The following is a 144,179-nucleotide window of genomic DNA, read 5'->3' on the forward strand; positions in this document are numbered from 1 at the left end:
TGTGGAGAAACCTGGGATTCCTTGGCTACTTACTGGGGGTTCCTCAGGCCGCTCTGAAAGGCTACACTCAATTTGAATGTAACTCCTAACCAGAGACTGGAGAAAACTGTGACCCTCCCTTTGTTGTTAGGACTCCAACTCCCATTAACCAGCATGTCTAATGTCAGGGATAAAGGGAGTTGTAGTCCAGCAACATCTGGAGGTCCCCCACAGATTGTATCCCTGCTGTTGCATAGCTTAACTATGATTTAACGTTACTTTATCCAGCCCTCAAACTCTCCCCAGACCAGTGCCCCTGCTTCACCCACAAGTGTTTCCCTGCCATTTCGGAACTGTAATCATGCCTTTTACTTGTGTAGATGGAAGACAGAGAGAGGGTGTATATGTAGAAACTAGCCTCCTGCCCAAAGTTGAAAATTACACTTGTTGCTCCAGACATATCTGCTGTCACTGGCATGTGGCCCTTGGAAGGTCAGCTAGAAGGGTATGTGGCCCTTAGTCTTGCAAATGTTATCCACCCCTGTTTAGAGTCATGTCCAAGCCAGTCCCACATCCCTGCCATAATCAGTCGGGATAGGATGAGAACCATCAAACTGAAGCTCAACCCAAACACAATTAATAGGTTGTTCCTCTGTCCAGATGAGTAGTGTTTAACTGGGGTGGGGTGGGGCTAACTCCCCCTAAAGCTGGGTGGGCAATCTTTTTGGACTTCCTTTCTTTTTTACTACAACCTCAAGATTTACCGGGACGTGGATGGCGCTGTGGGTTAAACCACAGAGCCTAGGACTTGCCAATCAGAAGGTTGGTGGTTCGAATCCCCGCGACGGGGTGAGCTCCCATTGCTCGGTCCCTGCTCCTGCCAACCTAGCAGTTCGAAAGCACGTCAAAGTGCAAGTAGATAAATAGGTACCACTCCGGCGGGAAGGTAAACGGCGTTTCCGTGTGCTGCTCTGGTTCGCCAGAAGCGGCTTAGTCATGCTGGCCACATGACCCGGAAGCTGTACGCTGGTTCCCTCGGCCAATAAAGTGAGATGAGCGCCGCAACCCCAGAGTCGGTCACGACTGGACCTAATGGTCAGGGGTCCCTTTATCTTTACCAAGATTTACCAACCAGAGCCAGGGCAAGGAAACACGGGTCACACCAGACCATACACTTAAAGCATGGCTTCCTCCTCTCTCACAAACATGATTTTCAGCACCCTTAACAAACTACAGTTCCAAAGATTATTTAGGGGAATGCCATGCACATTAAATTATGTGACCACAGCTAAAATTAAATAGCAGGGGGGCCCTAAGCACGTTCTGAGCAGAGGAATCTGTTTTCAGAACCAAAACTGAATGGAGCTCATAGTTTCTCACACAAAAAACCCCACTCCTAGGAAAAATCATTTTGTTGCTGCTGTTGTTAAAAAACCCTTAGAAACCCTAACCAGTCCTGCAAACCACTTCCATAGATAGAGATCTACCAGCAGATCCTGAGCTATCTTCTACCCAACCCTGAACTGAAGGATTAAGTTCATAGCTTCAGAGTACTCTTGAATCCAAGACAGACACTCAAGGTGCAAGTGGTCTCAGTGTCACAGAGTGCCTTTGACCTGTGTAGCCCAGCTATGCCCCTTTATAACCAAATAACCTGGTTTCTGTGGCCCATGCTCAGGTAAATATCCTGTTTAGATTACTACAGTGCTGCCTTGGAAAACAGGGCAGAAACTTCAGGTGTGCTAAATGTGGCAACAAGGCTACTAACTGAAAGCATCCATCATGCACATATCACATTGGTCCTTCACTGGCATTCAGTTTGCTTCCAGGCTCAGTTAAAGTACTATACAGCTTGGTACACCCCTGTACCTAATGAAACGCCTCTTTCTATAAGTTCCTAATGGAGCCCCAAGATAATCTACACAGGACCTCCTCAGGGTGCGCCCTCCTTCTGAAGGTAGCAATAAAAGAGAGGGCTTTCTCAGTCATTCCTACCCCCTATTACATAGACTTCATACAGGTTTCTGCCATACAACCAACAAGGCAATTGGGATCTTTCATAGGTGTGATTATTGTTGTGGCCACTCTCTGCTGTATACTTCCATGCAGGAATTCCTACACCAGCCTTTGCCAACCTGGTGTCCTCCATATGTTAGGACCACAACACCCATCAGCTCAGACTGAGCACATGGGAGTCATAGTCCAAAATTTAGAGGGCACCAAGTTGGTGAAGGCTAGCCTACCCATAGATCAACAGCAATTGAGTATTCATACATTTTACTGTGCACACTGTATTCTGGGCAGCTTTCAACAGTTTTTAAAAAGATATAACCCAACAAAAATTAAGAAGCAAAATTATGGCATTTCTCTCAGTTCCCTTGAAAAAATTATGACCTGCACTCAGCTAAGCTCTCATAAAGTCTGCAGAAAATCCTTTGTTTTCTGGTCTTTTGTCATCTCATCTTGGCCTTCTGATCTCTGTCCAGTACCCTGATGCCAAAACCAGTCACCTCTCACCTCCCTGCACCGTGCTGCAGCCTTCAATAACCTCCAGAGGAGCTTACAATCTAGGTTTTGACACAAGAGAAACAGGGGCAAGGACCTATTCTATAGCATTAAGAACAAAAACGCCTGCTGGATCAGGCCAATGGCCCATCTAGGCCAGCATCCTGATCTCAGTGGCCAACTAGATGCCTGTGGGAAACCTGCAAGCACAAGACTACTCTGCCCTCCTGTGGCTTCCAACAACTGGAAGGTAAAGCACCATGTGCACAGATGGTGCTGGATAAAAGAATAATACCTTTTTAAAGAAGAAGAAGAGAAGGCAGCAGATTAAGCCAACCTAAAAACACAGGAGTTCACCACACGTTCCACAGCCGTAATTCCAAATGAAAAGGAGCACATGGACACTGCCGACTTGCTCCCTCCTATAGGTTAGTCATGGCTCCCTGCACTGTTCTCCTCCAACAGGTTAGCCACCAAACAGCTAACTTGGTGAAAGGCACCGGGAATTAAAACAGTGTGGGGTATTGTTAGGGAGTGTTTAACTAGGAGCAGGGAATTCCAAATTCCTACTCAGCCACGAAAGCCCACTGGAGTGACTTGAGCCAGTCACTTCATCTCAGCCTAACCTACCATACAGGGCTGTTTGGGAGGATAAAACAGAGAGTGCAAGAACCATGTCAGGAACATTACATCAACCCTAGACCACAACCAATCTCATACATGAGAGAGAGAGAGAGAGAGAGAGAGAGAGAGAGAGAGAGAGAGAGAGAGAGTTGCCATATTTCAAAAAGTGAACATCAGGACATAAAAGTTGTTGAGCATTTTTGCAAAATTGCAAAAAAATGAAGTTGCCATACATCCCAGACATTTTTGCAATTTCCAACTCCAGTATTCCAGCTATGTCTGGGAAGTTCAGTGCATTCTAAAAAGCACTGTTAAGAAGTATGATCCATACTTAGTGTATAAAATCAAAGGGCAACTCACTGCAACTCGGGTATACTGTGCTGTCTTGATCTTCTTGGAGGAAGGGGTGGGATGTAATATAAATGTAGTAAATAAATAAAGCACTAATGGAGGAGCTGAACAGGACCTTACAGAGTGAAGATAACACATGCAACAAGCCCTCCATCACAGGTACTGTACAAGCCAACTACAAAAAAATGTTTTTGCAAATTAATCCTCATCTTCCACACAAACAAGCATCCATCAAACATCATCAGCAATCCATCTATTGATATCCAGACAGTGTCACACCTAGTCCTGGCCAGGCATCAGATACTGGCTGACCTTTGGGTCTCTTCCAACTCTACAATTCTATGGAGTTCACAGAGGTCAAAATAGACAGCCCACAGACTTTGATGAGTGGGCAAGTTCCCCTGAAATCTCTGTTGGTGTTGAAACCTGCTGAAGAACCCTTGGAGCTGGCAGAGGAGGAGGCAGACTCATTTCCCAGTCCTCAAGAACGCCAGTACCAAAAGGTTCAAGTCCAGGCCAAAAAACAGCAACATAACATACTTCTATGGTCCCAGAGTAGTCACCCCACTGATAAGCAATATCTAGAATTGCTTTGGGGAGCCTTTGGCCTTCCAGATATTGCTGAACTACAACTCCCATCAACCCTAGCCATTGATGATGTTGCTGGGGTAGGTGGTAGTTGTACTAGTTGTAGTGTACTAGTTTACTCATAGTTTGCAGCACAGTCTAATTGTTCTTGACACAAAATGCCTTTTACTTATGGTCACCGATCTAAGCAATAGACGTTACTATACATCATTTCATATCTGTAACAAATTGTAATAACTTTGAGACAACTTAGTTGATATATTCAGGAACATTTATCTGCTTGTTGTTGTTTTATTTTCAGTTTTATGTAGCTGCTGCGTGTCATATGCTTTAATGTAAACAAAGATATATCTAAATGCAACCACGTTAAATAACTTAGAGATGAAAATGAATAAAAATGATGTTACCAAATAAAAAACACAGCACCTTAAACTGGGGCCAGAAACAAACAGGCAGCCAATACAACTGATGCAGACACGTGCAGTATGGTTTGAGCCCCTGGCTCCTACAAGTATTCTGGCTACCTACATTCTGCACCAAGTTTCTGAACTGTCTTTAAAGGCAGCCTCATGTAAAGCACGCTATGTAAAGCAACATAAAAACTGCCCTGTTGGATCAGGCCAATGGCCCATCTAATCCAGCATCCTGTTCTCATAACTGACTGAGCAGAGGTCCTAATGGGAAGTCTGGAAGCAGGATTAGAGCACAAGAGCACTTTCCCTTCTGTAACTTCCATTCAGAAACATTTACTGCCTCCAACTGTGAAGACAGAGCATAGCTATCATGCCTTGCAGTGACTGACAGCCTTATCCTCCTCCGTGAATTTATACGACCCTATTTTAAAGCCCTCCAAGTTGGTGGCCATCACTACAAGGCACAAAAAATAACTCTTTTTCTCTGTCCTGAGTCTTACCACATTCAGTTTCACCAGATGAACCAGGTTCTAACACTGAGGAGGAGAAAAACCTCTCTGTTGTCTCCACGCTATACATAACTTTATGAAGCTGGACCATGCTCTCCCCACCACCTTTTACACATCTTTTCCCCCAAACACGCCCAAATGTTGTAACATTTTCTCATTGGGATATTTACTAAAACCACCAAATGCACGCACGAACAGCTTGTTATCTCTACATCCACTGAATGAGGATCAACTGCAAGTAACCTCACAATGATTAGTCTTTCTGAACGCCTGCAACAGCCTAGAAATTATTGTGATAAAACCTTGTCAAGAAACCCCAAAACAGTGCTTTGTTCTCAAAACCTTGCATTGCACAGCAATAAAGTGTTCCAAAAAACACACAATGGGCAGCATATGCCTTTCATGTGGAAGGTCCCAGGTTCAATCCCTCTAGTGAACTGGGAAGGGGAGTTAACCAAATAAGTTGCTCTAGTCTGAAGGTCATCAACTTGATGCCCATGGGTGCACATGCACTCACAGAGCCTTGTCTGGTGCCCACATGTTCCCCTCCCTGCTCTGAAACTAAGCTGCATTCTATAGGAGTCAATAGGAAATGTGCTGGGCATTTATTTGTTTTATTTCACCAAATTTATATACCTCTTGATTGTAAAAACAACACAAAAGCACCCTCAAAGCAGTTCACAAAAAGAATAAAACAATGATAGTATCAGGAGAGAGAGAAAAATCAGTTAAAAATGGCCTACAACATTCAAATCATTAAAAACCAATATCAACACTTTATGTACCTGGGTTGGCTCGCCTGAACAAAATGTTTAAAGAAAGGGCTTGAAATAAGACAGCGAAGGTGCCTTCCCTTTGGAAGAGAGTTCCAAAGTGTGAGGGCTGCTAAAAGATTGATTTATTACAAATGCAGAGTGATCGCTGTATGGCACCTGTAACAATGCCAGTTCCACAGATGGAAATAGTTGAGTGGGCACATGTGTGGTAGAGCGTTCTTGCAGGTATGTACTTGGTTGCAGTGTGTGTGGTGCCCACAGCATTTTCTCTGGCTTGTAGATGTGCCCATGGGCAACAAAAGTCTGGCAAACTCTAGTCTCTTGATCATTTTGATTGCCCTTTTCCTACACATTTTCCAGCTATACATGGTTTTCTTTGAAGTATGGAGACCGAAACTGTACACAGTACTCCAAAAGCGGCCACAACATAGATTTGTTCAACAGTGTTATGATAGAGGCAGATTTTTTTTTGGTCCCTTTTGTAATGATTCCTAACAGAGAATTTGCCTTCCACAGCTGCCACACTTTCGGTCAACATTTTCATCAAGCTATTCACCATGATCTTGATGAATAGTCATGACAACCAAGATTCCTGGTCAGGCACCTCAAATTCAGACCTCATTAGCAAAATATGTTAAGTTAGGATTCTTTGCCGCAGTGTGCAGCATTTTACACCTGCTTACACTGAATTGCATGTGCTTTTACAATGTCCCATTACAATAATGGACATAACCAACTGAAGTGTCATTGAGTCAAGACTGGAATTCTTGAGATACAGTGGCAATTGACAAACTAGCTAAGGCTGGGGAGGAAATCACACCTATCCACCAATAAAACCTGCCTCTATATAATAACATTAGAAGCAGCCTTATACAGAGTCAGGCCAATGTCAGAGTCAGAGCTCAGTACTGCCTAAACTGCCTGGCAGCCACTCTACAAAATTTCAGATAGAAGGAAATCTCAGCCATACCTGGAGATGCTGGGGACTGAACCTGGATCCTTCTGCATGCAAGGCAGGTTCTCTGCCACTGAGTTACAGCTCTTCAGGAAGGAAGCACATGTCCAGATGCATCCCCAAAGCGCATAGCTAGCCCTTAAGGGACAGTGCAATGCCATCCAGAAACATTTGTACACCTCCATGCATATCAGTGACCCGCAACACTTCCTCCACTTTGTATTGGTTTAATTGCAGCTTGTTTGCCCTCACCTGCTCAGGGTTTCTGCCACCCACTTGGGATCGGAAGATGGAAAGCACAACCAGACACTTCTCACTAAACAGAGGTGCAAAGTACGGCCCAAGAGAAGTTAGTATATGTGGCTTTAATTGTGCAAACTCGTACTCCCAAGAGCTCTTGTTCTTCTCATCTCCCAAATGCTGCAGCTACGGTTCTGCCTCCTATCCCCCCTTTTTTTCCAATGGTTCTCTTCTCTATCCTTTCGTAACTGTGTGCAGTGAAGGAGGACTAAATGGTGTAGCCCTTGCAGTGAAAGTGGGCTAGAAAAAGGACCAGTGAAGAAAATGGTTCGCTCAGTGTTCTGTAGTGCCCAAAGGTGTTCAGGGCTTCCATGCAATGAGATACCTGAAAATGTTTGTTTGTTTTTGGCAAGACTTTCATATATGGCATGGAGAAGATGCACAAAAGATTGAACAAGCTTGTTTCCTGCTTTTCCAGAGGGTAGGACCCAAACAAATGGATTAATGCTACAAGAAAGGACAATTTGATTAAACATTAGTAAGGACTTTGTGACAGTGAGAGCAGTTCAGTAGTGGGATGGAGCCTCCATCACTAGGGTTTTAAAAGAGAGGTTTATCAGGGATTCTTTAGTTGTGATTCCTGCATTGCAGGGGTTTAGATGTCACTTGGGGTCTCTTCCAACTCTACAATCCTAATAAGTCTACAGAGAATGACTTTTCAATATTTTGCATACATAAATGGGATTAGATTTTTTAAAAAAATAATCTTCAAGGTTTAGAGACAGCTCCCACTGCAGCATCTATCCCCAAAACTTCACCTTCAGTAAACAAGAACTGATTATCACCTTTTGAAAATTTGACTATATTGTGAATGCTAAACCCCTTTTGAAATGCCTGGCACCACATACATGGTTACCTTCCAGCTGAAAATAGGTACCACGTTAGATTGAGCTGCTTCCCAGTATTCCTTTAGTCGTATTGTCTAAAGCCATGAATGGGCTGTAAATTGCAATTGCTAATCAGCAATGGCATTCTGATTGCTTCACACACCAATTTTAAGGTCTTTAAACTGCTGCCACCAACTCACCTGAAGTGCAGACCCAAAAAACGATAGGCAATATGAGGGGTGTTAGTTTTGTGGAGCCTCCAAGTCTTCTGCTTCTTCATAGTTACAGAAATTTTCCTTGAGGCATTGATAGATTTTGGATCAGATTATGCCCAACAAGTCTTCAGGAAGGAATACAAAAAGGCTCTTGGGAGTAAGGGAAGCAGATCAAAATTTAACAAATATGGAACAACGGATATTGTATTTCCAAGAAAGTAGGATCAGCTACATTCTGCAAAGATTTGAAAATCTGAGCCTGCAACCCTAACTGAAATTACCTGGGAGTAAGCCCCATTGAATCCAATAGGACTTACTGCTTAATAGCCATGGTCTTCATTACCTTCTCTTAGAAACAAATGAATTTCAAGAAAGGGCAATGGACATTTGCAGCTTGCCCGAATAAGAGGATGAAAAATTTAAATCCTCTGGTTAAAAGAAATCCTTCTACTGAATGCTCTCATTCCAATAAAATTCTACGTATGAAACATGCACCATGGCAATTAAAGCAGAATATAGTTCAAGATCCTATTGGCATGGTCAATATCGTGAATAAAATGTTCTGAGCAGCATCAATAATGAAAAGTCACACAACAGCCTTTTAAACATAATAAACACTTTGTAAGGAGAGTCCCAAACAAATGGAGAAACAGGCAAACCTCTCTGGTACTATCTCATTTTGGCTAGAAAAAGTACAGTTGAACCATCTTTGTTGTAAGCCAGATGTATGAAAAGATAATGCGCAACTGACTTGCTCAATAACCATCCTTTGGCTAACGCTTTGAGGATAATTATTTACTGGAACTGCCCCTGCAAGCCAAGAGCCCCAAATATATGTAGCCTTGCACGGCCCATTGCCATTTTCAATGTCAATAATCAAGACACAGACCAATGGAGAATGACTGTCAACATGAATTCTAAAGCACGTCTGTGTGTGTGTGTGTGTGTGTGTGTGTGTGTGTGTGTAGGATAGGCACTCCTTTCTCCAAAGTTAGGATTTGAGGGTAGAAGATTCTAATACAGGTAAGAGAGATTCAGAGTGTGCAAGTTAAGTTTATTCTCTCCCAGAAATGAAACAAAAGCAGTGGTGCATAGCAGATTTATTCACTGAACAGGTTGATTCAACAGAGACGCAGCACGTCAGACCCTACTCATGTGCTTACATAATTGTTGACTATTTAACCAGTCTGTTCTTTTGTCAAATATTTGTTTTTAAAAAGCAGTGTGCTGATGATTGCCATTTTCTGCATTGGCCCATATATTCAGTCCCACTATATTCCAGTAAGCTCAAAGTCAAAACTGGATCTTCTCTGGATTTTGTTACTGATAAATAACATAAGATGAGCGCTGCTGGATCTGGCATGGGGCCCATCTGATCCAGCATCCTGTTCTTATAGTGGCCAACCAGATGCCTGTGGGAAGTCAACAAGACCCCCCCTTCCCAAACTCCAATACATATATTGTGTGAAGAAAATGCCAATTCCACGCCACACATTTAAAGCATTATGATACCACTTTATAGAGTCATGGCTTCCTACAAAGAATCCTGGGAGCTGTAGTTTGCTAAAGGTTGAGCATAGCGTAGCTCCCATGCAACTACCCCCCCATCAAGTAAATATATAAAAAATACTTAACTAACTGACCAATCACGTCACAGATAGCTCAATTCCCCCCCCACCAACATAAATCCTGGCTACGCCCATGGTGCTGAGAGACGTTAGGAGACCCATTCCCCTCAAAAAGGTACATTTCCCACAATCCCTGTGAAGAGGGGTTGATTGTTAAAGCACTCTGAAAACTGTAGCTCTAGGAACCTAAGAACAAGTTTCTTCTAATAAAGCATTACCTGGACACCACAGTCAGGCCTTTGCCAACCAGGGGCCCTCCAAATGTTTTGGACTCCCATCAGCACCTGCCAGCACAGTGGCTTGTACTGTTTGTAGTCCAAACCACATGGGGAAAACACCAGGTTCAGAAAGGCTACCTTTTAGGCAATGATAACTCGTCGAAATGCAATCCATTGAATGGTTTCAGAACCTTTTGATGGAAAACAAACAGAAGTCACTCCCTTGAGAGGATAGGTATTTTACATGCATCACATACTCCAAGCCCATTGAAAAGAGTAAGCTACAAAACATAAAATACCACCTGCCCCCCACCAAATATGTATAGTTCACTTACTAGCAATCAGGCTGGCACACACAAACACACACACAGTTGGCTAGGTGACTACTACAAGGCTACACTGAAGTTCTGTCAATAGGTGCCTAAATAACATAGGAAGTTGCCTTTTACCAAGTCATCCCCTTGGTCCATCTTGCTCAGTACTGTCCACCCTGACTGGTAGCAGCTATCTGTGGTTTCAGGCAGAAGCCATTCTCAACTGTGCCTAGAGATGCCAGGGCTTGAACATGGCACCTTCTGCAGGCAGAGCGGATGCTCTGCCACCAAAGCAAGGGTTTTTGTAGTTAGGAAGGGAACGTGGCTATGGAGAAAAGCTAGCAGGGCACTGGGGAAAGGGGTAGAAAAAGCTATAAAAAGAAAAGTGAAACATGACCACAAAACGAGTCCCCACCACCACCACCACCACCACCAAAAAAAATCACACACATATCTTCTGGCTCTCCGCACAGTTCTTCAATTAATGTGAACATACAGAATTCGCTGGGAGCAAAAAGAAATATCTTCAGTAGGAACTACATTTATCTAGGTGGCACTTAAGACAATGTCTGTGAACCCTTTACTGCATCATTAAGCTTCTGCAGAGCTGCTCTGACATGCTGTTATCATATCACCTGCAATTAGTACTGTATAGTTAATAAAACAACCACCACCAAAAGCCCATGATCAATATACACACACGTGAAATGCACTTTGCAAGCCAAAGCCCTCTTCTTGTGTGGCACATGTGCAGAAGCAGTCAATAAATTTAGGCATCAAACTAAAGAACGTGAAGGATAAAAGCCCAATTTCGAATTTCTCACTGGACAGATGGTTAATTATATTCATAGCTGTGTTTCTCACTTGGGAAGAGTTTCAGATAGTCAACCAGCATTGTCCAATTACCCTGTTTAATATGGGAAGTGACAATAAACTTTAATGTTTTTAGGGTCTTCTGGCCATTCCTTGGTCACTACACCCCCCCCCATAAAGTAATTCTATCCCTCAATAAAACCTTATCTGCAGTAAACAAGAAGCACAGAGTCATGTGCTGGCCAGTGTGTAAAAAGAATAAGATGGCAAGGAAGGATCACTTAGTGACCTCTTTCCTTTTCATAATGTGGAGCAGTTCTCAGTTGCTACCTAAAGCAAATTGCTGACCAACAGAGGAGCAACCCCTGCAATAGGGAAATCCACTTCCAGCCCCCTCCCTGCACTGAACACACACAGTGCTTTAATTCAAAAATTTAGCAGAACACTAAATTCCTAAGCATGAACCATGAAATAAATAATCACACCCCTGGCGAAGAACCATCTGATAAACATTTTTCTCTGCACACAAATAAAGTGGGCATTATCCTTCTCAAGAAGTGGCTTTAAATGCTGCTGCATTTAACTTTTGAAAGCCTACAGGATGTCAAGAAGGAGGCATCTTGAAATCTTTAATTCAGGGGCCTATAATTTCATCCCCAAATCGGCAGATTCCATGCATCCACGCACAGAGAAACATCCAATTTGGAGCACTCATTCACTTTTTAGCAAGCCAACATTTTCAATGCCATGCATACACACACACACATGCACACACAGTCTCTCTTTTTTTCTACCCTCTCCCCACCCAGGGGACCATACATTAAAATAGCTGCTAATTAATTATGGTAACCTCTGGCTCCTGCATTCCACAGAAAAGCAGCAAGGAGGATTCAGGTTTTAAAGCAGCCCGCATTTAACAAAGGGGGGGGGATATGTGATTTTGATTCTATTCTCTTCCCCCCTTCTTTTTTGACAGATTTTCTAAAAAGAGATGTATGAACTTAAAACACCATGCGCTCCCCCACCATCTTCGCACGCTCCCCCCTCCTTTCCTTTCAACCCTTTACAATCCCCCTCGCGCTCACCGCCCTGGATCGGAGGTATTTTGATTGGCACAATTTATGCTTCAATTCTGGCGGACACCCCCCACCCAGCAACCCAGACCTGCAGGCTCTCTCCTAAGAGAGAGAGAGCGAGAGAGAGAAAGCAAAGCCATTCCTAGCCATCATCTGCCCCCACAAACACGCGCGCGCGCGCATCCCTGCAGCTTATTTGGCCTCCTCTCCGTATTAAAAAAAGAGAGCCGAGGTGGGGGGCCCTCCCTCGAAGGATTGCAGTGCTCGGGCTGCCTGCATCAGCGCTCCCCTCCCCTCCTTCCTGGTCTGATGCAGCTGCAGCGCCAAGCAAGCCTTAGAGAAGAGCCGCCGCTGTCCCCGCCGGATTCGCACAAAAGGGTCTACCCACCCTGAGTAGGCGACGCCTTGATACGAGAATGGGGAAGGGGGGGAAAAAGCTTACCTTGGAGCGAAGGAGGCGGAGAGGCCTGCCCGGGCAGGGGCTGCTCCACAGCAGGCGTGAGAGCGAGTCCGTGGTGGCGGCGGCGGCGGCTGCTGCTGCTGCGGCACTCAGGACTGCCGCCGCTTCTCCATGAGCCCGGCGCTCCAGCGCGTGCAGGTGGACGCGCCTTCCTCTCCTGCTGCCTCTGCTGGTGCCTCTGCTGCTGCCGCCGCCGCCGCCGCCACCTACTCCTCCTCTGGGAGGAGAAAAGGATGGAGATGGAGATGATGGAGCCGCCGGCGCGGCTCGTGCGGCACGAGGGTCCCCGCAGTTGTGCCAGCCGGCGCCCGCAAGCTTCGGCCCCGCGCAGCTCCCGCCGGCCGGGCAGGAAGGGGGGCGCGCCTGCTCCTCCTGCCGCTACTACTACTGCCGCCGCCGCCGCCGCTGCCTCCTCCTCCTCGCCGCCGCCGCCTTCCTCCTCCTCCGCGGCTGCTGGGGCTTCCTCGCCTCCTCCGCCTCCCCCACCCGGGTTGCTTTTGCCCATTCAGAAGGTGCCTAATGCGCCGCCGCCGCCGCCGCCGCCGCTGCCATTGTTGCCTCAGCCGCGCCGCTCTCCGTCTCGCTCTCACGGGCAGATGAGGCTTCCCTTCGCCCGCTAGGCAGGCAGAGCCGGCGCTCGCTTTTCTGCCTCTCCCTCTCTCCCCACACCCCCTTAATACTATGAAGTCTCTCTCCTCTCTTCACTCGCAGTCTTTCCTCCTCCTCCTCCTCCACCCCACTGAAAAGCGGCGCGCGCAACGACGCGCGGCCACCTGGCATATAAAGGGCGCGCAACCCCCGGCGCTCTGGAGGCGCGCTTGGAGGAGGCTGCGGCGCAGGCAGCGGTAGCTGCACAACCGAGCGCGCGCCAGCGGCGACCCTGCGCTACCTGCTCTCCGCCGCCGCTCCCGTTTCCCGCGAGTTGAATCGCCGCCGCCACAGGGTATTGATCACAGAGGAGAGCAGAAAGTTCTGAAATTGGAGGGGCCGCTCCTAGGAATGGCCCTTTTCCTCTAAGCCGCTCGAAGCAACGGCAGCGTAAGGCGACGGCAGCAACTACGGCGGCTCTTTCGTCTCCAAGCGCATCTCCTGCCTTACCTCGTATTTATATTAAAATGGGTTTAGGAAGCTATCTCGCTCGTGCCAAGTTAGGACACTCGTTCATCTAGAATTCTAGATCAGCGTTACCTGCGCTAACTGCAGAGCCTGTGTGGTGCAGTGGTTAGAGTGCTGGACTATGATCTGAGGGGCCGGGGTTCAGTCCCCACACGGACATGAAGGTCACTGGGTGACCTTGGGCCAGTCACTCGCTCCCAGTCTAACCTACCTCGCAGGGTTCTTGTGAGGATAAAATTTGGGGAGAGGAGGACCAAGTACATCTCCACCAGCAAGGTGGTATTTCTATAAATAAGGTAAATAAATAAGTGGAAGAAGCTCCAGGTAGATGGGGCAGGGAAATGAAACTAGGACCTTCTGCTTACAAAGCAAATGATATACTCTTTGCCACATACATTAGAGCCAGTTTTATGTATCTTTTCTGTCTTTAGACTACAAAACAAAAAATTATTCATATATGTACTTCATGCTCAGGTGCCACAAGACTCAACACTAGCATGACTACCCTTTGGAACTTTTGCAGTACCTAACCTATCCTTATGACAAGCCTATAAAGGAGATCAGTGCAGTCTCCACGTTGCTCCTAAAGCTGGAGGTATGAGAGAGGAGCCAAGCATTTTAAAGCTCCGCTTACTGAGATTTGAATAAGGGGCTTTTCTGATTTACAGGCTAAAGGAAGATACTATCCATGAAGTCAGACCAGTGACCCTTCTAGCCCAGCACTGTCTTTACAACCTTCCCCAAGCTGGTGTCCTTCAAATGTTTTGGGCCACAACTCTCATCAGCTCCACCCAGAGCATCACAGGACACCAGGTTGGGAATGATCCACATTCATGTGTGTATGTATTTTATGTATTTTATTGTGGCTATATCCCACCTTTTCCTCCAAGAAGCTCAAGGTGGCATACACGGTCTCCCCTTCCTCATTTAATTCTCATAACAACCCTGTGAAGTAGGTTAAGCAGAGAGGCAGTGACTGTCACAAGGTCACCCAGTGAGTTTTATGGCCAAGTGGAGATTTGAACCCTGGTCTCTCAGGTCTTGACCAGCACACTAACTACTACACCACATTCTTCTCCAGACATACCAGGAGAGGTCAGGGATTGAACCTGGGGGCTCTTCTGCATGCCAGACTGCTGTAAAGTAGAGGTAGCTACCATGCAGATGTTGTGGCCAAAACTCCCATTCCCCAACCATCCATTGGTTGGGGCTGATAGTTTTAGTGCACAACATCTGGAGGGCACCAAGTTGTTATCTTTGTCCCCCTAGACTTGTATACCATTATGATCTGGTAACAGTATTTGAACTTTACCTGTGTGGCAGAAGGCAATTTACCATTTTAAAAACCTACATATCAACAAAATTAATTTTAAAAATCACTGAAATCTGGTAAAGTCATAATAAAAAAAGAACACTTCCATTTGAAAGGAGGAAATAAAGTAGATTGGGTTGATCTGCTCTATAGTACATATGAAGCTGTGTCCACCCAATGTATAATTAAGCAAAAGGCTTGTTCCTTTACGTGATACAGCACTAATATCTTCTTAACGCATATTGCTGTGGCATCATAATAATGGCAGTATGTGCAGAATCCACACCTCTCATTCAAAACAGGGATTGTAGTCCCATACAGTACCTGCTTTCCACTGCCAAATTGCAGATTTTAGAATCTCAAAATAAAGAGAACGCTACAAACATGCACAGAGTGCCCCTTGTATCCGGGCCCTTTCCAAATAATGAGGAAAGGGAGAAACTGCTGGATAGGATGGCAGAATTTAATCTGTGTAACTGATACTTCAGTCAGCTAAACCTCTGAGTAATTAATTAATGGAGGCAAATTTAAATCATGGCAGGGAACTCTACAAACTAAAGGCATGCTTCACAAGTAACAACCCGTGTTATAAAATACATATATGATATACCTATTGCATAATATTGATAAATTCTAGTGGAAGCAGAATTTTAGGTGGTTTGTCTCATTATTCTTCATCTGATTTGTTGGGACTCACTACCAGGCCACTACTGTCTCATCCAAGTTGGATCACAATAACAGCATAAAGCTTAGAATTAGGCAGCACAAAATAACTTCCCCCAAGACAGCCATAGAAACATGATAGGAGCAGAATAAAATAGCACCACCACTTAGAGTCAGCAGCCCATTAAAGCAGCAGGACGCATGTGCACTCAGAGTCCACTTGAACATTTATGGGCAAAGGCTTGCCTAATCTTGCTTCGAAGTATTACTCTGGTGGCGGGACACTAGCATCTTCTCCCTGAAGGCCTCTTCCAAAGATTCTTTTGCCTCCCTCAGCTTCTCAGGTTCAGCTGCCTTGGACTCAAGGGACTGAATTTGTTCCATGGTATCCACCAAACAACAATTGTCCAGCAGTCATAAGGTGTGATAGGCCCCACAACCCTTTGTTTTTGTAACTTCATTGGGTTTAGGATATAACTCAGTAACATGTAATATAAATAAAATAATTAAATAGGTTCCTTCAGATATTAATAGATGGGAGTCAGTACACCTTGCCCTTTGGGGAAGGGTGAAATCTCCCAAAATGAATATTATTCCCAAATTAATCTATATTCTGAGGGGAATTCCAGTTCAAATATCTGGACAATATTTCCAAAAAATAAATTATTTGACTCCAAAAATATCTTTACAAAAAATGCAACTACAAATTAATGAAGGAGGATTCAGTATTATGAATCTGGAGCTTTTAGAATGTGTGTGTGTATATGTGTATGTGTATATGTATATGTCCTCCGGTTGGATGGACAGTATTAGGATCAAATATATTAGAACTTGGGAGCCTCTCAAAACATTTTTTTTTCAGAAAGATATGGAATATAATGCCCAATAAAGAATAATTTCAATCAAATTCTCTATGCTAAATTTACTTCATGAAGAAACCCAACTTCAGAAATTGGAAAAATATGGTAACATGGAAAAATTGGATGGAAACTGGCATACTGACTTTGAATCAACTGATAGATGAGGAAGATTAATTTTACACGTATGCTGTTTTAAGCAATAAATACCATCTATCAGATGTAGCCCAATGGCAATATTTGCAGCTGCGACACTTGTTAACAACTTTGTTTGGACTGACAGCTTTTATAGCTTCTGGAATACCAGAGATATTAGAACAATTGATCAGATCCTTTGAAACAAAAAGGCTATTTATTTTTTTAGCTATTTGTTATCAATAAATCAATCCAATATGAAGATTTTAAGAAATGGGTGGAACAAAAAATTGGAGGTTCATATATTACCTAAACTGTGGAAAGTGTTTTAGCTTCCATAGTAAATGTGACTATGGATCTTAAAGTATGACTTATACAATAGAAAATAATATTTAGAATTTACTGGCTATCATTACATTTATATAGATAAGGACTGTCTAAGACAGCATTCTGTTGGAGATGTTAAAAGGATAATGCTTCTTTGAAGCACATGTTTTTTACAATGTCCAATGCTTACTACGTTTTGGGAGAAAGTATTGGATTGTATAAGCATGACTGCAGAAAACAGTTTAAATTTTCAGAGGAAAATATTCTCTTGAATTATGTGCCTACTATACAGAATTTGACAACTAGACAACATAGATGGATTTTTTGTGCCCTTACTGTGTCCAAAAGACTGATATTGATGCACTGGAAAGATAATTTTAAAGGGGGGTTTGACTTAGCTGACCCCACCCAACCTGGAGACAGCAACTTTTATTGTGTGAGTCAGTAATGAATACTGAGTTAGAAGAGGATCTGGGCAAACTGAATTCCTTTGATAATGCAAAGGTCTAACCCCCTGTGCACCTCCCTTCATATGCACTTTTCAGCGTGCAACATATTTAAAACTCAACTAAAAAAACCAAGTTTTAAAACAGAACTGAGTCTATATCTAAGCTTAAAAATTGCATATTAAGCCTAAAACTTTTGGCTTATAAGTTGGTTTTTCCCACTGGTTAGGTCTACGTTGTTGTCCTTGTCACATTAAAATGGAGTCATAGGATGAAAGTACATCTTCTACCCATTTTCCAAAACTAGGTTCCTGGTTGAAGTAAATTTAGATAAGCCACTCAAACAGCACAAACAGAGCTGAAAACACTCAAGTTTTTTCAAGTAAGGAAAATAAATTAAATGCATAGGGCTTACTTTCTTTTCAAAAGGTGCTGAACTCACCTGTTTGCTGAACTGTTTGCCATGAGAAATACTTCATGAATTTGGACTCCTCTCATGCTGGTAGAACTGTCTGGAAATCTAGGGGTGGGCACACCTGCCAATTTAGGTTTATCTCAGTATCTCATTTTTCCAATCTTAAATTGTAGTTTGCTGCAATTCCACCACTGCCCTGAAGGAGCCCTCATGAAAATTTGTAGCGTATTTGTGTGTAGTTTGTCTATGACACAGATTTTTGCAAGCGATTCCACCCAATATATTTGATTTTTCTGTTATTCTTACTAATTCATGGCACTTTTATGCTCATTTTTTTTCTGGAGAACTGCATCACAAAATTCAGAGAAATGTGACTTTTTAAGGATAACAACTTTTCCGTTTGTGTATTGTTTGCATATGTTAGGGGAAAGTGTTCATTTAAAAAGCATGTATTAGTGAAAATGATATATGCAGAAATGCATTATATTAGTGAATATTACATACAAAAATTAGGAGAAATAAACACCAAGCGCTCATCCAGACTTGTGTTTGCCCCACACTTTGCAGGCACAGGTCCTCACTTTAAAGTGTCGTGTCTGAGTGCTCTTTTTTTCCCTCCCAGTGTTGTACTGCCCTATCAAAACAAACGACAATTCGATTTTTCATTGGATTGTTGTTTTTTTAAAAAAGAAAAATAATAGACTGGTGTGGAAACATGACAGAAATGGAAACTCAGATATAACATTAGAGTAGTGATGGGGTAAACAAGCTGTGGGAGTTAACTCTGATGTAAAAATAGCAATGTATTATGTAAGATGAAATGAAATATGAACAAAACAGTCCTTCTAGAGGTATGGTCTCCATTTGTCTTATGACATCTAGAAAGTTCAGTATGGTTTTGATATGTTGTTAAGTTTTGATAAGTTTTTTCTTTCTTTCTATTAATGTGATCATAGTTGTTTCCTTTAAAAGTAACCCTCTTTTCTGAGACAAAGATGTATATTGTATCCATCTTTATTGTAATTGTTTGTAAATGGCTATAGCTAAAAGTATTGTAGAATTTAAAAGAATACCACAATTCACTATGGCCTGCACCACATTAAGAACACATCCCTTTAAGGCACCTTCAGAAGCCAAAATAGTGTGTGTGTCCACATCATTGAGTGATTTAGTGATGACCTCTTAGAAAGAAATAATGTGGCTCAAATCTTTAGAACAACCTGTTAGGATCATTTCTAATTTAACTCTTAAGAGTGCTTCTATCATCTTACTATTCCTTCCTTTAGAGGCACATGTACACTGCAAACTAGTCTCTATTTTATACCAATTTAACTGTCATGGCTTCCACCAAGGAATCCTGGAAATTGTGTCAAATGGCTGAGGATTCTCCCTTAAAGGTAAAGGGACCCCTAACCATTAGGTCCAGTCATGGACGACTCTGGGGTTGCAGCTCTCATCTCACTTTACTGGCCGAGGGAGCCAGCGTACAGCTTCCGGGTCATATGGCCAGCATGACTAAGCCGCTTCTGGTGAACCAGAGCAGCACATGGAAACACGGTTTACCTTCCCGCTGGAGTGGTACCTATTTAGCTACTTGCACTTTGACGTGCTTTTGAACTGCTAGGTTGGCAGGAGCAGGGACTGAGCAATGGGAGCTCACCCCGTGGTGGGGATTTGAACTGCCGGCCTTCTGATCGGCAAGCCCTAGGCTCTGTGGTTTAGACCACATCGCCACCTGCGTCCCATTAGAAATCCTTAATCCTGTAACATAGAGATGGGGAACCAACAACACCCCAGATGTTGTTGGCCTCCAACTCACATCAGCCTCAGCAGCATGGCCAGTGGCCAGGGATGATGGGAGTTGTAGTCCAATGACCTCTTGAGGTCTACAGATTCCAACACCCTGCCTGGAGATCCCAGGAATTGAAACAGGAGCCTTTTGCCCGCAAAGCATGGGCTCTACCACTGAGCCATGGAGACTTCCCTTAAAGAAGTGGGAACTCCCTGACAGGACACCAAACCCTCAGTGTCCTACATGAGAGATGGAGATACTGTCCACAACACCTGTCTGCCACACAAGCAGGGCATGGATGCAACAGTCTTCCCTAAAGGAGGGATCTAATGCAATTCTAACGATTCAACGGACACTTGTACCATTTTGCTTGGGTTCTCACTTCACTATTTTTAACTGTTCCTGATCTGATCCTTTCTCTTTTCGAAAATAACAGTTATTGATTTCTGAGCTGGCTGAAAACTCAATGAGCCAATAATTGCACATTGATGTATGCATCTTGCTATCAGGATTGCTATCTGTCTGCTTATGTGAGGATGAGGAGGTGATGGACTCATCAATCCTCAGTGCCTGTTCTTTGTCAGCTAACTAGCCTATTAACAGCTTATCTTGTCAAGCAAATGAGTGGCCTATGTCATTGACCCTTGGTTTGCATTTTGTGAAAACAACCACCACCAACTCCTCTTTGAGAAAAACACCTAAAGTATTCTGAGCTGAGCTCATGGTAGTTCTTGCTTGCAGATGGCAGTGCCTCCCAAAAGTTTGCAGGGCTTGGACTTGACACTGAAGTTAAAAGGAGGAGTTTGTGCAGCCAGGTCAGTTCATGGGCTACCTCACTGAAGCCTACACATTTTTTTCATGCCGCTTACCCCATCACCTCCAGAGCAACACAAACTTCCCTTTTATAAAGTGACCTGTAGAAATACTCTGCAAATGGCAGGGGAAATTGTAATAGCCAGAAGCAAAATCCAAAAGTGATAAATATAATGACCTGTGGACATGCTGGTGTCCATCAGGGAAGTTTGCAAATAGCATTACATTTGCAAATGCAATTATCTCTGTGTGGGGTTTTGATTGATTGGCTGTATAAATTACTGCCCTCAGTGCTTTGTAAAGCACAGCAGGTTGGTCACCTGCCTCCCTCCAAGCCTAGGTGGAGAGGAGACATTGCTCTGGCACTACTCATCCTCCTATCAAACCCACCCTGCCCTCCCCACCACAACATGAACTGAAGTGGTGCAGACTGCACTGTATTTCTGCAAAATAACACTGTGCATGGGCCAGAATTAAAGGGTGGTATAAAAAATGTACAGTGGTACCTCGGGTTAAGTACTTAATTCGTTCCAGAGGTCCGTACTTAACCTGAAACTGTTCTTAACCTGAAGCACCACTTTAGCTAATGGGGCCTTCTGCTGCTGCCGCGCCGGCCGGAGCACGATTTCTGTTCTCATCCTGAAGCAAAGTTCTTAACCTGAAGCACTATTTCTGGGTTAGCGGAGTCTGTAACCTGAAGCGTATGTAACCTGAAGCGTATGTAACCCGAGGTACCACTGTAGTTCAATGCTGCCAGTAATTCTCCCTCCCCTAGTCACACATGCTAAGCATGGGGACAGTGGATGCTTTGTGAATTTATCGCAGCCAGTTACTTTGTTGTGCTGAGCAGAAAGAGTGACTGCCACTGAAGGTGGAGGCTCCACTGGGTGCAATTATTTTTAGTGGTACTGTTGAAATTGTAATGAATTGCAGAAGGAGTGGCTTAAGTTAAAAGGGTGGTTTGTAATAATTAATATCCGCTGAATTTATACATAAAAATTATTGTACATGGAGCACAGTCCCCCAGAAATGGAAACTCTATTTTTTTTTTTTTAGGATGAACTGGTGGGAAATGGGTGGTGGTGGTGGTAAAATTAATTTTATTTGGGTTTCGACAGGGCAGGGGTAGAACAGTGATGGGGTTAGGGTGATGCTATGTTTTCCCCAAACCATTAAATGCACCACTTAGTTCTAGAATGGGACAGATGTCAGGGCACTGTGTATTTATGATTCTGCAACACACAACCCCCAGCATCCCAAAGAAACCCAGTTCACATTATTCAAGGCATAGCTTGCAGTGTGTGCTTATGATTTCTCCCCAAACCCAGTCATACACTTTCCCCCAGAAAAAAAATAACAAAAACGATGGAAGATTTATAATGAAAAGTTGTAAACATAAACAGGGTGATTAGAAAGTTAACAGTTATAATGATATCATGTAATGATATTATTAGAAAAAAATAAATGCATCAGGCTTACATTTTAACACTCACAAAATACAAGCAAAGCCCATTTTTATGTTTCATTAATAAATATCAGGTTCACATTAAGGTGTAAGACAATGGCTACACTTTCCATGTGTGTGTTTGGCTAAGTCACAGTGAGCAAAAGAAAAAGAGGGAGGTCAACAACAAAAAATTGAATGCTAATGGTAGTTAATAGCTAGCCTAATCAACTCAACAGTGAATCAATGAGGCAGAAGTTACAGTGAATACACATTTCAGCAGTTCCCAGTTAGCAGACACTTAAGATCAATTGTTGATTATGAGGGTAACTGACTAAATTTTATTGTAACAAATGTCATGTTTGGAAAAATCTGCATCTACTTGCTGCAGAGTGGACAAGCAGACTCCTGGCCAGTTCATTAGTGAATTCCACTACCATCCCTAACTAATCCGAAGATATACAGTCTCTGCCTTCCTTTAGTTATCATGGCTAAATATTTTATTTGCTATTTATATCATAAAATGGATACACTGCTTGATTGTTTAAAAAAAACAAACAAACCACCACTCCCCAAACTCATAAAAAGATAAAACAATAAAACTGTAAATAAGGATTGGTAACAATAATATTCAACCTTTGAAAAGTTTAAAAAAACAAACAAACCCTGGGCCAGCAGGGGGATACTGTATATAGTTTTCAATCAGGTCTGTAGATAGTTTTCCCTCAGGTCCGCGTCAGTTATTTTAGGCGGGAACTCTGGGCTGTTGTTGTTACAATGTTGACAGCCGGCTGCCTATAAAAGCAGGCCGGCTGAGCTGTTTGCAGTCAGTTCTATTCCAGCTTACGAAATAAAGAGCTAGTTGGAGAAATCGCTGTGTCGTCGGCTATGTCAACCCACAACTTAACACTGGCGACGAGGATGGGATTGATGGACATCAGAGCACAGCCAGATGCGGCCAGCCTCTGAACTGAGCTGAATCACTGAGCTGAATCACAGAGCGAAATCACAGAGCGAAATCACTGGACAGAACCAATTCAGAGCTGACTGTTCTGGCTAGAGCACTGTGTTCCATCCATCGCCCTTCACGCCGGCATCGGAATCATGGCTTCACTTGTGCCTCTACCGCCGTTTGCGCCAGCCTCTGAATCATGGGATTCCTACCTCGCTTGGTTCGACTGCTACCTCCAAGCCAACGAGCTGACAGCAGTATCAAAGGATCGGAAGCGGGGCCTATTCCTCAGCCTCTGTGGGCCTGAGGTGTTTGAGACGGCCCGAGCATTGGTTGCGCCCGAAGCAGTCCAGGCAACACCATGGGACACGATCCAAGAGAAGCTCCGCAACCACTACGCACCAAAGCCGTCCAAGATTGCTGCCCGCCATGCGTTCTACCACCGGAACCAGGCAGAGGGGGAGTCAATCAACAACTACACCACCGCCCTGCGACAGGCTGCAATGCACTGTGAGTTCCGAGACTTAGACGATGCCCTGATGGATCGAATCGTCTGCGGGGTCCGGGACATCCATCTGCAACGGCGTCTCCTCGCCAAGCCAGACCTCACGCTGCAGAAAGCCATTGAGGAGGCTGTGGCCTCAGAAGCTGCTGAACGCTCCGCCCAGGAGATCCGCAAGTGCAGCAGCCCGCGTCTTGCTAGGGAGCCAGTTCCGGTGCATCATGAAGAGGCCAGCAGTGATGAGGCATCCTCCAGTGAAGGCGATGACGTGCACCAGACAAAGCGGGAGCACAGGAAGTTCCAACAGAAGTCCAAGGGCCAACCGGAATGTGCCGGCTGCGGAGGCAACCATTCCCGTGCCAAGTGTCGATTCAGAGACACCATCTGTAGGAAGTGTTCCAGAAGGGGCCACATCGCTAAGGTCTGCCGATCGGCTCCGTCTGACACCCCCCCTTCATCGACTCGCAAGTCCAAGCCTTCCCTCCAGTCTGCCAAGGAAAGTTGTTTCGCTCTCACCAACTGCCGCTGCCCGTCTGGAACCACGATTGGCCAAACCGACTCGCCTACGCGACGCAAGCTGAACGTCACGGTGCTCATTGAAGGAGCTCCATGTGACATGGAGATCGACACCGGGTCTGCCCTGTCCATCGTGTCGTGGAGCACCATCAAAAGACTGGTACCCAGAGTGTCCAAAAGGCAACTCGACTCTCACCGCGTACACCTGAGAGACTACCAGGGAAACGACATTCCCGTGGTAGGCGTTGGCCGGTTCCGGATTGCCTTCAAGGATTTTTCGGGCCTGCTCCGGTTGGTGGTGGTCGAAGGTCAGCGGCCAAGCCTCCTAGGGCTAGACTGGTTTGATGCCCTCGGCCTGGAAGTCACCGGCATCAACTGCATCTCTAACGCAGAGACTGAGGGTCTGGTCAAAGACTTTGCCGAGGTTTTTGACGGCACCTTGGGGCAATATACAGGTACGCCCATCTCCTTTAGCCTTGATCCACAAGTCGCCCCCATCAAGCTAAAGCCACGCCGGGTTCCCTTTGCTCTCAAGGCTAAGGTGGACGAACAACTGGACAAACTGATCGCCCAAGGAGTTTTGGAGCCGGTTGACCACGCCAAGTGGGAAACCCCCATCGTCACGCCTGTCAAGCCAGATGGGTCGGTGAGAATCTGCGCTGACTACAAGTGCACGATCAACAAGGCACTTCAGCAGCACGCTTATCCGGTTCCTGTTGTCCAACACCTGCTGCATTCCCTGGGTGAGGGTAAGGTCTTCGCTAAGCTGGACCTTGCCCAAGCCTATCAACAACTGCCAGTCGATGATGCCACTGCTGAAGCCCAGACGATCGTCACCCACCGGGGGGCATTCCGTTGCCGCCGGTTGCAGTTCGGGGTGAGTGTGGCTCCTGGCATCTTCCAAAGCCTTATGGAGCGTCTCCTGCAAGGGCTTCCGGGCGTGGTACCATATTTTGATGACGTCTTGGTGTCTGCAGACTCACACCAGCAGCTGTTCGAGCGCCTCCGTGCCGTGCTGACCAGGTTCCAAGAGGCCGGGCTCAAGGTAAAGAGGGAGAAGTGCCAGATCGCCGTTCCACAGGTAGAGTTCCTGGGCTATCTTATCAATGCCTCCGGCCTTCACCCGACCACATCCAAGATCCGCGCTATCCAGCAGGCCCCCACCCCAAAGAACAAGACGGAGTTGCAGGCATTCCTGGGGCTGCTGAACTTTTATAACATGTTCCTGCCCCACAAAGCCACAGTGGCTGAGCCTCTTCACCGACTCCTTAGTACAAAGACGCCTTGGGCCTGGGGTCATCGGGAGACGGCGGCCTTCAACGCGGTTAAGGCTCTCCTTTCATCAGACAGTGTGCTGGTACAGTACAGTGAATCCAGGCCGCTGGTCCTTGCCTGCGACGCCTCACCTTTTGGCATCGGTGCTGTCCTTAGTCACCGTTTTCCAGATGGAAGAGAAGCACCACTCGCCTACTTTTCCAGGACACTATCTCTGACGGAACGGAATTACAGCCAGCTCGACAAGGAGGCATTGGCACTTGTGGCTGGAGTGAAGAGGTTCCATGAATACCTCTATGGCAGGACTTTTGACCTCATCACTGACCACAAGCCACTCCTGGGCCTCCTCGCCGGTGATCGTCCAACTCCACCGGTCCTCTCGCCACGCATGCTGCGATGGACTGTTTTCCTGGCTGCCTACCACTACCGGCTCATCCATCGCCCGGGGAAATCGATGGGCCATGCCGACGCCCTCAGCCGTTGCCCTCTTCCAGCATTTGTGGAAGACCCGGCTCCAGCTTCATCGCTCCTTCTGATTGAGGATCTTCCGGCAGCGCCTGTATCAGCTGCCACTGTGGCCTCCGCGTCTGCCCAGGATCGCACCATCAGCCGGGTGCTCAACTGGGTGTGGAGGGGGTGGCCACAAGGGCCTTTTGCATCAGAGTTCCAGCCCTTCGCAACCAGACAACATGAACTCTCAGCTCATCGCGGCTGTCTGCTGTGGGGAGACCGCGTCGTGATTCCCCAGGGACTCCGTCAGCGCGTCCTGGAGGCTCTGCACGTTGGCCACCCGGGAATTGTCAAAATGAAGGCGTTGGCTCGGTGTTATGTCTGGTGGCCTAATATGGACGATGCCATCACTGCCTGGGTGTCCGCCTGTCAAGCGTGCCAAGAGTCGAGGCCTGCACCACCGGCAGCTAAGGGACACACCTGGGAGACGCCAAAGACACCCTGGTCGAGGGTGCACATCGATCTGGCTGGCCCCTTTCACGGCCGGACCTTTATGGTAGTGGTGGACGCCTATTCCAAATGGCTGGAGGTCGCCCTGATGCCCTCCACCACTACCGAAGCTGTCATCCGGGTGCTGCGAGGCCTGTTTGCAACGCATGGGTGTCCTGATGTCCTTGTCTCTGACAACGGACCACAGTTCACGTCAGGCACGTTTGAGCGGTATCTTTTGGGACTGGGCATCCGCCATGCCCTAACGGCACCCTTTCATCCATCCAGCAACGGGCAAGCGGAAAGAATGGTGCGCTCGACAAAAGAGGCACTGGCGCGCCTGGACCGGGGAGACTGGCATGAGCGGGTCGCCGAATACTTGTTCGTGCAACACATCACCCCTCATGCGGCCACAGGGAGGAGTCCTGCTGAACTGCTTATGGGCCGCCGCCTCAGGTCACCGCTCGACCGGCTACACCCGGACTTTGCCGTGGCTGAACCCCCAGGCTGTGCCAACGCGCCACGGTCATTTGTCCCAGGAAACCAGGTCTTTGCCCGGAACTATGTGGGGGACATTCCTTGGGTGCCAGCCACAGTAGTGGGAGTCACGGGACCTCGCTCGTACCAGGTGGCACTCGAAGACGGACGCTTGTGGCGACGGCACATAGACCAGCTTAGGCGCAGGGTTGGGGACTTGGACACTACCGAGGTGCCCCCAACTGCGCTTGCGGCTCCAGAAGAGACACGTACAGATGGCGAGGCCCCACCTACACCTCCCTCGCAAACTGCCAGCGTGGAGCCGAACCAAGCCGCTTCAGAGGGTCTGCCAGACTTACCACAGACTCAGACCACTCCACTTGCGGAGGCTCCACCCACAGCAGCGGATCCAGGGGATTTGGTTCCAACGCCACCTAGGGTCGCACCACAGCCTCAGCAAGAACTGTGTGGCCCTCCGGACTTGGCTACCAGTCCCCGGCGGTCTGGCAGAGTTCCCAAGCGCCCAACTTATTTAAAGGACTATGTTGTTGGACATGTATCACTGTTGGTCTAAGTATGGGAAATGTAACCAATATGCTTTTGTGCCTAATTGAACCATTACGCGTAGTGCTGTATATAAGGAAACCATTACGATTGTAACTAACGCCTTATCTCGGTGGGGAGGGGTGTTATGTAGTGAAGTTTCACCCTGGGCCAGCAGGGGGATACTGTATATAGTTTTCAATCAGGTCTGTAGATAGTTTTCCCTCAGGTCCGCGTCAGTTATTTTAGGCGGGAACTCTGGGCTGTTGTTGTTACAATGTTGACAGCCGGCTGCCTATAAAAGCAGGCCGGCTGAGCTGTTTGCAGTCAGTTCTATTCCAGCTTACGAAATAAAGAGCTAGTTGGAGAAATCGCTGTGTCGTCGGCTATGTCAACCCACAACTTAACACTTGGATTGACTTGTCTGTTTTTAGCAGGCACCGAAAAGAGTACAGTGAATGATCCTGCCCAATATTAATAGGCAGGGAGTTCCAGAGTGCAGGTGCTTCCACACTAAAATACCAAGTTCCTACAAATGTGGAATTGGCATTATATGGCACCTGAAACAATGCTAGTCCTGCAGATCTAAGTGGTCAAGAGGGTATATGTGGAGTAAGGCCACTGATACACCACCAAATCCTTCATGAATTTGTCTAATAGTTTTGAAAGCCATCTAAGTTTGTGGCCATTGTCGTTCTGCAGGAAACAGCAAAGAGCTCAGCAGCATCACACGTTTCCAGAATTCAATCTAGATTTATTTATTTATTAATAGTTTAAAAAATGATTTTAGAATGTACTTTAACAATTACAGTAGAGAGAACTCTTGCAGTAAATTCAGCTGTGGGGGTCTCTTGATACATTTAATTTGGACAAATAGGGTTCTGCAAATGAAAAGTCATTAGCCTACCTGCCCAAATCAGGAGGGACACCACATTTGTGAGGATAGATTTGAAACTAAATTAGAGACCTCTTGAAAATCAGGAACAGCAAATTGATGATACAATTATTATGATATTACTTGAAAGGAGTAGGTGGGAGGGAAGAGAAAAATCACTCACTGAAGAAATGAAAGACAGGCTTTACATCAACATAGGTAGCAAGGTCAACGCTTCATTTGTAGAAGTCAGCTAGTCTACTGCGCAAGTGAAATTAAAGGGCATGTTGTCAGATAGTTTACACTGGAAAATGTAAGGTTCACGGATAATTTTAAATGCAATAGTGGAGAGTTGCCTGCCCTAATTTGAAACATGTCCATTTTTCACAAAGAGAGCTAAAGACATTCATGTAAATCTGCAAATCCAAAAATATTATGCTACGTTAGCACTGTGAAGTGACTGAAGCTACATAGAAAAAGCTAAGCTGGCCTTCCTCACTGCACATTTACAGCTTCATGAAAAGGTAAATAAACTTTATAATTCATGGCAGGAAAGGATTTTCAGTTACAAAGAGTTAAGATAAGATTCTAGGGAATATACACACTGCAGAAACACTTTGTGATTTATTTACACATGAGATTTGTTTAGAAATCGTGTGTTATATATGACTAAACCATACTCAGAATAGACTCACTGAAATCAATGGGCTTAGTTTAGACTAACTTGTTACCGTATTTTTTGCTCTATAAGATGCACCAGACCACAAGACGCACCTAGTTTTTGGAGGAGGAAAACAAGAAAAAAAATATTCTGAATCTCAGAAGCCAGAACAACAAGAGTGATCGCTGCGCAGTGAAAGCAGCAATTCCTCTTGCTGTTCTGGCTTCTGGGATAGCTGCACAGCCTGCATTCGCTCCATAAGACGCACACACATTTTCCCTTACTTTTTAGGAGGGGAAAAGTGAGTCTTATAGAGCAAAAAAATACGGTAATGGATTTTAACGGGTCTTCTCTCAGTATGACTTACGGTCAAATACAACTCACATTCTTAAAAATCAGGAAAAGAAAGGCAACAATTTGCAAACAATTCATCTATTTAACAATAGTTATCGTTTATCCATTTTAATACTAACAATTTTATTTTTTTGTTCTTAGCGGAATATACATTTTCTTCCAAAAAAGACATGAAGAATTATAACAGTTTTCCAATTCTGCATAATTCTTTATCTTAGAATCATAGAATTGTAGAGTTAAAAGGGATCCAAAGAGTTATCTAGTCCAACCCCCTGCAATGTAAGAATCTCAACTAAAGCATCCATGACAGATCACCATCCAACTTATGTTTAAAAACCTCCAAGGAAGGAGAGTCCACCACCTCCTGAGACCATTCTGTTGTTGAACAGCTCTTACCATCAGAAAGTACTTCCTGATATTTAGTTGAAATCTCCTTTTTTTCAAAATGATCTTAACAGTTGAGAAACCTGGGCCCAAACTAACAAAATGAAATCCAATAGGAACAAATAGAAGGTTCTGCACTTAGGCAGGAAGAACCAGGCACACAAATATAAGATGGGGGGGGGGCACTAGTCTTACTAGCACTACATGAGAAAAGCATCTAGGAGTCATGGTGGAGCACAAGCTTAACATGAGTCAACAGTGTGATGCAGCAGCAAAAAAAGCCAATGCTATTCTAGGCTGCATCAACAGAAGTATAGTTCCCAGAACAAGGGAAGTAATAGTACCACTCTGTTCTGCCTTGTTCAGACCACACCTGGAATACTGTGTGTGGTTCTGTGTGCTACAGTTTAAGAAGGATCTTGACAAGCTGGAATGTGTACAGAGGGAGGCAACCAAGATGTTCAAGGGTCTGGAAACCACGCGTTATGAGGAACGGTTGAAGGAGCTGGGTATGTTTAGCCTGGAAAGGAGAAGACTGAGAGGAGATATGATAATGAGGATGATGACAACAATAATTTATTGATTATATGCTGCCCATCTGGCTAGGTTGGCCCAGCCACTCTGAGCAGCTCTCAGCAAAAAATAGTAAAAACACAAGGCAGCATCAAAACTAAAAACTTCCCTGAAACTAAAACTTCCCTGAAAAGGGCTGCCTTCAGATGTCTTTTAAAAATAGCATAGCAAATAGTTTGACATCTGCTGGGAGGGCATTCCACAGGGTGAGCACCACTACTGAAAAGGCCTTCTGCCTTCTTCAAACATCTCAAGTTCTGCCACATGCTAGATGGAGAGCCAGCATCCTGTTCTCACAGAGGCCCACCAGATGCCTGTGAGGAACCATCAAGAAGGACCTGAGCTTTAAAGTAAATCTGCTGGTTTTTTCAAATCCCTGGACAGTATTTTCCACATAAGAGGCCCAAATCATGTATTGGTATAAAATGCTGGGAGTTTTCTTAATTAAATTTTTTTATACAGCAGCATTTTATGAGCATGGCTTGGAATTATTTCAAAATAACAGTGTGCTTTTGTTTTGTTGTCGTTTACAAGCTGCCTTGAGTGGAGTATGACAACAGTTGGGAGAGACCACATAAAATAAAAAGATTCTGCATTCTAGAGGGCTGGAACATAGCCAGCCTAACACCAGTCTTTACTACTATGGAACCAAAGTATATGTGGTGCATGGACACACACACATGCAGGTATATATATAAGCAAAGGTGGCTGGTGTAAATGTGGATAGATGTGGAGACACTGGGTTTTTTGGGGAGGGGTTATTGATTTTATTTATACTTTCTAATATGCAAAAAAGCAAGAATAGCAGCAATAAAGAAAAAGATCAAAGCAAGGAAGGAAAAGAATAGAACAGAAGGATATGGAGATAAGGTCCAGTGGCCCATCTCGTCTAGCATCCTGTTCCAGCATGACCAACCAGATGCCTGTGAGAAACCTGCAAGCAGGACTCAGGCACAAGAGCACCCTCCCCTCCTCTGGTTTCTGGAAACTGGTTTTCAGAGGCATTGCTGCCTCCCACTGTGGAAGGCAGAGGAAAACCATCTTGACTCAGAGGATAACCATCTTGACTAGTACCCATTGCTAGTTTCCTCCTCCATATATTTAACTAATCCTCTGTTAAAGCCATCCAAGATGGTGTCCATTACTGCCTCCTAAGTAAGTTCCATGGTTTAACTCTGCACTGTAGGAAGAAGTATTTGCTTTTATCTGTCTTGAATCTCAGCATTCAGCATCACTGCATTCCCACAAGTTCTAGTTGTCATGACAGAGGAAGGGAAAAGTTTTTCTATCCACTTTCTCCATTCAGTGCACAATTTTATAAACTCCTGCCATGTCACCTCTTGCCTTTTCTCTAAACTGAGTGGTAGTATTCCAAAACAGCATTATACTTCCTAACAATCATCCAAACGTCATAGACCAAATGGAGCAAACAGCACGCAGACCTAGTGGTAGGAGGAAAAAATCCTTAAATAAGAGACACGGGAGAATGATTAATGTACTTCAATGTCTGTACACTAATGCGCAAAGCATGGGAAATAAACAAGATGAGCTTGAGCTCTTGGTACAGCAAACTAAATATGACATAATAGGCATCACTGAAACCTGGTGGGATAAGTCCCACGACTGGAATGTAATAATGGAGGGATACAATCTATTTCAGAGAAACAGACCAGACAAGAAAGGAGGAGGAGTGGCGTTATATGTCAGGGACGTGTATACCTGTGAAGAGATCCAAGATTTAGAACCTCAAAGCCAAAGTGAGAGCATTTGGGTCAAAATTAAGGGAGAGAAGAATAACAGTGACTTCATTGTGGGAGTTTACTATAGATCCCCAAGCCAAACGGAGGACATAGATAATGCCTTCCTGGAACAGATGGCCAAGCATGCAAAAGGAAGGGAGATAGTAGTAATGGGGGACTTCAATTACCCGGATATTTGTTGGATGTAAAACTCAGCCAAGAGCATAAGGTCAAGCAGATTCCTCACTGGCCTTGCAGACAACTTCGTTGTCCAGAAAGTGGGAGAAGCAACAAGAGGAACAGCCATTTTAGATCTGGTCCTAACCAATGTTGATGACCTGGTTAGTGGGGTAGAACTGGAAGGATCATTAGGCGCGAGTGATCATGCTCTTCTGAAGTTTACTATACAGCAGAAAGGAGCAGCCAAGCATACTAGGACTCAATTTCTTGACTTTAAGAAAGCCGACTTCATAAAACTTAGGGAAGTGCTGGGTGAGATCCCATGGACAGTAATACTAAAAGGAAGGGGAGTTCATGATGGCTGGGAGATTGTTAAGAGGGAGATAGTAAAAGCACAACTTCAGGCAATACCAATGAGATGGAAACATGGAAGGTGCCTAAAGAAGCCAGGGTGGCTATCTAAAGAACTTTTAACTGAGTTAAGATTAAAAAAGGATGTGTACAAAAAATGGAAAAGGGGGGAAACCATCAAAGAGGAATTCAAACAAATAGCCAGCACGTGTAGACACAAAGTCAGAAAAGCTAAAGCACAGAATGAACTCAGGCTTGCTAGAGAGGTTAAAAGCAACAAAAAAGGCTTTTATGGGTATGTTCGTGGCAAAAGGAAGAACAAAGAAACAGTGGGGTCACTCAGAGGAGAAGATGGTGAAATGCAAACAGGGGACACAGAAAGGACTGAACTCCTCAATGCCTTCTTTGCCTCAGTCTTCTCCGATAAAGAAAACAATGCCCGACCTGAAGAATTTGGAGCAAATGATTCAGCAGAGGAAACACAGCCCAGAATAACTAAGGAGATAGTACAAGAATACTTGGCTAGTTTAGATGTATTCAAGTCTCCAGGGCCAGATGAACTGCATCCAAGAGTATTAAAAGAACTGGCAGATGTGATCTCAGAACCACTGGCAGTCATCTTTGAGAATTCCTGGAGAACAGGCGAAGTCCCGGCAGACTGGAGGAGGGCAAATGTTGTCCCTATTTTCAAAAAGGGGAAAAAAGAGGACCCAAATAATTACCGCCCAGTCAGTCTGACATCAATACCAGGGAAGATTCTGGAGCAGATCATTAAGCAAACAGTCTGTGAGCACCTAGAAAGGAATACTGTGATCACCAATAGTCAGCATGGATTTCTGAAAAATAAGTCATGTCAGACTAACCTGATCTCGTTTTTTGACAGAATTACAAGCCTGGTAGATGAAGGGAACCCAGTGGATGTAGCCTACCTTGATTTCAGCAAGGCATTTGACAAGGTGCCCCATGATATTCTTGTAAAGAAGCTGGTAAAATGCGGTCTTGACTATGCTACCACTCAGTGGATTTGTAACTGGCTGACTGACCGAACTCAGAGGGTGCTCATCAATGGTTCCTCTTCATCCTGGAGAAGAGTGACTAGTGGGGTGCCACAGGGTTCTGTCTTGGGCCCGGTCTTATTCAACATCTTTATCAACGACTTGGATGATGGACTCAAGGGCATCCTGATCAAATTTGCAGATGACACCAAACTGGGAGTGGTGGCTAACACCCCAGAGGACAGGATCACACTTCAAAATGACCTTGACAGATTAGAGAACTGGGCCAAAACAAACAAGATGAATTTTAACAGGGAGAAATGTAAAGTATTGCACTTGGGCAAAAAAAATGAGAGGCACAAATACAAGATGGGTGACACCTGGCTTGAGAGCTGTACATGTGAAAAGGATCTAGGAGTCTTGGTTGACCACAAACTGGACATGAGCCAACAGTGTGACGCGGCAGCTAAAAAAGCCAATGCAATTCTGGGCTGCATCAATAGGAGTATAGTATCTAGATCAAGGGAAGTAATAGTGCCACTGTATTCTGCTCTGGTCAGACCTCACCTGGAGTACTGTGTCCAGTTCTGGACACCACAGTTCAAGAAGGACACTGACAAACTGGAACGTGTCCAGAGGAGGGCAACCAAAATGGTCAAAGGCCTGGAAACGATGCCTTATGAGGAATGGCTAAGGAAGCTGGGCATGTTTAGCCTGGAGAAGAGGAGGTTAAGGGGTGATATGATAGCCATGTTCAAATATATAAAAGGATGTCACATAGAGGAGGGAGAAAGGTTGTTTTCTGCTGCTCCAGAGAAGCGGACACAGAGCAATGGTTCCAAACTACAAGAAAGAAGATTCCACCTAAACATTAGGAAGAACTTCCTGACAGTAAGAGCTGTTCGACAGTGGAATTTGCTGCCAAGGAGTGTGGTGGAGTCTCCTTCTTTGGAGGTCTTTAAGCAGAGGCTTGACAACCATATGTCAGGAGTGCTCTGATGGTGTCTCCTGCTTGGCAGGGGGTTGGACTCGATGGCCCTTGTGGTCTCTTCCAACTCTATGATTCTATGATTCTATGATTCTATGAAACCCAAGGATGTTTTTTCCAAAGGAATTCAGGAGAAGAGGGCAGCTGGCAATCATATTTCTTTACTTTGTTGTTTTCAATAAATGAATGCCAAGCTTTAGAAGAAGAAGAAAATGTCCTTCATTTTTGAATGCCATAGGGTTTTGGTACATTTTGCTAACTTTACATTTAAAACAATGGTACCAGATCTGGAGATACTGATAATATTGCAAGTCTCCTGTAGCTAACTTCCAGTGTTTGACCACTGTGAGCCTGGCCACAGTGAAAGGAATAAAAGTAGCTCTTTATTGGAAACCGCCAAACAAGCATGAAAGGGCCATCCTTGGTTCCATGGGTAAAGATTGAGATCTAATCTGGCCTATTGACTTCTCCTTGTCAGTCCCCTCATCTCTTTTTCTCTCTCTCTATAAAAAAGTAATCAAGAAAGAGAGAAAGGTTAACCATGGATGGTGGCACAGTGAGGTTCCATCACAAGCCAGTGCCAATTAAAATTCTCATGAATTATAGGGAGCTAGGGGTGAGTAATGAGGGAGCCACATCTGGACAGGTGATAAGGCTGGCTTTGAAGATAAGTTGGAAAAATGCAGCTAGTCCAGAGCACAGTAGTCGCATTGCTGATAGGGATCAGGGAGAGGCACCATGTCTTGCCTGTACTGAAAAAACTCCACTGTCTCCCAGTAGGTTTTTGAGATCAGTTCAAAGTATTTGTCTTTGAAGCCCTGCATCTATTTGTTGAGCTGCCTTGTCCCATACCTGTCCACTGAGATATTTTATTCTCAGCTCCCCCCCCCCCACAACCTCACCTTCTGAAGGGCAGCAGGTAGCAACAGGAATGAGCAACACTGGGAGCTGCCTTATATGGAGTCAGGTCCAAAGTCCATTTAGCTCAGTATTACCATCACAGTCTGGTTTCAGACAGGATCTTTCCCATCCCTACCTGGAGATGCTGGGGATTGAACCTGGGACCTTTGACATGGAAAGCAGATGCTCCACCACTGGGCTGCAGTTCTTTCCCCTATATCCCTTTTTGTGTGGGATATTTGTTTCCCTGTCTTTGGGACATCCTCCTGGAAACCTTAAAGAACTGCTGATATATGCTTTTCAAAAATTCTTTCCAGCTTAGTTCAATTTAATTTAATTGTTTGAATGAGCTGCTGCCTTAAGTCACTGTTTTTAATTCTGTATTGCTGTATTTCTGCATTGCTTTGTACGTTTACATCCACTTAGCACCTACTGCTGCAAACTCCTCCCCCCCCCCCCGTCAAAGATGCACCACACCCCTCTTGTGGCAGCTGAAGTTGTGTGTGTTATGATTCTTTAGCTGGGGGTGAGTGGGTGGAAGCAGTTCTATACCCTCTAGGTTAAGAGCCTGCTCTGGTTTAGATCCGGTGAGTAGTGGTGGACTTTGGGGTCTCAAATTTCAGCGGCACCCTGTGCGATGTCAAAATTCAGCATTCCCTGCCTCTTGCGCTCCTTCTAAACAATAATTGTAGTGTCCCCTGCAGTGCCCCTGAGGCTCCAAACCCACTGTGACCCAACTGGTCATGCTCCAGCCTTTGTGGTAAGAGATGGGAGAGAGGAGTATTAGATAGCTCATTGGGAGTGGAGCATGAGTCCATTACTGCTTCAGATATTAGGAGGATAACTGTGCCTCTGTGTGTGCCTGTGCATATGTCACGTGTGTTTTTGTGTTGTATGTGTTTCCATACAGTGCCCAGAGGGTTGGTCAAGGTTAAATGAGGTCCTTGGGCCAAAACAGGTCAGCCACACCTGTCTTCACAGTATCTGTGGCTGAATTCAGCCATCACATCAAACCATGGATTGTACTAACCCAAATCATAACTGAGGTTTTTTGATCCAGGCTTCACACCATGCCATACCATTGATTTCACAGCTTAATTAGCACTAACCCACTTCAAAACATGGTTTCCATTGCTGATTGCTTGGCAACATATCACACTTTGTCAATTCAGATACAGAAAACTGTAGTTAAGCTTGTGTCATCTAACATTAAAAATATCGCTCAGCTTTGGCACACTCATTGGTGCATTGTGGAGATTTAAGAAATCAAACACTTCACTTGGTATCATTTCAAGATTCCTAGTGAGAGCAAATGTTCTTCCTTATTCAGAACCATTATTTTGCTTTTCAATTTTCAAGTGAAAGAAGGCACATAAAACTTCAAAATGCATTAGATAGTGGCGGGGGGGGGGGAGGGAATTGTAGGTGGGTTTTGTTTTTGTTTTTTTTGCTTTTTTTTGGCAGATTGCTATTGGTACCAGAGCCTTTTTGAACATATATTTATAAACAGCTTGAGTCCTAAAGCTTGACCAGATGGAAACGTGCCTACAAAGAATTGGACTTTGTTCAGGACGGGCCGACTGCCAATGGATGAGCAACTTGCACCAACATATGCCAAAAATGGTCAATCGTGTAATCTTTAAGTGTGACTCTTACACAGCAGATGCCAAATCTATGCAAACAATTTTAAGTGTCTTTTCAGAAGACAGGGGAACATTGTACAAATCCATGGAGATGAGTAGCAATGCCTTCCTGAAACAGCCCACTGAGTTTCAGCCCTTCCACAGTTGGCTTAAAAAATAAAGGATGGTCCAATTTAATAAACATTTTTCAGTCCATCTTAGCTTAGTTGTTGTTTTCATCTTGCCAGTAGTACAGTGATAAACCCCAATTTCCTTGGGACCTTGAGTAAGAGAAAAGCTCTTCATGCACAAATAATTTTGTAGTATCTACTTGAAAAAAGAGCCTGTAAAAAAAAGAAGAAATAACAGAGGGATTACAACAAATAGAGATTTAATGGGTTTGCTGCTGCCTTCTCTTCCCCACTGAAAGAGACTGGCAAAAATCCTAAGGACAGAACCTTTGCACTAACAATACAGACAAGAAAAATGATTTGTACACAATAAGAGCATTCAGGTGCCATCTAATGACTCAGGAACAACACCAGATTACCTCCCTGCAGGTACTAAGCTAAATTGGCAGAGATGCACACTTGGCTCAAGCAACCTCAGAGGATCTCCCCCTCCACACTTCATTGGTGATAACTATACTCCCTCTAGTGAACACAGAACTAACAGGATCGCTTTGTCTTTTCTCTGGTGGCATTTAAAGCTTACTACGGCCATCAAATGGATAAAAAAGATCTTATAGTTAGGCTGCTTTGCAGCTCCCTAAGCAACAGGGAGTTCAGAGCAACCTTCACAGGTTGCTTTTTCTCTGGAGGAGAGTACCATGACTTCTAGTACCTTGGCAATTATTTTCCAATAACCCTAGGAATCTTGTTGCCGGCTCTGGCCTTGTTGATGCCTGCCACTGGGGGTAGAATTCCAGGATCAATCTAGCATTTGCTTCCTACAGTGACCTGCTGCATGCCTCTGGAAGCAGCATTAAATACATCTAGGTTCAGGGTTGTCTGATCAGAAGCAACTAGGAGTGGCCCTTGGCGATGTCACAGGAGTGGGCCCTGGAAGCAGAGGGGAGCAGAGGGATGCAGATTCCTTCCCACCAAGTGTCTGTGCTCTAATTGGCAACCAGCTCCTGCTGGGCAGAAGCTTGCAAGCTGCATGCACAGTCTTCTTCTTTTTTAAAAAAATTAATGCACTCTAGCCCACCTGGAGACTCAAGCCCTCCACCTGCCACTTGGAGGTGGGGGGTGGTGAAAATCTGGAGAACTCAGGTCAGACCTGAAGACTGGCATCACAAGCTAGACTCTAGAGGGTCCTCCTGTCTTTGGAAACTGAGGCTCCATTTGGGTGTTATGGCCAACATCCATTGAGACCTTGCTGGACTTCAACTTCCATCAGTCCTAGTCAGTATTGCTAGGGCTGCCACCTTTGTATGGCAAAATACAGGATCATGGGGCAGGGCAGGGTGAAATATGTATATGTATATTACCGTAAGTGAAATTGCATACAAATTACATACAAAAAAATGTGTATAGGAGGAGAAACGAGCACTATTGATAATTTTTCCTGAGAGCATCTTTTTTGAAAATAAACAACAATTGCAGACTGGTGTGAAAATGTGGAGAACTGAACTTAAGACTGGGAAAAATGGGAACCCAACAAGGACATGTCCGCTCCTACCTCCTTGCTTCAGCATAATTGATAAATATTTGAAGGGCTGAAAAAGTTTCCCTATACAAAGCAAGAATACAAAGGTGCCTTATAGCCAATCTGCATATTGGGGGGAGGGGAGGGAGCAAACAAAAGGAAGTTCACCTATAAGACAAAATTCATACGAATGAAGAAAACCTTGACCTTTTAATTAAACCAGAATTGGAAATGATAATAAGTATATTGCTAACACTTTATTTTGGTAAAGTTTGCTTTATATGTTTTATTTTGCTTTGACTTCAACTCTTGATTATCATGAAATGATGATGATGATGATGATGATGATGATGATGCAGTGCAGAGTGCTGTACTCATTGACTGTACCACCTCAGAATGTGGAGGTAGGGGGAGAGCTTTAATACTTAATACCATATAACACACTTGCTCTCTCAGAACACAGAAAACCAAGCATATGGAGAAGGTGAGGCATGCTGTCTTTTCAAGTTTGGTTTTTTTAAGTAGAGAATAATTTAATAATGTGGTCTATCACTGCACAGACCTAACTTGGTTGGACTCTGAATGGATAGATTGGCCTTTGGTCTTGTGTCATATCAATAATCAGAACATTCACATTGTTTGAAGCTTTACATACACTCTAAGTTGGCCCAAATATAAGTTGGCCCAATGGCTAAAAATGCATAGCCACAGATTAACTTTTCCTTACAGTGTGCGCAGAGCACTTTGATGCAGTCCTCCACCAGTTCTTAACAAAAAAAAGTAGCAGCCAGTAGCAGAATTTAAGCATTAGAACTATTGCCAATTTCTGCTAGTGTGCCTTAAGGTTCTCAGATTCCAGAGGGATGACTCTGATAGTATGTTGCAGGAAACTCAGCCTTGTGGAGGGCCGCAGATAAATTCATGGGGTGGGGTGGGGGGAGAAGTACGGTATATCAAAACAGGTCAAACACACACACACACAATTTTAAAAGAACAATTTGCTGTGCCTTTACTTTCATGGACTAAAGTTCACTTCATCATATGTGCAAAGAGCTATCCTCAAAAGGAAGCCACAGATAAAAATTGCAGACAGTGAACCCAAAAGGCAATGAACCACAAGAGATCTAGTTGGTCTGTGACACTTTACATGCAAAGCTCAAAAGCATACAAGATAAGAACAATTCTCATCCTAGCGGCTTTTGTATGCATTTCAGCTTTGCATAAAATTTCACAAACCAACTGGCTCTCCTCCACTTCTTGGTGTCTCATAATTTCCCCTTTCCTCTGTATGTGTGCTTAGATATACAGTACGATCACATCTTACACTCAGGTTCAGTTTCAAGGGTTCCACGTAGACAGGAAAATCACATATACGCAAACCCTTGGAGCTGCCCCATGACTAGGGAATGAGGGGGGAGATAGAATGAATCCCCTGTACTCAGAGAGCCAGCATGCCGGGTGGGCAGAGAGCTTAAAAGCTTTTTTCATGCAAGGTAATCCCAAGCAGACCTGGTGTAAAAAGAGCTTTTTAGCTCTCCATCTTGCTTGAATTTAATTTGCACAATTTTGACAAGCTGGAACGTCGGCAGAGGAGGCTGACCAAGACTCTGGAAACCAAGCATTATGAAGAATGGTTGAGAGAGTTGGGGATGCTTAGCCTGGAGAAGATTGAGGAAGCATGATAAAAAGGTAAAGGGACCCCTGACCATTAGGTCCAGTCGTGGAGTCTGGGGTTGCGGCACTCATCTCGCTTTATTGGCCGAGGGAGCCGGTGTACAGCTTCTGGGTGATGTGGCCAGCATGACTAAGCCACTTCTGGCAAACCAGAGCAGCACACAGAAACGCCTTTTACCTTCTCACCGGAGTGGTACCTATTTATCTACTTGATGTGCTTTCGAACTGCTAGGTTGGCAGGAGCTGGGACCGAGTAATGGGAGCTCACCCCATCGCGGGGATTCGAACTGCCGACCTTCTGATCAGCAAGCCCTAGGCTCTGTGGTTGAACCCACAGCGCCACCTGCGTCCTAGGAGACATGATAACCTTCTTCAAATATCTGAAGGGCTGCCGCATGGAAGATGGACCAAGCATGTTTTCTTCTGCTCCAGAGGAAAGGACCCAATCAATGAATTCAAATGACAAGAAGGGAGATTCTGAATAATCACTGATGAAGAACCTTCTAATTGTAAGAGATGTTGGACAGTGGAATGGACTCTCTCAGAATGTGGTGGACTCTCCTTCACTGGAGGTCTTTAAACAGAGGTTAGATGGCCATCTGTCAGGGATTATTTAGCTGATTCCTACATTGCAGGGTGTTGTAAGAAAAAACTACTCCTTTTCCCTTATGGGGTACTCAAGAGCTGTATAGATTCCTTATGAAGGTTCTCTATTGGTAGGAGAAAATAACAGAGGCCAACCAGAGAATATTGAGAAGCAGGGCAGCTAGTAAGCACCATCTTTTATTAAACTGTTGCAACAGGGTCCCCTACTCACCCCATGCAGCATGGGAGGAGAGGAACCCCGAACAATGGTGTGCAAGCCCTTATATAGACTTTTGAAATTGCCCACCCTGTAGCTCAATATCACCCCCTAAAACATCACACATACATCACTGAAGGGGGTGGTCTACAACAGAAATCCTGTCTGATAGGATACTGATAATGGTCACTGATGACTGGGCAGCCTGGCCATTCCTTTTGAGATGCTAAATACTTAGTTCCTGAATCCAAGTCACAGGCTCACCCTATTCATACACAAATACACCCTTAAGACAGGATTTATGAGCAGAGAGTCAATGGGGATGTTTTCCCATTTCCTTCCTCACTGCAGAGAATTTTTGAGGTGGCTGGAAGAGTCAAAATGGCTTCAGGATGGTTCTCTTGTACTATTTCAGACACGTGGTTTATATACTTATGTATGTGTTTGCCTTGTACATTTATGAACGTTTATTTTATATATATAAGAATTCCTATAACAGGGGGTTGAACTAAATGACCCCTTGGACCATGTCCAACTCTACAGTTCTATGATTTCACTCCAACTTGAATCCTTGGAGAATCACTACTACTCAATATAGAAGGGAACATGTGGCTCTCCAGAGATGGCTGAACTACAGTTCCCATCAGCCCGAGCTGACATGGAAAAGAGAGACCCTCCTTCCCGATTTCTGGCAGATTTTGAGTGCCCACTTGCATTTGGTATAAGTATTCAGTATTCAATCCATTTCCAGCTCCAAAAGCTTAAATCTAAAGGCTTATCCCTGTCAAGCCATTTTACGGTCAACAATGTTTTTCTCCTTCTTTTCCTTTTCAATTTCCTTATGGAGTTGTTATCCAGGCCTTCCTATTGTTCTCCTTTCTTTCAACTTACCATCCATTATGTTTTCAATTAGTCCTGTATTTCTTAGAGCTTGCCCTACCATACTTGATCGCCTCGTCTGTGCTCTGCATTAAGCCCTTGTACCTCTCCAATATCTCTTTATTAGTTTTTCCTCTCTTACTCTACACTTGCTGTTCCAAGACTGCATTTCAAAAGCTTCAAGTTCTCTTTCTTCCATTTTTAATCCAGTAATATACTAGTGCTAGTAGAAGCAGCTGACCTTCACATTACATTCTCTCTCTATATTCATGTTTATTTTCTGTTTCTCAGAATTTCCCTGGGACAAGACCTATAAATCTGAGCTCAAGGCATGTTGCTTGAATGGAGATTCAAAAGGATGCTGTATGCACAAACCAGAGTCCAGAGTTCTTACTGTCGGTGACACCCTTCCAAAAACAAACAAAAACCCTCACACACAAACCTGATGGCGACAAAGCATGGAAGAACAGTAGTGAACGTGCCAGGCTGCTAGGATGGCAAATTCATATGTCATTTCTTGAGATTCAGCCTTACGTATGGCCTCAGGCAGCTTTTAAAAATGTTTCTTCACATCATAAAAAACCAGTACAATTTAGTACAATGGGTTGTGCCTGATGGATGAAAGGCAGAATGCAATGATGGTGGCTGTATATATCGAAGAAAACTTAGGTGGAGTTGGAGATACATGCTAAAAGGATGCAGAGCACCATCTCTTCCTAAACCTACCAGAAACAATGATTCAGGGAAAAGTGTTCACAGATCAGCACTGGCTGATTTGCTCCTGGGCCAAGTTCAAGGTATTCATATATAAAACCCTTAACAACTTGGGACCAGTTTACCTGTGATATTGCCTTACCCCATATACACTCACTTGACCACTTCAATCAGCAGAACTGGCACTGTTACAGGAGTCACATAATACCCGTTCTGCATTTGTAAGAACTTGAGCTTTCAGTGTGGCAGCGCCTACCTTGGAAGTCCCTGCCTATTGATAGCAGGCACCTTCACAAAAACATTTTTGTTTAGACAAGCCCACACAGGTGTTTGGAAAGTCGGTGTGAATTTTAATTTGTGCTTAGTCTATTGTCATTTCAACTTTTTGAAAGTCTTAGCAATATTGTTGTTGACTTTTCTTTTTTGTTAACATTACTGGTGTTGTTACTTTTTTGTAAACTACTTGCAAGCCTTAAAAAAAACAAAGAAGACCCCCAAGCACTTGATTTCCGTTTTTTAAAAAAATGCAAAAACACCCCTATATATATATGTTTTATTCATTGTTGTATGTAGCTTTGTATTACTTTTCTCAAGAAGCAACGAAGACATTTGAGAAATCAAGAATAATAAAAACCCAAGTTAAGCTAGCAAGGCAGCAGAAGGCTACTACATGAGCTTCTGTGGAGTGTTTCACAAATGCTGAAGACCTCCTGATAAAAACTAGTCAAGAGATTGGTCCCTGCCCCCCAATAATTTACTAGGTGAATAAAAAATTACCTACATGCAGATCAACTTGCCCTTGCAAAATTTCCATCAGAAAACGTAATTTATATGCCTCCAGTCTTATTGTTTGGAACTCATGTGTGCTCAACTAGCTCCTTGAATATTCCTATAGAAAGACAGGATACAAATTTTGAAAACTGATTAATAACAGTTTCCAATCTGGGTCACCGCCGGCCAGTAAGCTCCCTATTAATTTTAATTAATCTGAGAAAGAACTAAGAGGTGGATCCAGAAAGCCTAGGGCTTGCCAATCAGGTCAGCGGTTCAAATCCCCACGATGGGGTGAGCTCCCGTTGCTCGGTCCCAGTTCCTGCCCCCCTAGCAGTTTGAGAGCACTTCAAGTGCAAGTAGAGAAATAGGTACCGCTCCGGTGGGAAGGCGAACGGCGTTTCCGTGCACTGCTCTGGTTTGCCAGGAGAGGTTTAGTCATGCTGGCCACATGACTCGGAAGCTGTCTGTGGACAAACGCCGGCTCCCTCAGCCTATAGAGCGAGATGAGCGCCACCGCAACCCAAGTCGTCCTTGATTGGACCTAACGGTCAGGGGTACCTTTACCTTTACCTTACCACTTGCCCCAGAGTTAAACAGGGGAGATCCACACTCCAGTTCCCATTGCCACCATGTGCTCTTTGGCTACCAGGCCAAAATCAAGGTGTTACTGTTAGTAAATGAAGTCCTCAGCAGCTTAGGACCCACTTGCCTGCTTCAATCCATGGAAGTGAAACCTTTACGAGTGCCACAAAATGTTTGCCTGCACTTCCAAGGAACAATTCTTCAGTGCGATGCCACCTACTTCTCCGGAACGCCCTGACCAGACATTATGTAGGCACCTTCATTGTGCTTTCCATGCCTGCTAAAAACTTGTTTCTGCAAGCCTAGCAAAGCATATCGTGTATAATTGTAAATTTAAGGCAAGGGGAGTAGATTTAAGACATCAAATATCCTGGCATGGGCAATATATACTTACCTGAACACTTTTTTAATTCAGCCAGCTTTCTGGCTGGTTCTGACAAAAGGAGATGCAGGTAACCAGCAATTTCCTCCAGCTGCCTCCAGCTCCTTTCCTCTCAATCCAGGCTCTGTCCTCACTCCTACTGCAGTCGAGAGCCAGTATGATGTAGTGCTTAGACTACCAGACCTGGGTTCAAATAGCCTCAGCTATGAGGCTCAGTAGGCAATTAATGGCCAGTCACTATCTCCCAGCTGAACTTACCTCACAGTGTTGCTGTCAGGATAAAAAGTAGGGAAAGCTCCTTGGAGGAAAGTATAATTAAAACAAACCACAAGGTGGCTGTAGCTATGCTTAGTGAATATTGCAACCACTTCCAAGCTGAGTTCAAGAATTTTCTTTGGTGAGGTGAGAGAACAGAAGAGAGAAGGTATCCTTACTACTTTCAGAAAAGCAGGTTCCTATCCAATAACATCTTTCTGATCTAAATACTTTGTGGCTGCACAATTACCAAGCTTTGATTCAACATCTTCCCTGGCACAGATAGGCTAAAGGCGAACTGTGACCATAGCTAGATTAAGAGGTGTGGTCTAAAATCATTAGGCAGGGCAACATTCACACTTCTGATAATGAGACAGATCATTGTGGGAGGTGACAAGGCACATAAAAAGCTCTCCCTTCTTCCAAACAGTCATGCAAGATTTTCTACCAACCACTATTAGAACTCAAAACACCACGATTTCTTCTCATATCACTTACGTTACAGAATAATTGCAAGGCTGCTCTGTCAGGGTAGATGTGATCAGGGCTTCTCTTGTGTACAAGGGACAGAGAAAATGTTGGGTTTTCCCTCTTGGAACTGTTGTTGAAGCTGGCTACTATAATCCATGTTAACAGGACACCCATTTGTATTCAGAAATAATTTATTCTAGTAATAATTATCTACACACACAATAAATGAATTATGATAAAGTAACTTCCTGATGAATGTTGTACAATAGTTGTACAACTATTTTACTATGGGTGCTTTGGGGGGGGGCACTACTATCTCTACTGTACAAGTTGCAACTGAAATAAAGACTGGATATAATTTTAATGTTGTTGTTGTTGTTGTTTTAATGATGTCATTAGGAATAAAAATGCAGTCAGGAATAAAAGCCAAAAGAATCTCCAGAGAGGTCTGCCTATCAACAGTCAATGTACTGGCTAACAGTATTTTCCCCCTGGCTATTTCACAGCATTCTGTGTTTAAGGAGTTTGTCCATTAATTGCAACTTTTAAGGAATTATGTCTAAGTTGTTAGAAGAAGCCAACAATTTTAAGCCGTAACTACCCCCCTCTACAAAGGCATACAGGGGACAGATCAGACACCAGTTAATAACTAGGACTCTACCTGGGTGAAAAACAGGTATTGTTTTTGGGCTCATCAGGTACTCCATATTTCAGCGTGCAGGCAAGAGGCAAGCAATGAAATGGAAGATCCTGCAGGTCTTACCACTATCTAGCCTGCCCCACTTTGATGTTACATGCTTTTATTTTGTTATCTGGTTGAGCTATGGCAAAATGACCCTATCTTTGCATCATTAGAACATGCAGAGATGTTTATAGAGCCAAGAGATTCTATAATGTTTACAGCTGTTGTCCATGACTACTAAACAGCTTCAGTGTTTTACGTGGCAAGATTTGGTGTTACATTACAACATCCAGTTGCCTCAAAAGGCAAAACCAAGATTGCCTTGCATAACCTATATATAGAAATGGCATTTGAGCTCAGAAAGAATCCTACCAGATCCAATATAAGTTTTCAATATGTTGTAAATGAGTGTAAAAAAAAAATATCAATGCCAGCTTTATAGCAAATAACAAAAGCCAAAATGAAAAGACCATCCATAATGCAAAACTACTACTATTTTTCAACAAAACTGAGGATATTAACAAAGTAACATAGTTCTTCAGGGTAAAGGTAATGAATGAGAACACATTTACAGTTTTTAAACTGTACTGAAGCCCAAAGTATACAGAATGTGCTCAGGAGCTAACATGTTTCTTTATTTACAACTCTCCACCAGATGCTTCCTTAAGGAGAAAAACCTGCAATAGGAACAAAGAAAATGCCACAGAACTAGAACTCAACAGTAACAGGTAAGTCTATCTGGACTAAATGTCATCAGCCTAATATGTGAAAAGTTTAGAAGAGTCACTGTTTATGAGAATAGTATATTTTTAATCAAAGACATGTCATACACCCATTTATTACATAAATACATTTTCTTCATCAACACTAAACAACCTACTTGGGCCCAAATGATAGTGACTCCTAACGGCGCCCACAGATTTGAAGACATGCTGCACCGCTCAACAGAAAACTGACTTATTGGTAAAACAATAACAGACAATATTTGTATTGAATTTTCATTGGAATATAACAAAATCATTTCCTGAAAGTTTAATTCTTTTCTTCACACTATTCAAAAGGTGTAACTTAAATATTCATAGAATTTTGCTCAAATATGAACCCAGACACTAAATAGGCTTAAGAATGACCATCATAGATTTTTGGAAAAATGTAGATAGGGTCAATCTTACTACTTGGTAAACTACTGTGTGGTATATTGCCTTGCTGGAAAAACTAATGAAGAAGCTGAGAGTCCTCAAGGACTAAAGAAAAAGGAAGTACATAGCCAAGGACCCCACCGGGCCTACAAATGAATACAGCTGATACAGTGTCTCAGGGCATTTGAATACTTCAATTAATTTCCACTGTGTCTATACTATAAATAGTTCCAGTTGCTGCCTTCTGTGCAGTCATATACATGTAGTTTATTTATTTTGGCTTTATTTTATGTTTGTTTTGTTTGACAGTGGTCTATAGTTGTATATGGACTATGTGTGCTGTCATCAGATCCTGTTTGATAACACTGTATTTTTAAAAATTATAAAAATTATTGGTGGGGGGGAGAATCAATTACTTCTGCACTTCCAGGAGTAGCTGAGAATGGAGATAACTAACCTTCATTATTTTACCTTGCAAGGTACACTGATCATTTAAAAAGAGCCATTCCGTTCATAATTTTGGGATCTTAGTCCCCCCAGAAATATGTATTTTTCCCTTGTGCTATAAGAAAGGGAATGAGTTAAGGGACAAAGCAGAAATCTTTCTGTTTTGAATTTGCTGCCACAGGCTTGAAATCCATTATTCTTTACAAAAGGATACAAATTCTAACAAACCCAACGATCATTAAAGAATGTTAAAAAAAATCATTTTCTTCACTAACAGAGACATTTGAGTTAACTGGCTTTTGTTAAAACCGATATATAAAAACATTTCTAATCCACCATCAGTGGTGAAGAGCAATATAACGCAAACATTTCACAAGGCAGGTCAGATTATTATATTCTGGCCAGAGCAAAGGGATTTACAGCACTTTACAAACAATTGCTGAAAAAGTGTATACATGTCTTTCACCAAAAACATGTTATCAATCAGATGTTCTGAAGCAGTTTTGACTTGATTCCTATGACTTCATTAATATCTGAGGTAAGGGGAGGCAGATATAAAACCATCCTTTGGTTAAAGAACTTGTGTTCCGCGGGAAAAAGCCTTTTCTTTATTTTTTAACATGGACAACAAAATCTCTGAACTGTTTCTTCTGTTGAATGCAGAAAACAGCTTCAGTGTGAATTTGTGCCACCCTTAAACCAGGGTTGGGATGAAGAAGGGGACAGGAATTGAGCTCACACTCAGCAAGAACAATTCCCACAGCCTTTCACACTGTTGATGATCTCTTCTTGCAGCTTTTTCCTTTCTTCGTCTTTGGACAGGTGATTGGTTTTCTCCTCCCACCTCTCGTTAGTATTTCTGTTCAGCATCCTGCTGCTCTGCGTGTGCCACATTTCATAGTAGAGGCTGCTGGGACTGGTAAGGAGATCTATATGCCTGCCACGCTCTGCAACTTTACCCTGTTTTTTAAAAAAAAAACATGAAGGCAGTGATCAAAACAGACTCGAGCAGGAAGGAACAAACAGTGCACATATAGCCACCCTGATTTTGAATAAGGAAAGAGCACCCTTGGCTACTTGTGTATACTCAGTGTTTTCTCCTTTCTTCCATGCCCTTCTTACATCTTAGCTCATCTATAATGTCGCCTCTTACTTGTCTTGTCTATAAACCAAAAGTTCTAAATACTGCAACTTTTCCTCATAGCAGTTTTTCCACCCCCCTGATCATTTTGTTTGCTCCTCTTTGAACCTTTATGAACTTGACAATATCCTTTTTGAAGTGAGGTAACCAGAACTGCACACAGTATTCTAGAAGCAGTTGCACCATAGATTTATATAAAGGAGTTGTGCTATAGACAGCTTATTCTTCATTTCCTAATGATCGCTAGCATGGAATTTGCCTTTCCCACAGCTGCCGCACCCTGGGTCAACATATTTATCAAGCTAACTGCTATGACCCCAAGGTCTCATTTCTAGCCAGTCACTGCCAGTTCAGGCCCCGTGTGAAATTTAGATGCTTGGGCCCTGACATGCATCACTTTACACTCGTTTACATTGAACTGCAAAAGTCCTTTGGGAGCTCTTCACAATCTCTTTAGGTTTTAACAATCCTAGACAATTTAGTATCAGCAAACATGGCCACTTCACTCTCACTCTTAACTCTAGATTGTTTATAAACCAGTTAAAAAGCACAGGTTGCAATATTAATCGTTGGAGGATTCCACTTTCTACACCTCTCCATTTGAAGAACTGTCCATTTATACATACTCTTTGCTTCCTGCAACTTAACCAATTTCTGAACCACAAGAGGACCTCTCCTCTTATTCCTTGGCAGTTAAGCTTACTCAGGAGTCTTTGATGATGTACTTTGCTGAAAGCTTTTTGAAAGTCCGGGTACATTGTTGTCAACCAGATCATCTTTATCTATATGCTTGTTGGCACTCTCAAAGTATCTGACAGGTTCATGAGACAGGACTTGCCCTTGCAGAAGCCACGCTGGCTCTGCTTCATTACAACTTGTTCTTCTATATGCTTGGTTATTTTATTTTTAACCACAATTTCCACCAGTTTTCCCAGGACAAACATTAAGCTAACCAGCCTGAAATTTGCAGGATCCATCTCCATAGATCCTTTTTAAAAAATTGGTGCTACAAAAACTGGGGTCAGAAATACAAGAGAGACAGTGGGAAAAGATGGCTGTCTCACAACCAGCACTCTGTTGTAGCAGCAGTGGTGCAAGGCACTTTAAAAGAAACTGGGCTGCTATTACTAATCGTCTCATCAAGGAAAATCACAGAAATGAAAGCTACTCCACTAAAACAGAATCTGTTGGGATCCAAAAAAAAGAGGGCACATGCACATGGGAGAGAACGGTGTATGAGCAGCTTAAGGTTTTCAAGTGGTTTCCCTTGCAGCCATTCCTACCAGTGAAGGAACAAACACTGTTCCACTTTATTTCCTGCACACACACGCCCCATATTTGGGTCCCAGGCAGAGACAGCAGACTAGCATAACTCTTTTGCAGTACATACAGTATTATTCAAACAGGCCCTATCCTGCCAGATAGTAATCCTAAAACGAGCAACAAAAGTGCATTTGGAAATTTGAAATGAAGAATTTAGAAGTTGTCTGCTCTAAATTCTTCTGTGTAACTCGTATATTTAATAAGAGGAACAACACAGAAGTTTTAAATAAACAACAATGAAGAATTCATTGTTGAACTAGAAACTGTAGTAAAAGGTAGGTAAGGGTACCCCTGCCCTTTCGGGCCAGTCGTGTCCGACTCTAGGGTTGTGCGCTCATCTCACTCAAGAGGCCGGGAGCCGGCGCCGTCCAAGGACACTTCCGGGTCACGTGGCCAGTGTGACGAAGCTGCACTGGTGAGCCAGCACTTGTGCCGCACACGGAAATGCCGTTTACCTTCCCGCTGTAAAGCGGTACCTATTTATCTACTTGAACTTAGGGGTGCTTTCGAACTGCTAGGTGGGCAGGAGCTGGGACCGAATGACGGGAGCTCACCCCGCCGCGGGGATTCGAACCGCTGACCATACGATCGGCAAGTCCTAGGCACTGAGGTTTTACCCACAGCGCCACCCGCGTCCCTAGAAACTGTAAGAGCCACTTAAAAAACATTTTTATCTTGTTACTTTCCCCCAGAATTTCTTTATTTTCCCCCACTGCTTTTTTTTTTAAAAGTCATTTGGTCTTTATTTTATTGAATTTACATTGTGTTTTTTTAAAAAAACAAGTGGGTGTGGGACCCAAAGCAGAATGATTATATATTGAGTACTCCTTTTGGGGTCCCCCACCCAAAGGCTTTTCAGGGATACACCATTTCCCTCTCCTAAACCTGATTTTCTGTCTATCATGTCTCCCGACTCCAACAGTCAACATTTGTGACTGCTGAGCATGTTTGATCCTCATCGGGCTGTTTTCCCTCACCCACTTCAGTTTTCTTTCGGAATCTATTTTTGTTACTTCTGCAAACCTCAGTGTTCCCCTTGAGTCTGATGATACCTCCCCCCTTGTGCACGGAACTGGCATTTGGACAGTGCAGTTTGCTGTTAGCAAATATGATGCAAGTTGCCTTGGGGAGTTTTGTGGAAATGTGGGTTACAATTTATTTAAAGCAAAAAATAAAATAAAATACTAGAGATGATCCAATTGCAACAGGGTATGGTGTATTAAATTTCTCATTTAGTGAAGAGTATCTTGCTGCAAAAGAAATGTCCATGGGGATATGATCTTATTGTCAAATTTCTATTGAATGGCAAAACAATTGCATGCTTTTGAAAAGTAGTCACATTCCTAGTATGCTTTTGTGTAGATGCACATTAGAAATGCAGCAGAGTAAAAACAGAACAAATGCACTAGGGTTTATGAAACACACAATGCTTCTTCCACCACCACCAAGTCACCCAGTGAAACTAAGTAGGCAATATTACCAGTTTACTCCTATGTCCTTGAGTGTATGTGAAAATGCACACACACTTCCAGATATTTATAACTGATGGAGAGCGTGTTTCTAGTGAAATGACCTTAAAGAAAGCTGGGCTATATTCTTTAGCATGGCTGGAATTTAAGAAAGATTGCATAACTTCAGAGAGTCTCACCTGATCCAGGACAATGATTTCATCTGCATCAACCACTGTAGACAATCTGTGTGCAATAAAAACGGATGTTCTGTGTTTCACCACATCCCTCATGGCACTCAAGATGTTCTGTAAGATTAAAGATATGTGAAGCATTGAACATTTTATGCCTTTCAGGGCAGAGGGACCATCTTAAGAAAGGTATCAAATGAAAATAATTTAATCACTTGTTAAGAAGGGTCACCAGCAATTTCAAAGTTACTACATAAGAAAGAGGTGGCTAGTTTGAGAAATGAAAGTGCAAGGATTCAGGGGCTAGCTACTTTGAAAACTTCCAATACAGATATTACAAAAGCTTTACCATTCTAGATACCCCAACAGGGGCTTTGCTGGGCTTCTAAATCTAGTTTCTAAATAAGGGTAATGTGTGTGCACAGGGAGTGGTTTATTTTTGCTTCCATTAGAAAAGCAGTTCCTTTAAAAATGAACCTGGGCAGCACAAGACATACATTTTGCTACTTTGCTGATTGCTTGGTGCACACATTGGTGGGGAAAGACATGATTTTTTAACATGATGCTTTTAAAGTGCAGCTGTGTTGTGTAAATATTCAGCTTCGTTTGACAACCTCACAATAATTATATCAAAATGAAAAGGCAAGAAGTAGAACATTCACTAGAAATTCACATTTGAATCTGTGAATAGAATCCAATGAGGTTACTCTTGAAAGGTATATATTTTAACTTACTACACACTAGAAGGGACCATGTGCCTCAACTGACTGCCAGCAGGCTGGCAACCTTATGAGTGGAGGTCAACAGGTTATTTACTTCAAGTAATCTAAAGTGAACAGAGACACTTAGCAACCAACAACTTCGTATTTGCTACAGACAGGATGATTGGTTTAGAAAATTATTGTTGGTGCTGAGATTTCTGTATTTAACAGTTATGGAAGTCTGATGCAGTTGCTACAGTAATGTCATGACTTGTGTGTCACAACATCTTGATGTTTTACAGCTCTACTTGTGAATATAAAGTGATACCAGGCCAGAGGTCTATGTGCACCCAGCTTGTATTTCAGTTAGGATGCTCCATGAAAAGTTTTGCAACAATAATTTACAGGAACTATTTTTACGAATGTTAAGTAGCAACTATCTGTTTTCCCCTTCATATCACACTAAGCAGGACAGGTGATCCCAAGTACTTCACAGAATACAAGAGATTATGCTGGAACCTGTTTAGAACAGGTCCCAACTATTTCTGCATCCAGCTCAAGAAGGGTTGCACCCAACTTCTGGCCTTTCTGAATTTGGTAGAGTGGCAAAGCAGGATTGTATAAGGATGAAGCAGGAAAAGTACTGTGTTCTGTAGCTTAATTTACCTCTTCTGTAATTGAATCTAAAGATGAAGTGGCTTCATCATAGAGGATAATGGGGGGATTCTTCAAGATTGCTCTGGCTATAGCGATTCTCTGCTTTTCTCCACCTGAAAAGATTAAACAAACCCACTGAGGGTTATTTTTACCCTTGAATAACCCAACACCAGCACATTTTCTTCACCCACCCAGTGAAATGTCCTTTGCTCCTTCAAAGCTCTCAAAGACTCCAAGCAACTCAGATGAACCATAGTTTAAGTGTAATCAAACAACGAACAAAACAAATGCAGCATTGGAACAGCAAGTCTTATCAGAATGAATGAGAAATTCTTCTAGAAAAGTCAAAACGTACAATCAACTGTCATTCCATAGCTAAGCTACTATTTAGGGCTGCATTCAAACAGGGTTTTCTGAGTATCAGGTGGGCTCATCCAGCATGACTGACAACTGTAGGTGATGCGGAAATTGTGCCTTTTAGAGGAGCACATATTAGCAAAAAAGCACCTATCTCAGAGTCTATTCCTGCACAACACACGTTGCCAGTTATAGCTGAGAGCATAAACACTGGCCATAGAGGAACCAGGTATATCCAGGGTGCAATTTTCTCCCAATTCACTAAGGTTACCATTAGGCCAACTTTTCCATGCCACTTTGGATACAAGTTGTGCTATTTTTTATTTTAATAAATACACCCATTTGGGGCTTTAGGGACACTGCAAGTAATTAATGGCTATATATGCATCTGCCGTCCTGTGCTGCATTTCAAAGATTTGACAAGGCTTCCATTTAATTCTTTCATATTCTTGGTGATATGACCTCCTAACTAACACTGACTTGTTTTAGCAAACCACTTTAGGAGGATAATAATCTCATTTCACTTTGAGCCTTAAGTGGCTATGCTGAAGCTGAGCAATAAACAGAAATTGAACTATTCACCCAAGATGAAAATTCTGCTTTTCTCCCCCTTCATAACAACCTAGTCTGAAGTGTGTTGCATTTTTTACTGCCTGTATTTGAAAGAGTATGCCATGACTGCATAATGCATAATGGCCTATTTCCCTTAGTCTCCTCCCATGTCCGTTTCACATTCTATGTCACTCTCATGACAAAAAATTAAAATGTGAGAAGGATTTCTTTAACATGTAACGGACCAGACAGACACTATGGGGAGCTCAGCATGGGTTCATAGAACTCTTGTGTTCAAGGGTCAATTCAAATGTGACCAAATGCCTCCATGGAAAGTTAGTGTGCATAAGAAATTGTATTGACCATATGAAAAGGCACGCATAGTTTTTGCTGCATATACATGCACTGCTAACAGATTGGATTCCCAGCGCATACATCTGAGAATATGGTGCAAATGTTTCTCATTTGACAATCTCATGACACCCTGGTAGTCTGATTCAAACACGGTGTTTGCCTAAAAAGTGTGCAGGAGGTGTGTGGATTTCGTTTCTGCCCTGTACCCCAGATTGCTCTAATTATGGTGCAGTATTATGTTATCAAGGCTAACTGTGGCTAATGGTAACTCGATTTCTGTGTAACTAGGGTTCTGCGTAACTCATTTCAAATGGTTACAAATTGGGTTTTTTAGATAAGGTGGGCACAGGACATTGGGTATAATATTATGTTTGAGGACTGGGAAAGGTTGTGGACCACTGGGCTGAACTTCACTGCATGTAATGCTTTGAAGGAAAATGTAATGAAGATGATATATAGATGGTACATGACCCCAGTTAAACTTGCCAAGATATACCATTTGTCTGATAATAAATGTTGGAAATGTAAAGAAAATGAAGGAACATTCTTTCACCTCTGGTGGACCTGCCCTAAGGTGAAGGCCTTCTGGGAAATGATATATAATGAGCTGAAAAAGGTATTTAAGTATACCTTTACCAAGAAACCAGAGGCCTTCCTTCTGGGCATTGCCGGCCAGAAGGTGTTAAAGAAGGACAGAACATTTTTTATGTATGCAACAACAGCAGCAAGGATACTCATCGCTAAGAATTGGAAAACCCAAGAACTACCCACACTGGAAGAGTGGCAGATGCAACTGATGGACTATATGGAACTAGCTGAGATGACTGGCAGAATCCGAGACCTGGGAGAGGAGAGGGTCGAAGAATATTGGAAGAAATTCAAGATTTATTTTAAAAAATTCTGTAATTTGGTTGAATGTTAAGAAAGGATGTGTGTGCATATGTGTATTGCTTTTATGTATAATTTTTTTAAATTGACACTATTACTCCCCTTGTAAACTACCGTTGTTTTTTGTTTTTTTTTCTGGTCTATGACCGTAATAAATTAATTTCATTTCATTTCATTTAAAAAAATTCTGTAATTTGGTTGAATGTTAAGAAAGGATGCTAGATCATAAATAATTGTGCACCACTAAAATAGAAGGAATTAAGATGATAAGTAAATTTGAGGAAAAATTATAAACCTATTGGAGAATTTATAGATTATATTTAAATGAATTTGACACAAGAGTGTAAACAAGTTGATAAATTGCTGGCAAGAATTGAAAATGATGCAAATGAGAGCGGGAGGCGGGAGGGAGTCCATAGATGTCAAGAAAAGATGTTATGATATATGTTATGCTGTTTTTATTTTTGCATTTATGTTTAAAACCCAAATAAAATATATTTGAAAAAAAACAAAAAAAACAAATTGGGTTTTTTAATAAAACAAGGGTGTTTTTCTGTGCAGCAATGGTATAACATGAAATGCAGCCCTTAAACATCTGTTTTCCTAGAAATGCAGTTGCTGCTTATTGCTCTCCCCATATCATATTGCAAACTGTTTATTTATAACTGCAGTTTCTATGCTTCAGATCACAATTAAATTCATCCTTACTCCACCTTCAAATCCTCATGACTGAAATCCTACAACATACTGAGTGTGCAACTCCTATAAAATTAGTGCCAAGCATACAAAACTACACAAAAGACTGCAGTCATTATTGGCTGTGTTCTGCCCAAGATAATTTCACAGGCTTATTTTTTCAAATAAATCAGGTTTTAAGCACACTGTTTAAAGGTTTAAATGAAATGAAGGGAAAGATTCATCATTATTAAATAAGTAGTAAATGAAGAAAGTTTTACTTTCATTATATTTAAATACCACAGACTTTGATTTTGAAATACAGCGACAACTTTCTGATACCACATATTACATCCCCATTGCATGTGACTCTACTAACAGGTTCACCAGACCTATTAAACAGGTTGTTCAGGATGGTTTAGCTTTAAATTACATTACATCTACAGAAGGTGGTTATTTGATTAACTAATCTCCTAGAATACCTTGTTTCTACATTTTACCTAAGATTCAAAAGGTGGGATTTCCCCCATCTGGAAGACCTATTGTCTCTGGTAGTAATTCCATTCTGGAACCTTTGGCTAAATATGTAAATTATTTTCTGTCACCACTCATACCTAAGATTCCGTCATACATTAGGGACTCCATGGATTCGTTCAACAATTTGAATCAGTGGTAATTCCTTCTGATTCTCTCCTCGTGACTCTGGATTTTAAATCTTTATATACCTCATGAGGAAGCCTGCACCTGTGTATGACTCTCTAGAACAACATACCTTTTCAAATCCTCCAAAACATTTTCTTATGGACTTATTAGACATAGCTTTAGAGAACAATTTCTTTATATATAGAGATACCTTCTGTCTTCAAGTGAAGGGTATTGCCATGGGTAGTCCCATGGCTCCTTCCATAGCCAATTTATTTATGGCTGATTTTGAGCATTGCTTTGTGTACAGTCCTAATAATCCTTTTGCTTCAGATCTGGCTTTCTATCAAAGGTTCATTGATATCTTTTTGATTTTTAAAAATGCCAATAGATTTCCTGACTTTTTATCTTGGATGAATCAACTACTCCCCTCATTAGTGTTTTGACCATAACACTTCGTTACATTTTAAATTGTATCATCCATACAATCTGAAACATAACCTACCTTTGGGCCAATTTTTGCAGAGAAAAAGGAACTCCCCTACTTTGGACGTGTACAACGAGCGGCAGGTGAGCTAGAGATTGCCCTGGCAAATAGAGGATATCCCCAGCATATTATTCATAAAGCCCAAGTGAAAGTAGATGTATGTGACAGACGGGACATTCTTGTACTCAAAAGCAAAATACCACAAAAACGTATCACCTGCCGACAAAGGTCCGTATAGTTAAAGCTATGGTTTTCCCAGTAGTGATGTATGGAAGTGAGAGCTGGACCATAAAGAAGGCTGATCACTGAAGAATTGATGCTTTTTAATTATGATGCTAGAGGAGACTCTTGAGAGTCCCATGAACTTCAAGAAGATCAAACCTATGCATTCTTTAGGAAATCAGCCCTGAGTGCTCACTGGAAGGACAGATCCTGAAGCTGAGGCTCTAAAACTTTGGCCACCTCATGAGAAGAGAAGACTCCCTGGAAAGGACCCTGATGTTGGGAAAGATGGAGGGCACAAGGAGAAGGGGACGACAGAGGACTAGATGGATGGACAGTGTTTTCGAAGCTACTAACATGAGTTTGACCAAACTGCAGGAGGCAGTGGAAGCTTGGCGTGCTGTGGTCCATGGGGTCACGAAGAGTCAGACACGACTAAACAACAAATTCTACTTGTTAATTCAGTGCAATTCTGTTACAATTGATTTTGACAGCTCAGTGACTAAGCTCTTTAGCAACGAAATGTTGGATTACTGGAACAACATCCGAGCACTGAACCACTGGTATATCACAAGTGGACTTTTTATTACTGTGTTTGCAATTATTCAAGATAAAATTTATTTTGTAAAGAGAAGAAATTAGCACTGAACCACTGATATATTACAAATGAAATCCTTATTTACTGAGTTTGATATTGTGTAAGATAAAACCTATTTGGGAAAGAAACTACTTCAACATTTAGGAAGTCACAAATATAAGTTAACTGATTCCCAGAGGAGACTGGCAACATACATTTAGAAAGTCACTGACATGTTCTTAATGTATCTTTTTTGCCATATTGATGGCCTCTCTTGTTGTCATAAGTGACCTATTAGAACCCAACCTGTGAAATTAAGACATTAGAGAAGCTAACTGGCAGGCACTTGGGTGCCAATGCTCACAAGGCCCAGCCCTCCTCAGCTTGTACCTGTAAGCAGAGGGAGCAAATGGCCAGTAAGCAGGAGGGAGAACTTAACTACGGGGGGGGGGGGGGGGGGAGGCGCACAGTGGTTTTCCTCTATCATTAAAATTATGAGCTGCATAATGAGCTGCTCAGATTGAAGGAGGTAGACCTCGAAACTGCAGAGCATGCGGTGGCACAAGTTTGGTTCTTTGGGATCACTTAAGTCTCAGGACCAGAAATGTTAGAATCCTAGACTGACTCACCACCGCCACAGCTTAAGAGGCCTCATGAGGCACAGGGACATCGCTGCTGCTGCACCGTGGGTGTTGAGGAAGGCCGCTCCCTCCTGTAGGCCCACTCCACCAGGCCTAGGAGGCAGGGCCCACACCCGCTACGGCTACAGCTTTAAGGACACTGGTGCTGCTGCAGCAAATGTTTAAAATGTTTTTATATGTTTTAAAGTGTTTTAAAGGGTTTTTTATTGGTTGGATATTGAGTGGGGTGGGGATTGGTTTTGTTTGGTATAAATTGTTTTTGGTTTGGTTTGTTTTTCTATTTTGTAAATGGAGGTTGGTATGAGGCTTGGGATTGCTACCGTGGTGGGGCGAGGGAGGTATGGCGGTGGGGGCAGATGTCATAGGCGAAGGGGATTAAGATATGGATATGCTCGTACCCCTTCCAGTCTGCGCCCCATCCCGAGGGACGAGGGTAGGGTGAGCAAGGATTACTCACCTCCGTCACTGGTGTTGTGCAATGCCAGGTCCATAGGCAACAAAACCGCCACCCTGCGAGATTTCTTCACCTCGCAGGGGGTTGACCTGGCTTGTGTGACGGAGACCTGGGTGCGCGAAGGGGATACTGTTACCTTACGAGAGATGGCGCCCCCGGGTTTCTCCGTCCTCCACCAGTCACGAACTGTGGGCCGGGGGGGGGAGGGGTGGCATTATTAATCCGGGAAGATTGTTCTTTCAGGGCTCTAACATCGCCATCGATCCCCGGCATTGAATGTGTTGGCCTAGTGTGGGGCTCCAAGGTGAGCTTGGCTGTCTGGCTGGTGTACCGGCCACCTAGCGCACCAGCAGCCACCCTGTCACGCCTGCTGGAGGCGGTGGCCGGCTGGGCCTTGGAGTTCCCTAACCTACTGGTATTGGGGGACTTCAACGTCCATGCTGACGCCACTCCCTCCTCACAGGCTCTGGACCTGGTGTCTTCCATGGCGACACTAGGGCTCTCCCAGTTTGTTTCGGGCCCCACACATCAAGTAGGCCACACGCTGGATCTGATCTTTGGCGTCGGTATAGATGTGATCATGTCTCCTTCGATGAAGGTGCCATGGTCTGATCACTACGCTCTGAAAGCCAGGATTGATTTTCCACCCCCACCCTGCTTAGGTGGCGAGCCAATTTGGGCTCGCCCGCAGAGGCTGATGGACCCTGATAGATTCCGTCAGGCCTTGCGGGACCTTGCTTCCCCTGGCGACTCATTGACTGAGCTTGTTGAGGGCTGGAATATCCAGCTCCTGGCAGCCATTGATGAGATCGCACCTAAGCGCCCTCTGCGACCCCGCAGAAACCGGGCTCCCTGGTTTACCGAGGAGCTCCGGAAAATGAAGCGGGACCTCAGATGGCTAGAGCGAGTATGGCGGGGTGCCCGTGATGGAGCCTCAAGAACATCTTATAGGGTTTTTATGAAAACCTATGAGATGGCAGTGAAGGCCGCTAAGAAGTCCTATTTCTCAGCCTCCATTGCCTCCGCTAGCTCTCGCCCAGCGCAATTATTTAGTATAATTAGGTCTTTAACGTCCCTTGAAGGACAGCCAAATTTAAATAACAATTTGACACACAGCTGTGAGGCATTTGTGAGCTTTTTTGCAGAGAAGGTCCTGTTGCTCCGCCATGACCTCCCTGCCAATTTGGATACAATAAAGGAACTGGAGGCCCCTCGACTGTCCTCGGGTCCAGTATTGGACCACTTTGACCGGATATCCCCAGCCGATGTGGACCGGATATCCCCCACCACCTGTCCTCTTGACCCGTGCCCGTCTTGGCTGATTAGTGCGTGTCCAGACGAGGTGCGGGCCCCCCTGGGTGATATCATCAATTTGTCCCTTGGCACCGGGATATTCCCAGGGGAACTGAAGGAGGCAGTGGTGCGCCCACTCTTAAAAAAAACACCATTAGATCCCTTAGATCTATCCAATTACCGCCCAGTTTCGAATCTTCCATTCCTGGGTAAGGTGATTGAGAGAGCAGTTGCTGAACAGCTTGGTAGGTTTCTGGATGAAACATCGGCCCTGGATCCATTCCAGTCCAGCTTCCGCACTGGTCATGGGACCGAGACGGCTCTGGTCACCCTAACAGATGATCTCCGCAGGCAGCTGGATCGAGGCGGGTCGGGGCTGCTGATTCTTCTAGACCTGTCAGCAGCCTTTGACATGGTCGATCACGAACTCCTGGACCACCGCCTTGCCGACGTTGGGATTCAGGGCACAGCCCTTCAATGGCTGCACTCGTTTCTCTCTGGTCGGGGACAGAGGGTGGCGCTTGGGGGAGAATTGTCATCGCGCCACTCCTTGGTGTGTGGAGTGCCTCAGGGTGTGATTCTCTCCCCGATGCTTTTTAACATCTTTATGCGCCCCCTCGCCCAGCTTGTCCGGAGTTTTGGGCTGGGTTGCCATCAGTATGCCGATGACACCCAACTCTATCTGTTGATGGATGGCCATCCTGACTCGGCCCCAGACACACTGACCAGATGTCTGGAAGCTGTGGCTGGATGGTTACGTGGGAGCCGGTTGAAGTTAAATCCTTCGAAGACAGAGGTCCTCTGGCTGGGACGGGGCGATATGGGATTGAGGGGGCAACTCCCATCTCTTGCGGAGGTGCAATTAGTGCCAGCACCGTCCGTTAAGAGTTTGGGTGTAATCTTCGATACCTCCCTCTCTATGGAGGCGCAGATTACAGCTATAACAAAGGCAGCATTTTTCATCTCCACCAAGCTAAGCAGTTGGCTCCTTATCTCTCTCGCCCTGACCTAGCCACTGTGATCCACGCGACGGTCACCTCCAGACTGGATTATTGTAACTCGCTCTACGTGGGGCTACCCTTGAGACTGACCCAGAAACTCCAGCGGGTGCAGAATGCCGCGACGAGACTCCTTATGGGGTCTTCGCTGTGAGATCACATTCATCCGGTACTATACCAGCTGCACTGGCTCCCGATGGGGTACAGGATCAGGTTTAAGGTGCTGGTTTTAACCTTTAAAGCCCTATACGGCCTAGGACCCTCGTACCTACGGGACCGCCTCTCCTGGTATGTCCCACAGAGGAACTTACGGTCTGCAAATAAAAACATCTTGAAGATCCCAGGCCACAGAGAGGTTAGGCTGGCCTCAACTAGAGCCAGGGCCTTTTTGGCCGCGGCTCCAATCTGGTGGAACGCTCTGTCACAAGAGACCAGGGCCCTGCGGGACTTGACATCTTTCCGCAGGGCCTGCAAAACAGAGCTGTTCCACCAGGCCTTTGGTCAGGGCGCAGCCTGACCCCCCTCCTCTGGCAATCTGTACAGAATTTTGCTTATTGGTTGCCATAAATTTGATTTTAATTAATTTTTATAATGAAATGTTTTTAGAATCGTTGGATTATTTTGATTGTTGTTAGCCGCCCTGAGCCCAGCTTCGGCTGGGGAGGGCGGGATATAAATAAAATTTATTATTATTATTATTATTATTATTATTATTATTATTATTATTTTCTGATCAGAAATCAATGCCTGATCTGCTGAATTCCAGTTGAGGCCTCACACTACTCAACACTAAAGGAGATATCCCCAGGTCCAGAGATTTTTTCTTTTTCTTTCTCTGCTGTTTCCACCTTTGTTTACTCAAGTCATCCAGTGTTTTCGTTCTGCAGGTGTGGAAGCAGTTTGGATCATTCTTCCAGTTACGTGATTATATAAAAAGTGCTGGGTACATGTAGGAGGAAGTAACTACAGTGGTACCTCGGGTTACAAACACTTCGGGTTACAAATTCTGCTAACCCGGAAGTAGTACCTCGGGCTAAGAACTTTGCTTCAGGATGAGAACAGAAATTGTGCGGTGGTGGCAGCAGCGGCAGTGGGAAGCCCCATTAGCTAAAGTGGTACCTCAGGTTAAGAATGGTTTCAGGTTAAGAACGGATCTCTGGAATAATAATAATAATAATAATAATTTATTATTTGTACCTCAGCCATCTGGTTGGGTTTTCCCAGCCACTCTGGGCGGCTTCCAACAAAGATTAAAAATACATTAAAATGTCACACATAAAAAACTTCCCTGAACAGGGCTGCCTTCAGATGTCTTCTAAATGTCAGGTAGTTGTTTATTTCTTTGACATCTGAAGGGAGGGTGTTCCACAGGGAGGGCGCCACTACCAAGAAGGCCCTCTGCCTGGTTCCCTGTAGCTTTGCTTCTCACAGTGAGGGAACTGCCAGAAGGCCCTCGGTGCTGGACCTCAGTGTCCGGGCAGAACGATGGGCGTGGAGACGCTTCTTCAGGTATACTGGGCTGAGGCTGTTTAGGGCTTTAAAGGTCAACACCAACACTTTGAATTGTTCTCGGAAACGTACTGGGAGCCAATGTAGGTCTTTCAAGACTGGTGTTATGTGGTGTCAGCAGCTGCCCCCAGTCATGAATTAAGGATGAATTAAGTTTGTAACCAGAGGTACCACTGTACTACAAACAGATTCATGACTTAAGCAAGCAAATACTTGGAGATATTTTAAAAACAAGTGGATTTAAAAAAAGCCAGTTTCCTTTTAGCTTATTCAATTCTTGAGTTTTAATGAAGTCCCTGTTCTTTTTATGTTGAAAGGATGTACACCAGGACCACTGTAGGAATGCTGCATATTAATTATATGAAATATGCAGCATTAGCTTTCTCCAGTTAGAGAAGCAAATCTCCTGCGGCCACTACTATGCTGTGGAAGATGGAATCTGTTTCTTAGAAGCCTCAGGCATCCTACAGTTTCCATTACATAGGGCTCAGCATCTGAATAGGGCTATTATTACTATTATTACTACTACTGCAATTAAAACACAACACTGATATTAAAACACTGTATTGTGCAGTATTAAAAACTATTTTTTTAAAAAAACAATTTACATTGTTGACATGGGATAGATGTTATTTCACACTGTACAAAGATCAATGTCCTTCATTTCAGGTTCATCTATCTCAAACACTTTAGAGCCATGTAGTTGTAAATCCCCCCCAAAATATGTAATAAAAACCAAGCACTCTAGCCTCCTTCTGCCTACCAATCTATGGAAGAAAAAAACTCAACCAAGCAGAGTGAAGCAAATAAAAGGAAATCTACCAGTATTGCATAATATCTACTTACAACGGAATGCTCCCCTCCTTAACAATGTATTTAGGGTTTAACTCCAAAGAATCCTAGAGATATTATCCCACAAGACAAATAGTCACTATTTTCTTTAACATGAAACCAACGTGTCTGATATCCAAGAAATTCAACCTACCTGACAGCTTCAGACCTCGCTCTCCCACTTGTGTGTTGTACCCATTGGGCATTCTGAGAATAGCATTATGGATTCCTGCCAGCTTTGCAACAGCATAGACTTCTTCTGCAGAGGCATTCATGTTGCCATACAAGAGGTTGTAGAATATGGTGTTATGGAAGAGAACAGAATCCTAGGACACATGCAAGCAGAACAATACCTCTCAAAACATGAAATGCCAATTGACAAGTCAGAGGGTTTTCTGAAATGCCAATAGTGAATTGTCTGGAACCTTTCACTAAGCCCCTTCAGGCAACAGCATTTCTAGTGACATTTTAATGAGGGGTTAAAGATGCTGCAAGGATAATTCTCCTCCAAGAAAGCAAAATGGGTGTGTGAGAGACAAGAGCGAATAGATAATTTCTGTTGTTTTGGCAGAAATCAGAATGATTATGTAATTTAAGATGCAGCACTGAAAGCTCATGGGGTTAGCTGAAATAGCTTCATTCACATTCTGATACTACTAAATTATCAGAGCTTCCCAAACCATAAAAATTTGGCATTTTTTCACTTTATTTAAAATATTTGAATTCTACCTTTATGCTGCTTAAATGAAAGCAGGTAAGATAACCAACAGTGTATGATACAAAATCACATATAAATGAGATCACATTAACAAATGGATGGTAAGATGCATAAGGGCAAAAATACAAACTAAAAACAACAATGTCAAATAAGCTTCATCTAAGTTGATACCTGAAAAACATAAGCAAGTAACTAGCAAACATGTCTTAAAAGAAGACGTGAGTCTGCCAGTGAAGAGACCAAGATTCTGTTAACTACATAACCACAGAGAACAGAGGGCTTTCCAAGGAGGCCTTTATTGGCAGGCTCTGCAACTCCCTTTTTTGGAGAAGTCCATTTAGGCCTCCTCTATGATGGTGGTTAAAGCCCTTTTATCTCCTGCTGCTTCTTTTTGATCTGTTTTATGACCCTGCTTTCTTCCATATACTATTATGTAATTTATAGAATTATTTTATTTTGTACTTTATCTTATTTGCCTTGGGCAGCATTGTGTGGAGTGGTGGAATAAAAAGCAATAAAAATTCGTGGAACTCACTCAAAAACTTCATTTAAGTTTCTTGAAATGCCAAAGACCTTTTTTGAAATGGCTGACAATATGGACTGGATTGACATTTGGAGAACTAAGAACCCCCTGGGAAGAGAGGGAACATTCTTCTCTGAAGCCCAACTGACTTGGACAAGAATCGACCAAATATGGATATCTAGAGGTCTGGCACCCAAGGTCAGAAAAGTGGAAATCTGCCCAAAGACCTGCTCCGACCATAATGCGCTGAAGATGGATATGACACTTTTGCCAACCGGCTCCTTTAGATGGAAGATGAATGATAGCTTGTTTGGAGATCAGGAGATCGTTAAGAAGGCCCAAAAAACTCTGAAGGACTATTTTGAAATAAATATGAACACTACGGTGGAAAAAAGAACTATCTGGGACGCAAGCAAAGCTGTGATGAGGGGGTTCTTGATACAACAGAACACTGTAAAGAAAAGAACACAAAATGAAAGGAAAGATAAGATTTTGCAGAAAATCAAAGAATTGGAGAAGAAATTAAGATCAAATCCGAAGTCACAGCCGATTCTGAGAGAAATTAAACTATATCAAGCTCAATATTCCAAATTGATAAACCAAGAAATAGAATGGAAGATTAAATTAATGAAACAAAAAACTTTTGAATCGGCAAATAAATGTGGGAAACTGCTAGCCTGGCAGTTGAAGAAGAGACAGAAACTAAATACAGTTACAAACCTAGAAATTGAAGGAAGAAATATCCAGAACCCCATGGAAATTAGAAAGTGCTTCCAGAGATACTTTAAAAAATTATACACTCAAGGGCCGCAAGATGAGGTTGAGATTAAACAATTTTTGGAAAGAAATGGACTAACAAAGTTGTCACAAAAAAACAGATTAATCCTGAATAACAAAATAACACAGCAAGAGATTGAACAAGCTATCCAGAACATGCAATTGGGCAAATCTCCAGGGCCAGACGGCCTGACCTCCAAGTATTATAAGACATTAAAAGACTATCTGATCCAACCATTGATGGAGGTCTGTAATGAAATTATGGAAGGGAAGAAGGCGCCGGAATCGTGGAAGGAAGCTTTTATCACATTGATACCAAAATCTGAAGCTGAAAAGACACAACTTAAAAACTATCGTCCCATCTCCCTTCTGAATGTGGATTACAAAATATTTGCAGACATTTTGGCAAGTAGATTTAAAAGAGTTCTTAATGAAGTAATTCATAAAGACCAGGCAGGCTTTCTCCCAGGCAGACATATGTTTGCAAATACTAGGAACATTATTGACGTTTTGGAACTTTTGCAAACAGATATAAATACAAAAGCAGTGTTAATTTTTATAGACGCGGAGAAGGCCTTTGACAATATTTCTTGGAAATTTATGAAGGGAAATTTGAATGAAATGGGAGTGGGACGGGGGTTTGAGAATGGGATTGACGCAATATATTCAGAACAAAAGGCTAAACTAATAGTTAACAATGTGGTTACAGAAGAGTTCAAAATTGAAAAAGGAACACGACAAGGCTGCCCGATTTCCCCTTTGTTATTTATTTCGGTTCTGGAGGTGCTCTTGAACTTAATCAGAGGGGACCGGTTGGTGGAAGGGATTCAGGTCGGAGCGAAACAATACAAATTGAAAGCTTTCGCAGATGACTTAGTTTTGACTCTGCAGGAGCCAGAATCTAGTACGAAAAGAGTATTACAACTGATACAGGATTTTGGTCGGGTGGCAGGATTTAAATTAAATAAACAGAAAACTAAAGTGTTGGGAAAAAATTTGACAGATATAGAGTCGGAACGGTTTCAGAGAGAAACAGAACTAACTATGGTTAAAAAAGTAAAATACCTAGGGGTAAACATAACAGCAAAAAACCTGAGTCTATTTAAGGATAATTATGAAAAATGTTGGTCTGAAATTAAGAGAGACTTGGATAGTTGGACAAAATTGAAGCTTTCTTTGTTAGGCCGAATTGCTGCTATCAAGATGAATGTATTGCCAAAAATGTTGTTTTTGTTTCAAACATTACAGATTGTGGACAAAACGGAGTGCTTCCGGAAGTGGCAGAAAGATATATCCAGATTTGTCTGGCAGGGCAAAAAGCCCAGAATTAAGTTTAAGATATTAACAGATGCGAAAGAAAGAGGGGGCTTTGCCCTGCCAGACTTAAAGTTGTACTATGAAGCCGCAGCTTTTTGCTGGCTAAAAGACTGGCTACTTCTCGAAGACACTGACGTGTTGGACTTGGAAGGTTTTAACAATGCTTTTGGTTGGCATGCATACTTATGGTATGATAAAGTTAAGATCAATAAGGCCTTTAAGAACCATATTGTCAGGAAAGCAGTGTTTAATGTCTGGACAAAATACAAAGACTTACTGGAAAATAAAACTCCAAGGTGGCTCTCACCTCTGGAGGCTAAGGCCCTAAAAAGACCCAATATGGAGGCCAAATGGCCAAAATATTGGGAAATATTAGAAAAAGATGGAGACAATTGGAAATTGCAGAGTTTAGAGAAAATGAAGGATAAGGTGCGAGACTGGTTACATTATGCTCAGATTAAAGAAGTTTTTAAAAATGATAAAAAGTTAGGGTTCCAGGTGGAGAAATCGAAGTTAGAAACTGAATTGTTAGAACCAAAGACTAAGGTATTATCTAGAATGTATAACTTGCTGTTAAAATGGAATACACAAGACGAAATGGTTAAATCGGCTATGATAAAATGGGCACAGGACATTGGGCATAACATCATGTTTGAGGACTGGGAAAGGTTGTGGACCACTGGGCTGAACTTCACCGCATGTAATGCTCTGAAGGAAAATGTAATGAAAATGATATATAGATGGTACATGACCCCAGTTAAACTTGCCAAAATATACCATTCGTCTGATAATAAATGTTGGAAATGTAAAGAAAACGAAGGAACATTCTTTCACCTCTGGTGGACATGCCCTAAGGTGAAGGTATTCTGGGAAATGATATATAATGAGCTGAAAAAGGTATTTAAGTATACCTTCACTAAGAAACCAGAGGCCTTCCTTCTGGGTATTGTCGGCCAGAAGGTGTTAAAGAAGGACCGAACATTCTTTATGTATGCAACAACGGCAGCATGGATACTCATCGCAAAAAAATGGAAAACTCAAGATCTACCCACACTGGAAGAGTGGCAGATGCAACTGATGGACTATATGCAACTGGCCGAGATGACTGGCAGAATCCGTGACCTGGGAGAAGAGAAGATGGAGGAAGACTGGGAGAAATTCAAGAAGTATCTACAAAAACATTGTAATTTGGTTGAATGTTAAGAAGGATGCTAGATTATAAAAAATTGGCCACCACTAAATTAGATTTGAAATTTGATGATAAGTGAGACTAAAGAAAATATAAAACTTTTTGGAAGAAGTGCTAGATTATATTTGAATGTGTGGACATGAGATTGTAAACAAGTTGATAATTTGTTTGGAAAAAACTTTTAACGATGTAAATGGGAGCGGGAGACGCGAGGGAGTCCAAAGAAGTCATGAAATTATGTCTGTGATAGAAGTAAGATTGTTTATTATTTGTGCATTTATATTTAAAAACTTTAATAAATATTTATAAAAAAAAAAAAAAAATAAGTTTCTTGAAATGGACAAAACATACTAGAAAAGTGAAGACAAGATCTGGACACAATTTCTATTTTCTGTCTACCAAATATTCTTATTTTCCACATCACTGGTATTTTTAGTGTTTTTATAATAACTATACGTAATATGTTTTTTAAAAGTAGTAACCAGCAATACCTGGAAGATCTTATGTCTCCACATGGGCCTGCATGTATTTCTCTATTCATCAGAGGCCCTTTGGCTTCCTCCATCATCTGAGGTGGCTACTAGGTAGTGCCCTGGCTTTGGAATTCTCTCCCCACAGAGGCTTGCTGGAAGACCACTCTGCTAAATAAAGACCTTTTTATTTTGCTTTAACTCTTGCAGATTTGCTATTTGGATGCCGCTTTTACAGAGTAGCTGTTACAGCTTATTTTCAGTCTACTGGCTATTTCATTATGTTGTAATATTTTATGGTATGACAGCCTGAAAATGTGTTTGAAGAGCAGTTTGTAAATCTAAATAAAGACTGAGAAAACTGTAATTCTTGCCCATGTTCAGTGAAACTCTTTATGGTTGTTCTTCCTTTCTGCCCTGGACTGTCATCCTGAGCTGCTTCATTGCTCCTGTTTTCAAATCAACACTGCAGTAGCTGTGGCTACAGCATCAGATGTTTGCAGGGAATTATGGGTTCCAAAGGAAAAGTAGTACAATACCTGAGGTACAACTCCTATGGATTTTCTCAGGCTGTCCAAACTGATGTTTCGTATGTTCTGGCCAGAAATGTAAATCTCCCCCTTCTGAGGTTCAAAGAAGCGAAACAATAATCTTACTATTGTGCTTTTCCTTTAAACAAAAACAAAAAGAGAAACAAAGTTAGAACTTGGGTTACTTGCTTGGTGTATCTTTATCATGATTTTAAAATAATAAATAAATAAATCAATGATGCAGAATTTTGCGCATCTGTTTACCCACCCTGACCCACTGCCTCCTACAATGGCCACTTTTCTTCCTGCAGGGACTTCAAAAGACACGCCACTGAGGACTTTCTGCCCCTCAAGGTATTCAAAGTGCACGTTATCAAAGGCGATGGTAGCAGTCTGTGGAGTGATCTGCAGGGGTGGAGCCAGCTCTTTATCCTATTGAAAGAAAAGCGCTGCTTTACACACTGCCCAGAAGGTATTTCAAAGAGTTTAGCAAGCTAAACAATGGATCTAATTCAGTGCAAGCTACAGCCACTGTTTTCTCCAGGGGGGGGGGGGGGGAGAACCTAGCCATTTCAGTCACACAGGTAAGAGTCTCTTCTACCCACCCCCACCCCCTATTTTTTCTATAAAGCTCAAAATTTCTGATGTAATAGTCTGGCTTCTAGGCAGCGTTCTGCATAATAAATTCTGCATCATTAATTAAAGTGATAAAATAATACTTCAATGCCTTGCATGCACACAAAGTATGACAATGACAAACACACTGCTTTGGCTTTTTTTAAAAAAGGGGGGAGCTCTTTCAGAGACACAGGTTCAAATAAAGCGTCTCCACTAACCATTCTTCCAAAAGAACAAACACAAGTTCCTCACATGTAGCATTCCCTTTTCAGAAGAAAAATAGCTATCAGACGAAGCAAAAATAACTCCACAAGGTGACTGAATTCATTCTAACATATTTGGCAAAGGTTTTAAGCAGCATTTTATGGGTAGAATCACAGAATTGTAGAGTTGGAAGGGACCCCCGAGGGTCAGTTAGTCCAACCCCTGCAATGCAGGAATCTCAACATGTAGTCCCCCATCCCATGTGAAATCATACCAGACCTTGCTTAGCTTTGCATAAAGGGCTAACAGTTTTATTGCTGAACAATACTCACTTTAATTTTTGAGTCTATATTAAGCAGTGTGAACAAGACATTCATGTCTATTAGCGCTTGCCTCGTCTCTCTGTACACCGTTCCCAGAAAGTTAAGGGGCAAAGAAAGTTGGAACAACAGTCCATTCACCATTACCAGATCGCCAACTGTTAGGTTACCTTAATTAAAAAAAAAAAAAAAAGGGCTTATAGTATGTTTGCTTGCCAAACATCTACCACACTTTTTAGTCATCTAGTTCTGCTCTTCAACACAAGCTGCAGCAACTTCAAAACATGGTATAATTTATCCAGTTAATTAATCCTCTACTTTTAAGGTATGAGTGCAAGTTACTTTCTAGATTGTTTTTAAGTTCTCTGCCTTGCTTGGAGGGCAAGGCCTGCACATCACATCAGTTCTGGAAGCCCAGGGATGCTTGTGTGAGATCTTGTAGGAACTCAGATTGTCAGGCAAGATATTGTAAGAGCCTCCTAGAGCAGGTGTAACCCCAAGTGAACCTGGCACTTTTAAGTTTTCCACCCTGCTGGAATTTAACATGCACAATTTCAAGTAGTCTGCCTTCAACAGCATATGACTGAAACTGAACAAGTTAAATGCACAAGTTAAATGTAATCCTAACATATTGTCTTTGCTTAGGACATGTCAGCTGATTTCCACCCATGACCAAGAAGTGGATACTTCTTAAAAACTACTTTGTGGTACTGAATGCTAGGTGCTATCTGAGTTATTCAGCCACAAGATTTCCACAACCAATGAACTGATTCTTTTCCAGAATTTTAAGAATCCCTGCAGTCTGATTGTGATAAAGCTGCTCCAAAACCAAAATATAGTCCTTTAAAGTAAACCTATTTGAAGAACTGTCTCAAGAGACAGACAGATGTTGTTTGCAAGGAAAGCAAAATTTAAAAGGTCATTCAGTCTTTTAGTTCACTTGCTTGCAATTAAGGAATTTAGGACTTTATACATTTTTAAAAAATTCAAGCATGCATGCAACATAAAAAAGACACAAGTTTTAGACACAAACAGGGTACCTGCAACAATTCCTTTGCTAGCCAGTACCATGATGGCTGTTAGCCCAATGCTGAATATAGCATTTTGTCCAAAGTTCAGCAGAGCTAAGGTAGTGGTAGTCTTCAGTGAGGCATTTTCATAGGTCTTCAAAAACCCATCATATCGCTGAGCTTCATACTTTTCATTATTGAAATACTAGTAAGTAAGGGGGGAAACAATGTAAGGAGTCTCAGCATTCTTAGGATTGTACTTCATAAATTATTCTTTAATATAGCCTTCCCCAATCTGGTGTTCTTGAGATTGCTTTTGTCCATACAGCTGGGCTTGCTGGAGTTGATGGGAGTTGTAATCCAAAGCGTTGGCAGGGGGTACAGGGTTGGGGGAGGGCGTTTTAGTACATAACTAGCTAAACACTTTATAAAGCAGTTTACTGTTGCTTCAGCAACCTAGCCCCAGCACCTGACCTTCCAGCTCTGGACGCATCAAATGTCATGCCTGCCTGTCTCCTGTTCTTGATGGCCGACAGCTACTCAGTCACAGCTGCTACTGCCTTGCACCCATGACATTTTAAATTTATTCTAATAATATTCACAATATTATCTCCTTTCCTCCTCAAATGGATCCTCCCCCACCCTACCATAATATTATTGCCACAGCAATCCCAAGAGGCAAGATTAGGCTGTGGGACAGCAACTGCCCAGTGCTACTCAGTGAGCTTCATGGCCAAGTGAAGATTTGAACCTGGTCCTACATTTGACCCTCTCACAACTACACCACATATACCATGGATGACTAGCTCAAAGCATGTTTTGGAAATGACTTGAAAAGCAAATCAAGAGGGACAAGGCTAAATACACAGGAGGATCTTTTTTATGTAAGTGAAAAATGGTAAGCAAACCCAGATAACCAACAGGTTTATAAAACTATATTTCTCCACTAAAATGTCATTTTGTTTGAAGATAATAGCATAAATGGAGAGAATACTCAAAGACAAAATATATGAAAATTCTGGAGAACTACATAGGCTGGGGTTAATTCTGCAAGTCATTATTAATAGAAGGAAGCAGATACAAGTTCCTTTTGAGTAAAATCAGGATACATAAATGGATAATAAAGTCTATCCTACTTAATAACAATATGAAAAGTTAAAAACGTTAATGGCTCACCTTCACAGTTTCATAATTCAGCAGCGAGTCAATTGCAGCGTTACCTGCATCATTATCTGCTTTATTCATTTCTATCCTAAATTTAGTTCTGCAAGACAAAAGGTTTGCATATAGATTTGTTCTCACCACAGCTCTATAAACCAGCTAATCCTAACCAGTTAGGGAAAATGCCTTACCTCCATTGTGTAACTCCTATTGTGAATACTGTGTATGCTCCTAATGTCCCCAAGGTTACTAGTGCAAACTGTGCGCCACATTTATAATACTGAACGAGGAAAGAGAAAGAAGGGAGAATGTCAGTAATGGTTTTCTATCATTTTGGTTACAATGCCGACAGAGACAAATCTGTTTTGACAAGATGTACCATGAAATAAAAGGGAAATGATTCTGTAAAGATAAACCAGAAGCACAGTGGGATGGCTGAAAGAAAAATAGTGATATGGGTAATCTATCTCCTTAATACAACAGCCTTCCCCATTCTGGTGCCCTCTAGCTGTTTGGGACCGCAGCTCCCTGTAGAGTTCCAGTGGACATAGCTATATGATGCTTGGGTTGATGGGAGAAGTAAGCCAAAAGATATGGAGAGCACCAGGCATTAGGCTGGGGCAGACAATGTGCTGAACTGCATTTGAGGCTGTTGAAAAGTCCAAATGTGCATAGTACAAACTTATGGTCATTTCTGCAGCCCTGCATGTACTCCAATATACACAGATACACTTTGCGCATGAGCTGCTCTATTCAGATTTTTTGCTTCAATGATACGGATGTGTGAAGGGACACACCTAAGCTGTCAACTGAACTTAATGCAAAAGCTGTTTCAGATGCATGTGCTTTGTAGTAACATGTCAGAACAGACTCCAATGAGAGGATGGACTTTCCTTCCTTGAAGGTTTTGAAGCAGAGGCTGGATGGCCACCTGTCATGTGTGATCCAGTTGAGATTCCTGCATTGCAGGGGGTGGACTAGATGACCCTTAGGGTCCCTTCTAACTCTACAATTCTGTGAATGAAATATGACATCTGATTTCTAGGGAATGCACTGTGTACTTTCTCATCTACTGTCTTTATGTTCCAGGTCTGATATTTAGCAGAAAAACCTCTAGAGCTATTCGGGTAAAAGTGTGGCCATCTGAAGGAGAGTTGTTTTGAATGAGAAACTTTGGCCTGGTCCTCTACACCAAGACTGCACATCAGGAGGTGGGCCAACTTTGTCCTGACAGAGGTTCCAATTTGGCCAACAGGACTGTCTTCCCCAAATTATGCCTAACTATCTCAATACCCAACACTTGCCAATTTAGTGCTTATCACATTCAAATGATCAACAAAGTTGCTGCTATAACAGAGCATCACTGTAAGTACATCAATAAAAGTGACAATTACTGTTGCTTCTGGTAAGCAATACATACCAAAATTCCACTAACGAGTGCCACTTCGAACAAGGTGGGGCCCAAATTGAATACTATGGCACTGAGCACAAAGCTGATGCCTCTTGTTCCTCTGTCAATGGCTTTTGATAATGCTCCAGTCTGCCGGCTCAGGTGGAAACTCAAGTCCAGGTTGTGCAGGTGGAGGAAGACATTCTTTGCTATCCTTCGGATTGAGTTTTGGGCTACTTTTCCAAATACAGCATTTCTAGCCTCATTAAATAAAGCAGACCCAGCTCGTGAGATGCCATCTGGTTTTAAAAAAACAAAAACTATTAAGATGCATATATTGCTGCTCCTCAATAAGTCCTTAATAGATGGAACATTTTATTTCACATATTTGCCAGTGTTACTTACTAGATCAAAAGTTCAATCGTTTTAAAATCCACACTTCATTTGCTGACTTTAACAAGCCCAAAGAATGAATTGCTATTATTGAACTGGTATTAAATAAACAAACAAACAAACAAACAAACAAACAACAAGTTACAGGAACTGGTAATGAACAAAGTGGGGGGAAACTTCCAGATGCTTAGCGGAGTTAGCAATGAAAAGGTCACGTTTGTTAATGTTCCAAAACCTTCCCAAAGAAAGTCAGCACCTGTCAACAGATTAAAGCATCACACTTACATCCAATCAGAACAGCTGTTGCCATGGTTGCCACAGTATTTGGTGCATCATTCAGGTTCAGAACATTTCCAGACATCTGGTTGAGGTTGTCTACTGCATATTTAAACATGAAGGGAACGACTATATTCATGGCCTAAAAAGCACAAAACATAGCAATTATGCAAGATGTACTAAAATGTTTATTTATAAAGTATAAATATTTCCCCTGAATTAGCTGCAATTATGGTATTTTGCTATTAACTACTTAGAAGGATGGCTCTACAGATTTCAGGGGTATGGGCACTGCAATAAGAGGTCTGCAACCCCAATGCAGAAAAGCTACCTTCCCACTGGCTTGTTATAAAAATCAGTTTTCATCTCAACTAAACAGTTCATTGAGAATGTGCTTCAGTTCATTTGGGGGGCTCATTAAAGTGATGGCAAGACTGGGAAACACAAAGCAGAAAGACTCAGCATATATTTATAGGGCCATTAAGCTATGAAGAGTTATCAGAGGCAGTTCAGAGCATTTCAGCTGGAAATATTTATAGAATACGATGCAATTGCCCATCTTGACAGGATAACATTGGGCAGGCTGGACAGAAATCCAAGCACTTCTGTCCCCAACCTCAGCAGTACATAAATGAGATTCATTCAAGAAAATTGAGGATCTAGATGCTTTCATTATAGAAGATGTGCCTAAAGTTGAGTTATTTGAGCAGTTTTATCTGCAAAGCTGTCACAGTGCGCATAGCCCAGCACACGGAACACCTTAGTGCATTATTGTGTAATGTCATAATGTGATGAGCAATGTCTTATTTCTGCTGCAGCTAAAGGTACAAGCTGACAAATGCTTGCAGCTTATTAAAAACATCACCCATGGTGGCTCTATCCAAATTTGAATCAAGCAATTTGTTGGCTCCATCATGCAAAGGAATGAAAATTACTATGCCTCTCTACCTAACTCGCACCCAAATTCTTGCTTGCAGTTGCAGGAACATGGCTGCAACTGACTAAATTTTGACTATGGCTGACACTATTTCTTGAACTATTAATACTATGAACTGCAAGAGTCAACTACTACAAGGCTAGAAAATGGTCTTCCTTAAGATCACAGTTCCTCTTCTATTATATTATGACGCCTACTCCTCAGTCATTATATTGTGCACAAGGATAAACCACTTGCTTGAATGATTTGTGTGGGTTTATCAATACCAACAGTTTATAAACTGTTTTTTAACCAATGACTTATTTTGCTCAATAAAGGTAAAGGTACCCCTGCCCATACGGGCCAGTCTTGCCAGACTCTAGGGTTGTGCGCTCATCTCACTCTATAGGCCGGGAGCCAGCGCTGTCTGCAGACACTTCCGGGTCACGTGGCCAGCGTGACAAGCTGCATCTGGCGAGCCAGCGCAGCACACGGAACACCGTTTACCTTCCCGCTGGTAAGCGGTCCCTATTTATCTACTTGCACCCAGAGGTGCTTTCGAACTGCTAGGTTGGCAGGTGCTGGGACCGAACGACGGGAGCGCACCCCGCTGCAGGGATTCAAACCGCCGACCATGCGATCAGCAAGTCCTAGGCGCTGAGGTTTTACCCACAGCGCCACCCACATCCCATTTTGCTCAATACCAAATCCTATATTCCAGGTTGGTTTGCTTTCAACGAACAGCAAGAGAGGAAGACAAGATGGACCGCTGGAAGAATAGCATTGCAAAATTCTGGAGCCATAATTGAAAAGGGTCTAAACATATTAAATATTAATCTAACATCAGAAAAGAATGGAACATGAAGCATAGCTTCCTTAGTAGATCTCACTGCTTCTAAGGACAGGGTTATTGTCCTCTTCTCTCTCTACTCCTCCTCACCCCTGAAAACTGCATCCCATCTGCTTCACTGCTTTGCAACCATTTGGCATGAATCAGGTGTCCCACACCACTGCTGCCTGAAGTCTAGCTCTGCCTTTAGGCACTAACCTAAATCAGAATTATGCAAAACCCTGAAGAATTCACAGACTTGAGATACCATGACTGCAAATCACAGTCAATAGGGAACAAACAAAACTGGTTGTTATGGCTGGAAAATAATTTCACAGATACAAAGCTCCAAAGAATTGAGGGTGTATTAAATAGATTTTAAAGCTTTAAGGAAAGACACTGCTCTTGAATGTTAATTTCAAAATATGCCCTTCATATAAACAAAAACACAAGTTGACCAACTCCCTTTGGTGTTACTTGCCTAGAAACTCAATTTTCATCCATCCTTTTAGTTTTAATAACCACAATGCTGCTCCATCTGTGTTACATTGTGATGACCATCATTTAGAGGACATAACACAGCTTTTCCTAGGGGAGCCTATTCAGTAGAAATGAAATTTATTCTAATGCAGATTGCCTTGATTTGCTGCAGATTCCCTTGAAGTCCCTCTGCAGCCATTCTACTTTTCAAAAGCAGGCTACATGGTATGATTTGAGCTACACTTGGAATAGCTGAAGTTCTATTTCTAAAGCTAAGAGGCTGTAGCCTCCTTCAAACCTCTATCTCAACCTGCAATTAAATTAATTGGCACCACTCTACGGCTTTGCAAGAGAATTTCCACCCTCCAATATAGCCCTAAGTATTTAAGTGAAGTTTAAAAATGGTCTCTCTCAATCCCAGAGGGTAAAAACATGAATCAGAACAAGGCAGCATGTTATTAAATCTCATTCACAACCAGTTTTGTGTTCTCATCATCTTCTCCCCACCAGTCCTGTTCAAAACAAAATTGCTAGTTCCACCATCTCTTACCCTCAGAGTGAAAGATTAGATCAGACTTCCACAACCTGGTGCCCTCCAGATGTTTTGGAACACAACTCCCCAGCCAGCATAGAGAGAGCATCAGGTTAGGGAAGGCTGAATTAGATACTAAAATAAGTCATGGCTAGAATTCCGAGTCATGCTTTGCCAAAAAGTCCTTGAATGTACCCAGTGAGATTTTTTAAAAATGCTATTTCTTCTTCAAACAGCAATTCTTGACTGCTGCCCAAACCATAATAGAAATTGCTTTTGAAACACCCCTGTGTTTCCAAAGCAGTTTGGGAGAAAACATGTTGTTATTCAAGAAATAAAAGATTAAGGCCTCCTCAAGCAAGCAAAAGCAATGATGTTCTTTGGACATCAGCTGATGCTTATATATGGAGAATATCAAGTTTTCTAGAATGAATCCTAATGCTCCTATACTGGACCCTAAACAGATACAGAATGCTGTAGTTAAAGTTTTTAGTGCAGATCTTAGAGATAAAGAAACAAATTATGACATAAATTATACATCTAGATAAATGACAGATGAAAAATGAACCTAAACTCTATCCCTCTGAGGTACTTCAGTGCTGTCATTTCTGGACCACATGAATAAAAATGCAAAATGGCTCACATTCTTCTCATTGCTTACTTGTGGGTAAGCAGTTGCATGGTAATGGCTGTTACATTATTAAAATGTCAAACACTGTTTCTTAGGTACTGCTCTGAAGTAAAGTGAGTACACACATGCAGGTGAAGCATGGAGTCTTTCTGACACTTGTGATATCTTAAGAACTATGATGTGTTATAAAGGTGTACAGCAGAAGCCTCCATCAGCATACAGCTCTCCTGCAGAAAGTTGTACTTGAGCAACAATCTACATATGACTCTTGAGTCCCATCCTCAATCATTGTTTGCTATGGGGTACAGGAGAAGTAGGGAGTCCTTTGTATAAGCACCTAGATTGTTAGGTAAAAATAAATCACTTGAGTAACAATTTGCGTATAACGCTTGATTTTTAGGTATTTCCTGTTCATTCCAGCACAATAGATGCACCCACATTTGTTTTATCCAACGTGGCCTCTCTTTCATTTTGGTCTTCATTTAAAACACGTTGGTATCAATTCAACAAATACCTAGCATGCATGGAGACCCAAGGTTTTTAAATCCATTTTTCCAGCAGAATGTTTAAACCTCAAGGAAAGTTTAACATTTGGTTTGCTAGTATGTAGGATCCAGGGGAAGAATCAGATGGAACAAACAAATTTTGCGAGTCTAGCTGTATACAAGCATTGGTACATTTGTCTGGGACCTGATGCACTGATGCTATGAAGCAAACCTGGCCTGTCTTACTGGTACAATGAAGGTGTAATGTTCCCAACCCTTAATGGATTAGGCTGCAGGACTGCCAGCTCCCTCTACTCTATACATATGGATCCCATTGTCCATGATCAAGGCAAAGGCAAACAGGGACTTGCTATTAACTAGGGCTAGAAGTATAAGGACATTACAAGGCTTGGTGTAGGGAGAAGAGAAAGTAGAAGCTGGAATACATGAACCCAGAGGACTACTTCTGCACCAGCTGTGGCAACATAAGAGACTACTCTGAGCTCCTTGAAGGATGGGGCAGGTTGAAAGTGCAACAACTGTACAAATGAAAGTACAGTGGTACCTCGAGTTACAAATGCCTCAGGTTACAAATGCTGCTAACCTGGAAGAGTTACCTTGAGTTGAGAACTTTGCCCCAGGATGAGAACGGAAATCGTGTGCCGGAGGCGCAGAGGCAGCAAGAGGCCCCATTAGCAACAGCACGCCTCTACAGTGGTGCCTCGCAAGACGAAATTAATCCGTTCCGTGAGGCTCTTCGTATAGCGGTTTTTTCGTCTTGCGAAGCAAGCCCATTGACAGCTTAGCAGATTAGCGCTATTAGCGGTTTAGCGGCTTTTAGCGGATCAGCTGATAAGCGGCTTATCAGCGGATCAGCTGATAAGCGGCTTAGGGCTTAGGAAAAGGGGGGAGGGGAAAAACCCCGCAGGAACTCGCAAGACATTTTTGTCTTGCGAAGCAAGCCCATAGGGAAATTCGTTTTGCAAAGCGCCTCCAAAACGGAAAACCCTTTCGTCTAGCGGGTTTTCCGTCTTGCGAGGCGTTCGTCTTGCGGGGCACCACTGTAGTTAAGAACAGTATCAGGTTAAGAACGGACCTCCGGAATGAATTAAGTTCGTAACTAGAGGTACCACTTTACCAGGAGCAGAGCATGTCTAGGAGTTGCAGTACAAATTGCTGTTAGATCACTACTACTAAAGACAGCTAGATGGGTGGGAAGTAGGAGATAAGCAGAGGGTTTTTTTCTTATTGGAATCTAGTCCTAATAGAGTGTGGGGAGGTTGGGGGGGGGGAGAAGCTAGGAGACCCCAAGGGTTCATATGGCTGATACCACATTGACATATCCCTTGTTGCTTAGACAGGTAAGAGGTACTCACAAAGCAGGTGGATCATCCATTTTAAGTTCCCATGGCTTTACACATGCATGTTTTGCACAGCCAGTTCCCCTTCCGAATGTACAATATTAACAGTCAGCAGCAACATAGAGACTGTGAAAGATATGCCTGATTCATAAGTAATGGATGTTCAGCCCAAGAGTAAAAGGCCAAAAGTGACTGCAAATGTGACAGGAGGTGACAGCAGCTCATCAAACCCACAAATTTAATCCAGCTGCTATGGATACATACAGCTTGATCCACAACTCAGTTAAAATGAAGGGCTTAAGCCAATTTAGACTACCAGTGTCATCTCTGCTTAATTCCAAGTGCTGCAGTCTTAACTAAACTGTGCATTAGGCTGTCACTATAAGAATAAGAATAAAGGTGCACCAGGCAAAGAAGAAAAAAAAGAAACCCTCTTGCACCTAGCAAGCTGGAGCATAAGGGCCATATGTCCTGGCTTGTCCACTGATCTGCTGCAGGTCAATGACTCACAGAAGATGGCTATCATTGACCATGAGTTGAAAACTAAACACTGACATTGGTGTTCCACAGAAGACCAGAGGTGTTTGAATGGCAGCCTCTGAGAGAAGAACTACACCATTTATGGTGAGGGCATCCAAAAGAATCACGTATTAATGCTGTAGGCTTTGCAGTAAGGAACTCCCTTCTGTCTGTGACAGAACCACTGATGGAGGGCTCAGAAAGCTTGCTTTCCCTCCACCTCTCAACTACCTCTGGTTCGCTAACATCTAGAGCATCTATGCTCCAACTGTGCTCTGACATACAAACCACGGACCAGTTCTATGAGAAACTAGACAGGATGTCAGGAGACAGCCTAGAGACAGAGAGTTGGGTAGAGTATCCATTGCAGTGATCAGAGGAGGAATTACCTCTGAGGGGCACAGACAGAAGAAATGCTATGGTGCATCTGCATCAGCACAAGTGGATGCCTTCATCTGCCCCAGCTGCAACAAAGCATGCCTCTCCTGTATCAATCTCTACAGCCTTCCAACAGCTTGACTTCACCCCCAAAGGTACACTCCTCTGTCTGCTGAAACAGGCGGATGCCAACAACTATGGATACATAGACATTGATCCATAACTTAGCTAAAATGAAGGGCTTAAACCAATTTAGACTACCAGTGTCATCTCTGCTTTCCAAGTGTTACCTATACTGTGAACTGGGCTGTCACTATTGTCAGGAATCAGAATAGAATTTTGGGGACATGACAGTTTATAGATAAATATCTAAAATTGTACCTCTTGGGGACTTCCCGACAACCATAACACATCCATTTTTATATATGGCAAATGTCATGGTAGAACTGTGGAAATCTCATTACCGAACACCCACACAAAGTGTACACCACCTGCCCATCCCTTTCCCCCTGCCATTATATCCATGGGTGTTGCTACTCCAATGAAGTTTTTATTCCTTGTTCAAAAGCACTGTATACTGGTATTTAAGCACATAGTAATATTTTAATTAAAAAGGCTTAGTAGATAGTCCCTAAATCCTTATCCTGATGAAATAGATCCCCACATCCTCCTAGCCCTAAGGAAAAGCAGCCCACTCCAATCCTAGCAGCACACACTCTGATGAAGGGGATTTCCTTTTCAAGATGGAAGTTCTGCACACCAGCACTGGAGCACATGGTGATCTTTTAATTTTTTAAAAAATGAAGAATAAACTGATATGTCTCCCCCCCCAATCCCATTTTAGAGAAGCCTCTTTACTACAGAGGTGATAAGGGCCCTCTCCAAGAAGTCCGGGGTGGGTGTGTACAATTGGGTAGGTTAAAAAAAAGGGGGGGTGTCTGATTATACAAACTTGCCAATCATGTAATAAACCAATCCCAAGAAAATTGTGCTACATCAGTTCATGTTGAAAAGTCCTGTCCTATTATTGCAATAGAAACCGTTAAAAATTGTTTTAAATCAGCATGTTCTAAGGAACAGGTCAGTTGGGGGGAAAGAAACAGGAATGCAGCAATGTGGAAGGAACATTGCTTGAATTCTCAGAAGCAGATGTTCTATACAATATTAACCATACATCAATCTGCAACAAGATCCAATTTAATTCCAAATTTGCTTGTTGAATTTGCCAGGACCAAGCTGGATGGTGTGTCTGAATAATATGAGTATTTATATTATTCTAGCAAGGCATTTGGTATTACAGCAATCAATCCCTGTTCAGCCATGAAACCCACTGGGTGACTTTGGGTCAGTCACAGTCTCTCAGCCCTAACCTACCTCATAGGGTTCTTGTGAGGATACAAGGGGGAGGAAGAGAACTATGTACGCCACCTTGTGCTCCTTGGAGATATTAATGCAATAACTAAAACATTTCTTGAATGCCAATAAGCACTATTAAGTAGAATGAACACACTTTGCAAAAGGTTTACAGTCTACGTAAGAGGCAAAAGGATAGTGGGAAAGAGTGGGAAGATGGTGTGAAGGAATTATTATTTGGCACTTTTGGAATATGGTCCTCCACAAGGATTCCATCTTGTCACCTGTGCCATTTAATATTTTCATGAAACCACTGAGAGAGTCCAGAGTTTGCTCTGGATGCTTATGTCAGGTCTAGACAGTTGTGCCAGTTACACTTGTTTCTAGAAAGACCATGATGACACATGACTTAGTTCAAACTTCACTGGATTATTGCTTTTCCTGTCAGTTTCTAAATACAATTCAAAAGTGATGACTATTACTTTTAAAGCCCTAAACAACTTAGACCTAGGAATACCTAATGGACTATCTCCTACAACTGTTTTTATTGTTGTAACTGTTATAACCCATGCTGGGAACTTTGGCTGAAGGGCAGATGTAATAGTAATAGTAGTAATAGTGACCATGCCTGTGCTATGGACCTCCCTACCTAGAAAGGCTCACCTTGCCTCCTCTCCAATGGTTTTCTGCTGCCTTTCAAAAACTTTCCTTTTTCAGTGGGTTTGTCTCTGTGGAAGTCATTTTGTTGAACCACCGGTTTTTTATTTTATTTTATTGCTGTACCATATTAGCTTACCATATTCTTTTATTGAGGTGTTACTTATTTTGTTGTGAGCTGCCTTGAGCAGATTTGTGCAAATGGAAAGGCAAAACTATCAAGCTTTTAAATAAAATACAGTGGTGCCTCGCAAGACGAAATTAATTCGTTCCGTGAGTCTCTTCGTCTTGCGGTTTTTTCGTCTTGCGAAGCACGGCTATTAGTGGTTTAGCGGCTTAGCGGCTATTAGCGGCTTAGAAAAAGGGGGGGAGGGGAAAAACTCGCAAGAACTCGCCCGACGTTTCGTCTTGCGAAGCAAGCCCATAGGGAAATTCGTCTTGCGAAGCACCTCAAAAGACGGAAAACTCTTTTGTCTAGCGAGTTTTTCGTCTTGCGAGGCATTCGTCTTGCGGGGCACCACTGTAATAATATTTTTAAAAATTTTACTGGGCTAGAAGGGGCCCTTTTTGCATGAGCCAAAGTGCTCTTTGAATCTTAGCCAAAATATCTGAAGAAGAGCCACCCAAAACTAGCCTTGAAGGCAGGCAGCTATCATGCTAAACATACTGAGAACAAAAATGCTGCCTGCTCCACTCCTGTTCAGCTAAAATAAAATTGAAACAAGTGTGTCTTACAAGTGCTCTCTTTTAATCTTCTCTGTGTCTCCTCCTTGCAGCCTCCTCCCTTCTTTCCTAGCAAAGCAAACCTGCTGAATGTAGATAAGAGGGTGCTTGATTCAACCTGGTTTAGACTGAAGGTTATTTTTCACTAACATAGGCTTTCCTCCCTGTGACAGGGAATTTAACACAACTACAAATCCATTTCTGCATCTTGAATCAAAGCTGCCCCATGTACAATCTTGAGCAACTGGATTTGAATGCAAAGTTGTAACTGGTGGGCTCATAAGTAGTCCCTTAGGCAAAAAAATCTGAATATGAAGAGGGGGAGAAAATGCCTGCTCTTAATTCTTGCAGGACAGCCACTGAATACAACTGTTCCCTCAAAATGTAGATCGCCATATATCTACATTATTCTGGCATATTTTATTTATTTCTATATTTCCACTGGCAAAGGGGTTATGGTAGAGTGAACCGACATTTATCCTATGGAACATTACAATAAGATTTACTAAATACCACCAAGATTAATATGCAGTCCTGAAATCTAGCTTCAATGTCAGTTAGTGATAGCCTGTGTGAAGGAAAGCTCTATAGCAAAAGATGGTCTTCAATAGATGTCAAAAATACCAACAAAAAGATCTATCTGAAGACTGCTTTCACTTGGAAAACACAGATGATATCAACATATCAATTGATTTGTTCAGAGTACACCAATATGCAGAGAAGTTACATATTCACTGTGCCACCATAAACTCATGCAAATGGGGGATTGTAATTGCCCAGGGAAGCGATGACTTTCAGTTCCAGGTGAACAGCTTACCATAAAGAAGCAGTCCATACATGTCCATCCAGTTAAATAACTCCAAAAAGGCCACAGAATTACACACCCAGTTGAGGCCAACCGTGGTTCACTAAACTGCAGCGAAGGCAGGCAAAGTTTGTGCACCAGAATGCAGAAGCAGGAGGGATGGAGCATCCAGTCTTGCTTTACAATGGTAAGGCATCTGTAAGTGTAACATGAGCTCAAGCCTTCAACATCTTCATCAGAAGTATTTAGCCCATTAATGGAAAAGTACTGCAGGCACTCAAGGCCTGTCACAAAGACTGTGATGAAATGTCAGAAAATGCTACCTTTTTAGGATACAGAGGCCGAGACATTTAAGAGTTCTTTAAAACGTTTTTAAAATTGCTTACAAAATCCAAATGAACTGATTTAAGCCAGTCTTTCTTTCTTTCCCGGTTTCTGCACTTATTGTAAAGGCTTTGCACCCTGTTTCAAATTGATGAAAAAGCTCTTACCTTTGCACCTGCTAAAAATCCTAGTGATATGGCAACTCTGGCACGTAGGTCAGGTCTATCTTTGGGCCACACGTAGGAAAGCATTGCTTTGATTATTTTTCCACCTTGTAATTCTTTCATCTGAAGAGAGAAAACATTATGTTGCAGAAGACAAATCAAATGATGGTTGCAAAATCTCAACCCAGAGATATACTTCCCTTCTTCAAATGGATATTCAGAATAGCCGGGAATTCTTTCAAGGGGTCTACAGGAATGTCACACTTAAGACCAAGAAAATTGTTCTAGATGGCTTAATAGTGTGCAAAATGTCACCACTCCTTTTTAGCAGAATGGCTCTGAAGTTGGATAATCATGCATTATGAGGCTGTTTAACAGCCAACTGAAGTGCTATAGTATAGCTTCTGTGTTATTCCATATTTTAAAGCTCAAAGCAATCAATCACAGCTCATTTCTTATTTTATGAGCCTTTCTAAAGCCAGGTAAATTTGAAAGATAGCCAAGATTTTTTTATGTTCAAGTATAAAAGCCAAAAACAACTTTCTATTTGTATTCCCAAGCTAATGCTATACGTCATAAAATTGTGCATCATTTCAAACCCTTGCTGTATATATTCCTTCACCATAAAATCATAATCCTACAGCAAGAATGAGAAGTAGGGATCAGTACAGATGTAACACTAGCTGCCCAGTAACCAGGCTTTAGTGATCAGGCTGCAGGATCATATGCTACTCCCTCATATTGCACATAAAGTAGGGGGCATTCAAAAACTAACTTTTAGAATCTAGGATTAATCCTGGGTTCTGAAAGCTAGTATTCAAATGCTCCAGGTTTGTATGAACAAAAAAATATTATTTAGACATTAAAAGCAAGGATCAGAAACAATTTGGGAGATGAGGATCAGGCATCAGTGGTGTAGCTAGCCGCTTGGGTGCCAGGTGCAGCGCACACATCTTGCAGCCGGGGGCAGGGCAAGCTGCGTGGAGCCTCTCCGTTGTCTCCCCCTCAGCCATAGGGTGGCTGAGGGAGAGGCGGAGGGCAGACACAAGTCCCATGCTGCTGTTCGAGGCAGCGGGAGCCTGCAGGCACCCAAGCCACCACATCACTCCCAGGAGAGACGCGTGGCTCGGGCACACTGCAGGCCCCACGGTAAGTGCCAGCCCCCGCAGTGTGGCAGCCAGTGCCAGCCACATTTTGTTACATTTCTTGACAGAACTAAAAAGTTTCATGAGCCCAATTTTTTTTTAAAAAAATTAAGTCCTATTTTTGTCACCCCCCCTCAGTGATGACACCTGGGGTGGCCTGCACTCTCCGCATCCCCCTTCCTCTGCCACTGTCAGGCATGTAACCTAATCCTGATCTCTTAATCAATGTTACTGGCCAGTTAGCATTATAGAATCATAGAATTGTAGAGTTAGAATGGTCTTCAAGGGACATGTAGTCCGACCATCTGCACTGCAAATGTCCCAGCTAATTAATCCCAGACAGAATACAGCTGGACTGGTCCAAAGACAGCAATTAAAAGCCAGACTATCCAGATGAACCTCTGGGCAGGTTATGTCTGTACTACTACCAAATCATAGCTAGAAACCACAATCAGATTTCCAAACTGAACCTTGGATTTACTATAGTTGTGCAGAGGCAACCCTCACCAAAGCAAAAAGAGATGGCGAACACCTGGGTGAGAATTCAGGCAGAAGAGAAGCACACAAGCCTATGGAGGGCTCCCCAGTGGGCGACGTTATACCTACATCAAGCCAGTGATGGGATGATCATAGCTAGCAAAAACATCTGATCAGCCATGCCCCACTTGCATTATTCTCTCTTCATTTCAGTAAAAAATTAGGGCAATGTTGGATGTTGCACTTGTGCTTCTTTTGTGTGCTATCTGCTTTTTTGGTTGAACTGGATATCACTTGGTTTCAAAGTGGAATGCTTAGGAATATGTGATTTTTGAGTGTGTAAATGTTATTTGTATGTATTCTGTCAGTGATTTCTTTCTTCAATATCAAGGGGGGAATCTTACTTTTGATATAATACTGCCAAGTTGCATTCAAGACTGTGACATTATTAAAGTAAATGAATAAAATGCATATATAGAAGCAAAAAAGAATTCAGATTCCTTTTCTGTTGCTGTTTTCTCCCATAACCCACCCTGTCCCCACCAAGTGTTAAGATACACTTAAAATTGTTGACAATCTAAAGTATTTGAGAGCAGAGCCCGTTATAAGTACCTTTCACACATCCTTCAGAGGGTACATATTCTCTGTTGACAACTTATAAGCCTCAAGTTGGTAAAAAATAATTTTCTGCTTATCCCTCACTCTAAAGAGAAGAGCAATAGCATACACAGAAATCCTTCCCTTTTAGGTAGACACAACGTCACATTTTAAAGCAGGGAGAAGAGATGTTTGAGCACCATTAATGGTTTGGAAGGAAATGGAAACGTCCAATTAATACGACAGCTACTTGTTCAAATTAGATATTGCTACTGGCTCATCACAGAGGAATGCTGTTTGAAAGAACCAGGAGGAAACAATAGTGACAACCCAAGGAATTGAACCTGACTGGTTACAAAGCAACAGAAAACACAGAAAGCAGTTGCAAAGCAGCAAGTGGATTGCCATGAACTATTAAAAAGGGCAAAGGGAAGATCAAGGAAAAGAAGGTGCAAAAAAAATATTTACAGCAAAGGTCCATGTTAACTAATCAGAATACAGAAGCAGAAATAAATTAAATGCAAGTGTAAAAACAGTTAAAAGATACATGAATCTGTTACAAGTGGCTTCCACACAAAACAACCTTTTAACCAGAGTTATGCTTTATTTCATGCATTCTTGTGTCCAAATTGTGGCTTCACATCATGGTTTGTTGCCAGGTAACAAACTATTGTTAGGCTGCTGGGCTAAGTTTGGATGTTCAAGCAAATCACACTATAGCTAAAGAAACCATAGCTTAACATTACATAAGGACCAGACCAGTTAGCTGCCTGGAAGGTATACTGTCAAGCAGAAATAAATATTACAAATAAAAAAAATAACCCCATGTCCCTGAGGACCAGGAGTGGTCTGATACAGCTGAGGATGCAAGGAAAGTGGAAGAGGCATCACTCTCTCTATTTCTCACTTTCCCATGAGGAATGTTGATGTTTACATAGTCAAAATGGCACGACCCACCCAGCAGAGGGTGGAACCGTCACATTTTTGGGAAAGGGTCTGAAGCACCTCATCATAGAATTATGGAACTGTAGATTTGGAAGGGACCACAAGGGTCATCTAGTCCAACCCCCTGCAATGCAGGAATCTTTTGCCCAATGTGGGCCTCAAACCCACAACCCTGAGATTAAAAGTTTCATGCTCTACTGACTAAGCTTAAAATTATTTATGGTAAGAGTGGTTTAGCAAATAAACTTGATGGAACATTTTGAGAAACTGCCAGAAGTTTTCAGTTCTCCAACAAAAGTTAAAAGGTGTGCTATAATGAGGAGTTATACAGAAACAAATGGGCTGAGCAATATTTACCCCTTCCTTTGGATCTGAATGGAGTCCTCCACCTGCATGTCCATGCCAGCATGTTCTTTTATCAGTCTGAGACCACCCTTGAAGATTCTGTGTGAGGAAGAATACACTGAACAATGACTTCAACCATTTTTTAAAAAATCATGATGAAACAGATTGCAGACTAACTGTTCAATGAGTTCAACTAGTAACTTAAGTTGAGCTTTATTTAGCTTCTATTGCATCAAAGAGGCTTGGCTGGTGAAGCACATGACAACCCAGGAGAACAGGGTATTAGAACTACCCTAAACATATTTGCTTATAGCTGCTTTATACATTAAGTATTTCCCTTGTAGAAAACATTTCCATTTTGCAGCAAGCATGAAACCTATTTGCAGATTGGGGTGGGGGCCACAATTCTTTCTAGGCAAATTTCTGGGGCCATACACCAGTGACAGGAGGAGCCAGAGGAAAAGTGAGCAGAGAAACAAATCTAAATTTCTCCCTTGTACAGTAGCCTAGTTTCTTCACACACATGACCTATCTACCCTCCATCAAGACAAGCAACAAGCATTACATTATCAAATACAAGCGCATTATCAAAGTTCAAGGACACATTGCAGTCATGCCCCCACCCCCAAAAAATCAAGAAGGGAATATGAAGCATAGTTGGTGTAGAGTGTGTGTATGTGTGTGTGTGGCTAAGGAGGGAGGTGGCCTGGAGAGTGTGCCAAGGATCAAACAGAAAGGGATGGAGGGCTGTATTTTGCCCCCCTTGGCCTGAGATTTCCCACCATTGTAGTACATCAACACATAAAGCAATTACTCGCATGTATTTTATTTGAACACCCATGAGGTGTTTAACCTCAAGGCTGCTTACAAATGTTTCAGATCTTAAGTAGTATAATTAAAAACAGAGGAAAGGAATAGTAATAATCCAAACAGCACCTAAATATAAATATAATAAAAGCCCTATGCAATAATACAGGAATTATTCTGAGCAGCAGCAGCAGCAGCATTCTTCAGAGAACCAAGTATCCTCTGAAAGAAATACCCTGAACTCCATTTGGTGAAAATTAATACTATAATTTTATTGCTTTTGACCAAAGACCACTGCAGCTTTCCAAAGAAAATAAATTTCAGAGCTACAAACTCTAAAAATGTATCATAACTGAAGCTTGATGAACTAGTATCACAGAGTTTTTTACTCCAGGTCTTCCATTTTCAAGTAAAGAGAGAAATGCTACATTTAGAATCTCCTTTTTCAAGGTGCAACTAGGCTTTAAACAAAATGCTTAACATCTCTATTATGCCAGAACAGCAAGAGCAATTTGGCAAGCATCGTAACAACCATGTAAAGCACTTATACAGACCTTAAGAAATGCTTACAAGTGCTCTAGAAAACAATAATTCACAGCATTTCATTGCAGAAAACATCATTGATTCTGCTTTGAAGAAGGGACCTAGGTGGTTATAGTGAAAGAAACACTATAAAGGAAAATATAGCAACGTGTCTTGAATAAATATTCAGTCAGAAATCCCAGGCCACATAATATGTGGATATATCAAACCTAGGCTGAGTTAATGCTTTTTGAAAGCTTTAAATATGCATTTCACTATTTGTACTTCTTTAAAACCACTCCCAACTGTAATTCTTGGGATTGGGGGTGGGGTGGGAAATACACCTCAAATTCTAAAATCCATGTTCTATGGTCCAATTTGGGCTGCAAATCTGTGTTCCAGGGTATTTGTTCCATGTAGGTACTGTAAACACTTGATAGTAGTAGTAATATTATTAGAAGGCTTTATTATTTATTGAATTTATATACTGTCTTTTTGCCAAGGCACTCTAGGTGCTTTGCAATTCTACAATTTACAACTTTCCCACTCACTCTGAAGCAAGCCCAAACACACACAAACAACTCCCTCTCCCAGCCTGCCTCTTTCCTTCTCACAGGGCAGAATGGTGTGTCCCCCTGATTGGGGAGAGGACAGTCTCAATGGCACAGCCCTGATGGTGCCTCATGGTGTTTAGCAGCAGTATGAAAATGCCAGGATCATGTAGAAATTCTCAGAATTTTTCATTGTTTTGTGTATAGAGCCTAAGCAATTTGATGGTGCTTGTCATCTTGCATGGGGAATTTCAAATTCTGTTCCACTTATCTGTTTCCTGGGTCAGTGTCCTGGGCAAACACATAAAAAGGAACACTAGTGGTGGGCATGGTTAGTATCAATTGATAGATTTTGGAAAGAAAGCCTTTTGGATTTAAGTAAAGTTCAGGGTAGTTTGGGAACTGCTAGACTCTCTAAAGCTTAGGTATAATATGTACTCTCAGCTTGGGGTAGAATCATAGAATTGCAGAGTTGGAAATGACCCAAAAGATTCATCTAGTTCAACACCCTGCAAAGCAGGCATCATCCAATCATGGTGGTGCTATTTGGGCAACAGTCCTCTGCCCACCTGTGATACCCAGCAACTGGTATTCAGAGGCATACTGCCTCTGACAGTGGAGGTAGAACATAGTTGTTGTGGCTAGTAGCCACTGATAGCCTTGTCCTCCATGAATTTGTCTAATTATTTTTTAAAGCTATCCAGTTGGTGGCCATAACTGCCTCCTGTTGGTTTGTGTTCCATAGTTTTAACTATGTGCTGTATGAAGTACTTCCTTTTATCTGTTATGAATCTTCCAACATTCAGCTTCATTGGATGTCCACGAATGCTAGTGTCATGAAAGAGGGAGACTTCCGGGTTAGCGCCAACGACTAATGGCGGATTCCCTCTGAGCTCCGGAGGGATTAGCTCCACGGGATTGGGTCCTGCCGCTGCGGCAAAGCGGGGACCCTCAAGAATCACAGGCGGGTGAAGCCTGTGAGCGTGGGGACTCAGCGGGCACCATTTGCGCCCCCCCGAACTGCGAAAGAGCCTTTTTAAAGGCTTCGGAATGCGACGAGGTGAGCGGCGCGGTGCTGAGAGTCGACTGCTTCTTCCGTGGAGTAAAGCCGCACAGCTGTTGTTGGAGAGCGCTGACTTTTTCCTGAATAAGTGGACTTTAAAGCAGCTACCCGTGAGTAGGTTTACCGTATTTTTCCTCCTATAACACACAGATTTTTTCTCCTAAAAAGGAAGGGGAAATGTCTGTGCGTGTTATTGAGCGAATGTGTGGTCCCTGGAGCCAAATGGCGCGAGGGGAGGCAAAAAAAATCAGGCAAAAATCAAATCGCGCGTCTCGGAGAAGGGAAACCTGAAAAGAGGAAGCGGCTGCTTTCCTGCATTCTGCCTCAGGGTCTTACTGCCCACCCACCTCTGTTTCCTTGCTGTGTTTGCTCAAACGGAACAAAGAGCAGGGAAAGCCCCTCCCCTCCAGGCAAGCAGAGGGGAAAGCAGAGTGTCGTCTCTGTGCTCCGTGCTGCTGAAAACATGCTTGGGTGGGTAGGTGAGGGAAAACTTTTGCCTTCCTTTCCTCCCTCCCGTTATACCCCTCTCCTGCATTCTTAGCCAGCTGCTTCTCTGCACACCCCTCTCGTGCTCCTTGTCCATTCTGTGTTTTTCCTTCCCTCCCCACTTAAAATGTGGGTAAAAAGCATGGATCCACATGGATCCTCAGGATCTTTGCATTGGGTCACCCCAAATTCACCATCAGATCACATAGCATGTCCACGGCTACTGCCTGCCCCCCCGAAAATCACGCACCCACTGTTGCCTGGGGCTGCAATGGTGCAAAAACATGGTTAAAAAGCATGGATCTACATGGATCCTCAGGATCTTTGCATTCGGTCACCCCAAATTCACCATCAGAGCACATAGCATGTCCATGGCTACAGCCTGCCCCCCAAAAATCACACACCCACTGTTGCCTGGGGCTGCAATGGTGCAAAAACGTGGTTACAAAACATGGATCCACATGGATCCTCAGGATCTTTGCATTCGGTCACCCCAAATTCACCATCAGAGCACATAGCATGTCCATGGCTACAGCCTGCCCCCCAAAAATCACACACCCACTGTTGCCTGGGGCTGCAATGGTGCAAAAACGTGGTTACAAAGCATGGATCCACAGGGATTCTCAGGATTTTTGCATTGGGTCACCCCAAATTCACCATCAGATCACATGTCTGTGGCCACAGCATGAAGCACAAAAATGATACATCCACTGTTTCATTCAGAATGTTTTTTCCCTTGTTTTCCTCCTCTAAAAACGATGTGCGTGTTATGGTCAGGTGCGTGTTATAGAGCGAAAAATACGGTAAATTGAACTAATTGGAGGAATAAATTGATTAAATTCGGCACTGAAACGGGAAGGTATAAACAGAAAGTCTGCCTTCCCTGCTTGTAGATTGATCAAAGCAAAGAGACTGTAAAGCGGAAACCTTGAAAGACGTTTTGCAAAGACTTAAAATCCAACACCAAAAAAGTGGTTTCCCCTCCAGATTGCAGGAGTGGAGGGGAAAAGATTTGAACACTTTCTACCTGCATGAAAAAAGGGGTAAAGAAAGTTATATCCGCTGCCTCAAAACCTGGGAATGGACTGCCTTTAGACAGGAATAAGCCGATCAGTGGGAAGCCTGTCTCAAACTAGAGTTAAAAGTTAATGGCTTTTGAACCAGCTCTGCGAGAGAGATACAGTGTTTCTGGACTTCTCCGGTTTTTAAAGTAACTTTTTCCTGATTTCAAAGTAACCTTTAAGGATATTGAAACTGTGGCTTTTAAGGGACTGGAGGGACTTATAAGGACCATATTTGTTTCTAAAGAGTTGCGAACTGAAGCTGTCCCCCTAGAGGAACATTGATATTGTTGCAACAACATTTAAGCCACTGGAAAATTCCCTTCCAAAACAAACCTCTCAGGCGTGGGATTGACCTTGGACTTTCATGAGAGTGTTATGGCAAATGATAAAGGAAAGTTAGAGCTGGCACAGGAAAAAACTACTAGGTCTGGCAGACAATATCGGGCTGACACTACACATCAGCGAAGGGCCTCAACATCTGGAGCATCAGGTACATTAGGAGCTACTGCTTTGCAAACTAAAACAAAAGTTATGTCATCTGAAGACGTATTGGCTCAGGCACTTAGTAGAATTAATGAATCTTTGGAAAATTTAGCAAAACAAGTAGCAGAGACAAATAAACAAGTGGCTGAGACAAATAAACAGGTAGCTGATGCTTCAGCAAGAATTGATTTGAACACTACAAGTATCAACGACTTGGGAAAGAAGGTGAATTCTAACACACAGTCTATTGAAAAATTAATAGAGGGATCTGCCACGACCTGAAAAGTTGCTGAGGAAGCAAAGGAAACTGCAGTTACCGCTCAAGAAAAGATACTACCAGCATACAAGAAACTAGAGGACCACGACCTGACACTGTCTATGATTGAACTACAAGGGAAGGAGAGGAATCTGAGAATTAGAGCGGTACCGGAAAGTGAGAAGGATAACCTGGTGGACTTTCTTACAAAAGAATTTACAGACTTTTGGCAACAGGACTTGGGGAAGGAAGAATTTAAGACAGTGAGTGCATTTAGAATTGGAAAACGACAAAGAAAGAACAAGGTAAGAGACTGTTTGATTTCTTTTCGAACAAAAGAAGAAAGAGACAAAATTTTGAATTTGCACTACCAAAGAACCTTGGAAATTGAAGATTCATTTGTGGAGATCTTTAAGGACATTCCAAAATATATTTTGGACATAAGGACCATCTACAGAGATCTAGCGGCCCTACTGAGGAGAAATAGAATACTCTTCAGGTGGGAATTTCCCCAAGGCCTATCTTTTAAATATAAAGAAAGGAAAATAAGAATAAGAACAGTGAATGATAAAGACAAGTTTCTGAAAGATCACGGAGAAGATCTACAGAAAGAAGCGGAATCTGGAGAAGACCCAAGAACACTGGAAAAAGGAATACTAGATATAGCAAACTTATCATTTGGACTCCTTCGTCCAGGGAAAGAGACACCACCGACAGAACAAGAACAGCTACTCAGAGCAGTTGGAGGTAAAGTGAAGTAACCCCACCATGGCTCTGCAACTTCTAAGTTGGAACTGTAATGGACTTAATTCCCCTCGGAAGAGAAAAAGTGTTTTTCACATACTAAAAAAGGAACAATTGGACTTGATTTGTCTACAAGAAACACATGTAACGAGGTTACATAGGAAAATACTTATCAATAAGAGATTGGGACAAGAGTTTATTTCATCTGACAAAGTTAAAAAAAGAGGAGTGGTGATATATGCAAAGGAGAGACTTTTACCGAAATTAATTTTTAAAGATGAGCAAGGAAGATATTTGGCAATTGAAATTCAATTCCAAGGAGAGAAATTCTTGATAGTAGGAATTTATGCACCGAACGAGGGGAAATCTGAATTCTTTAAGAAGTTGCATGAGACCCTATTGGACCATCTAGACTATAATCTGATTTTGATGGGGGACATTAATGGAGTAGTATCAACAAGCATGGACAAGGCACAAAGACAGGTAGTCACCAAAAATGGTAGACTACCAAAAACTTTTTTTGAAATGACTGACAATATGGATTTGGTGGACATTTGGAGAATAAGGAACCTTTTGGGAAGAGAGGGAACCTTCTTTTCTGAAGCCAAGATGACATGGACTAGAATTGACCAAATATGGGTAACTAGAGGAATGGCACCAAAGATAAAGAAAGTGGAAATCTGCCCCAAAACTTGCTCCGACCATAATGCTGTAAGGATGGAGATGAAACAAATAGCAACTGGCTCCTTCAGATGGAGGATGAATGACACCTTATTTAGAGATGAAGAAGTTTACAAAAAGGCCCAAAAACTTTGAGAGACTATTTTGAAATAAATATGAACACTGAGGTTGAAAAAAGAGTAATCTGGGACGCAAGTAAAGCCGTCATGAGAGGGTTTTTGATACAACACAATGCAATAAAGAAGAGAAGTCAAAATGAGAGGAAAGATAAAATTTTGGAGAAAATAAAAGAAGGGGAGAAGAAACTGAGAGTAAAACCAAAGTCACAGGAGATCTTGAGAGAAATAAAATTATATCAAATTCAATATATGGAATTGATGAATCAAGAAATAGAATGGAAAATTAAACAAATGAGACAAAAGACATTTGAATCAGCGAATAAATGTGGGAAACTGTTGGCTTGGCAAATGAGAAAAAGACAAAAATTAAACACTATTACAAACTTAGAAGTGGAAGGAAAAAACATACATAACCCAATTGAGATTAGAAACTGTTTCCAGAAGTACTTTAAACAATTATATATATTTTTTAAAATGATATTTATTAAGTTTTTGTTTAAACAATAAAAAACATACATAATAACATAGTATTTTCCAATATCCACATTTCATTCTCATCTTTGGACTTCCTCACATTTCTTGTTCCTGCATTCTAAACTCATAGATTTTGCTAGCAAATTATTAACCTATTTCAATTCATATGATGTAATTTTCCAATATTAAATCTCAAATTTTAGAATTTAAATCACTCTTTTGGAGACTTAATTATAACATACAATTTGTCCAAAATTTGTCTTTTCTTTCAATTGCATTTAGATTTGTATTCCTTATAACTAATTTGTTGGAGCCGAACTATTACTAATCTTACATCTTTCTTTAACATTCATACAATTTACAATATTTTTGTAGATAGTCCTTGAATTTCTTCCAATCCTCCTCCACCAAGTCTTCTCCCAGGTCTCGGATTCTGCCAGTCATCTCCGCCAGTAACATATAGTCCATCAGTTGCATCTGCCATTCTTCCAGTGTGGGCAAATCTTGAGTTTTCCAGCATTTGGCAATGAGTATCCTTGCTGCTGTTGTAGCATACATAAAAAAAGTTCGATCCTTCTTTTGCACACTCTGGCCGACAATGCCTAAAAGAAAGGCCTCTGGTTTCTTAGGGAAGGTATACTTAAATACCTTTTTCAGCTCATTGTATATCATTTCCCAGAAAGCCTTCACTCTAGGCCAAGTCCACCAGAGGTGAAAGAATGTTCCTTCAGCTTCTTTACACTTCCAACATTTATTGTCAGAGAAATGGTATATCTTTGCAAGCTTGACTGGAGTCATGTACCACCTATATATCATTTTCATAATGTTTTCTTTCAAGGCATTACATGCCGTAAATCTCAAACCTGTGGTCCATAACTTTTCCCAGTCAGCAAACATTATGTTGTACCCTATGTCCTGTGCCCATTTTATCATAGCTGATTTGACCGTTTCATCCTGTGTATTCCATTTTAGCAGCAAGTTATACATTCTTGAAAGTATCTTAGAGCTGGGTTCTAACAGTTCTGTTTCTAACTTTGATTTTTCCACCTGGAATCCTAACTTTTTATCTGACTTAAAAGCTTCTTTGATCTGAGCATAATGTAACCAATCTCGCACTTTCCCCTTTAGTTTCTCCAAACTCTGCAACCTCCAGTTGTCTCCATCTTTTTCTATTATTTCCCAATATTTCGGCCATTTGGCCTCCATATTGAGTCTTTTCGGGGCCTTAGCCTCCATTGGTGATAGCCAACTTGGGGTCTTATTTTCCAATAAGTCTTTATATTTTGACCAGACATTGAACACTGCTTTTCTGACAACATGGTTCTTGAAAACCTTATGTATTTTAACCTTGTCATACCACAGATATGCATGCCAACCAAAAGCATTATTAAATCCTTCCAAATCTAAAACATCAGTGTTTTCAAGAAGTAGCCAATCTTTCAACCAGCAGAAAGCTGCTGATTCATAATACAACTTTAAGTCTGGCAGGGCAAAGCCCCCTCTTTCTTTAGCATCAGTTAATATCTTAAACTTAATTCTGGGCTTTTTGCCCTGCCAGACAAATTTAGAAATATCTCTCTGCCACCTCCCAAAACACTCCATTTTATCCACTATCTGTAAAGTTTGAAACAGAAACAACATTTTTGGCAATACATTCATCTTGATAACAGCAATACGTCCTGACAAGGAAAGTTTCAATCTCGACCATACATCTAGATCCCTTTTAATTTCAGACCAACATTTTTCATAATTGTCTTTAAATAAATTCCTGTTCTTCGCTGTTATGTTTACCCCTAGGTATCTTACTTTTTTGACCACATTTAATTCTGTCTCTTTCTGAAACCTTTCTGACTCTAAAGGAGTCAAATTTTTTTCCAAAACCTTAGTTTTTTGCTTGTTAAGTTTAAATCCCGCCACTCGACCAAACTCATGAGAAGTACTTTAAACAATTATATTCACAAGGGCCACAGAAAGAGATGGACATAGAACGATTTTTAAAGACAAATGGATTACAAAAAATCTCTCAAGAAAGTAAACTGATGTTGAATTATAAAATATCAGAACAGGAAGTAGAAGGTGCCATTCAAAATATGCAATTGGGCAAGTCTCCAGGACCGGATGGGCTGACTTCCAGGTACTACAAATCTTTGAAGGAGTGCTTATTACAACCTCTGAAGGAAGTCTGCAATGAAATTTTAGAAGGGAAAAGGGCGCCAGAGTCGTGGAAAGAGGCATACATTACACTTATACCAAAAACAGAGACTGAAAAGACTCAACTTAAGAACTACCGCCCCATATCGTTATTAAATGTGGATTACAAAATTTTTGCTGACATTTTGGCCAAAAGATTGAAAAAAGTATTGATGGAAGAGATCCATAAAGACCAAGCGGGCTTTCTCCCGGAAAGACATCTGACAATTTGAGGAATATAATTGATATTTTGGAAAAATTAGAAGTGAATATAAACACTAAAGCAGTTTTGATATTTGTGGATGCGGAGAAAGCTTTTGACAACATCTCTTGGAGTTTTATGAAAAAGAACCTACAGGGGATGGGGGTAGGGCAAGGTTTTGAAAATGGTATAGGTGCAATATATTCTGAACAGAAAGCTAAATTAATTGTAAATAATGTGGTTACGGAAGAATTTAAGATAGAAAAAGGGACACGACAGGGGTGCCGAATCTCCCCATTGCTTTTTATATCGGTTCTGGAGGTCCTGCTGAACATGATTAGAAGGGACCAGTTGGTTAAAGGTATACAGGTCAGAGCTAAACAGTACAAACTGAGAGCATTTGCAGATGATTTAGTTTTGATATTACAGGAGCCAGAATCTAGTACTAAAAGGGTTTTAGACTTAATTCAAGAATTTGGTCAAGTGGCAGGATTTAAATTGAACAAGTTAAAAACTAAGGTTTTAGAGAAAAATTTAACATCAATTGAAAAAGAAAGGTTTCAGAATGAGACAGGTTTGACTGTGGTTAAGAAAGTGAAATATTTGGGGATTAATATGACAGCAAAAAATGTGAACTTATTTAAAGATAATTATGAAAAATGTTGGACGGAAGTGAAAAAAGATTTAGAAATTTGGTCAAACTTGAAGCTTTCCTTGTTGGGTCGAATTGCAGTTATAAAAATGAATGTATTGCCTAGAATGTTGTTGTTTCAAACATAGCAAATTGTGGACAAGATGGACTGTTTCAAGAAGTGGCAGAAAGATATTTCTAGATTTGTCTGGCAGGGCAAGAAGCCCAGAATAAAATTTAAGATATTAATTGATGCAAAGGAAAGGGGGGGATTTGCCCTGCCGGACTTTAAACTTTACTATGAATCAGCAGCATTTTGCTGGTTGAAAGACTGGCTGCTTCTTGAGAACATAGACATTTTGGACTTAGAAGGATTTAATAATGCTTTTGGATGGCATGCATATTTGGGGTACGACAAGGTTAAAGTACACAAAGGGTTTAAAAACCATATTGTCAGGAAAGCATTGTTCAATGTTTGGATAAGATATAAAGACTTATTGGAAAATAAAACCCCAAGGTGGTTGTCACCAATGGAAGCGAAAGCTTTTAAAAGACTCAATATGGAGTCCAAATGGCCAAAATATGGGGAAATTTTGGAACAAGAGGGAGACAAATTGAAATTGCAGAGTTTTGAGAAACTAAAAAATAAAGTGCGAGATTGGCTTCATTACTATCAGATAATGGAGGCATACAAATTGGACAAGAAAATTGGATTCCAGGTGGAAAAATCGAAATTAGAAACAGAATTGTTAGAACCTAAAACTAAGATTTTGTCAAAGATGTATAACTTGATGCTGAAATGGAACACTCAGGATGAAACGGTGAAGTCTGTTATGATTAAATGGGCACAGGATGTTGGACATAATATTATGTTTGCTGACTGGGAACAGTTATGGACCACCGGTATGAAATTTACGGCATGTAATGCCTTAAGAGAAAACTTAATGAAAATGATTTACAGGTGGTACATGACCCCAGTCAAGCTTGCAAAAATTTATCATTTGCCCGATAACAAATGTTGGAAATGTAAAGAGACTGAAGGTACATTCTTTCACCTTGGACGTGCCCAAGGATTAAGGCTTTCTGGGAAATGATCTATAATGAAATGAAAAAGGTATTTAAATATACCTTCCTGAAGAAACCAGAGGCCTTTCTCCTGGGCATGGTTGGCCAATTGGTGCCAAAGAAGGACAGAACTTTTTTTATGTACGCAACAACAGCAGCAAGAATACTTATCGCAAAATATTGGAAGACACAAGATTTACCCACTCTGGAAGAATGGCAGATGAAGATGATGGATTGGCAGAAATGATGATATGGGACTGGCAGAAATGACCGGCAGAATCCGAGACCAGGGAAAAGAGTCGGCGGAAGAAGATTGGAAGAAATTTAAAGACTATTTACAGAAATATTGCAAAATTAATGAATGTTAGAATGATGTTGGACAGAAATTAAGTGGTTTCCAGCTGTAATGCTTAAGAGATATGAAAAATAAGGTTTAGAAATAAGTAAAAACTAATGGGGAGAATTTGCGGAATTAACAATTTGAAATGGAATACAAGAAAGGGAGGTATGAGGAGGTCTGGAAAATAAGTTAAGAGAAAATAAGTAATGGAAACTTTATGTGTTTTTCTTTTATTTGTTTTTGTATTTTTGTATTTTTGTTATTTTTTCTTTTCTATTTTATATTGTACTATTTCTTGAAAATTTTAATAAATATTCTATTAAAAAAGAAAGAAAGAAAGAAAAGCTTTCCTTTATCCAGTTTCTCTGTGACATGCATAATTTTATAAACTTCTGTCATGTCACTTCTAATCTGTTTTTTCTCTAAACCATAAAGACCCAAATGCTGCAACCCTTCCTCATAGGGTGTTGTTCAATTTCCTTGATCATGTTTGTTGCCCTTTATTGAGCCTTTTCCATCTCTATGGTATCCTTTTTGAGGTGAGATGAAAAGAACTATACACTGTATTCCAGATAGGGTAGCACCATAGATATGCATAATTGTATTACTGACTGTATAATATATTGGGATCATGTACAATAAAGGTAAAGGTAAAGGTACCCCTGCCCGTACGGGCCAGTCGTGTCTGACTCTAGGGTTGTGCGCCCATCTCACTTAAGAGGCCGGGGGCCAGCGCTGTCCGGAGACACTTCCGGGTCACGTGGCCAGCGTGACGAAGCTGCTCTGGCAAGCCGACACCAGCGCAGCACACGGAAACGCCATTTACCTTTCCACTATAAAGCAATACCTATTTATCTACTTGCACTTAAGGGTGCTTTCGAACTGCTAGGTGGGCAGGAGCTGGGACCGAAGGACAGGAGCTCACCCCGCCACGGGGATTCGAACCGCCGACCATGCGATCGGCAAGCCCTAGGCACTGAGGCTTTACCCACAGCGCCACCCGCGTCCCAATATCATGTACAATATACTAGCATAAATAATGAACTAGACAAGGACCAATAAAATTGGTACTCAATCCAGATAAAGACAAAAGTACTGCTGCTGGGTGGTTTGTCTAGTTGAAACTGCACTTCCCCTGAAGCTTGTGGATGTTTATAAAATCCAATTACATTCCTGGAGGCCCATATGGCCTCTATGGCATGTAGTAAGCTTTCACCAGTTAGGACTCTTACGTAAACTGCAGCCCTTCCTAGACAGAAACAGGTTAGCCAGTTACTCAAACTCTGGTAATGCTCCAGGTTAGACTACTGTAATTTACACTACATGGGACTGCCTTTGAAGACTATTTGAAATTTCAGTTAGTTCAAAATACAGTGGTACCTTGGTTTGCATACATTTTGGATTACAAACACATCAAACCTGGAAGTGCGTGTCCCGGTTTGCAACCCTTTTTTTTTTTTTTGGATTACAACCCTTTTTTTTTATTACGAACAATTTTTTTTGGGAAGCCTCATTGGCGAAAGCACGCCTTGGGTTACAACCTGTTTTGGTTTACAAACAGACCTCTGGAGTGGATTATGATTGTAAACCAAGGCTGTGACAGTGAGTGGGAACATGCCTTGCCGAAATTCCTCCATAAGATCCTAGCCTATTTCCAATCACAAATGGAAGGGCTAGTGCAGGGGTCAGCAAACTTTTTCAGCAAGGGGCTGGTCCACTGTCCCTCAAACCTTGTGGGGGGCCGGACTATATTTTCTTTGGGGGGGGGGAATGAATGAATTCCTATGCCCCACAAAAAATGCAAAGGTGCATTTTAAATAAAAGCACACATTCTACTCATGTAAAAACACCAGGCAGGCCCCACAAATAACCCAGAGATGCCTTTTAAATAAAAGGACACATTCTACTAATGTAAAAACACACTGGTTCCCGGACTGTCTGTAGGCCGGATTTAGAAGGCAATAGGGCCGTCTGTGGCCCCCGGGCCTTGGTTTGCCTACTCATGGGCTAGTGGTATGGGACCTGGATAACTGAAGGATTGCCCATTTCAACATTAGCCTGCCCATTTACATGAGTTATGCTCAGAAGCTCTTATTTGGTTGTCTCAGCTGCCTGAGGTGAGATGGGTGGAGGCAGGGACTTCTCAGTTGTGGTGCCTGTTTAAGGAATATTTTCCCCAGTGAATACTTTTTGGCACCTATTATTAATATAATGTTCATGGTGCATGTGCAGAATGAAAGAAGAACAGTGAATAGGATTCTTCTTAAGTTATAAGATAAAAGTTATGCAGATTAAGCAAAATGTATGGCATACATCAGAAGATGGTCTAGGCAGGTTGTTGTTTTTTCTTCACTAACAGAAGAGCTCAATCCTACCTTTGCAGCATCCAATAGTTGTCTTGAATAGGATCTCCCTGAACTTTGCCATGGGAGTTGATTTAATATTGGTGGAATCTGAAAAGGATAAAAGAGACTCTGGTACATAAGAGCACAAAGTCCATGAACAGCTAATACTCCAAGCATTTTATGTGTACATCCTAGCACACTTAAAGACCATTTGCTTCTGGAAAGGAACAAAAGAATATATGAAGACTACTGACTGGGGAGCAGGTGTAAAATAAAATGTGTCTAACTACAGTGGTGCCCCGCAAGACGAACGCCTCGCAAGACGGAAAACCCGCTAGACGAAAGGGTTTTCCGTTTTGGAGGCGCTTCGCTAAACGAATTTCTCTATGGGGTTGCTTCGCAAGACGAAAAAATCTTGCGAGTTCCCGTGGTCCCCCCCCCGCTTTTTTCCGCCCTTTCCCTAAGCGCTAAGCCGCTTATCAGCTGTTCCGCTGATAAGCCGCTTCTCAGCTGATTGCTAAAAGCCGCTAGACCGCTAATAGCGCTAATCCGCTAAGATGTCAATGGGCTTGCTTCGCAAGACGAAAAAACCGCTAGACGAAGAGAATCGCGGAACGGATTAATTTCGTCTTGCGAGGCACCACTGTATTTAAAATGCTAAATGGCAACGAACCTTCTCCTTCTTTCACTTGTATTTCCACCAGGCTTGTGTTCTTTTGTGTTCTGGAAGGCCCAGTCTCTTCCAACTTAATCTTTCCTTCCCCATATACCATGTGAATTTAATTTTTTTTAATAACTCATTTCTTCAGAGCATATTTTCATGCTCTTGTACTTGCTATGATCTATATACAAAACCCAGGCTAGGGATTTTGACTCCCAGGTCTGGTTTGCGCATCTCATTAAACCACAGTGCATATAAACCACAAGAGGGGAGAGAGCTCTTTCACTTGGGTCCTGCTCGTGGCTTCCCATTGGGGCATCTGGTTGTCCATCATGAGAACAGGGTGCTGGACAATGGCTATGTCCTATTTGCACGGTCAGAGGCAGCAATATTTCTGAATACCAGTTGCCAGAAACCGCAGGAGAGGTAAGACCTGTTTGTGGGTTTCTCATAATGGGTATCTGCTTAGCCTCTTCGAAAACAGGATGCTGGACTAGATGAGTCTTTGCTTTGATCCAGCAAACACTTACCTTCTTGTGTGCTGACAGGTGCTTCACTCGTTCCCCACTACTGCTGCTAGGGAAAAAGCCATGGTCTGGCTTGTTATGTAGTCCAAACCCAGGCTAATGATTTGTGTTCTCCAAACAAACCATAAATAGTAAGCCAAGAGCAAAACTTGGCTTCTACTTGACCAGTCAGACAACAGCTTGTCCCCCAGCAGCAGCATGCTGCTCTTTCATGCTCTGGTTAATGTGGTATGTGAACAAGGACATAGAGGACTTGTCTCAAGGTAGTTCCTCGCCAGTTCTTTAAAAAGGCTAGCAGGTAAGACCCTAAGAAAAACCAACTATCTCTCCCTGATGAAGGGTAGAAAAACACCCAAGAGGAAAAAACAAACAAGCGCCATCCCCTTTATATTACTGGAAATAACAATATAAAAATGTATAATAGTCATAAGAACTTTGCTTTTGTTCTTTTAATTATATCTGGGGGTTTTCCAATCAAACACACTGAATTTCCACTCCCTCTGAATTTTCTTTGTTTCTTGGGTGTTTGTGCTCAAACTTTGGGTTATCAACAAATATATGGATTTTCTGCTGAACAGCATGGATTACATTGTTAGCAGATCTCCTTGTTACCTCACTGTAGGGCCGTTGTTCATTATCCTTGACTAGTAAATACCCCTCTTACATGCTTATTTTACACACATTTCCTGGCAAGTCCCATCAATCCTCGTGGTAGTTTCTAATGTGTAATGGGTTTAAGGGTCAGGGGATGGTAGCCAGTTGCGTACTTGTCATATTAACCTCATATAACCCAGGGATTCTCAAACTGACCTTAACCTATGACTGCGGGCATGATCACAGAACAATCATTTTTCATATATATCATATTCCACATAAGATGACATGTTGTTAACCATGCTGCTGTCTGCATTTCAGAACCCTGGTCCAGTTCACATTTTTCAGATGATGCAACTGTGTCAAATATGTTCTAGCAGAAAAGCTATGGTGTGTAATGTGTCCTTTCTTTATTTCTTTTACTGTGGCTCATAACTCTATTGTAAGAGATATTTACATTGCTTAAAGACAGTATTATTTTGACAAACCCAGGCTACTTTGCTCCCTAGTCTATTATCCTCAAAGAGCATACAAACTGAAGACAAACCAGACAAAACATTTAAAAAGTGGTACCTCAATTTTCCAACGTTATCTATTCCAGAGTTCTGAGTTCTGAAACATTTGAAAACCCAAAACTCAAAATGGAAGCCTCAAAACGGAAAACTCAATATGGAAGCCATGTTTCATGTTCAACTTCCGAGGCACATTCAAAAACGGAAGCATTTATTCCTGGATTTATGGTGTCTGAAAACTGAAATGTTTGTCAATGGAGACGCTCGAAAACCGAGGTACCACTGTATTTTAAGCCTGAATGTCTGCAACATGAAAGTTAAACAGGGGTGGAAAGCACTTAAATTTGTATTTAATTGTGTATTGGTTGAATATATGAGAATATCTTACTACATATTTCCCCCCACACTTGTCAAAAGCACTGAAAAATCCTTCTACACAAGCACTAAATGTAAATGAAGTGGTTCTAATGTATATGATCTACTAATATGGGACCTATACTCCAAAGGTCTCAGACACTGTATTGTGTGTGCCTGTTGTGCCTGAATTTATTTATTTATTATGATAAGCTTGCCAACGAAGTTCTGCCAAAGTGATCCCAAAGTGTACACCGTCTGACCATGCTATTACTTTTTGTGGAAATGTTCCTGGAAACAATGAAGGACAGACTGCATAATATATATGCTCCTGCTATGCCTCTGATCTACTTTCAATTCCTTGAACGTGGCAATATTTAATATGACAGTAAACACACAGATGATGAAAATTGTATTTACTGTATTTTTTGCTCCATAGGGCGCACCGGACCATAGGGCGCACCTAGTTTTTAGGGGGGGAAATCAAGAGAATTGATGTGGGGATCCATTTTGCAGCACAAGGCTAGGGTTAGGGGGGCTGAAGCGATGGAGCCCCAGACCAACCAGACATCTTCCTTCCAAATCGGGTTGACAAAACCAAGCGCTGCTTTGCAAGCGACAAAATGTATGTCTGCACTGATCTTTTTGCCGTCTTAAGTCTTGTTTGTGTGTGAAAATCATCCCCAGTGCAGGTGGGATAACAGCAGCCAGAATTTGGGGCTGCAAAGAGGAAGGAAACAGACCATGTGGGGAGCGGGATTTAAATCCACACTCACGCACTTAAACCCCGTAAACGCTGCTAATAAAATCCCCTAGCATTGCAGTGGGTTGGACTAGATGACCCTTGGGACCCCTTCCAACTCTACAATTCTATGATCGAAGTCGGACTTCTATGATTCTATGCTTCCCCTGTGGCTGCTTCAAAGTTTTTTTTAAAAAAAGTCGGGAAATCCCATTGCGGCTATTCCGCATCTGCTTTCCCAGCTGCCTTCGCCGCCTCCCCCTGCAAAAAAGGGGCTGCTTCTTCTCCAGGAACCCCCCTCCCCCAGCACGCAGGGGCAACGTGTTTTGGCGTGTCCCTCGGCTCGCCCCCCCCCCGCATCGCCTTTCAGGTTCCCTCGCTCCCTCCCCCGGCCGTTTCTGCAGTGGGTGCTGGCGGGGCTTTCCGCCATTCCTTGGAAGAGCAATCCCCCCATGGTGGCGAGGGAGAGGGGCGGTGGGAGCGCGCGTCTATGTCGTCGTCAGGTGGAAGGGAAGCGGCCTCCCCGCCTTTAAATGGCATTGCTTGTCATCTGAGCATGCTCCTGTGTGGGCAGGCGAGAGAGAGAGCGTGGCATGAGGACACCAGCGGAGCGCGCACATCTTTCTGCCAGTCGCCGCCACCAGCAGGATTTACCCTCCTCCCCAGCTCACTTTTGCGGCTGCGAAGCAGCAGAAGCCACCCTCTCGCCCCACCTCCGGCAGCTTTCCCACCTTTTTCGCCCGGGTCTCCCTCGCATTAGAGAGAAACACCTCAAGGCAGCGAAGAATAAGCAGCAGCACAAAGCGAGACCCAAGCGCAAGGAGCTCCTCGGGGTGCTGGTTTTCTGGCACGCGCACTCTTTTTTGACGTTCCCTTTTTTGCTGTTTTTCTCTTTTCCCCACTTGATGGCTGCCGCCGCCGCCAAACCCACGGAGCTGATGGGCATCTGCTCGAGCTACCAGGCAGTGATGCCGCACTTCGTCTGCATAGCCGAAGAGTTCCCTCAGCCCACCCAGCTGCCTCGGGGCAAGTGTGCAGACCCCGCCAGTCGTGCTTCAAGACGCAGCTCTCCCGGCTTCAGCAAAAGGAACCCGAAGCCTTTGGAGTGCAGCCCGAGTTCCCACTGCGCTCCAAAGGCTTCAGGTGGCTATCCCTGAAGCCTGGAGAGCGAGAGGGGTCACCGACCCCTCTCGCTCTCCATTCGCTCCATAGGACGCACACACATTCCCCTTCATTTTTAGAGGGGGGGGGGAAGTGCGTCTTATAGAGCGAAAAATATGGTAGATTAATTTGTTTTACAAAACTGAAGAATTTTTCTGCACACTTTGGCCAAAACAGATTTAAGAACATATTCTTATATACATATAATCTTTCAATACTTCGAGTATTATAGCTACTTTGGAGAGAAAAATAGGCACACCTATTTATCTTAGTTCAGTGCCTATTGTTTCAACTGTTCTATTTAAAATAAGTTAATTAGCTAAAAACTATGTTAATTTACTTGAACATATTCTAAAAGTTCATCATTTTTTTTATTTGGATAAAGATTAACCAGTGGTGAGGTAGCAGAAAGCAAATATAAATGATCATAAAAGTAGAAAGGCTACAAGAAATAATACTATGTGGCCAAGTTGGCATCATTATTTTATACCCTGACAAATGTAAAAAGGGATCTGTTTAATCATGCTATATCTCTATTAAGGAACCTACCCTCAGCATTTGGACAGCTCCACACAGGACTGTGCACTCAAGACTTTGCTTCAGCGCTTTCCCCTCAAATAGGCTATTATTATTATTATTATTATTATTACTACTACTACTACTACCCTGCTTTTTTCCCTGACAGGGGCACAAGGCAGCTTATAGATAAAAACAAGAACCATACAAATAATTACAATAAAAACAGGCACCAGTTCTTTAATTTAAAGCAGTTCCAAAAGTCTGTTGGAACAAGAAAGTCTTCACATGCCAGCAGAAGTGCAAGGTGGAAGCCAGTCTAACTTCTCTTGGGAATGAGTTCCAAAATCTGGAAGCAGCCACTGATCTAACTCAACAGCTTCATTGTTTTCAGAGCTGGGACTCACTTTTTATCCAAATATGCATTTGGGGACGTATTTGGAGTCCTGCTGGATCTGACCAAAGGTTCATCCTGTACAACATTTGTTTTCACAGTTGCCAGCCAGATGCCTATGCTAAGAATGCAAGCAGGGCCTCACCACTTTTGATTTCCATCAATGGGTATTCAAAGGCTGATACTGGAGGCAGTGAACAGCCACTGATATAGCCTGTGGGTTACTTATGTGATGCTAGGTGAAGTAGTACTTCCTTTCGTTCTGTTTTTCCCCCTAAGCAAAGTAATTCATTAAACATCATTAATTAAACCATGAGTATAATTTGATGTAACAAATATTCTTAAAAGCCTAAATAGTTATTCAATTGCAACTATGAATTTTGACTTATAAACTTATACTAATCTAGTCTAAATAAATATTCATAATTGAGGCTAGGGGAGGATAGAATCACTGAACAAATGTCAATAAAACAGATAGACAAGGGTTGAAACTATCGAGGAGTACTACAAAGCAGATAAACTGGAGAGGATATTGTACGCTGACTAGTTTGCAAACAGCCAGAGCAAATAATTTACTTTCTGGAAAGCATTTCAGAGTACAGAATGTGCCAAGAATGCTAAAGGTGTAATTAGTTGTTCCAGTTATTGAAATGATTGGTAAATGTTGGTAAATACTTCATATACCAACATGAGGTAGTAACTGTTTCAAGTTTCTTTTCAAGACTGAGATACTCATCTACTTGTTTGAATCAACCCACAAATGCAGAGTATGGTAGTGACAGGATCCATATATTTTAACTCACCTTCCCTCCAAAGAACTTAGGTTAGTGTACATGATTCCCTAAGCCCACCCACCCCCACTCATTCTGTCCTAATGGCAACCCTGTGAAATGACTAGACTAGGACCACATTCACACCACATATTTAAAGAACTATGACTCCACTTTAAACATTTGTGACTTTCCAGGAATTCTGGGATGTAGAATTTGTTAATGGATAAAATGCTCACCTCTTAAAAATCTAAAAGCCTGAGCAAACATGTCTATCTTCACATGACACCGAAATGACAACAGTACTGGCCCCTGACATATCTGTAAGGAGGGGGAATTCCACAAACAGGGTGGTGGCACAGAGAAAGCTCAGCCTCGCCAACAGAGGAATGTGAAGAAGAGATCTGTCCGCTAGTCTTAAAGTTTGAGCAGACTGATAGATACTCCTTCAGGTGTTCAGGTACCAAGCTGCTTAAGGCTTTAAGGATATACTTAAGCCTCTTGAATTGGGCTTGAAAGTGAATAAGCAGCTAATGCAGTTATTTGACAATTGGTATAATATTGTTACAGATCTGGGTTAAAAGAGTTTGGGGGTGCAAGGGCATCCATAACTGCTAGTTAGTGCATGTCAGAAATAAATAATGTGGTAGAATTTAGCTGATTTTTGGAGAATAAAGGGAAGATGCAAGATGTTAGATTTAAAATACAAGCTGAATCAGTTCTCCTGTTCAGGAGACCACTGGTAGTGATATCATTAAGAACACAAGGAAAACTAAGTGGTGGGCCATTAAAGAACAATTGACCATGCAGGTGCTGTCCTTCCCCCAGCTGTGTGTTAGTTAGCAGAAGAAATAGCAGAGCTAGGAGGGGGATGTTACAGGAAGCAAAGGGAAAATGTGTCCTTTTTAAAGAAACAGAGGTCTGGAGAAGGTGGGAACAAACAGATGGAAGGGGAGGTATTTTTTGGCAAGGTGTTCTGGAAACAAGGGGGGGGGGGGACTCCATGCAATGCTGACAGGAGGAGGCTGCACTGAGAGACTGGGGACCATGACTGGCTGCTGCTTTGGACCCAAACTCACTTGAAGCTATTGAAAGACGCCATCAGGGACACTCTTGGGGGATTATGTTCTGTGCCCCCTCCACTGAAGGCTTTAGGTGTAAATAAGTGTAAAATAAACCACATTTTTTAAGGACAGTAGTCTCCGCTGTGCCTCAGTCTCCCAAGAGAAACACAACACTGGGTGAGCACCAGGAACCCTCTGGAATCTTGCTACAACTTGGCAGAGATTGGGGTGGTACGCAACCTTTGTAACAATATGATCTCTCTTAGCTATACCAGTCAAAACTCTGGCAGCAGCATTCTACACTAGTGGCCAAAATTGCAGAAACCTTTTGGAGAAAGTGTATTTTCAAAGTCTGGTGACTCCTAACACCACTTTCTTTTTGAGTAATACCATAAAATTATATATCAATGGAAAGATAATTTAATGAAGAATGTAATGCAATGAAGTTTGTTCCATTATCTGTATTCTACCAAAAGTGATAGCCAAATAACCAGAAAAAGGAGTGTTTAGAGAGCCAATCAGGTGTCATCTTGTTTTGGCAATAATGGCTCATAACACCATTTTTTGGGAGTAATATCATAAAATTATATATCAATGGAAAGATAATTTAATGAAGAATGTAGTGCAATAACTTTTATGAAGGATTATATATTACAACATAAATAAGGACATTTGTCAGTGTGTTTTGTGATTGCTATCAAGTTGGTTGGGGGTTTTTTGTTCTTTCATTTATTGAGCTTGTAAAACATAATAAAATTAAAGGAATGGTGCAAAGAGTTGAAAGGTCACCCAGAAAGTACTATGTAAAACAGTATTACTAAGTGAACAAGGCTACAGTTATGAAGAAAGTAGAAGAAAAATTGGTGGAAACTTAACCAAAGGTGGCATTTCTAAATTTCTGAAGAGGTATAAGGAGACTCAGTCACTACAAAATCAGACTGGTAAAGGCAGGAAAAGGTGCACAACAGCAAGTGAAGATAGAAGAATTGAGAGACTGTGCCTACATGACAGAAGAAAATCATCTGGGTGCATACAAGATGACATGGCGCAATGTAATGTGAAGTTGAGTGCAAGGATTGTTCGGCACAGAGTGCAGGAATATGATCTAAATGCTAGAATTCCAAGGAAAAAGCCACTGTTATCTCTCAAACAAAGGTTGAAAAGATTAAACTGGGCTAAAGCGCATGTTAACTGGACAGTGGAACAATGGGGCAGTGTTATTTGGAGTGATGAGACCCAAATCTCCTTGCTTGGTAGTGATGGCATGAAATATGCGAGGAGGAGAATCAGAGAAGATTTACATCCTACTTGCATTACACCTACCGTGAAACACCCAGTTAGTGTTATGATCTGGGGTTGTATGACAGCAAAAAGTGTGGGCAGAATTTGAGTCATTAATGGGAATGAAAATACCCCAAAATACATAGCCCATACCTGAACTCAATAAAAAATCTATGGAGCCAACTAAAGAAACTTGATGGTTGGAAGCAACCCAGCAATAAAACCCAATTAATAGAGGCAATAATTCAATCTTGGTTTCACATTATTACAGCTGTAGAACTAAAAAACTTGGTTCACTCCATGGGAAGGCCAAAGGTTACCCAACTAAGTATTAACTGACATGGTAAGAATTTTTGTATATCTCATTTTTTCTATGTGTCTCACATTTCTTCTTTATAACTGCTGTTGTAATAAATAATCCTTCACAAAAGATACTGAATTGTATTCTTCATAAAATATATTGCATTACATTACACTCATGCTAAAGTTCAGTTCATGCATCCACCTGATCCTTTACTAACCTATTTTTGGCCAAATAAGAATGACTGCTACTGGGTGCCCTATGAAAATATAATCAGAGAAGTTCCATTTCCTTCATCATCAACTAGGAAGGATGTATGTCATAGACGGTAAGGTCCACAAACAAGTGCAGAAATTGGAAAAAAAAGTATGATGTAACCTTTCACTACAAAGGTAAGCTAACAGTGAAATAATGTAAAAATAACATCAGATGACAGTGTAACATAAGAGAGTGCAATTTTAACTATTCTCACAAATGTGTGAGTTATTTCAGGCTCAAAGAGACCTTAAACCTGTACACACAAATATATATATATATATATATATATATATATATATATATATATATGCTTTCGTAGATTTTCACGGGTACAGGAATGCAGGTTTTGGTGTCCTCGGGTGTCTTCCCGTGTAAAAGTTGGGGTGTCTAGGCGACGTTTCGACGAGGTCTCACTCGTCATCTTCAGGCTGGTGCTTTCGGCTTCTTGTTACTGGAACAGAGCAGGATCTCAGTGTTTGAGTTCCTATAAATACTGTAGAGGGGGTGTGGTGTATAGCCTCCAATGTTCTGGGCAGAGAGGAAGTTCCCAGGCTAGTGTGCCTTTTCTTCTTTTGTTCCTTAATTACTTGAGAGATATCTTGAGTGATTTCTTGAGTGATATCCTGAGTACCACTTAGGTGGGTCATTAGGTGTGGATTAGTTGTTAAAGTCTTTGTGTCTTGACCTCTTGAACTTTGTGAAGAGTTTTCCTGAGAAGATGGCTGTACTGTACTTAGTTGTGCTCTGGCTTGGCTTCGTGTATAGGGGCGAGCTGTGGTTTTGTGGCTTGTGTCAGCCAGGTCTGTGTAGGGATTGCAGGGGGGTGCAGCATCCGGAGGTGCCACCATGGATTGGCACCTCCGGATGCTGCACCCCCCTGCAATCCCTACACAGACCTGGCTGACACAAGCCACAAAACCACAGCTCGCCCCTATACACGAAGCCAAGCCAGAGCACAACTAAGTACAGTACAGCCATCTTCTCAGGAAAACTCTTCACAATGTTCAAGAGGTCAAGACACAAAGACTTTAACAACTAATCCACACCTAATGACCCACCTAAGTGGTACTCAGGATATCACTCAAGAAATCACTCAAGATATCTCTCAAGTAATTAAGGAACAAAAGAAGAAAAGGCACACTAGCCTGGGAACTTCCTCTCTGCCCAGAACATTGGAGGCTATACACCACACCCCCTCTACAGTATTTATAGGAACTCAAACACTGAGATCCTGCTCTGTTCCAGTAACAAGAAGCCGAAAGCACCAGCCTGAAGATGACGAGTGAGACCTCGTCGAAACGTCGCCTAGACACCCCAACTTTTACACGGGAAGACACCCGAGGACACCAAAACCTGCATATATATATATATATATATGTTTTAAAAATTACTTCAAAATCAGTTTATTTTATAACCACAAAAACACACTTATTTATAAAACATAAAAAGTACATGGTTAGCCCATTCTATAAAAAAAAAAGGTATGATACATGTGTTAGTTGTGGTTTGCACGCTATGGCTTATTGAACCTACCGAGGTATAAAATGACTAAAATTCACTATGAATGGTCACTATGACCCTTTTCTGTTGCACTTAATACCATTTTTATACCTTATTTTGAAAGAGACAAAAAATAGCTTTATTTTGATACCCAAATAAGCCCAATTGGTTGAAAAATAAGCAGAACAGGAGGTTTTTTTCCTAAACAGAAATCGCATTAGTCTAAATCAAGCAAAAGTTGAAATGTTAAAAAAATTCTCCTGCGCCCAATTTTGGACCAAAAAATAAAATAAAAATTAATTTGAGGTTATCTCATAAGTATCTACAGAAAAAAAAAATTTTGAAGAAAATCTGAGTCGTGAGAGCACGGTTGAGTATTAAAATCAGGTGATTTGGCGTGGAATGACCCTTATATGTACTTTTGTTTTGTGATCTATTTCTTAAAATAAACAATATCACAGTAAAGGTAAAGGTAAAGGGACCCCTGACCATTAGGTCCAGTCGTGCCCGACTCTAGGGTTGCGGCGCTCATCTCGCTTTATTGGCCGTGGGAGCCGGCGTACAGTTTCCGGATCATGTGGCCAGCATGACTAAGCCGCTTCTGGCGAACCAGAGCAGCACACAGAAACGCCGTTTACCTTCCTGCTGGAGCAGTACCTATTTATCTACCTGCACTTTGACGTGCTTTTGAACTGCTAGGTTGGCAGGAGCAGGGACTGAGCAACGGGAGCTCACCCCGTTGCGGGGATTCGAACCGTCGACCATCTGATCAGCAAGTCCTAGGCTCTGTGGTTTAACCCACAGTACCACCCGCTTCAGTAGATAAAAGTAAATGTCATGTGAAAAACAAGTAAAAGGTGATACATTTTTAATTTTGACGGACAGGATTATTTGATACATTTCTCTTTCTTCATTGGTCTCCTGTCAGTTTCCATTAAAGGGGAAACCTTTATAGCCCAAATCTCCTCCCTAAAAGGAGCCCAGGGGAGCTAACAATATAAAATCTGATGAAACCCTATTCATTATCAAATCACAGAGCCTACGTGTACCCATCACCTTCCAAAAGTCTGGACGTATGTCCACCACAGAGAAACCCCTCTCACATATGCAGCCTCCTAAACATCCATAGCAGTGGTATTACAAGAAAGGTATATTCCTCTCATTGTAAAATGCAGTTTAAAACACATGGGAAAAAGTGTCCCTTCAAGAACATGGTTCCCAGGGCGAGGTCTGTACAGTGGTACCTCGGGTTAAGAACTTAATTCATTCCGGAGGTCCGTTCTTAACCTGAAACTGTTCTTAACCTGAAGCACCACTTTAGCTAAAGGGGCCTCCCACTGCCGCCATGCCTTTTGCCGCCGCCCGATTTCTGTTCTCATCCTGAAGCAAAGTTCTTAACCCGAGGTACTATTTCTGGGTTAGCGGAGTCAGTAACCTGAAGTGTCTGTAACCTGAGGTACCACTGTATTAGAATTATTTTAAGATGTTTTAATTGCTTGTTTGTGTTTGCCGCCCTGGGCTCCTTTGAGAAGAAGGGCAAAATAAAAATGTTAATATGATTATTACTATGTAGGGCATCACCAGTGCTTTTTCAGGGAGTACTCAAGGGTATGCAGCACCAGCACCTCTATTTTGTTTTTGAAAAGTGTGGCACTAACTGCAGTAACTTGATGGTGAGATACAGCACCTATTTTCTAGAAAAAAAGCACTGGGCATTATATACTAGTACCAACATTTTACATTTGCAATAAGATCCTCAATAAGGCTTTTTTTTTTTTGTCTGCTGGGGGGCTGGATTGTCTGCCCCCAAAGAGCCGTGTTATTTTATTTATTGTACAATACATAGCTATTACAACTGCAGATACACAACTGCACCTCTCCCCATAAAGCCCATGTGTGGGTCTGGGCCATCTAAGTGACCAGAGGGCAAAGTTTTCTCTCACACTAGCAGCTTTTGATTTCCACACAGGCAGCAGACATTCCAGCATGTGGGAAAAAGTAAAAGGGACATTACCACCGAGCCCAGCTTTTGAGAATCCACAGCTGCCCTTATCTATATAGGCCCAGGACGGTCCGGCAGCAACTATTATCATTACGAAAGAGCACTATCAGTTTGCAAAGCACCAGAGCCCTACCTAGAGGAGCTTACAACTTGGAATTCACTCCAGGAAAGAGGAGGAGGAAAGTTTCGTTGCTGTCCCTTGATCACAAACAAGTGTGATAAGAAACATTAGGAACTAGGTTTTACATAAGATCATAAGCGGAGCCCGCTGGATCAGGCCAATAGCCCACCTAGTCCTGTTCTCGCAGAAGCTAAGCAGGTGCCTATTATGGGGAAACCCGCAAGCAGGACTCGCCTCGCCTGAGGTTTCTAACAACTGGTATTCAGAAGTATTGCTGCCTCTGGCCGTGCAGGAAGGACACAGCCACTGTGGAAAGAAAGCATTGATCCTTATCACCCTCCATGAATGACCTAATCCTCTTTTAGAGACATCAGGGCTGGGACACACAGCTTCGCATTTAGGAGACTCTCGCTTGGGGCACCCTCGTAACCCTCCGACTACAATCTCCCCGAAGTCTTACCCGCGCGGAATAACCGACCTTGGTCCCCTCAGGACGTTCCCCGCCCCTCAGCCTCCCCTCAACCCTTCCGCGGCGGAGCGAGCCCACCTCTCCGCCCGCTCGCCCGCCTCAGTCCCACCGGTGCACCTGCGATATCCTCCGGGGCGGACGCCCCCACTTCCACGAGTGAGCTCCCGCCGCCGGCCGCCACAGCAATGAAGCCAGCAGTAGTCTATGCCGCGGAGAAGCAGCCGCACCGGGCGAGATGCCCGGTGCCGCCGCCGACAGAGCCCTCAGCGCCGCCATGTTGGCGAGCACAGAGAGGTGGGGAAGAAGAGTCGCGGGGCGCCAGAGGACAGGAAACGGAGCCGAGGATAGAGAGAGGGGGGAAGGAGAGGCACCGGAAGTGGGTGGAACGCGTGGCTGGAGAAAGAAGCCGCACTGGGTCACCTCGGGCCCCTGGTAACGCATCTGCTTGGTCTACCCCGCAGGGTAGGATGTAGAGGTGGTGGAGAGGAGAACCATGGGTGCACAACCCTTATTTACTTTTATTCATTAATCCGGCTCTTCGAAGATCAAATAATAATAAGAAAAACGGATCCCAAATACTGTAGTTGGTTCCCAATGTAAGTGGCTAGAACTGCCTTTCTTCACCTTGGAAACCCAGACGTTGTTGAACTACAACTCCCACTAGCTAAGAGGAAGGGCAGTATATAAATGGAATAAACAAATAATAATAAAAGTAAGTGAAGCAGGGAAACCAAGCTGGTTTCTTGCTGGAATCAGTAACTATTAAAAAAAAACCCAATAACCTCAGTAGTAACAAAAAATAAGTTTCTTAGGCACTGGGGAGGGGTAACCTTATTTAAATGTCTCAGGACCAGAATACTTCATGGGCCACATTTCTCTATACGAACCTACCCAGACCCTGAGATCATCCTCTGAGATTTCTTCATGGTCCTCCTCTACAGGAAGCAATACAAGAACGGGCATTTTCTGCAGTGGCTCCCCATTTGTGGAACACTCTCCCCAGGGAGATTTGGCTGGCACCTTCTACACTTTTAGGTGCCCGAAGCAAATGTTCTTTTTCAACCAGGCCTTTGGCTGATTAACATCTAATGCCCTTTTAAATGTATTGTGGAAGGAGGAAGCTTACTAGTTCATTTTTGTTATTATTTTAATTATATATTTTGTGTTTTTTATATTGTAATTTTATGTTATGAACTACTCAGATCTACAGATGAAGGGTGGTATACAAATTTAATGAAGAAGAAGAAGTTATATCTTAGTAAATATGGATAAAGGGGGCTGGCAAAGGAAGGACAACAGGTGTCTAGAAAAACGCACCCCCTGGCTACTGAGTTCCTAAACGGCTGTATGACTGGAGGAAATTCAGTTGGTAAAGATATTTTCTTGTCTACACTTGCATACAAAGAGTAGTGATGGGGGAAGCTTCTCCTGATGAATTTCCACCTGTTGTGCAGTTGTTAAAGGTGTAGGAGCCCTGCTGGAGGTGTGTTGGGGAAGCTGGCAACTCAAGATAGCCAGTTCTTACTGAGATGAATTTTGAACCAGGTACAGCCTGAGCATTATGCATATTTACTGAACCATAGGAATTACAATTTCTTTCTGTATCACAAGGCAGACTTTACCCCAGGGTCGCCCAACTTTTCCCACCAAGTGGACTGCAAGAGTACTTTGACACAGAACCCACGGGCTGCACACTGCCTTGTTGCATGGTGGTAGCATAGCAAAAATTTGACACATACCTCTCCCCATGCTGTCTTTCCAAAGCCAGCTAAGCAAGACACTGGGCTTTGGGAAGGAGGTGGAAGGCTCTGCCAGGGTCCTACACCCCTCCTATCTACTCCCCAATGTTGGGAAAGTGCAAACTAGGCTTTGGGAAGGAGGCTGGAGGACTCGACCCTTTCAGGGTCCTTACAGCTCCTTCACAAAGCCCAGCACCTCACTTACCTGACTTTGGAAAGGCAGCATGAGGGCTGCAGAGGAAGGCAGTCAAATGTAGCTGAGAGCTGCCAAAAAAAGGTCTCAAGGGCTGTTTATTGGACCACCCTGAAATCTAACCAAAATCAAACTTGACAGTGCTTGACCTGAATACTGCCACCTTCTGGAATATTGAAACTACAGTGTTACCTCGGGTTACCTACACTTCAGGTTACACACGCTTCAGGTTACAGACTCCGCTAACCCAGAAATATTACCTCGGGTTAAGAACTTTGCTTCACGATGAGAACAGAAATCGTGCAGCGGGGGCGCAGCGGCAGCAGGAGGCCCCATTAGCTAAAGTGGTGCTTCAGGTTAAGAACAGTTTCGGGTTAAGAACAGACCTCCAGAATGAATTAAGTTCTTAACCTGAGGTACCACTGTACATTTTACAAATCCATTATTGTACAAGCAATTTTGGCATATAAGGAGTATTTGCATTACTAAACAATAATAACTTCATCACAAAATACATTTTTAGTCAATAGTTAAAAAGTAATATTGGAAATTGTGTCTTATATGTTTTTAGCTTTCTGTATTTTATCTGTGCTGTTTTAATTTGTATAAGCCACCTTGATTTCTGGTCTGGGGTAAAGGGGGATATAAATAACTATAACAAAAATAAGATATCCATTCACTTAGTCCAGGGGTTGGCAAACTAAGGTGTGCGGGCTCGATCAGGCCCGTCTAGTTTGTAAATCCGGCCCACACCACGAAGCTGGAACCCACCATGAAGCCAAGACTCCCAGCGATGGCGGCGGAATTGGTCGAGCGGCGGCGGCTCTGCCATTCAATCACTGCGCCTGGTTTACCTCAACGCAGTGCGGGGATGTCTCTGCCAATCAAATGCTGCACCTGGTTTACCTCATTGGCGTTTGATTGGCAGAGACGTCCCTGCGCCACGCTGAGGTAAACCAGGCGCAGCGTCTGATTGGCAGAGCTGCCGCCGCTCGGCCTCTTCCTCCCGTCACAAGGAGGCAAGGCAGTGCCCACCGTTGGCTCCGGCTCCTCCCGCCTCGCCACCTCTGGAGGTCTGCTTTCCATTCCCCGCCAGCTTCCACCTGTGCTGCCAGGAGAAGCCACGTCTTGGTGAGTAGCCGCACCTTGCCTTGCCGTTGGATAATAATAATAATAATAAATTTTATTTATATCCCGCCCTCCCCAGCCGAAGCCGGGCTCAGGGCGGCTAACAACACTAAAACAGTACAACATTATAAAACATTATAAAAAATGAATTAAAATCAAAATTGATGGCAACCATAAACTAAAGTTTTGTAAAGATTGCCAAAGGAGGGAGTCAGGCTGCGCCCTGACCAAAGGCCAGGTGGAACAGCTCTGTCTTGCAGGCCCTGCGGAAAGATGTCAAGTCCTGCAGGGCCCTTGTCTCTTGTGACAGAGCGTTCCACCAGGTTGGAGCCGCAGCCGAAAAAGCCCTGGCTCTAGTTGAGGCCAGCCTAACCTCTCTGTGGCTTGGGACCTTCAAGGTGTTTTTATTTGAAGATCGTAAGTACCTCTGTGGGGCATACCAGGAGAGGCGGTCCCGTAGGTACGAGGGCCCTAGGCCGTATAGGGCTTTGAAGGTTAAAACCAGCACCTTAAACCTGATCCTGTACTCCACCGGGAGCCAGTGCAGCTGGTATAGCACCGGATGAATGTGCTCTCTAAGCGAAGACCCCGTAAGGAGTCTCGCTGCGGCATTTTGCACCCGCTGGAGTTTCTGGGTCAGTCTCAAGGGCAGCCCCACGTAGAGCGAGTTACAATAATCCAGTCTGGAGGTGACCGTCGCGTGGATCACAGTGGCTAGGTCAGGGCGAGAGAGGTAAGGAGCCAACTGCTTAGCTTGGCGGAAATGAAAGAATGCCACCTTTGTTATAGCTGCAATCTGCGCCTCCATGGAGAGGGAGGTATCGAAGATTACACCCAAACTTAACGGACGGTGCTGGCACTAATTGCACCCCCGCAAGAGATGGGAGTTGCCCCCTCAGCCCCATGTCGTCCCGTCCCAGCCAGAGGACCTCTGTCTTCGAAGGATTTAACTTCAACCGGCTCCCACGTAACCATCCAGCTACAGCCTCCAAGCATCTGACCAGTGTGTCTGGGGCCGAGTCCGGGTGGCCGTCCATCAACAGATAGAGTTGGGTGTCATCAGCATACTGATGGCAGCCCAGCCCAAAACTCCGGACAAGCTGGGCGAGGGGGCGCATAAAGATGTTAAAAAGCATCGGGGAGAGTATTGCACCCTGGGGCACACCACACACCAAGGAGTGGCGGGATGACAATTCCCCCCCAAGCGCCACCCTCTGTCCCCGACCAGAGAGAAACGAGCGCAGCCATTGAAGGACTGTGCCCTGGATCCCCACGTCGGCAAGGCGGTGGTCCAGGAGTTCGTGATCGACTATGTCGAAGGCTGCTGACAGGTCTAGAAGAATCAGCAGCCCCGACCCGCCTCGATCCAGCTGCCTGCGGAGATCATCTGTTAGGGCGACCAGAGCCGTCTCGGTCCCATGACCAGCGTGGAAGCCGGACTGGAATGGATCCAGAGCCGATGTTTCATCCAGAAACCTACCAAGCTGTTCAGCAACCGCTCTCTCAATCACCTTACCCAGGAATGGAAGATTCGAAACCGGGCGGTAATTGGATAGATCTAAGGGATCTAATGATGTTTTCTTTAAGAGCGGGCGCACCACTGCCTCCTTTAGTTCCCCTGGGAATGTCCCGGTGCCAAGGGACAGATTGATGATATCCCCCAGGGGGGCCCGCACCTCGTCTGGACACGCTCTAATCAGCCAGGACGGGCACGGGTCGAGAGGACAGGTGGTGGGCTTTCCAGCTCGGAGGAGTCTGTCCACATCGGCTGGGGATATCCAGTCAAAGTGGTCCAATACTGAACCCGAGGACAGTCGAGGGGCCTCCAGTTCCTTTATTGTATCCAAATTGGCAGGGAGGTCATGGCGGAGCAACAAGACCTTCTCCGCGAAAAAGCTCGCAAATGCCTCACAGCTGTGTGTCAAATTGTTATTTAAATTTGGCTGTCCTTCGAGGGACGTTAAAGACCGAATTATACTAAATAATTGCGCCGGGCGAGAGCTAGCGGATGCAATGGAGGCCGAGAAGTAAGACTTCTTAGCGGCCTTCACTGCCATCTCATAGGTTTTCATAAAAACCCTATAAGATGTTCTTGAGGCTCCGTCACGGGCACCCCGCCATACTCGCTCTAGCCGTCTGAGGTCCCGCTTCATTTTCTGGAGCTCCTCGGTAAACCAGGGAGCCCGGTTTCTGCGGGGTCGCAGAGGGCGCTTAGGTGCGATCTCATTGATGGCTGCCAGGAGCTGGGTATTCCAGGCCTCAACAAGCTCAGTCAATGAGTTGCCAGGGGGAGAAAGGTCCCGCAAGGCTTGCTGGAATCTATCAGGGTCCATCAGCCTCTGCGGGTGAGCCCAAATTGGCTCGCCACCCAAGCAGGGTGGGGGTGGAACGTCAATCCTGGCTTTCAGGGCATAGTGATCAGACCATGGCACCTTCATCGAAGGAAACATGATCACATCTATACCGATGCCAAAGATCAAATCCAGCGTGTGGCCTGCTTGATGTGTGGGGCCCGAAACAAACTGGGAGAGCCCTAGTGTCGCCATGGAAGACACCAGGTCCAGAGCCTGCGAGGAGGGAGTGGCATCAGCATGGATGTTGAAGTCCCCCAATACCAATAGGTTAGGTTAGGGAACTCCAAGGCCCAGCCGGCCACCGCCTCCAGCAGACCTGACAGGGTGGCTGCTGGTGCGCTAGGTGGCCGGTACACCAGCCAGACAGCCAAGCTCACCTCGGAGCCCCACACTAGGCCAACACATTCAATGCCGGGGATCGATGGCGATGGTAGAGCCCTGAAAGAACAATCTTCCCGGATAAATAACGCCACCCCTCCCCCCCGGCCCACAGTCCGCGACTGGTGGAGGACGGAGAAACCCGGGAGCGCCATCTCTCGTAAGGTAACAGTATCCCCTTCGCGCACCCAGGTCTCAGTCACACATGCCAGGTCAACCCCCTGCGAGGTGAAGAAATCTTGCAGGGTGGCGGTTTTGTTGCCTATAGACCTGGCATTGCACAACACCAGTGACGGAGGTGAGTAATCCTTGCTCACCCTACCCTCGTCTCTCGGGGTACTAAGAGCCCTAAAGACGCACTTACTTGTAAGTAATTCACAATCGTTTCAAGGCCACTTGTTCAGCGCCTGAAGAATTGTTCAAGTCCACTGAGGTGAAATGCACTACGGATCGCGCCCCTGGGAAGGGAAGTGCAGTGGCTGGCCCCCCTCGCCTCTTCTTCCAGCTCCACACACACACACCCCGTGCCACTTCTCCGGCCCACCACAAGGTCTGAGGGACAGTGGATCGGCCCATGGCTAATTTTTTTTGCCAACCCCTGACTTAGTCCTATCGGCTAAGAGTTTCAAATGAAAAAGTCACTAGGAGGCCCATTGCAGTTTCTACAAAACGAAGATTGTTCTTTGCTTCTTTGTTTAATTATTTACTTTTTAAAGATTTCTCTTCCTTCCAGCTAAAGCTACCTAACTGACTAATAAAATTTGTACTAAACAATTAAAATTAAATTAAAGCAATAAAATATTTTAAAGCAGAAAAATAGAATAAACAGCAGTGAAAACAACAATAAAAAGCAGAAGAAAAATAATAAAACCAATTCTCCATTAATGACTGTGAAGAAAGGCCTGGAACCTCGCCTCCTAAAAAGCCAAGAAAACATCTATCTGAGAACCTTCCAGTCAAGAGAGCACAAGACTTCTGCATTCTACACTGCTAGGATATTTGGTTGTTACTGTTAAAACCTTTAATTGGCAAGTGGTCACTCCAATGAAGTGAAGAGCTGCAGAGATATCCCTCTCCTGGTAAAACCCAGCCTTGGAAAGAGAGGTACTATGACAGAAGATTATGGAAAGCTAGGCAGTGAAAGGGCACATTCAGCCCCAATGGGCAGACCAGGAGGTATCTAGACAGAATTCTTGTGTGATTGCTGTAGGTGGGGAGGCAAAGCCAGTTGCCTCTCAATCTCATACCTCTATAGCAGGCATAGGCAGTCTTTTTTTTAAAAAAGAATATTTTTATTAGGAATTTCAACATAATAATTTTAACAAAGATACATCATCCACATTGTCCCCCCCATTTCCCCCCTCCTCCCTCCCCAGACAGAAACCCACCCTCCCACCTCACCCCCCGACTTCTCTCAGCTCTCTTCTCTGGTTTCTCAACGCATATTTTTATCTGCATGCTATAAAATTGTAAAAATCCTCAGTTTGTCTATATATTACCAATAAAGATTTTGTGAATGTTTATTCAAAACCTGCCAAAGAGTCCAGTTCGTTTTGTTGTTTCTTCAAATATTTTGTAAAAGGTTCCCATTAATCTTTAAAGTCGCAGTTATCCTTGTCACGTAGTTTGTATGTCAGTTTTGCCAATTCCGCATAGTCCATCAGTTTTTCTTGCCACAGTTCTTTCGTCGGGATTTCTTCATTCTTCCATCCTTGTGCTATTAAGACTCTTGCCGCCGTTGTCACATACATATAAATATTTCTAAATATCTTTGGCAGGTCTTTTCCCACAATCCCTAACAGAAAAGCTTCAGGTTTCTTCACAAATGTTAAATGAAACATTTTCTTTAACTCATTATATATCATTTCCCCAAATATTTTAACTTTACTACAATCCCACCACATATGATAAAAAGTCCCTTCTTTTTCTTTGCATTTCCAACATAGGTTTGAGCCCGTTTTATACATTTTCCCTAATTGTACTGGTGTTATGTACTACCTATACATCATTTTCATGTAGTTTTCTTTCAGTAAAGAACAATCTGTAAATTTTAAGTCAATTTTCCATAACCTTTCCCAGTCTTCCAACATAATATTTTGGGCATAGGCAGTCTTGGCCCTCCAGATGTTTTGGGACTACAACTCCCACCATCCCTAGCTAACAGGACCAGTAGTCAGGGATGATGGGAGTTGTTGTCCCAAAACATCTGGAGGGCCGAGTTTGCCTATGCCTGCTCTATAGAAGCAAGTTCCCAATATTCCATCCCTCTGTGGAGTGACAAAGAAACAATGGCTGTTGCTGCCAAGAAAACATCCATAGGACTATAAGCCTAATTACAGGCGTATGTCATTTTATTGTGCTTTGCAGATATTGCTGCTTATGAGGATGTGGGTGCCGCTGCAGGCAGCCCAGCTGCTTGAAAGCCCACCCTCCACCGCTACCCCTCTTCTGCCCAAAGGAGCGGAGCTGGCTAGGGCTGGAGCCAGGTTTCCCCCCTCCTGCCTCTGCGGCCAAGGGGATGTGGCTTAATAGACTATAAGCATAACACTTATATGCACTAGGAAACCAAAACAAGTTGTGTGACTCACTTTATTGTGCTATTTTCTTTCTTGTGGTCGAACTGAACACAATATCTCTGAGATATGCCTGTACTGCTTTCATGTGTCTTTGACCCTCTCTTCCACTGTTTGCACTCCATGTAAATTCTGTTAACACAGTCAAATGTATGCTCTAGCCAGCATAGGCTTTACATTATGAAAACAGCCCTGGTACTAAAGTGGTCAGAATGAATTTCAGAGCCATAATTTTGTTTGCTCTCTTCTTAGTAGTATATTTCCCAGGGCCAAATTGCACAATACATTGGTTATGTGTTTAAATAAGTGAGCTTAACCTTTACTCTCTTATTCTGGAGAGAGGAACTGCAAAGCTGCAATTCAGAACATGCTGCCAACCTGGCTGCTTACCCCACCCTGCCCCAAAGGGTAGTTTACTACAAGCAGCATCTCCATGGACAAATAACATCTTGTGAAGCTGGGCCCTTGACTGGTAATGCACAGTATAACATAAAATCCCTGCTGGTTCAAAGGACTGAACTGATCCAGTCAGTGTATTATTTCCCAGAATGGCCAACCAGATGCCTCTGGGAAGGCCACAGGAAGACATGAACTCAACAGCACTCCCTTCCTTCTAAGCAATCCACCTCAGAGCATGGAGGTAATATATAGCCATCATGACCAATGGCTATTGATAGCCTTATCCATATATTTATCTAATCCTATTTTAAGCCATCAGTGCAGACATTCCCTATGCAGTGGTCATAAGCATAAGATGATGCCTGCTGGATCAACCAAAAGACTTGTCTTGTCCGGTGCCTGATTTCCCATTGTGGCTTATGGGAAGCCCTCAAGTAGCACACAGAGATATCACATCATCATTCCCCTGCTTGTGATCCCCAGCAACAGGCATGCTGCCTCTGATACCGGAGTTAGCATATAACCATCATGACTAGTAGTCATTTGGAATCCTTTGTAAACTCTTACTTTTATGTGAGAATACAATATCCTGATATTTATAAATATAACAAATCCATTAAAAAATGTTACCACCCTCCAACACTTAACAAGAATTTTTCCCCAAGGAATGTAAATAAAGCCCAGTTTCTACTTTGTGTGTACACGTTGAAGTGTATGTTCTAGTTTAATATTTATTTATTTATTTATTTTAATGACTAGTGCCTTAGATAGTCATCCTTTGTGAATACTATCAGTATTTACACCAGAAAGATATATTGCCATTTCACCATTCTTAACTGTCATGGCTTCCCCAGTAGGAGATGCAGGCCCTCCAAGTGTCCCTATTTACCAGAGATTTAGTGAAGCTGTCCTGGTTTCTGATTTGATCCTGGAATGTCCCGCTTTTCCTTATGATTTCCCTATTTCTATTGGAGATATGCTTGAGAGTATGAAGTTATCCAGCCCACCAGCTGTCTGAAGACAATCCTGTATAGGAGGTTTCTTTAATGTTTAATGTTTTCTTGTGTTTTTATATATGTTGGAAGCTGCCCGGAGTGCTGGGGCAACCCAGAAAGATGTGTGGGGTATAAATAGTAAAATTATCATTATGGAATGGAGCATCCCTATTTTAATTGGAGAAATGTTGGAGGGTATGGGAGGTGTAGCATGCTAAGGGTTCTGAAGGAACTCTCAAAGCTGCCTCCCCTAAACCTGCCACTCTCCAGATGCTAGTAGACTCCAACCCCCATCAGCCCAGTTGTAGTTGAACAATGTCTTGAAGGCACCTGGGAGGAGACGGATTCTTAAGTGCAGCCTTCCATAACCTGGTGCCCTCCAGATGTTTGGGCTTCTATCAGCCACAGCCAGCATTACCACATTTCCATCAGCCCTACTATCATATATAGCTGTTGTTATGTACTGAGTTGAATAGGATCCAAACTGCAGCAGTCTGATTGATCCTAGAACAATAGGATCCAAAATGCAGCAGTCTGATTGGTCCTAGAACAATAGGATTCAGAATGCAGCAGTCTGATTGGTCCTAGAACAATGCAGCAGTATGATTGGTCGGCAGGAGCCACCCAATCCAGCTCCAGATAGAAGTGAATCCACAACCTGATTGGCCTATAGGAGAATCCCGGAATTAGCCAATCATGTGCAGCCCATTGTGTAAATAATGTAGGGACTTTCATTCCCTCCTCACCACTATGAGCTGAATAAAGAGCATGAAATCCACTCTCGACTCTGAGTATATTTCACTGGCGACGAAGGTGGGATCCTGCTGAGCTGACTGCCACACACAGCACTGCAGCACCGCCACCTCGCACTGTGTATCCAGGCTTCAGCTCCAGGACCCAAGGAACTCAGAATGGCAACCGACAGCAGCTTCTCGTCATTCAACCCAGCATCCGGAGACTGGGAAGCGTATGCCTCCCGTTTCACCTTCCTCCTAGAAGCCAAAGGGGTCACCAACGAAGAAGATGCCAAGAAGAGGGCAATATTCTTCAGCGTCTGCGGAGAGGAGACGTTTGAAATCGCCCGGGCTCTCCTTGCACCTGAAGACGTCGCTACTGTTCCATACAAAACAATAATGGAATGGCGGAAGGGGCACTTTTCGCCGTAACCCTCAGTGGTGGCTCGTTGAAATGCCTTCTACGCAAAGCGGCAAGCCCCTGGGGAAACCATAACTGGGTTTGTGACCTCTCTCCGCCAAGCTGCCCGGTTCTGCAACTTCTCAGAATTGGAGAACATGCTTCGTGACCACCTCGTCAGTGGCCTGAAGGATGAGAAGCTGCAACAACGCCTCTACGCTAAGAAGGACCTAACGTTCCAGGTCGCCCTGGAGGAGGCCCTGGCAACAGAAGCTACCAAGAGGTCGACGCAAGAGGCACGGCCGAGCCTGTCGCCCCAACCAAGGGTCCACCAAGAAGACCTCACCGACGACTCAGGATCTGACAGGGAGGAGGTGCACTGAGTACAGCAGTGCACTCAAGCAGCGCACAGACCACGGCTGCCTCGGTGAGAAGGAGGGAACTGCGCAAGCTGCGGGGAGAGTCACGAGAGGAGGACCTGCCGTTTCTGCAACGCAGATGCAAGCAGTGCGGAAAATTGGGACACATCGCTCGGGTGTGTCGGGCTCAGCCCACCCGACGTCAGGCATCAGATGACCGATCCAAGAGCCCCAGGGCCCAACGCACCAAGGCAACTCGATGGAGCTCACAGACTTCCAGGTATACCAGTTGCCCCACCCCAACGTAGAGAAAATTTATGTAGAGGTACAGATAGAGGGGGTCCCGTGCCGCATGGAGCTTGACACGGGTTCAACTCTATTCATAATCTCGGCAGGGACCTTAAGGAAATTGTGTCCTAGTGGGGGTCCCAAACTCAGGCCGGCCCCATTCACCCTGCAGGACTTCCAGAAATGTAAGGTCCCCACAATGGGGATGGGGACCTTCAGGGTGCAATATCGAGGGCGGATGCGGCAACTGGACTTGCTTGTGGTCAAGGGCCCCTACATTAGATTACTGGGATGGCATGGTTTGGACCACTGGGGCTAGCCGTCACCGGGGTGAACCACACTAGCTTACAAGTGGACGTGGACGCCATATGCAAGGAATTTCCAGGGGTTTTCGATGGGAAATTAGGACAGTATACGGCCCCCCCCCCAATTGCTCTACAGCTTGACTTCACAGTACGACCTGTCAGGCTCAAGGCCCGCCGGGTCCAGTTCACCCTGAAACCTCGTATAGACGAGGAATTGGACCGGCTCGTGGAGCAAGGAGTGCTGGAGCCGGTGCCTAATGCCCCCTGGGAAACCCCAATCGTCACACCCATCAAGCCTAATGGTTCGGTCCGCATCTGCGCAGACTACAAATGTACCATAAACAAGGCCCTCACGGCCCACGCATACCCAGTGCCAGTGGTCAGCCATGTCCTTGCCACCCTGGCTGGGTCAAAAATTTTTGGCAAGCTGGACTTGGCCCAAGCATATTAGCAGCTGCCAGTAGATGAGGCCACAGCAGAGGCACAGACGACTGTGACACACAGAGGAGCGTTCAGGGTAAAGCGGCTGCAATTCGGTGTCAGTGTGGCACCAGGCATATTCCAGAATCTAATGGACTCTCTCCTTAAAGGGATTCCTGGCGTCACCCCCTTCTTTGATGATGTGTTGATTGCTGGGCCCACACCAGAGGAGTTTGAGGACCGCCTCCACACCGTTCTGCACCGTTTCCAGACGGTGGGTCTCAAGGTGAAGCGGGAAAAATGTCTACTAGGAGTGCCTCAGGTGGACTTTCTGGGATTTATGGTGGACGCAGAAGGGGTCCACCCAACTGGGGACAAGGTACAGGCCATTTGTGATGCCCCAGCGCCCAAGAGCAAGACTGAACTTCAGGTCTTCTTGGGACTATTGAACTCTTACCATTCCTTCCTTCCCCACAAGGCGGCGGTAGCGGAGCCCCTACACAGACTCCTGGACAAGCGGGCCCCTTGGGTGTGGGGCCAGCACCAGGAGGCCGCATTCCAGGCAGTCACAGACTTGCTTGTCTCAAACTCGGTCTTGGCACACTTCGACGAGAGGCTGCCGGTGGTGCTAGCATGCGACGCCTCACCCTATGGCATCAGCGTTGTCTTGGGACACCAACTCCTGGATGGAAGAGAGGTACCGGTGGCATACTTTTCCCAGACACTCAACACAACTGAGCGGAAATACTCGCAAATCAACAAGGAGGGTCTGGCAATCGTGAAGGGAGTAAAAAAGTTCCATGATTTCTTGTACGGGCGGCCCTTTACCGTGGTGACTGATCACAAGCCGTTGCTTTGCTTGTTTGCCCCTGAAAAGCAGACCCCCCAAGTGCTGTCTCCTCGCGTCCTCAGGTGGTCAATTTCCCTTGCCAGCTACCAGTATGCACTGATTTACCGCCCTGGGAAGGCGATGGGCCATGCGGACGCACTCAGCAGGCTACCACTACCGGAAACAGGCCCCGACCCAGCACCTGCACAAGAGGTTATGAGCCTGGAGCTGCTTCCTGACCGCACCATTCAGGCACAAGAAGTTGCACACCATTCCAAGAAAGATAGGGTCCTGGACTGGGTGTGGAGGGGATGGACCAGCAGCAGCCCCGGGCCAGAATTCGCCGGCTACACAACCTGCAAACATGAACTGTCGGCCCACAAGGGGTGCCTGTTATGGGGAAGCAGGGTCGTTGTTCCCCAGCCCCTCCGCAAAAGGGACCTCACAGCCCTACACGAGACACACCCAGGGGTAGTGAGAATGAAGGCCCTTGCCAGCAGTTATGTGTGGTGGCCGGGGATCGACGGAGAGATAGAGGCCTGGGTCAAACACTGCCAGGCCTGCAAAGAATCCCCCAAGGGCCCCAGTCCAGATCCCCCAAGGGCCCCAGTCCAGTCCTGGGAGTCCGCCCGAGCACCATGGTCATGTCTGCATGTGGACTTCACTGGCCCCTTTCAGGGGAAAACATTCTTCATAGTGGTGGACTCATACACCAAATGGCTAGAAGTCGCACTGGTACCGTCCACTTCCACGTCCGCAGCCATCCAGGTACTATGCAGGCTGTTTGCAACCCACGGGCTCCCTGACACTCTTGTCTCAGACAACGGGACCGCATTTACGTCAGGAGAATTCCAAACCTTCACAGAGCAGAACACCATCCGCCACATCCGTTCGGTGCCATTCCACCCTGCCACCAATGGCCAAGCAGAACGCATGGTGCGGACCACCAAGGACACCTTCCGCCGCATGACACAAGGGGATTGGGAGTACCACCTTGCCACATTCCTTCTAGCACAGCACAGCACCCCCAGCTCAATGACTGGCCAGAGCCCCGCTGAACTACTAATGGGTCGGCGCCTTGCAATCAGATTGGACCGCCTTCACCCCAATAGAGCTCAGGATGAGATAGTGGTGGGGGAAGGCAGGAACCCCCGAACCTTCGTGGCCCAGGACCCAGTGTACGCAAAGAACTTTGGGGGAGGCCCAGCATGGGTACCCGCCACAGTCACCAGGGTCACTGGCCCCGTGTCGTACGAGGTGCTAACGGATGGGGGGCAATGCTGGTGCCGCCACTGCGACTAGATACGGCGACGATACCCGGAAGAAAACCAGGAGGAGGACAGGTCAGAGGAGTCCCAAGGGAACAGTGGGGCAGTGAGAACCACAGAACAGGAGGGGCCAGCAGGAGAGGCAGAATCAGTAAATACAGAGAGGACCCACGAGGCCGAAAGGACACCGGAACCAGAACCACGACTGAACGAGCTGGTTGCACCAGACCAAACAGGCCCCATCATACCCAGCATCCTTGGAACATGAGCCAGAACTTGAACCCCAGACCAGGGAACACCCCAGGCCGCAACGCACACATAAGCCGCCGGCGTACCTTGAGGACTATGAATGCGACCTCCCGGGCAGGACTGGAACTTAGAGGGGAGGGGTGTTATGTACTGAGTTGAATAGGATCCAAACTGCAGCAGTCTGATTGGTCCTAGAACAATGCAGCAGTATGATTGGTCGGCAGGAGCCACCCAATCCAGCTCCAGATAAAAGTGAATCCACAACCTGATTGGCCTACTGGAGAATTTTGGAATTAGCCAATCACGTGCAGCCCATTGTGTAAATAATGTATATAAAGCAGATACTTTGAGGGGACTTTCATTCCCTCCTCACTACTATGAGTTGAATAAAGAGCATGAAATCCACTCTCGACTCTGAGTATCTTTCAGCTGTGCTGGCTGGGGCTGTTGGGAACTGCAGCCCAAAACATAATCACCATCACCATTTATGTTAACCTTTCTATCCCATTGTTCCCCCCTCTGCCCCAAAGGACCCTAGGGTGAAAAACAACAAAGCAACAAAATAATTTAAAATAAGATTTAAAAAACATTTTTAAAGGGACATATTCTCACAGCTAATAATTTAAAGGTTGCTGGCAGCAGTCTGGAGTATTTAAAGCTGCCTGTTGCCAAACTCTAGTGGCCTCCAGATGTGGACTACAACTCCCACCAGCACCAGCCAGCATTGTCAAACTTGCTGGAGCTAATAGGAGTCATAGTCCAAAACATCTGGAGGGCACCAGTTTGAAGAAAGCTGCTGAAGCATTTCCATACACAGGATCAGGCCTCCCTTAGAAGGAATAAAAAGGAACAGCAACTAAATGTCCTAGGGATGCAGGTGGCGCTGTGGTCTAAACTACTTAGCCTAGGGCTTGGCAATCAGAAGGTCAGCGGTTCGAATCCCCGCGACGGGGTGAGCTCCCGTTGCTTGGTCCCAGCTCCTGCTAACCTAGCAGTTTGAAAGCATGCCAGTGCAAGTAGATAAATAGGTACTGCTCCTGTGGGAAGGTAAACAGTGTTTCCATGCGCTGCTCTGGTTTCGCCAGAAGCGGCTTAGTCATGCTGACCACATGACCAGGAAGCTGTACACTGGCTCCCTTGGCCAGTAAAGCAAGATGAGTGCCGCCAGCCCAGAGTTGTCTGCGACTAGACCTAACTGTCAGGGGTCCCTTTACCTTTACTAAATGTCCTAGACTGGCTCAGAGCTGGGGGATTGGTAGTGGGATGATGATGAGTGGTCAGAGGGAGCAGATTGGGAAGAGATGGTGTCCAAAGCTGAAGAGGTAACAGGGTTTATTGAGCAGGAAGAGTCTGCGGCTGAGAGAAGTCCAGAATCAGAGGCAGAAGCTGAATGAAACAGGAGAGTGGAATGAGGGAGCCCAAGAAGCAGAAGTGTGTCAGGCTGGTGAGGAAGCCAGCCTTTCTCCCTCTTCTGCAGCAACCAGCTCTCCTCCCTGCTGGTCTCCCAGAACCCAAAGAGGCATGAACAGGCAGAACAAAGACATGCAACACGAAGGAGCCTCAGAGTACTTGGGAAGGAACTGGGGGAGAGGAGACTTAGAGAGCTGTAGGAAGGTGGGGACCTTTAGTCTTAGCAACCAGGAGCGCTGAGCTGTTTTGGGCCCCCTCAATATTTTGGGGGAGTGGGAGTGGCACAGTGTGTTCTGGAGTGTGATGCAGTGCTTGACCTCCCAACCATGGGATTATCCGGGGTGTGCGTGGAACGGGGTGCTCCAGCAAGGGGCATGGTATGGCCCCTGGCCTTTTCCTGAGCATGGAACGCTCTGCTGGGGGGCACTGCATGGTGCCCCGCTTTCTGCACAGCAAAAGGGGTCTTGGCACAGCACCCAACCTTGTGACCGCATAGTGCAACATTGGGCCCCCTCAGCCTTTGGCACAAGGTGGTGCCACTGCTAGCCATGTGGGTTATTGCTGACCTGCTCCTGCCCATTCTTGTCACTAAACCAGTTGATGTCTGTGGAGCAGGTGCGTGGCCCAAATAAGAAAGGCCCATGATGAAAGACAAGAGGATCTCTCTCTGGTCACATGCACACCATACATTCACAGTGCCCTAATACCACGTAAAACAGTCACGGCTACCCCCAAAGAATTCTGGGAGCTGTAGGGGTGCTGTTACGAACGCCACTCCCTTTCTCATCTTGGAGTTGCAATTCCCTGTGAGAAGACACTCAGGAGAGATTGTTAAATCCTTCTGGGAACTCTCGTTTTGAGAGGGAAGCGGGGAAGTGGGAGGCGGGGATATCTTCTAAGAACTCTCAGCAGGTTTAACAAACTACACCTCCCAGGATTCTTTGGAGGGGAGGGGACTGTTATCACGCCGCTTCAGAATGTGTCACTAGACCTTTCTGCACTCTGAATGAACTACACTTCCCAGAAACCCTTGAGGGAAGTCGTTTAAAGTGGCATGACGCCTCTTTGAACGTATGGCGTGAATGCGGCCTCTTCTCTCTGAGGTAAAAGAAGAGCTTTTCCCCCAGTCAGGAGTGGGGGGCGGGGCCACCTCGACCGAAGGTGCCCTCCCATTGTTCCTAAGCTACGAGTGGCAAGGTCAGCAGCCAATAGCCGCGCGCAGGACCTTCGAGGAGGCGGAGCTTGACCGGCTGGGCGGGCGCTGCGGCTGAGGTAAAGCCCCAAGCGCGGGGCGAGCGCGTGGCGTACCGGTGGGGCACCATCGGGGCACCACTGGGCACCTTTCCGGCCGCGCATGGAGACGATGCCTTGCCACAACCAGAGGGTAGGCTCGGCAGATGCGCCCCGGCAGCAGCAGCAGCAGGCTGGGGCGACAGACCGGGACCAGGACTGCTCTGAGCAGGCGGTAACGGGGAGCGGCGTCGGCAGCGGCGTCGTTTCCCGGCAGCTCCGCTTCTCCGAGCCCGGCCCTGGCGGCGATAGCCCCAGCCCGGATAGCAGCAGCTGCTGCAGCGGGAGCGGCGGCGGCGGCTGCAGCTGCTCTGGCAGCAATGGGGGCGGCCCTGACACGGCCCCGTCGCCGACCCTCGACCTGCCGGCCGCCGCCGCCCCTCGGCTCAAGCTCCTGCCCATGAACGACCAGATCCGGGAGCTACAGACCATCATCCGGGACAGGTAAGGCGGGCACGCGTCGGCAGCTCCTATTCTTGGCACCAGGCTGGCCTCCCTCTGAGCATGTGCAGAATGTCGCCTGTGCGCGCGTGGTTGGGGGCGGCGTGGTGGACATCTGTCAGCGCGAGAGCCCCTTTCGTTCCCTGACCAGACGGAGCTCCGTCGCCTCGTAGCCTCCTGACAAGAGCTGGGGCGTAGAGTCTGCCCAACCTGCCTTTTGTGGCACCCGCAGGGCCAGGATGTGCTCAAGTGGCTCTCACTTGTGTGTTTTTCGGGGGAAACCCTCCCTTTTCCCGCCCAAATGTACGCAGTAATGTATGTTATGACTATCTAGGTTTAGGGTCCAGGTCCAGGTCAGGATGTGTCGTCTACGGAGGCTGGAAACTCCACTGAATTTATTGCGGTCTAAGCTTTTGCGGTCCACCGCATTAGATGCAAGAGGAGTTAACGGTGCATGTTCATTTGTTGTTTGAAGTTCAGCCTTATGAGCAGGGGAGCCAGCCTTTCTGTACGTATATAAATGTATATTATGCAGTGATGTTCGGGGGGCGGTCTCTTCTCTCTTGCTGGATTTGGGCACAATGAATGTGATGGTGCTGAGCGAAGCTGTGGGCGAGCTCTCTTTAAATAAGAAATGATGCGTCCCGCGTTATGCTTTGCAGGAAGGAGGGGGAGTAGATGGTGGTGAGGAATAAACAAAGCAGAAGGGACTTTTCCCAGGCTGGTTTTCCGTGTCTGAGATAGCTTAGGGCAAAGCTCAGCGAATAAAAGAGTGTTTCCATCATTAACTTACTAGGTGGGGCATTATAAAGCACTGTTCTCTTGACCTCAGCCCCACCCATCATCATGGGAATAGTCATACTGGCCTACCTTACAGGGCCCTTTTAAAAAAAATATGGTTGGAATAATGCATGTGGTGTGCTTTGAATGCAATAAACTTGCAATTTACACAGGTTATTTTCTGGGGATTACCCCTAAAGCCAAAATTGCATATAGTCGATACAGTCATACCTCAGGATAAATACGCTTCAGGATAAGTATTTTTGGGTTGCGCTCCATGGCGACCTGGAAGTAACGGAGTGCGTTTCTTCTGGGTTTCGCTGCTCGCACATGCGCAGACGGTCAAAATGATGTCATGCACATGCATGAAAGCAGTGAAATGCAACACGCGCAGACACGCATGCGCATCTTACGTTCTGTTCAGGATGTGAACGGGGCTCCGGAACAGATCCTGTTCGCATCCCGAGGTACAACTGTACACACTGAGTTCAAGGGCAGGTGGGTTTGCCAAAGTCTTTCCCCCCAAAACACCCATTCCCTTTTCCACCCACTTTTTAATTACCGGTAATTTGCCAAGCATGTAAAGCTGAATACACTCAAACTAAATATGTGGAAGTTTTGGGCTTATTGTACTAGAAACATGCTACTTGCTACATAAATATGACCTATTAAATACGCTTGAATTGGCCATCCAAATTTGCTGGAATGGGAGGAATCTTTTCAAAGGATAGCTTACCAGGTAGCTGGCATGGTGTGTCCTTATGACTGAGGCTTGAGTGTATGGCAGGTGATAGTTTTGAGATCACATAACCTCAGGGTTGGGTAAATGCAAAGCAATATTTTCCCTTACTTTTTGGAGGACATTGCAGAAGAGCAAGTCATAGCACTGGAGTTTTGCCTATAATTCAAGCTGCAGCCACCTTCAATGAATGGAGAGCTGGATGTCCATGCCTGCTGCTTCACTGTTCTTTGCTTGCTGCCAGATCTGGTTTTGTCATGCAAACTGACATGATGACAGTTTGCTCTGCTTGTACTTGATTACTGACTGTGGTTGACTAGTATTAGAAACTTTTTTTTTTTTTTTGCTTTCTAGAAGAAGCAAAGAGGTGCAGTGTCAATGTATCTTGTCTAGTTAGCCAACCTCTGGGATTAACATTAAGTGAAAATAGGCCTAGCATATACCATGAACTCTGCTAAACTCTTAGGGACAAGTTTTGGCATGCAGTAGGTGCCTTTCAGATCCTGTACTGCTGGCTGGTAGGTGAAAAATTTTAGTGAGTAGGATGGTGGTTGGGTCCCAATGCTAATAAGCACTATAGCTAATCACTTCGCTGGTCATTCATAGAGAAGGCACTGTTGCATCTTGCAGCTGCACACATTGCAGTTTCTTCAAAAAGTATCACATGATGATTGGGTTGGACAGTGGTCCCACATCTAGTTATCTCAGTAATGTGAGGTTTCTAGGCCAGCTTTGTCCTTACTAGGTGCTTCCAACATATAAAACCCAACACATTAATATTTAACCTATGAAAAAAACATGAAACAGCATAATCAGGCAATAAATACTAATTTTATTAACTGTACATTAATGTTATCTAGTGCTGATATGCATGCATTTTGAATCTATACTTGTTCATTCAGGAGTAAATTTCACTAAGTTCAGTGGGTCTAACTCTAATTCCAAGGTGAATTTAGGATTGCAGCCTTGGAGCAAGCCTGACCTTAAGAAAGTTTATTTAGGGAAATTGGTGTCATCCATGGGCTGCCTTTACGTGCTTAAATGTGGAGTAAATCAGCTGAATCCAGAATTCAGATGAAAGCTGTATAAGTAGAAAAATTGCCTGAAATGTCCTTCTTGGATTGTACTGTATAGTTAAACTTCTCAAACATGCAGCCAGGCTAGGAAAATGACAGCCGACTATTGGTTATTTGAGTGCATGTTTGGTATTGATATTTAGTCATTAGCGTACAGCTTAGGTGTGAGCATTTTGTTTCACTTTTTACAGTTGATGAGTATGGACCCCTCTAGATGATGTAATTGTGATGATTTGTTCTTTTGATGCTATCAGTGTATGACCCCACAGGCAAAAAAAATATTTATTCTTGCAAAAGTTTTGTGGTAGTCATACCCTTTCATTTCCAACCAGTGCATAGCTGTAACGTCCTGCTGAAATCCTGTAACTTTTTATACCACAAATGCTATTTTTGTTGTACTATAGTTGCTCTGGAGAGCAATAATGCAATACTGGGGAATCATCACAGAACAACTATTAAAGAAGAAACTCAAGAACATGTTGCAAAGTACACCTGCAATCAGTGTTAGAAACTAAGATATATAAATTAGGTGCCAAATGGCTCCTTTAACCAAGGTTGCAGTCACCAAAACAGAATGTCTAGCTGCCAGTTTGGGGCAAGACAACTCTAAAGTTGTCTTTTCAAGTGATGGACTGACTGTGATTGATTATCACTTAAATATTTGGCTAGTTCAAATGACAACCTTGTGCTAGGTTAAGAACTTTGAGAGAAGTCACTTTATCCAGGGACAGTCCACATATATATTGGCCTATTCCTACAGGATGTGGTATTAATGTGTGAAAACAATCAAGATCCAATTATCCCCAGGCATGCACCTCCATCCTGGCACCCATGCATCTTCACTTGGTTGCAAGTGGCCAATAGCCAGGGGCAAAATGCGCCTTGTGTATGGCTAATTTTTAACACACTGCCTGCAAAATAACACCAGCTTGGAGGGGTCCCGTGGTTGTGCACACACAGAGTTAAGAGACAACAATGAAAAATTTTTTTCTTTCAAACTGCATATGGATGCTTTTCTATTTAACCAGTTTGGTGAGCTGCTTTCTCCTCCTCAAAAAAAGGAGGTATAATGAAAATCAGCTTTATGTGCATTCTCTTTAAGAAGTGCCTGTATCATGGGAGTGCCTGTTCTCCACTACATAAATGATCTTGCTGACCAGGTAAGTGTTAGGATGATTTGGGCAAGAATCATACTACAGTGTTACCTCAGGTTAAGTACTTAATTCATTCCGGAGGTCCGTTCTTAACCTGAAACTATTCTTAACCTGAAGCACCACTTTAGCAAATGGGGCCTCCTGCTGCCGCCGCGCCGCCGGAGCACGATTTCTGTTCTCATCCTGAAGCAAAGTTCTTAACCCGAGGTACTATTTCTGGGTTAGCGGAGTTTGTAACCTGAAGCGTCTGTAACCTGAAGCGTATGTAACCCGAGATACCACTGTACAATTGTCTTAAAACAAACAATGATGCTTTTCTCAAAGCTACTAGCTTTATAGTATATTATATGCTTTCCTGAATTGTAGCTGCAGCTATTTTATCTGTAAAGCTCTTGCAGTAGCTACTTCCTGATTTTGAATGAATGTATTAACATGTACAGCACAATGTAAAAAGTCAGCTAGCTGCAGATAGCATCATGATTAGCTGTGTGCTCCAGCGGACAAGAAGAAATGTCGCTTACATTGTTTGACATCACACATTTATTATAGACGCACCCAGTGTTGCCACTGTGCCTTTGGCAGTGTCAGTTTTTCCATGTCAAAATCCTCATTTCTGTATTTATTGAAATTCCTCGTGCATCAACATTTTTTGGGAAAAGCACATATACTTTGTCAATCCAGTGTAATGTATTTGTAATTGGAGGAATATTTGTCATTCCTTGCCACTAAGTGGCAAGAGAAAACGGTGATTAGCCAGTAATCTAGTCTTCTTGTATAAGATATCTTTGCAATGAAACAGAGAAAAGCAAGGGGAAAATAGAATGATGCAGCAGAGAAATGTCTGTCCATCTTAGGTACTCTGGCAGTGGATTCAAGACAGACAAGAAAAGCATAATTAGGATATGGAATCCACAACTATAATGAGTTGTAATGAATAGTAGGTTGGATGCCCTCAATGATGTGGGTTATGCAAACATTTTAATTTGGAAAATTCTCAGGAAAAAATGCCTTATACAAATTAAGTTAATTTGCATTAGAAAAAACCAGAGGCCCTAGAAAGTAATGTAGCATATTAATTTTACTTGTATTTACTAAACAAAGAAACTTTTGAAACTGTCAAGCTTGCTTAATATTGTGTGCACCATTTCATTGCTACTAATGAACCTACAAAACGAAATTTTTTACATCCCACATCACTAGATGACTTTACAAAATATTAGAGGAAACAGCTTTCTGCAGGTGTCCTAAATGTGTGTTAAATACATGAAGGGGACTTGTAGGGACAAGTGCAATAGCCCTGCTCCATGTTCTTTTCCCTTCACAAATTGGAGGGTTACCTCCTGAGCTGATCATCATCTGAGTTTGTGGTGGCTCTCTGCACATTTTAGAACCTTATTTTTCCAGGCTTCTAAAACATACGGGGAGCTTCTGAATATAGGAAGGTGTTTTACTTCAGGTGACTGCCGTTCAGTTTATGGAGGGTGATGCGGGGGAAGGGGAATGTGCTGATTCCCATAGCCCCTCTTGCATATTTACTTAATGCACATACAGAGCACCTGAAGAGAGCTTTTCACTGTCATGAAAAATGGGACCTTAATGTCCAGGGCTAGTATGCCCCCTGAGTACCAGCTGCTGGGAGCAATCCCTAGGGCATGGTTTTAAAGAGGCCTCTGCCTGGATGCTGTAGAAACAGAATGCCTAATCCTATAAAGGCATCACTTTTGAAGGAAGACAGCTTTTGCTTCATTATGGAATACAAGGCAATTGGCAATCCCCTATGATTGTTAAAGGTAGCCAAGACATACAGCTGTTTACACATGCATATCTACTTGATTTCTTTCTTTTTTGGTACTGTTAAAGATGCAGGGCAGTAAGTGGAGTTCTGGCAGGGAGGAACAAGGCACAAAATAAATGAACCCTAACACGACCATCTTGTGTAGCTAACCCCGTGTCTAAATTTAACTCCACTAGACTACTGTACACTTGATGGTTGGCAGCTGAATGTGTAAGCCAACCACATAGAAATGTGTTCAGTTGAAGGTAGTGCAGAAGATTGTCTGTGATGACACTTGGATAAATTCTAGGTAAGACAGGAATGCTTCCCCTTAGAAATAAGAAAGACAATGGACTCCATGCAAGCTGTCTTCTTAATTGGATGGAAATAGTCTAGCCACAGATGCTTATGCTCACTATTCCAATGAGTTATATGTGGGAGTGCTTTCAAAAACTGTCTGAAATTTCAGATGGTCCCGAACTGAGATGGGCTGTTTGATCACATTATACAAGTCTGTTTTCAGGTTCAATTTAAAGTAATGAGATCTTGCTGGAAGCTACTATGGCCAGTACCACCACTTCTCCCATAGAGGTGCACCACCTTTGCTGCTGCAGCCAGAGAAGCGGCAGTGGCAGTGACTTCTAGGTTTTGGCAAGACCTTGTGGACCTCTTGCGAGATCTCACTGAAACCTGGAAGTTGCTGCCACAGCCTCACAACCCTAGAAAGCAAGGTTTTTGTTGAACTGTCAGTGGGGAGAGGTTGACACCTTCCCGTTTTGTCTCAGGTGGTGAAATGGGATGGGCTGCCCCTGTTGATCACGGTGATAGGACAAGGGATACAAATATTGTATACTTCAGTGGCTTGTTTCATTGAATATTTGTACATGTCTCGTGTTTATATATGTATGCTGGGTTTAATGGGGAGTGGGATTTAGTCTCATAAAACTTTCATTCCCAGCGCAGATTATATTGCCTGATTTCAGGGCTAAAATTGGCAGTGCTGCAGTTTACAATGAAAAAAGGATTTGCAGGCAGTTGGGCTTGAGAACAGGTTTCCATAGAAGCAGCTCTGAGCAGTGTGTTTCTATTCTGACAAAATCCAAAGTTAATGGGAGGTAAATTTAACTGCTGGCATTTTGTATATGGCTGCAGATGGTTTTAACTGCTTATATGCTGATCCTAAATAAGCAACAAAAGCCACTCTTTTTTTTGAATGGGGGATCAAGTTTATTATGGAACTAACTTGACCCTATAATATTGTCACACATGAGCTTATAGCTTCTAGAAAGGATTTTGACTTCATCTGCATGTTCCAATTAACAGCAGTCTTAACTGCTGATACTTAATTCTGATCAAAATATGCAGAATGTGACCATTTTAGGTTGCAATATTTTCCTTTTGTGATTGCTTATTTTAGTGGTTTACAATATGATTAAAAAGTTATAATAAAAATCAATTAAAATTACCCACAACAACAGAATGCTTAAAATGCCTACTGAAATAAGGACTTCATTAGATGCCAGAAGTTCAAAATGGATGTCATCTGTCTTATCTCAGCTGTGAAGGAGATTCATGGAGTTCAGCCCCAATATTGAACATAAGGCGCCTTGTGGATACAAGTTGTGCATTTGAGCCATTGGTGAGGTGGGGGAGCACTAACAGTGACTCCATGAAGACCTCAGTGATTAAGCATATAAAAGCCAGGCAGTTCTTAAGATAACCTGCACCCAAGTTGTTAAGAGCCTTGTAATTTAATGAAGAACTTTGATTCTGGCCTGGTAGAATATGGGTAGGAAGTGCAAGCTTTTAAGCATTGAGTTATGTACTTGTGATAGCCTGTACCCACAAAGTGTGTAGCTGGTTGAGTTCAGCTAGTTCACCCACAACAAACTATACTTTGAAGGAGTCTTTAGGGGAAGCCTTGGCTGTTTAAAGTGGTATGTTTCTGCCTTAAATGTATAGTGCAGATGGGGTCTGAGTATGAATATCATGCTAAACCAGTGGTTTTCAACCAGTGTGCCATGGCATCCTGGGTGCCTTGAATGATGGTCTAGGGTGCTGCGGGCAACACTGGCCTCTGTCCCTCTTCCCTTCCCTTCATCCTATGATGCCCTCTCACATCTCTGCCTCCCAGGCTTGCATAGCTATTTGTTGCAGCAACCCTGGCTACAAGCTCCACAGATAAATGGTGCTTCTGGGGCTGGTCAGTGGGTGCTGGTTGTCAGGAGCTGAGGCAGCCTTGGAGTAAGCAAGCAAGCAAGCAGGCGAGGGAGCCCAGCCACCCATTTCACCAGCCCTTGCTGTTGGGAATGGATAGAGAATTCCCAGGCCCCTGTGGGACAGTGCGAGGAGACCCCTCTCTTTGGGGCAGAGGGGCAGCAGTGGCTGTCCAGAGGACTCCCAAGAAGAGAGAAGAGGAGGCTGAGGGAATACTCCACAAGGGAGGGTGTTTGAAAAAGGGTGACAGGCTGTCCACGCTGCAGGCAAGCGGTGACATAACTGGGCTCCTGAGCCCCACAGGGGTGCTGCAGAAAGAATGTAGTTGATCAAAGGAGCTATGGACCCAGAAAGGTTGAAATCCTCAGTGCTAAACTTTGGTTCAGTGCACCACGAATGAACCTGGTATCCTTACAGGCTTTTGCCACCCTTCCCTCTCCTTCTCCCAAATAGCTGGGATAAGTTTGACAGGCTTTCATGTTGCTTTCCCTTAAATATAGCTTGCTGTTTTTTAACTGGGGATAGTGGTTAACACTAAGCACTATTAGTTTTAAAACAAACCAACCCATGGAGTTGACTTGAGTAGACTAATCCTAACATTAAACTATGATCCCCATTATTGAATACAACAGCAACATGACAAGAGAAAATGAAAGCTTCTAAATGTGGGAGAGGTGTATAAGCATTGCTTTTTTCTGGGGGGAATGCCGGGCTACGCATACCCCTAAACATTTTGTGAATCTAAGTTTGGCCTCATTGAGGGGCAGTATTTCAATATGAGTAGGAAAATGAGAGTACCCCTAAACATTTTTTTTTTAGAAAAAAGCACTGTGTATAAGTAACGTCTGTGACCGTTGTCATGAGATCAGTGTTAGAAACTGAGATATGAAAACTAGGAGCTAAATGGCACCTTAAACCTAGGTTATGGGCACAACAACGGAATGTCTAGGCGCTTTTTAAAATAACAAGAATACAAATTGAAAATTAATGAACTGCAGCTAAAATATTGTGTTAATTTTTCATATCGTCTAGTCCTTCCCCTGCCTACCCCCTAATATTCTTAAGGGGGTCTCTTCTCCAGTCTTCAGAAAGTAGCTGGAAGTGGGGAGGCAGAAAAAGGTCCTCCTTTCCTTCCACTCTGCAGTTTTAATCTGAATGAAATCTTAGGCACGGTACTACGCCCAGAGCTCAGAAGCTGTTCACAGTAATGAAATTCCCTGTCGCAAAATGTGCAATGGAAGTTTCGAACACTGCATGAGATGGCAGAATATTTTTCTTAGTGTTTTGAATTAATTCTGTTTTTGAGTAGACTATAGGGAGACCATACATTTAGGACCCCATGGACTGCTACTTCACTTTCTAGATTTAGATTGTCAGGCTAAATAATACAATGAGTAAAATGAGATTCACATGCATAACTCTTTGTCTTCATGCATAATATCTCTGCTTATAAACCTTCTTAGAAAACACTTTAAATCCACCTCTAATGACTAATGTTCAAAGACCTTAATGACTTTACTTCAAATAAGTTAATCTAAAGGTCAAGCCTTTAGTTTATATTATGAGGAAAAGTGATAGATGCATTTCAGCACTTATTTTTAATTGTGTGCATATTTTCTGGGATATTTAACAATAGTAGCTTGTTGGATAATCATACTAAAAATTCTGTTCTTTTCCTCCAGGACATCCAGCAGAGGGGACTTCGTATTTTCTGCTGATCGATTGGTAAGTTAGTTGAAGGCCTGTTGTGTAGATTGGTGTATTAACAGGAGTATTCTGCTGGAATGAATAACTATTACTGGAAAAGAGATCAATTTTCTTTGAACCTGCTGCTTATTTGAAAACCAACGATCTGTCAGTAATAGTTTTCATATCAGCATTTATGTTTAATCCTAAGCATATCTACTTTTATGCCAACAGACTTCCAATAAATATGTGTAGGATTAGGCTATTAATATGCTGAACTAAATTGTGATCTAGAAACAAAATTCAGGCTTGCTTTCTACAGTGACATTATTAGTTTCTTTGCAGAGTTTCTTGCACCAAACAGATAAAACCATTTAGCTTTTAGCTGTTAAGAAACACTCTGGTGTCCTGACTACATGACATTTTCAGGATGTTTACTTAACATGATCCCATTTTAAATAATGGGCAGTATCTACTACACAGAGAATCTCCTGCCATTCTTTAATGCTGGCTTGTTCATGGAAATACCCACTTACACAATAACAGACATGAAGTTCTTCTACTTACAAATTGTTTCCCCTCAACTATGGAAGAATACATTAAATATATATATAACCAAGGAAAATCCTTATTTTGTTACATTTTCTTGTATACCTACACCTAGGGCCACTTCCCATGCGACATTTTTCCTACATAGAGTTGTGGGGGTGGAGGGACTTGCCCTGATCGCTACTGGAATGTGGCCCACAACAGCTTGTGACCATTGTAATGTGGCCCTCAACCTGGAAAAGGTTACTTAACCATCGGATAAAGAAAGAATAAGATGATATTACAGTTTGAAAATATCTAGGCAAGGGGAGTTCAAACTGGGAGTCTTTACAGGAGTGTAGCTTTGAAGTCTTGTGCTCTTTTTTCCATGCTTTCCAGTGTGTAAATGTTGTACATACATTATACAAAAAATAAAAAATAAAATAGTTAAAATGATCTGTAGGTGGTGCAGATGGTGGATCAAAGTCCATTGTGCTTATTTCTGGACTGTTGAAGATGTTGAGGGGAGCACTTGGGCTGTGCCCTTGCACTAATGGTGTGTTAGCATTTAGTTGAAACTGAAGCCTTGCTGTGACAATGTTTTCTCGTTTTTCTTCCACTTTGTCTTGCTCCCTCCCCCATTTGAATTCTTTCTCTCTTACAGATCAGGCTTGTGGTTGAAGAGGGGTTGAATCAGTTGCCATACACAGAATGCATAGTAACCACTCCAACAGGTAATGGGGAAAGTATGCCCAGCCTAGCTGGTGTGGAGAATAAGGATATGGTAATGGGGAAAGTATGCCCAGCCTAGCTGGTGTGGAGAATAAGGATATGGTGTAAAGTAAAATGGGCAGTGTGGTTTGACCTACCAATAAAGTTAGCTATAGAGTGGGCATTCTGCAAATAAGAGGATATTTAAAATTTGATCACTTTGTAAAATGATTTTTTTGAGATAATTTGGCAAAGGCCAGGCCTTTTCATGACTGGGAGAAAAACAATTTTTAAAATGTGTTTGCTAGACTAGGAAGGCCCCTGCAGAGGAGGGGGGCATCTGCATATACCTGCCCCAGGCTAAGCCCACTGAGTGGGGAGGGGGCATCAGTGGCCTGTTTGATTTTATTACTTTGTTCTAACAAGATTCCCTCCCCAGGCCTCAGACAAACTCTGCATGGGTCTGAGAATAGGTCTTGGTTTAGATGCAATGTATGAGTGTCTGGCTGGATGTAGAAGGGATGTAGGGCCCATTCTTGTTGGCTCATCTCAGAGACCAGCTACTTTTGACTTCTCCTGTCCATCCCACCTGATCATTAGAAGGATTTGTACCCTGCTGACATTCATGAATGAAGATAATACAAAGGAACCAAGGGAAGGAGTAGAGGGAAGTTGGGGGATTCAAGTAATCTCATAATGTGGGTTTAATATTGATTGTGTATACAGTTGCCTGGCGTGCTCTGGTCCATGGGGTCATGAAGAGTCGGACACAACTAAACAACAACAACATGCAGTTGTTATAAATGTTTTATTTTATTATTTTTTCTCCTCTTTAATGTAATGTTTTTGCATGGAAATTAAT

At 43.4% G+C, this 144,179-nt stretch overlaps 3 protein-coding genes and 1 long non-coding RNA gene across 6 annotated transcripts in view; 2 read left to right on the forward strand and 2 right to left on the reverse strand.

The window, feature by feature from the left end:
• The window catches only part of NEXMIF (neurite extension and migration factor), a 226,448-nt gene extending 212,986 nt beyond the window's left edge, over positions 1–13,462 (reverse strand). Inside the window, exon 1 of one of the 2 annotated variants that reach the window (XM_081846900.1) lies at positions 12,534–13,462. The gene's annotated coding sequence lies outside the window, so the exon portion shown is untranslated. The remainder of the gene's footprint in view (positions 1–12,533) is intronic. The other variant, XM_081846899.1, reaches the window with a different exon arrangement.
• A 32,888-nt stretch (positions 13,463–46,350) lies between these two features.
• ABCB7 (ATP binding cassette subfamily B member 7) lies at positions 46,351–115,217 on the reverse strand. The gene is made up of 16 exons (XM_081847019.1): positions 115,018–115,217; positions 101,704–101,781; positions 87,663–87,749; positions 84,145–84,264; positions 73,994–74,126; positions 73,346–73,614; positions 72,117–72,205; positions 71,941–72,028; positions 70,795–70,969; positions 69,767–69,924; positions 68,881–69,044; positions 68,622–68,751; positions 63,243–63,414; positions 52,618–52,721; positions 51,260–51,367; positions 46,351–48,107 (listed from the first exon to the last, which is right to left on the reverse strand). Exons 1-16 carry the CDS (start codon positions 115,174–115,176, stop codon positions 47,889–47,891), a joined length of 2,253 nt encoding a protein of 750 aa, XP_081703145.1. The 5' UTR covers positions 115,177–115,217; the 3' UTR covers positions 46,351–47,888.
• A 16,957-nt stretch (positions 115,218–132,174) lies between these two features.
• UPRT (uracil phosphoribosyltransferase homolog) overlaps positions 132,175–144,179 on the forward strand; it is a 15,656-nt gene continuing 3,651 nt past the window's right edge. The window contains exons 1-3 of one of the 2 annotated variants that reach the window (XM_081847238.1): positions 132,175–132,655; positions 142,075–142,117; positions 143,271–143,340. In XM_081847238.1, coding sequence (XP_081703364.1) covers positions 132,276–132,655; positions 142,075–142,117; positions 143,271–143,340 — 493 coding nt within the window. In that variant the 5' untranslated portion in view covers positions 132,175–132,275. Of the gene's footprint in view, positions 132,656–132,933; positions 132,956–142,074; positions 142,118–143,270; positions 143,341–144,179 lie in introns of those variants that run through there. The other variant, XM_081847239.1, reaches the window with a different exon arrangement.
• LOC309333654 lies at positions 134,696–141,495 on the forward strand. The gene is made up of 2 exons (XR_014152645.1): positions 134,696–140,178; positions 141,425–141,495. It is a non-coding gene; the product is annotated as an uncharacterized lncRNA (long non-coding RNA).

The sequence above is a fragment of the Podarcis erhardii genome (genome assembly GCF_964252035.2).
Source record: "Podarcis erhardii genome assembly, chromosome: Z".
Taxonomy (NCBI): domain Eukaryota; kingdom Metazoa; phylum Chordata; class Lepidosauria; order Squamata; family Lacertidae; genus Podarcis; species Podarcis erhardii.

Coding starts and splice junctions, on each gene's coding strand:
- ABCB7 (XM_081847019.1), bottom strand. CDS start 115,176: ATGGCGGCGCTGAGGGCTCTGTCGGCGGCGGCACCGGGCATCTCGCCC. Junction 74,127..84,144: donor GATTTTTAGCAGGTGCAAAG/GTAAGAGCTTTT, acceptor TGTGCTTTTTAG/GCCATGAATATAGTCGTTCC. Junction 68,752..68,880: donor GTAGGAGGCAGTGGGTCAGG/GTGGGTAAACAG, acceptor TTTTGTTTAAAG/GAAAAGCACAATAGTAAGAT.